This window comes from Oreochromis aureus, linkage group 8 (genome assembly GCF_013358895.1).
Source record: "Oreochromis aureus strain Israel breed Guangdong linkage group 8, ZZ_aureus, whole genome shotgun sequence".
Classification (NCBI taxonomy): domain Eukaryota; kingdom Metazoa; phylum Chordata; class Actinopteri; order Cichliformes; family Cichlidae; genus Oreochromis; species Oreochromis aureus.
In genome coordinates, this window is record NC_052949.1 from 23,163,087 (window position 1) to 23,287,643 (window position 124,557).

The following is a 124,557-nucleotide window of genomic DNA, read 5'->3' on the forward strand; positions in this document are numbered from 1 at the left end:
TCAACGAGACACAGATCCAATGGTTCCAGGCGGGCTCTGCCCTCAACAGGATGAAGGAGATGCAGCATTGAGAATGAGGAAGATGATTGTCAGGGGGGGGGGGGACCGTGGTGAGGATTGTGAAGAATAAGGAGGATAAAGATTATATAATGATAATGATTATTTCATCGTCAGCATTATCTTACAGTTCTGACTGATTTAATGTGTCTGTATGCCTGTAAGAGTTAAACGTAGAGGCAAGTGTGAAGCTAATGTTCACTATGGAACAGTTTGCTCCGATGTTAAAATTTAATTCATCAGTACAGAGTTATTGTAAGCAGCCATGTTTCAGTGAATCATTGATAACCGGTTAGAGATTCTGTTGTAACAAAACAAACGAGGGACACACTCGCACACTTTGACACACTAATCGGTGACATAATACGCTGCAAGCTGATGCTCTGCTAGTGCGTTTGCAGTGTGGAGGGCAATCACCTTATTGCTTTAGGATTGTGTTGACCTCTGCATGGCAATGTTTGGCTTCATCCAAATTGTCCCAGTGTTATTCCAAAGTTCACCCTAAACAGCTAAAAGCTGCCATTCATTGCATGTCTAAGCCCATTTAGTCCATTTAGTGAAGGTCAAAAATCCAGATGTTGTTAAGCCATATGCATGTATTTATTCCCCTGAAGTTTAGCTCGTCTGCCCCCTGGTGGCCATGAGGATGTGGTTTGCTGTGTAGCAGGTATAGCATCTTCATATGAATGCCCACTTTAACACCAAGTTGACATCTTTTCCTTTATCTAAGAATTTGATCTAGGGCATTCTGGGAAACTCAGTCAGCTTAGCTGCAACATGTGGGAAGCACTGAACATCAGATTACTGTGTATCTAACTGTGAGAGGGGGTCCTTTTTCTGGTTGTACTTCATTACGGTACATATTCATTTTAAGACACAAAAGACGGTGTTACATTTCATGCTGTATTTAAAAACAACAAAAAAACAAAAAAACCACATGCTTTATTGCTGCTCGTGGATACAGTGACTTGCACTCTTTTTTTTTTCTTTTCTTTATTGCTAATATCACAACCACTATCCCTAAACTGTTCCTCCCAATCAGTCTTCTTGTCTTTACAAGATCAAGCACTTCAGCCGACCCACTCCCAGTTATTTATGTGTGTTACTTATTTATCTTTTTTTCTGCAGACTTACCTGCACCTCCATAAAAGCACAGGGTTAACTTGGACCTCTTCAAACCTATATGGTTAGGTTTTTGGTTTAATTTTGTTTTGTTTTTTTGGAGGGCACTAGTTTGCTTCTTTTTTTGTTTATTTTTTACCCCACCAATAAATATAACGGTATTGTTGGGGAAATGCCTAAAAAAATTGTGACCGATCAAAGTGTTAAAAAACATGTTAATGAGGACTCTCATAAGAAACCCGGAGCAGTGATCTGTGATGGTGTCAGTTTAATTAAAGGTCCCTCTGAAACCTTCACATGACAGAGTCCTATGCTTTTCAAAACTTCCTGGTACCCAATGAAGCTCCAATCAGGTGAACGATTTAACCCCCTCCCGATTCTAAAACGGTGTATGTCAAATGTCCGCTTTAGTGTGCTTTCTGTGTTCTCTTCCTCACAAATGATCTTTTCTGTATTATAGAAATGCAGTGGGTTGTACAAACAATAAAAATTCACAGATCTCACTTATTTGCCTGTGCTCTAGTGAGGTGACTTCATATTAAGCTGATTTCTTTTTTCCTCCCTCTTCATAAATGTTTAAAAAAAACATCCTCACAATATATTTCGCAAATTTGGAAATAAACAGTAGACTAGATAAAGCGAGGTTAGTCTTTGATTTCTGATATTCTGGATTGATTGAAGACCTTTGGATTCCTAAAGTAAAAAATCTGTAAATACTGGTGTACTGAGATGGGTGTGGCTCTGGTGGGAATGTGACATTTTTACACACGACTAACACTATGGTAACCTCATTTTTTTTTCTTTCTTTTTTTTAATCCTCTGGTCCTTTTCCTCTAAGCCAATCAGTTGAAAAAAATGTTTGCAGCTATTTTAAACAAAGTGTCAGTTCTGAAATGTCACAGAAACGCGGGACGGCTATAAAGGCCCGGAAACGATTTTCAGGGAGGAATTTTTTAGTTACAAGACAGAGTGAAGATGTGTAACTGCAAAAATACAGGCTGCAGCTGTAAAGAAATTTAAATACACATTTAATTCCTGAGATATTGTAATATAAGAAAAAGAAGTGTAGATTCAACATTGTCAATTTTTCTCTATTTAATAAAGAACAGCTGCTGTAGTAAATGATTTGGAATGAAGGGAGCTTTAATAATGACCAAATTTCATCCATAATTTAATATTAAAGTGCAAACTGCAATGCTTTAATGAATTTGGGTTGTACAGTTAACAAAAAGAATCGTTTGCAGGTGCAGCTGTGCAATATAAGAGAGAACCCCAGCAAGCCTTTTTTAAGAAAGTAACTGGCGACTGTGGCGAAGAAGAACCCCCTTTTCTTAAGAGGAAGAGACCTCTGGAAGGCTGAGGAGTGAGAGGGGAAAAGAAGAGCACAGGAGAGTAAACAGGACACAAATTATTGCAAAGAATGAATGAAAGGAAGGTCTAAACACGTCTTGTTATCAGACACAGGATAGCTTTCAGTCATCTGAGACATGCTAGCCAAGCGGTCCAGTTAAACTAGCTTTTGATGGAAAACTGTCAGAGGTGCCCATGACCACCAATGAAATTAATGTGTTTTATTATTAAATCAAAGCTGACATGACTTTTAATTTTAAAGGACACTCGAGCACGGGCCTGTGAATCATATAAAGCCATCGTGTTTCACACTATTTAAGCACCCCGAGACTGCTAAAACATTAAAAAAAACACGCTTCCCTCCGCGCAGAGAACAAAGAGTGGGGTGTAGGATAGGGAAGCCGTTGTTTTCACCACCAACCCCCCCACCTCCTGCACCCCCGCCCCATCTCTGCTGCCTCCTTTTCATTTGCTGCTGCTTTTTTTTTCCTCCTCCCATCCCACCCGTGTGCGCCGCGTCCATACCAAGATCCACTGACTTATCCGCCACATGTCCCCGCAGATTTAACTTCATAATTGCCTTACGCCACATTAAAGGACGGGGACGTGTTGACCTGACAGCTGATCGGCGCTTTTACAGTAAGTAATCGTTGGATCGATCTGCCTGATGGAGTGATTTACGCATCCAGCCCTCCTCTTCTCTGCGTCCGGCAGACGGCGGCGGTTTCTGGCAGTGTTGTGATTAAATCTCTGCTTTCTAACCCAGAGCTAACGTTTACTATAGTCTTCTTCTTCTTTTTTTTCTTCCTCTGCGTGTTGGTGCATGTTAGGTGTGGGGTTTTTTCTCGCCGTTAGTGGAGCATCCTCTCGCCTTCTTGTCTCAGGCTGCCACTGTGTGAGAATGTTCTGGAAACAAGCCGCCTGAAGGGCGCTTATTTGCTGCTGAATTATTCAGACTCCTCAGGCACACAAATGATACCATAAAATCATTTGGGCTGTTTGTCTCTTTAAAAGGCTGATGTAAAGTTTAAAGACAGGCTCTGTGTGTGTGTGTGTGTGTGTGTGTGTGTGTGTGTGTGTGTGTAGGAGCTGACGTGTGTCCCATACTGATGCAGAGGACCACAGACGGCCACAGTTTCACAGGCAGGGAGGTGCTTTCTTTCTGGCCTTTTGTCTGTCTCCTCGGAGCTCTTGTAGCCCCCTTCCTTCCTCCAGATCAGCCTTCACCCCTCCTGGTTAAAATGTTTGCTCTGACAGTGCAGACTCGTTAGAGAAATCCATTTTAGTGGCCTACTCTCAGCCTAATATATGGGCTAATGACAGAGGGAGCTGTGCCTGTCAAGTTTCTGAATTATTCAGGCTACATTTTTATGCTTTGTCATCCATCAGTCGTGCCATCAGTCCTGTCCTCTGTGCCGCCGTGATGGCAGATGCGTGTGTTCGTCACCATCACTGCATCAGCTCTGTCTATCCAACAGGATCCCCAGCAGAGCCCTCGCTCAGCAGCCATTTGCAGTGTTTTTCTTTAGAAAGTCAGAGATCAGAAGCACTGCTGTGAGGATGCTGGGGACTTGAAATCCTTTAATATTCACAGAAACCAGCACGAACCTTTAGAGCTACTCTTAGGCACAATTTGGCTTTTTCGAATCATCTTTTAAGCTTGTTTGGTGATGAAAATTTTAATATAACCATTTCATATTTCACTACATATATTGTCTATTTCACAATTACTTGGTCAGGGATTACCAACCAGTGCCACGGTGCCATATCATCAGCATCAAAGAGGATGGAAACCTTGCTGAGTTTTCAGCGAACCATATATTAAACAGAGGTAGGAAGTGGCCTCAGAGGGTGGGAGTACTGTCACTCTTCTTTTGTCCTCCACTTGTTCAATTTTCTCCCTTTTTACATAGATGTTGATATATGCCAAGACTTTCACCTCAGTACTGCAAAAGTACTATTTGATGTTTGTGAGCAATAGTTCTCGAGGATTTCTGAAGGTCTTTCAAAAGTTTTCTTTGGACATTGAACCAGTGTCATATCTACATATAACAGGCAACTTAGGAAATACCATTTTAAATGATATTTGTTACTATCAGTCCGTCACAAAACACATCATTTGTTCCATAGCTGAATCTGTCAAAAGTACCAAAGCTAGATCAGTTTGACAGGCATCATGTGGTGCAGTATTTTTACACCAAAAAGTGATTTCCACAGAGCCATTTGCTCTGCATATCTCAGCATACTGTGCAGTGCACACTCGAAAATTTAGAAAACTGGACAAGAAGAGGCCTTGAAACCTATCTACATCAGAGAAACGGTATCTGAAAGTCATGTTCTTAGGAAATATGAAAAAATCAAGCAAAGATCTGACACAGAACCCGAGAGATGCATCTGACCCTTCAGCAGGTCCATCTCCTGTTCACTGAAGCCTCATCAGGGATGTGCTCAGTGGAAAGTGGCTGTCAAGAAGCTGTTCTTAAGAAATGACTCAGGTTTGCCAAATTACACGAGAACTAGGGTGAAAATCAGTCACAACAGGTCTACAGGTCTACAATCATCTGTAAAACCCAGTGGAGCATCTGTTATGGTTTGGGGCAGCCAGCAGTATTGGGGATCTTGTCAAAGGACACTGATCCCAAACACACTTCCAATGCTTTGAAAGTGTAAATAGATAGAAAAATAGAAATAAGAAGAAATAAGAACCTTGACTGTCTTTCAGGAAACCTGGAGAACTATTCCTGAAGCTGCCTAGGAGAGTTCAGAGTGTGAAGAATAAAGATGGTCTCAAAAATCCCAGCAACATAAGCTCCTCCTGTAGCTTCTATTGACATTTCTGAATCTTGTATTCATTGTAATACAGCCCCGTTGTTAACCTCTGCCTCAGGATCCTGTGGTCTAGTTCAAAGATGGCCTCAATCCCACTACACATGACTATATTTAGACTGAGAGTAAGAGACAGAAAGGGTGATATTGGATGGAGCCTGTGGGATTCACTCTGGCACACATGCGTCTCATCAATCTTTGTCAAACAATTAGCCTGCAAGCCTCAGTGATTCACTGGGAGGTGCTTGCTGATGGTCCCAGTAACACACCCGCCCGCATCTGCGTTTGTTTGATAAACCAGGTTTTAGCGTTAGGTGTTTAACCTCTGTTGAGCGATGCCCCAAAGCCGTTTGTTTGATGAGCTTGCTAATACGGCATTCATCATCTAGTGGCTTTGAAATGGCAGTTGGGTTTGTGTCAAGGCACGACGGCCAGCTCTGAAATGAAGCGGCTCGCCGTTTGAATGCAGACCAATCCTGTAATGGATATCAGTCCGGTAGAGTGCGGCACTTTAATCTAATAATATGTGATGAGCTGAGCCGTGGCCTTCCAGGAGAGGTTTGATATTTACATCATAATGGGACCTTTAGGCTTTATTGGTTTAAGAGGTGATGTTTGTTTTCCATAGCCTGAAGGAATACTAAGCCTTTTCAGTTTATCAAATAATTTTAGAGTCACTGAGTTTAGAGATGCTATGCAACAATACATGTATGCTAATGTTTATGCATTTTCTAAATTCTTATTGGGGTCATGATGTTTATAGTGCAACAATGTGAGTAAAGGAAAGCTTTAAAGAACACATGCTATGCATTGTAGATTCATTAAATTTAAGAAAAACAGACTTTACTTTTAAGAACCAGGCACATAATGACACTATATAAATTAAACTGAGCTGTATTTGTACCAGCACTAGCCAAAACAACTGAAAATGTGTCCATTTACCAGTATTTTCTACAAAATTTTTATTACAAAGAAAGTATTGTGCGTATTTGGACATACTGGGTTTCTCTGTTGGTTGTGACTTTTATTCCTCACCTTTGTGCCAATGACAAAGCCGTATTCTCGTTCTTCATTAACCCTTTGTCTTGTTCCTTCACTTTAGGGTTTGCTCGACTCCTTCACCTGTAAGAGCTCTCCTCTGAAAATCCTCCTCTCCCTCACCAACACTTGTGCCATGCAGGAGGTGTGAACCCTCCTCCTTCTCTTTCTTTGCAAACCGCTGGAGGAAACCCAAAAAGAGAGCAAAAGAAAACCCAGACACAAGTCACGATGTCAGACCCTGACCCCTCTTTGCCGACAGTCCCCCCACTGCCCCTCACTTCTCCACGCACTCCCTTGCAGCTCTCCTTTCCCTTTCTGAGGGAGGGCAGCCGGGTTTGGGAGAAGGAGAGGAAACCACCACAGCCCGGAGAGCTGCCTAGCCCACTGCCTACTAAACGCACTCGCACATACTCAGCGTGAGTACAAATAGCGCTATTGGTGCTCTATCTCTCTGTTTTTTTTTGTTTTGTAAAATAATTATGCTGTTTATTTAAAATGCACTGTCTCTTTTTTCTCTTTGCTTCTATCTCTCTTCCTCTACAGGACAGTGCGAGCTAAATCAGGTCCTGTATTTAAAGGGGTGTGTAAAAACTTCTCCAGGTCTCAGGGTCATGGATTCATACGGCCTTCACACGGAGGAGAGGACATCTTTGTCCACATCTCTGAGTGAGTGACCGCACTGAAATGTCCTGGTATCAAAGTTTTCTTTGGACTCACAGAGCAGTCTATTTAACATGCGCAGATCAGCAGCAAGTAAATGTGGGTTACACACAGAAATTACTAAGACTTTACAGTATTTATTTTTTGACTGTGTAATTTCTGTTTGTTTTTTTTTAATTTATGTATTTTTTAATGATTGGAGTCAGCTGTGAAGTAGATGGCAATTGTACACTGCATATAAAAGATGGACATAGCCTCTGGGATCGAAAATGGTTAAAGCCTGCATTCTTTCTAATGGCCAGCAGAGGGAGACTTCTCCAGCTGTAAAAACACATCTGATTGTAAATAAGATGTTAACCTAACTCATTTAATTTATGACCTAATAAACACTTTTCTGATAAGTTTATATTCATAATCGCCACCTTCAGGACTTATTTGGTATAGCCATATGTTCCTTTTTTTATAAATTATGTTCCCTATTAGCGTAAACAAGATAATAAAGTAGACGTAGCTTTGGACACCAGAAGTAGAGCCCCAGAAATGTACGATTTTTAAGACAGACATTTGGTGAATTTAAAAATCTGATATTCCGATATATGCGCCGATATTGTTTTTTTTCTTTCAGACTTACAAAACAAAAACAGAATTCTCTAACATTTGTTATATGTAGTTATTTATTTACTTATTTACACTCTGCCCATCTCTACTCAGATCAGGAAATTGTAGAGTGGCCTCTAGTGGACAAACTATACAACATCACATCAGCACTCACTTAAGGGTTTATTTTTTGTCTCTTTTTCACTTTTTATTCTTCATAATAAAAGGTGTAATAAATTATTTTTCTTCATAATAAATTATTTTTTCTTTGTAAACACTGTAAACACTTTGTAAACATAGATCAAGACTGGCCAGCATCAACTTGTAATATCAAACTGCCATTAAATCAATCAGGCTCTAACCTTAAATACTTGGTTCAAGGGTCAATAATGAGAAGTAAGTTAGTCTGAATTTGAACATTTAACATCTCAAATTCACGTTTATCTTAACAGCAGTTGGAAATCCCATTTGTTTATTCAAGGCTTCAAAACTGTTTTTCAAATCAAAGGATGATGCCATGGTCGCTCTGATCATCTTTTATATACAGTCTATATAGCAACAGGTAGAGTCCTCCAGGTTTGGTGGGGATCAGTGGTGGAGAAATTCGAATGAAATCTGATCATTGTTTGTTAATCTACCAGAATTTCTCAAACTGAATTCTCGATGGCTGCTGTGCATGAATGTAGCAGCTTGGTTGGTGTGAAAACAAGTCCACAGACCTTGATTTTAGTTGCTTGATTTAAAGAAAGTACTCTGCAAAAATGTGAAAAAATGCTTTGTTTTTACTTCTTCTTTGTATTGTCTCTGTTTCCTGAACAGCATTGAGGGAGAGTACGTGCCTATGGAAGGAGACGAGGTTACGTACAAAGTGTGCCCCATCCCTCCCAAGAACCAGAAGATTCAGGCTGTCGATGTGATGATCACCCACCTGAATCCAGGCACAAAGCATGAGACCTGGTCGGGTCAGATCATCAGCTCCTAGACCAGCGATTTAAGTTTCAGATCTGCAAAGGCGAAGAGGGGTTTAGACTTAATTTCAGATTTTATGTTTTGGTAAAGGAAACAGTAGGATCAGGTCTGGGGCAGAGGGATCCGAGCTCGGTGTGCGGTGGGCGAGCGCTGGCCTGAGGTGATAGTGGTACGGAAAGTGAACTTCTAGATATAAAAGTTAGGGTTGGGAGTTAAGCTTTGAATGTATGTGTTTGAATGTTTTTATTTGGAGGCCATGGTTTCATCATTTGTGTTTGAATATTTCTGTTGGGGGGGTTAAAGGGGTTCAGGGTTTGGTGCTAGCAATTTTACTTTGGGGTAGGGAATATATTTTAGTTGGGAAATAAGTGGTTGTAAAGGAAGTGTCTTTAATGAGTTGGATAAAGATGTATTAGGGGCCGAAATGCATTTTGAGCTAATGAAACAGTTCAACCATACAGACACACACTTTGAGTTTTTGGGAGCAGCTCAGAGGACGTATGTGTGTACTTCCAATTTTACATATTCACACTGTGTGCCACCACTGCCAAGGTTCATTAAAAAAGTCAGACTGAAAACATTCATTTTAGCCATAATGTCTATGTTTACAACCGCAGAGGAGAAAGAAGAAGTAGGATTCAAAGGAAAAAACACTTAAAAAATGCCAAGATTTTCCAGGTTGTTTACTTTTCCCAAATGGGAACTATGAGTATACTTTCACTAGTAACTTTTCCATATTTGCAATTCACTCTTAATGTGTTTCGGCCTCAAGTGCTGTGAGAAGTTTCACGTGTTAGGAAGATGTTTCCTTCTAAATATTGTAGCGCTACAGTATTTTTTCTATTTGGCAAGTGTAGATATCCAGTATTATTGTAGCCAGCTCCTATGACGGTCTAAAGTTTTTGTGGTAGACAGTGGGCATGTGGGCCTGCTGCTGGAAAAACAGGCCAGAGGGTTTAGGGTTGGTGGAGGAAATGGTCAGAGGGTGAAGGAACGGGCAGAGGATGGAGTGATCATCTGCAGATGTGCTCGAGCACAGATGCAGCTAGCTTCGATGTGGGTGTTATAAAGCACGTGTAAGGAGGATGATTGAGATTAAAGTCAGCAGTTCTCACTTTGTGGGTCATCAGGTGACGTCAATGATCTTAAAGAAATAGTTTAACACTTTGGGAAACACAGTTATTTGCCTTACAGATTATAGGACTGATTTCACCTTCATGTCAGGGGTTTCCTACTCTTACGCTTCTGGCGTGTGACAAATGCTTTAACCTTCAGTCTCACGCTGCTGGAACGAATCTTATTTAAAATATAGAAAACACAAAAAAGCAAGCTTCTGAGTTTCTCTTTTATAGAAAAAAAAGTTTAAACTAAGCTTTCCGCACACAATACAAACTCTAAACATCAGGCTTTTTCCACTGTTTAGCACCAACACTGATCCAGAAACAGCGGAGAGTGCAAAAGATTGTTAATGTGCTTATGTTTACAAAGGCTTGCCAGCAAATGTAGCCTAATCTGTGCACAGGAATCTTTTTAGGACTCTTTGTAGAACCATATCAAATACTTGCATCCTTATCAGGCACAGGATCACCTGCAGCTGTGTCCCACAAAGTGAGAGAGTAGTTTCAGCTTCATTACAGCTAATAATAGCTTCAGACACTGCAGTACTGAAAATGGATCATTAGAGCCTAACAGTGAATCACCAGTTAAACCATTTGTTACATAGCCATTCTCAGACTGAGTCCTACGCTTCATTAAAAATCTGGGTTTCTGCTCAAATTCAGTGACCATTGTTAGCAGTAATAAGTGAAGTGATGTTTACATTACCATATCCTCTCTAATCATTAAACTAAAAGAACGTGATACAGTTAGCCTAGCAGCAATGACAATATATTTTCCACATTATATTTTCTACTTTAGCTGATAATTTATGTGTGGTAAATATGAAAACATAGCAAGCAGCCACAGCATAGCCTAGCATAGCATTAAGACCAGAAAAAGGGGCAAGAGGTAGCCTGGCATTTATTTCAATTATCCTAGAACTTTAGGCTAAGCTAACCAGCTGCTACCTGATTATATAAACTTAGCACAAAAAGTAAAAACATTTGTGTTTGATTATTGTTTCTTTATTGTAACAATGCTTCTTGACAATAAATCTCATACCAGCGGAAAGTCTGCTTATTTCCCCTCATATGGTACCACATTTATAAGGACAATGCTTTTGTGGGTTGAGCAGCAGAGTGAGTATGTGGGTTGCACCCATGTAAAATTTGCCAAATCTTCTCTGCCGATACCAAACAGTTTATTCTGCTATTGACTTTTGCTTGGTGTCGTATGTTGGATTGGATGATTGAAGTCTGAAGAAAAAAGACATATTGACAATTTAGTAGCATGTGGATTGAACCGAACACAGGAAACTCAACTCTGCTGCTCAACCCATAAATGTACAAATGTAGTGTCATTAAAAGGGGAATTAACAGGATTTCTAACTGTTTAAGATTTTTCTTTTGCATTGTTACAACAAAGAAATAATCAACCAAACACAAACTTCGTTACATTTTGTGCTAAGTTTATGTATATGTATGTATGTACGGAGCACAGCTATGAGAGCCATGCTGATGTTTTCATGGAGCTCTCAGCATGTGAGCAGAAAAGCAAATTTCAGTAAATGTTGAACTATTTCTTGAAATCATTCTCTCAAGGCCTCCTGGAGGAATGTGTTGATTTTTTTTTTTTTTTAAATTTAGATGGCAGGTTGAGCATTTGAGAATTTACTGTAGAAAATCTCATATGTCACGGCAAATGACTGTGGAAAAAAACAAAACAAAAAAAACAGAGCAGCAAATGCTTCCAAATGTAAGTCTAACAAAATAATTTATTTATTGACCTATTTATTTTCATTTGTAACTAGGAGAACATCAGGTGTTTGGTAATTAAAAGCTGCATTTTCAAGTACTTGTGCAAAACTAAGCTTGTTTGAAAAACACTGCACACCTCACTCTTATGATACTACCCTGTCAAGATCCCTTTGCTACGGTCTATGTCGTTAATGAGAGGCAAAAAAAAGAGAAAAAAAACAAACTTTTCTTAACACAAGTTTCTAATTTCTATGTAATCTTTGTCTAATTTTTAATATAACTATGTGGCGTTCAAAATGACAAGCAAGTTTTGTTTGTTTTGGAAGTCAGCATGTTCTCTACCGTTTGTCGTAATCTTCATGTAGAATGTGTTAATTCATCATGCAGTAACACAGTCGGAGCCTTCACAGAGGTATCGTCAGATATCCTATGCATCTTTGATTCTTCTTCGTTTAATTATTATTTATTTATTGGGGTTTTTTCTTTTTTGGCCACAAGTGTGACTTAACATCATTGTAGCGCACTATATCTGTGTAGTTTCTTTACTGTGGGAGAAAAGAGTTTGTGTTGGCGAGCACTTTTATTTTTGTCAAATCACTGTGACACCTGTCTTTTGTTGTTAAGAAAAAATTTCAATAAAACTTACAATGGTATTCACAAAAGGTTGTTGTTGTGAGTTTCTCCATCCCTTACTGGCGCTGCTTCATAGAGAAGTAAGTAGGTAGGTATTCTGAGAGCCCTCTTACTTTTGACAGTTTTTTTGTTTTTTGTTTTGCTGTGAATCTTGGGAAATATTTTGCTGCATTTGTGTTGTGCTTGTTTTATGTCCATATCCTGTCCATTAGAGGGCGTCCCAGCAGAAATAATCTCCTGGTTCATTACATAGCTGTGTATGGTAGATGTAAGTAAGTAAGTATAGTTTATTTGTATAGCACATTTCACAGATAAAAATCACAAAGTGCTTCACAATAAAACCAGAAATACAAATAAAATAACATAAAACAGTGAAAAAAAATTAATTAAAAGCTCGTTTGTATAAAAATGTCTTCAGCTGCTTTTTAAAGGAGTCATTGGAGTCTAGACAGCGTAAAGACAACGGCAGGGAGTTCCACAGCCTTGGTGCCAGTGCCTGAAAAGCCCGATCCCCACGTGTTTTGAACCTAGTACGTGGGACCAACAGTAACATCTGACCTGACGACCTAAGTGCTCGGGATGAAGTATGAGGTTTCAACAGGTGAGAGATATACTGGGGAGCTTCACCGTGCAGAACTCTAAAAGTTACAACTAAAATTTTAAAATGAACCCTAAAATTTACTGGCAACCAATGAAGAGAAGCCAAAACTGGAGTAATGTGTGACCTCTTGTTTGTGCCAGTTAAAAGTCTTGCCGCAGCATTCTGTACAGTCTGAAGGCGATCCAGAGCTGATTTGTTGAGACAAATAAAAAGACCATTACAATAATCCAAACGAGAAGAGATAAAAGCATGAATCATCATCTCAAGTTCTGCCTTTGACACCAGTAGTCTGAGTTTAGAAATGTTTCTTAGATGATAAAAACAGTTCTGGACCAGTTGTTTAGAGTGTTTCTCAAGAGACATTGAACTGTCAAAAATAACACCTAAGTTTCTGAGACTGGACTGAAATGAACGGTCTAAAAAACTGATATGCTGCTGAATTTCTGAGAGCATGTGATCAGGTGCAAACATCAAAGTTTCTGTTTTATCTGCATTTAACTGGAGGAAATTGTCATTTAACCATTGTTTGATTTCTGACAGACAATTATTTAAACACGACAATTTATAAAACTCAGATGTTTTGAAAGAACAGCATAACTGAATGTCATCAGCATAGAGATGGTAAGAAATATTATTGTACCGTCTGATAATTTGGCCTAGAAGGAGTATATACAGCAAAAAGAGAATAGGACCTAAAACAGATCCTTGAGGTACCCCAGAAGGCAGAACTGATGTTTCAGACAACACATGATTCATACAGACAGTGAAAGATCTCTCAGATAGATATGACATAAACCATTTTAAAACAACACCAGTAATCCCAAACAAGTCCTTCAGCCTGTTTATCATGATGCTGTGATCAACAGTATCAAAAGCAGAGGTGAGATCCAACATAACCAGAACGGTGTACTCTCCAGAGTCTGCTGCCATCAGAATGTCACTAGACACTTTAAGTAAAGCGGTTTCAGTGGAGTGCAATTTGCGGAAACCAGACTGGAAATGTCCAGAAGGTGAAAGTCACGGAGCAAAAAACAAAGTAAGTGGGTTGAAACGTCACACAAACCCACACAAATGGGAAAAACAGGAGATATTGGATCTCAAACTGACAGCAGACTTCTATTTACCACGATTGGTCACTTTATTAGGTTCAACTGCTCGTTACTGCAAATATCTAATTGGGCAATCACGTGGGAGCAGTGATTAGTGCCTTGCATGTAGATATGGTCAATATAAGCTGCAGAATGAGGAAGAAAGGTGACTTCAGTGACTCTGAATGTGGCTTGTTCTTTGTCCCAGACGTGCTGGACAGACAACCAGCATTTGTAGCATTTATAGAATCTGAAAAAGAGAAAACATCCATGAGCAGCAGTTCTCTGGCTGAAAATACCTTGTTGATGTGGCCAGAGGAGAATGGCCAGAGTGCTACAGATGGGCTACAGCTGCTGAAGAACGCTCCTGTCACCTAAGAATAGAAAACTGAGTCTACAGTTTCACCGAAACTGGACAACAGAAGAGAGACAAAATCTTCTCTGGACATTTTCAAAATTTAGTATAAACAACATGACAACATAGATCCACCCTGTCTTGTATCAGTGGTTCAGGCTGGTGGTATTTCTTGGCAAAGCTTGGGGCCCTTAGTACCAGCTGAGCATCATTTTACTGTTATATCATTGCATTAAAAGCTAATCTGAAGTTTTTAATAGTTCCACATTACTGAGGTGGATCTTATTTAATTAGTGGGTTTCATCAGTATCCTGATCACAAATGCTTCCATAAAATATAATAAAATCATAAAATAGAAATGCGCAAGGACAAGAACACAACACAAGTGCAATACTTGACTACATGCACCAAGTCAGAGTTGATCACTGATCAAGCAACACCACAGAGATAACCTGTAATTGGTTATTGATGCTTTTGGGCTTCCATTGTAATCAACAATGACAAGAAAGTTCATCTGTTAGACAACAACGAGGAGAGATAAACGATGAGAAACAAAGCTGTGAGACATCTAAAACACATACTACACTTGGTAAGTTAGCAGCTCTTTCATATTCATCATTAGCGCAGAGTAGAACATGTGAAAAGCATCCGTGAATACACCCAGTAAATATACAGTTGTACTTTGGGATGAAGCTGAAAGTGAGTGAAGCAGAAGGTGCTCCAGTTATGAAGAAAAATCAGTAAAATTGATTTTTGAAAAATGAAGGCAGGAAATGAGAAGCAGAAAGAAGAGGACTTTGGTCAGATTCATAAGTACTATGTTTGTTTAGTTCAAATGTGATGTTTACACTGAACTGTCTTTAAATCCTGAACACTGCAGCCACGTGCCATCCAGCAGAGAGTGGTTTTATGGGAATTCAGCAGCGCCACATGTGATTACTGTGAAATCAACAACCAAACAAAATCAGTGAAGATGCCTGGATATAAAACAGGAACTGTTTTAATGAAATGAAAAATAAAATTAACTTTGTCAATGATCCCAGAATGTTCCTCTGCTGCTTACAGCTTGTAGTTGTGGAGAAAACCTAAATGTAAAAGAATAACATAGTTATTGCATCACTAATAATTAGTTTATTAGTATATTATTACCATTATCTAACGTTACTGCCAAGGTCAGGTTCTCTCGATGGCACTAATCTTTGTGTTTATGTTGAGAGGAAGTAAAAAGGTTTTTTTGTTCACATGCTGATTGTTTTGACTGTGCGTGTTACTGTGGAGCTGCTCAGACCATTAAACATGAGAGTTAACTGACTGTGTGTGTATTCATGTTAATTAAGGTGAAGAGGTTGCGCTAACTGAGAGAGGGGACTCTCAGTTTATAGTTATCACCGGTGAACTGAATCATCAGCGTATGTGTGGTTTCACAGCCAAGCCATCTTATCTGGTATTGGTTTTATGGCCTGACCAACCTTTGTTCTTCTCTTTTTTTCCCTTTCTTTGCCGTCCTTTCCTGACGGGAGTGAATCAGACATTTATAAGCTGTGCGTTTGGCTCTCTGTCTTTGGCACGTAGACACGAATGCTTGTTGTTGTGTAAGAACTAAGTGAGGTTTTTTTCTCAGCTGTGACTTTGATTTTTTCATCACTTTCTCCTTTTTTCATTCCTAATGACATTTTCGGCATTTCTTCTTTATTTGTCTATCTCCATGCTGGTGGTTTCTCTTAATTTAAATAATGAATTTTGCCAGTCAACATATGAGTTTTCATGTACAGGTAAACCCAAATCTGCATCATGATATTCCAGAGAACAGGATTTGCTGTCTGCCACTTTATTTAACCCAGAAGGAGGAATTTAAATCAAATAGTCAAGCTGTGAGTGAAGTACAGACTTCCAGCTTTAATTCAAGGGGTTTTAAAAAATAAAAAATTTGACATTAACTCTTTAGGAATTGAAGGGATATATATTGTCCTAAATTTTTCAGAGGCTAAAAATTAATTAGACAATTCATTGACCTGGAGTTACAAAGCCAGGCGAGGTCTGTTCTCTTATTATTTCATGACAAGTTAATAAGATAAAAGGTCTGAAGTGAAGGGGGGGCATCATTATTCTGGAAAACCTCAACAAACCTGTCAGCGAAATACCAAAAACTGTAGTAAAGGACAAATCAACACAAAAGACGGAATGCACTGGCCCGTACAGCAATGCCAAAAGAGCTGAAAGACCACAGAAGACTGCTAAAGTGGATGATTACAGAAATATTTCCTCGATTAAGAGAAACCCCTTCAAAAAAAGTCTGTCAAATATAAGGCCAGGGGCAGAACTGGGCTGGCAAAGACTCCAATCTGGCTCAACTGGACAGCTTTAGAAGATGAAGGAAGAATAAATTTTGGACAACATTTTTATAAGTTTTATAGCTTTACCTTGACTGATAAAAGTGTCCCGTGTGGCCATTGACGCCTTATCCTTTTCTTAAATTAAGATATCTCAAGGTTTAATCTTTTTTTTTCTGGGCTGTTTTCCTGTTTGCCAATTGAACTGTATATCTGCACAAAACAAGTTCATGGTACGAATCTCCATTAAATTAAATTTGTGAGTGTAAGATTATCAACAAACTTACAACCAAGCCATGCTCTGTGTGTTTGCTTTAAGCTTTAATTTATGCAGGCCATGACACAGCACTGACAAGGTTATATGGCCTGCGTCTGTGTCTTTAAAGGTTGTATATTAACATGGTGACATAGAACGAACAGGTGAGTAGCGCTTAGAGGGAAGCTGAAAGAGGAGAAGACTTTCGCACAGGATTTATTTTTTTCTTCAAAGCAAACCTTTCAGCAAAGCCTCGGTGGATCAGGCAAAGCTTTATTCAAGGTGATCATAAGTTAAGAGGGAGTTTTCTGAGTGTTTTGGTGACTTTACTGCACTGGATTCAGGATCGGTGGATACCATGGACTCTCTTTAACGGCTAAAAGGCACAAGCACTCACCTCGGAGCTGAGAATGGGCTCGGGAAGCTGGTTACTTTGTTTGTTCACCTTTGGAATTCTTGTGGCATCGTGTCCTAGTGTTGGACAATGTGGGAGTGGGATTACAATCAACGTTATACTGTTGGATGATGAGGACTCTCCCTGGAGCCTCCAGTATGTGGAAGGACAAATACTGAAGGCCATAGAGAAAGATTCAGCCATTAATGCTGCCCAGGGTAATGAAATTAAAAACTAAAACAAAAAAACAAACCACATGACAAATCTGCACAAAATCAGACAATTTGATCTCTAGTGTAACAGCATTCTCTATATACAGTATGTATATTGGTACACTCATGTTTATAGATATTGATAATTTAACACATATATCACTGGCTATTATTGTTCATTTATATTTACTGCTTTGCATATTGTTGCCAACCTTCAACGCCAGTCCTATTTTCAGATTTTTATGTTGCTTTTCCCAAAAGTAACAATTTTAAAGCTGTTTTAGGAATTATTCAGGGATTTCACTATTAAAGACTAAAAAAGTATACAAGAAAAGTAAAGCTGCTACTGTTAACAGATATTCTTCATTAGTTTCATAAACTAGTAGATTAAAGATCGTTATCCTATTAACTACAAGGAAGCTACCTGCAACGCTTATTACCTTACTTATCTTATACCAGTTTAGCCTGACTTTTTTTCAACATGACAACAGTACAGTTTGGTGTTAGTTTTGACTCATCCACAGTCTGCAATGATGCCATTATGCAAAAAGTATTTGCTATCGACACCTATTATTTAAGATAATTAAACATAAAAGGGGTTTTTTTTGGCTAGCAGGAATTTTTTATCTAGCCAAGTTTTTATTAAGTGGTTGTTAGGAAAGCCCTGGACGGGTTTATTTCTAAACATTATCAGTAAAACTTAAACAGAATGTCCCAGTTTATGACACAGGTAATCAAAAGTAGTTGTCTTGTTTGCCAGCTGAAATTTGTTGGTGTTTTTTTTTTATTAGCAACTGTGATTCTTCAGCTGTAGCTCGCTATTTAAGCTTACATGGTTCTGTGTCTTTTACTGTTGTGGAGTGTACACTTCCCCAAATTAATAGATTTTACATATATGGTAGAATTCAGGGCCTACTTCCATATAGGAAGCTCTAGTACATAACCCCCCCTCCACACACACACACACACACACACACACACACACACACACACACACACACACACACACACACACACACACACACACTTTATTTCTCTTTAAAACAAATGTAATATCCACATACACACTGTGGTTCAAAATGAAGAGAAAGTCAAAACTAATATCTGGAACTGTCTTTCTTTCCACACACCCAAGATCCAGCTGTGACTTTTAACCTAACTGCGAATTTCAGTGGGTTTGACACAAACTTATACTGGCACCGAGGCTGCCGGAGCAGTTCATGTGAAGCAGTTGCAGAGCTAAACAACCTGACGGTAAGTAGCTACAGTTTTATATTAAAAAATTTAAAAAAAATTCAGCATGTTGGATGCACATATACATGAGCCTGCGTAACCCTGAGATCTTGCTTCCACAGGACATTCATTTATGGGTTGGATGCACTTTTTAGTTCGTAGACCTGCTCTCCTCATTAATGCCATAGACACTTTTTTGTGCAAGACCACAAATCAAAACAAGACTATGCCAGTCTTAGTAAATCTCTGTAAAAACTTAACAGAATCACTGCTAAGCCAGCAAAAACTATTATTTCACTTCCTTTCTGAACTCTTTAAACACCTCGGTTTTCCTTCAAATACTGTCAAAGACATGCCTTGCTTGGCCTGCTGGTATCTGCTGTCTACTGCCAAAGTCCCACACGACAGCCAAGCTTGAGTGGACTCCTTAAGGCCACAGCCCCTTGCAACTACCTCAGCTATGGAGGTTCAGAATATGTGTCACCCCTCACCCTCAGAACCCATTCTAAGCTTCTCCAGAGGTGGGAGCTGAAGATCTCCCGGACTAGGGGCCTCTGCCCGATGCTCCCAGCGTACCTTTATTGTACCACCAGGTAGTTACTTGACAGCTCAACTCACTACCTAGCCAAGACATCTGGTCCAGATGTGATGATGGGATTACAAAATCAAATATCAGTACTGAGTGCACTTATGAATACCCTATGCAGGCCATTTCCCAGCCTTCAGCCCTTCAAGTTTAACTGTTATCAGAAATCAACATAAGAATGTGAACAATGAAAACTCCCAGCTGGAGTCCGCAGCTGGGCCATCTTCCTCCCCCAACTCATGTGTTCGGTGCATAAGTGCAAATGACAGTCAGGACCCATTCCCCGACTTGAGAGCAATCCTCTTGTCCACTGGGCGAAACCCAAACATACAGGCACATTGAGGGCATCTGACATGGACCCCTCATGAATGCCTCCTAGGTGAGGTTTTTAATGTTCAAATAGGAGGAGATTTGAAGGTGGACCTTGGGCATATGGAAGAAATTCTCTCAACTGGCTTTGAGAAGAGCAGGTTGCAGAGTAGCAGTTGGATTGCTAATAGAAGAAGGCCTGGGTGTTTCCACCTCGTTACTGCATGTATTTTACTTTAGAAATATTTGCAAATTATAGAATTTAATGAGATAAATCTCTGAAAAAACACTCCACAGCCATGACCAAGACACAAGTAGAAAAGAGGATGATGTTTGATTCAAATGCACTTGATTAACTGATCATCAGTAAGTGCGAACGCCTCTATAAAAGCAGAGGTTTTGACAGTTTGCTGGTATGGAGCATTCAGATAATGCCAGGATTAAGACAATGACAGGAGTGGATGTTCCGGCAAATTCACCCAAAGCTCAGACCGTGCAACGCTCAGAGAAACTGCAAAAAACCCAAGAGCTACAAGCAAACACAGCTTATTAGCACAATACCCTCATACTAACTGTCAAACAGAGTGGTGGAGGGGTTCTGTTTGGGGCTTGTTTTGCATCCACAGGATCTGGGATCGTTGCAGTCACTGAGTTGACCATGAATTCCTTTTAAGATGTGAGGCCATCTATCCAACAGCTTAAAAATGGTTCATGCAACAATAATCAAAGCACAGCGGCAAATCTGCAACATAATTTCTGTGAAATGAAAGGATCAAAGTGCTGCAAAGGCCCAAAGTTCAGCCTACCTGAAATTCTGTGATTCTGTGTGAGCAACGTTGTAAAGAAGATGGGGGCAAAATTCCATAAGAATGATTTTAGAGATAAAATTATGACAAAATCATACAGAAAACTTCAAGGTATTCCTGCTGAAGGTACTTGTACAAGCAGGGCTTGGATCTCAGTTTAACACAAAGTCTTTCACATGATTCTATAAGGTCCTATATAAATTCCAAGTAATGTCTTATTATGCACCACGCCTGACATTTTGCACAGTTCTGTGGCGTAGTGTAGTAAACACATGCTTGCTTGTTTGTTTTTTTGCCTTGGTGCATGCCTTAAGTTTGGAGTATGGAGCATGTAAAATGTTCGAGTTACAAGGCTTTTGGATATGTTGCATCATTTGCAATTTTGTCTGAGCAAGTGTTGTAATAAAAATATTTTAGACTTTGCTACAACCTGATGACTTTATTATGTTATATAGTAAAATAAACCTGCTGTCCCACGGTGAGAACATTTTTCCACAAACTACTTCTAATGCTAGGAAAACAGGTCGATTTTCCAAGGAACCTGAAAGAAAACAAGGGCTTGGGTCTCAGGAGTTTAAAGATCAGGCAAGATTTGCATAAAATTCTGTCAATTGTTCGCTTTATATGTTTTTATTTTTGCAGGAATCAGGAAATCTGGGATGTGCTGTGCTTGGACCCACGTGCACCTATGTTACTTTCCCAATAGTGGAGTAAGTTCTGAATTTTCCAAGGACATGATTCTGCCAATAAGCTTGAAAAAGACACTTCAGATTTTCAAACAGGTTTTGCCTGTGTTGCACTATGCTTATCATTCATCAGTTTATCATAATTAGTCGATACCATTGTCTCCCTCTCTTTTTTATTCTCTTCTTCCAGTAAGGAAGCCGGCATGAGTCTCAGTAGACCCATTTTGTCGGCGGGAAGCTTTGGTCGCTCGTGCGACTACACCTTTAACTTGCAGCGACTCCTGCCACCTGCACGCAAGATCGTTGACTTTGTCAACCAATTCTGGGAAGAAAACAATGAGCTTAAACCTTCATGGGAGGCAGCGTATATTTATAAAAAACCGAACCCCACAGAGGAATGCGTTTGGTGAGTAACCCATCTTTAAGGAGAGACTCATCTGTTGTGAGCTATTACAAAATCTGATAAATGATATTTTTAATTATATTCTAGTTACATTTTTGAAAGTTAAATATTTTTGTTAATTTAAATTATGCATTATATTCATTTTCATCTTCAGGTATGTAAGTGCAATTGAAGCGACGGTGGAACCGCTTGCCTTAGATGTTTCAATAATGCCTCTACGCAGTCCCGCAGAACTGCACAGCTTGCTTACATTACCCAACAGGACATGCAACTGTAAGAATTTGATGTATTTTTTCTCAAACAAGATCGAAAACCTCTCTGTTTTCACAGCGAGACATAACAATGGCGTTCAGTTTGCTGGGTCAACACACACAGATGGCTAGAATGCTATTTTCATAAGAGAGCCCAGGGCCAGGTTCTACAAAGCACATTTAATAAAAACTATTGAGTTTGTTAACACTGTCATTGTGAGGGAGACTCTGAATTTTCTGTTTCAGAAGGAGAGCTAGCTCGAGGGCCATAATAGCTTTTCTTTGAACTTCCTGCTGCATATTTTTACGCCACATTACGAAGGGTGAATAAAAAAAAAACACCAACAGTATCAAGCTATGCCTTTACAAGTTTGACTTTTGACAATGACAGCTTTCACGCTTCAAAGAATGACCTTAATTTAAGAATTTGTGTCCCAGAACCTTACGGACACACAACCTCCCCTTTGTTTCATGTTGATGTCACCATAAAAGAGGGTTTTAGGTTTTGGTATTAACTTTGGTTTCAAGGTTGAAGAAGTAATTTAAATGGAAATCAAGTTTGTATTTGCATCCCAAGGCCAACTTGGCAAAAAAAAGAAGAAAAAAGTAACTGTAGGACTGTGCTGTTACAAATACTTCTCTGCTGCAGTGTTCATTATGTGTGGATCACCAATGGACCTAGTGGAAATTAAAAATGGCTCTAAGGCTGCGGACAGCAGTGATATCGTCTTCATCCTCATTGATCTTTATAGGTTAGTGCTGTTGAATTATTTCACCTTGGTTCCTCTTTATTCCACTTGTTTTCTTAATTTGTAGTCTTTTTCTCTAACCCCACAGCAGTGATTCACAATCACAAGTACTTTCCTAACTGGTGAATGGGTACCTGGAAATTGTAAAGTAGTGACTGACTGATTGAGTGATTTCATGGAGTCAGTTACTGTGTGTCATCATAAAATGAGACTAAGTGTGGGAAGAAGTGAAGAAGCAGACATAGATGGAATAAATAGTTCAATCACAACAGCTTGAGCCAGCGTAATAGTATTTTCATCATCTATGACTGCTCAACCATCCAATGGACACAGTTAGAAAGCCTCAGGAGGGGAGAGGAGCAGCAAAGCAGGGAGGGCATCAGTGGCAGCGGCAACAAACATGACATTAAGTCAGCATGAAAACTGAGAGATGGGATGGAGCTGGGTTGCAAAATGGCTTGCAGGGGTAGCGGTTATGGTCAGGCTAAAGCTCCTCTGGGATCCAATGTACTTTTACTTGATGCCCTGACTAAACACTTAATGTTTTTGTCAAAAGCTGAACACAGCAGAAGTAGTAAGCCTAATTCAATTTCTGGAAGAAAGATTTTTTAAAAATTGGACAAAACTTGCTAAGCTAAATGGCTAACTTAGAAAGCAAAAATGCACAAAATAGCACAAACTAGGCTAAATCTATTGAGTTTTCAACAGTATTATTATTGAATGATAATATCCATCTTTATACCAATAAATTTTGGTAAAGCATGGTAAGCAAAGATCTATACCAAGTAAACTGAGTGGATAGAGTAGAAATGAATAACTAAGCAATCAAATGCAGCTAAATTACTGAATATAATAGAATAATATATAATAACTGAATGAAACTGAAGGAAATTTCTGCACATGTAGAATTTTTCATCAGACCTCTGCTGATTCCTCTACACAGTGATGTATACTACACCAACACATCGTCGCTGCCAGAAATGAAGAACGTGTTGGTGCTTACCATGCCGAACACCCGAAGCTACAGAATCAACCCAAACCTTCAAGACAACAACACGGTGAGCAAACCAGAAATACACAACGTCTCTCTTTGCAGTGCTTCTGTAGCAAATAAAACAAAAGGTTAGCTCTGATTTCACAATGGCTGCTTTTGTTCCGCTCACTCTCAATAATCAACTTGTAGGGTTTTAAGGGAAAATAAGGGATTAACAACACAGGACCATGCCAACCAGAAATGGAGCTCGGAAGAGTTAATAATAAATGTTCAATGAAATATCATTAAATAAAGTCTTCAATGAGTGTAAAATATATAAAATAATTCAGCGCCTGTGTAGTGAAGGATGCATATTAGAGCTCCTTCACACAAATCTAAGGGCTATACTGAGAAAGTAGTTCCAACCATCTGTCTCTGTCTGTTCCTCTGCAGATGAACGACTACATGGCCGCGTACCATGACGCAGTGCTCTTTATTGGCCAAGTGATGAGAACAATTTCTAAACAAAATCAGTCTCAGCTTCACAGGACGGAATATGTGAATGTAAATTACTTCAGAAACACCAAATTTACTGGTAAGGCAGGTGGAAGATAACAGCGAGGGGGGGGAAGTGCTTGCATATGAGCTGCAAGTACCTGTATTAGCAAATACACAAGAATTTACACAAGTTAGCATTTAATACTTTTTTGGCGGCTGCAGATAGTCTCAGTTAAACATACAGAGCAAAACAGAAACAAATACTAAAATTAGCTTGTGAAAAGTGGGAAAACACCATCCACCAAAACACTAATGAGCTGATCTCAGAGCAGACATGGCTACTGTGAGGTCGAACAGATGGAGGCTGTCTGCTATTACTTCTTTGTGTTTTCATTGACACAAAGAGAGTTGGTATAACAGCCCACAGCTGTAAGCAGCCGGTTGTGAGTGCAAGTTTGACTGAGAGACGCATTAAAGGTTTACAGCTGACACACACGGTGAAATGAAGTGAACAGAAGTTTAAAAACGATTACGTGATTCTGCTCAGGGATTGCTGGGGAGTATGTGCTGGACGAGTACGGGGACAGAGACGTGGCTTTCTCAATCATCTACACCACTAGTGACAGCAAGGTATCTTTTTCTCCTGTTTTCTTTTTTGACATTTAGCAGTGAGTACATGAAGAAAATACGCTGTGCTTTCATTGTGAATAAAACCTTACTGTGCTGCATCTCTTGCTTTTGGTTTGATGCTGAAATGTGTCTTTTTGCTTTTTTCCTCCCCTCTTGTGTCACACCCAGTACGATATTTTATTCACATTTGACACGGCGCGCAATAAAACCACAGTGGTGGAGGAGGCTCCTAAATTCATCTGGGGGAAAAGACTTCCCAATACCAAGCCAGACAGCGGTACATCGAAAGACACACACACACATACACACGTTTAGCTTTTATCATTGAGTTCAGTGGGCACAACCTCAAAATATGTCTTTACTTTAATATTTTAAAGATTTATGTTAAGAGAACTTCCTTTTTTGTCCTCTAGAAAGAAGGCATGTCCACCATAATGATTTAGATCACCACAACAAGGCCTGATCAGTTTGTATCCGCTCAGGCAGGTCGTTTTCAAAGACTTGCATTAATCCAAGGTTCCGGTGAATTATATGTAAGGCTTCAGCTGTGGTTTAAGCACCTCTTTGTTTTATCTTAGTTAGTGTGGATTTGTGTCCCCGTTTTCATTTAATAAGCATTAATGGTGGGTATGAACAGGAGGAAAAGTTATAGCAACCATAAACTGCTCCACATACATCAACTTTTGCATGTTTTATATGAAGTGGTTTTATGGCTCAGTTCTTCTTTTGTTTCCTGTAGATGACCTCCTCATAGCCCTATCTGAGATAAGCTTAAATATTATGGCACTTGAATGCTCGGCCCATGTTTATCTTTTGTCCTCTGTGTGTCAGAAGCATCGGCTTGGAACTGAAGTGGTGCCTCTTTTTTGTCTTTATTACTGTAGGCCCTGCAATTCACACCATCATCGCGATTGTGTTGGGTGTCACTGTGGTCGTAGTGGCTACGATCGCCTTTATTTTCTACAGGTATGCCATAGCACATAGAACATGAGAATAACAGGGAGTTATTAAGTGTGTGGCAGCTTTCAATTAAATGTTTGCATTCTCTGCAAAAGGTCATGAATTTACATAAATGATTTTAGCCCCATCATATAATGGCATATATAGTAGTACGGTAGATACACTGCTCCAAAAATTGCAGGAAAACTTTGAAAACACGACAGCTTTTAATGGGAAAAAAAATCACAGTGGATATCTACACTGATAGGGACTTGGTAATGTGTTAGGAGGGAAAAAGTGCCCCATCATTTAATGGAAATGTAATGATCAACCTACAAAGGGCTGAAGAAAAGAAGCAGCAGGCTAGGCCACTTTACTGAAATTTCATTGCAACAACTCAAAATGGTGCTGCATGCATGCCTGACAACGTCGGCAACATGCTCCTGATGAGATAATAGATGGTGTCCTGGGGGATCTACTCCCAGATCTGGACCTGGGTGACACTGAGCTCCTGGACAGTCTGAGGTGCAACCTGACAGCTTCAGATGGGCTGAAACTGAAAGTCCCAAAGGTGTCAGGCAAGTGTGGAGGCCAGACATCGGTATCATCGTCCAGAAACTTCCTGCATACTCTCAGCACATAAGGCCGGGCATTGCTGTGTATTCAGAGGAAGATTTCATCCTGATACCCGATACCAGTCAGGGTGCCGTTGTCTGTAGACATCTCTGCGTCCCTCTATGTATATGCCTCCCCAGTGCATCACTGACCCACCACCAAACCAGTCATGCTGAAGGATGTTACAGACAGCATTGCATTCTCCACGGGTTCTCCAAACCCTTTCACTTCTGTCACATGTGCTCAGCACAGCAAACCTTTTGAAAATGGCACGTATTAATGTGCCAACATGGAGGAGTTGGACTACCTGTGGAGCCTCTGTAGGGTCAAGGTATCACCTCATGCCACCAGCAGTGACACTGACCCCAGAAAAATGCAAAAGTAGTGAAAAAAACGTCAGAAAAGATGAAGAGGGAAGAAAATGTCAGCGACCTCCACCTGAAACTGAACTAACCGCCTCTAAACTGACCAGATCGGTTTACCAGAAGTGTAACTGGCTTGATGCTACACTCTGATTAAAAGGTGCTACAATTACCTGTTAGAGCTGTGTATATACAGACTTTCAGGTTACATGAAAAACAATCTGAAAGTCTGTATGTACTATACAGGTTACAGCTCTATTACACTCTTTTCATTAAATTCAAAACATGGACTCATGACATGAAATTAAAATTGAAAGCTGCCTTTTATAAACATAGGAGTCAGCTGCTTTTCGTGCAACCAACCTTTACCAATAATCTCCTGATGCAGTTTTTTCTCTCCTGCATAGACAGAACAGAAGAGATCGACTGCTCAGGAAGCGCTGGTCCCACGTTAACTCTGATCTCATCACGCTGATGGAAAATGATGACATCAACGTCATCTCCCTTAATGTAAGTGAGATGTAAACACCTCAGTCAAGTCAGCCTTAAGAATGCTGTGAAACCGACCTTCCTCTAACCCCTATTAGATTGAAAGTAAGAAGAAAAAGAAGATCAAGATCCGCTGTGCTCTCTACGATAAGAAGGTAGATGGACAGCATCCGGCAGTGTTTTCCAAATCAGTCAGCATCTAGTGCTTTTGCACTGATGAAAGTGAGTTAGCAGATGTAATCTGGTTGGTGCTTCTGCAATATTTCTTTCAGATTGTGATCTTGAAGGAGCTGAAGAACTCAGATGGGAACTTTGATCAAACCCAGAAAAGGGAGCTCAATGCGGTAAGACGCACACAAGCAAGATTTCTGGATTTGATGTCTTGTCACACTGAAATTCTTTTATTGCCAGCCCTCTTTGTTAATTTTTATCCAAATTCACTAGCACTCCACATTTTTGTCCCCCCCCCTGCAGCTACTGCATATCGACTACTACAACCTCACAAAGTTTTACGGCACAGTCAAGTTAGATCATGGTGTCTTTGGCGTGTTTGAGTATGGCGAGCGAGGCTCGCTCAAGGTACGTATAGCAAAACTTTCAATTTGAGTCCATCTTCAGGTCTCAGTTTAAACACAGCTGTCAAGACATGTGAAGAATAAAAGTGCATGAATGCAGAACGTGGGTGTCTTTTTCTTTTTCAAGTATGTGCTGAATGACAAGATTTCATACCCAGAGGAGACCTTCATGGACTGGGAGTTCAAGATCTCTGTCATGTACGACATCGCCAAGGTGAGAGAGAAGTGCTCGACTCTGTCCGTGAGCAGAACAGTTATCGAACTTAAGCATTTGCAAGCATCACAAGCGGTGTGTGGCATGATAAGAGACCACACAAGTGTAGATTGACTCGTGACTCACCGCCCTGAGCGGAAAAACGGTCACGTGTATCTGCCATAAAGCAGCAGCATTCACTAAACACCAGAAATCATTACAGCGTCAAGGACAATGTAATGAATGACAGTTTTTGTACTGAGAGCTTGACATAGTAGCAATCTGTCTTAATACATAACTGAAAAAGGGTTATGAAACTTAGTGTTACTCAGTGTTACTCTCCATTCATGCAGTGTGACATAAAAGTTCCCTGAATAACTGATAATAAACTTTTGTACCTGATGTAAACTGTAATGGGATCACTTCACCTGTTACCGTATAATAAACTGAACCCAGAACTCGTTCATCATCAAAAAGAAAGGAAGGTTCGCTCAATCCTGACAGCGTTGTGCAAAAGTCCCCTTATGTCTTCATAGTTTGTTTCCAAGGAGCCAGATTTGGTTGCTTTGTTCAAACGGCTCTTGAGCAATAGTTTTGCAGGCTTTCTGAAAATCTTTTAATATTTTTATTTAGACATTGGCTGCTTTTTCACTCACTTTTAGTCCAGTAGACTATGCAAGCATAAATAAGGCTCCTGACTCAAGAGATGAACCAGTGTTGTATCTACACATAACAAGCAACTTTGCAAAGAACCCATTTTTAAACTCTATCTTTAGTCATGTTGTCACTGTGAGCTGATGGATGGACAAGTATAAAGAAAATGGATTTGTAGTTTCAAAGAAGTACATATAGTGACGAGGCCTCCTTATCTGTAACAACTGTGATCAAAACAAAGCCATTAAAAGACTGTGACTCTAAAGTTTGATCAGTTTGATCACTGTCACAGCGCGATAAACAGTGATTAATTTTTAACTTGGCAACTTATCAGAAAGACTCAATATTATCCCACTAGTTAATAATTAAATGATTAAACATTTAAAATGTAACATTTAAGTGTTGGTGGGTTTTTTTGTTCTAAGCTTGTTGTTTGATAAGTCAGACCCTGTGAAGGCACAGTAAGCTTTTATATAAGTATTTTTTTCTGGCTCAAAATTATTTCAAAGGGGGAACATTATTTAAAAGGTTTGGTTTAAATGAAGAGCAGGATTACACAGGTCTGCAACCAAAAGGTTCATAGGATTTTTAAATGTTTCTCATAGAGTTTTACTCACTGAAACGAGGAAAAATATTTTAAAAATTCAATTTCGTCAGGTTTTCTTAACTCATGCTTTTAGTTTAATGTAAACTCCTCATGTTTTGCAAAAACAAACTGTACGTAATGGAGGGAAATGGAGATCATTTTTGGATTCAGCACCCTAAAAAACATAACATTTACCAAAAATATCCCATGCGACTGAAAAAATAAATTGTTTTTGCAGACCTGTGTTATGGGAGCTGTTGTTGCACTTGCCTCTGCCTGCCAGCAGAGGTCATTAAACACCAGATTACTCACCGCCTCTTTGATTTTCCATAAATCTCATTACTTCCACCAGTGGAAGGTGTAATGCTGCTCTGAATCCTCTGTGCAGGGCATGTCTTACCTCCATGCCAGTGACATTCAGGTTCACGGTCGCCTCAAATCCACCAACTGTGTGGTGGACAACCGCATGGTGGTGAAGATCACAGACTTTGGCTGCAATGCTTTTCTGAGCCCCTTCCAAGGTGACGCCACAATCAAAAATCCTCCTGAAATATCTTTTAGTTCTCTTCTTTACCTGCTAACGTTTGTCTGTCTCCACATCATCCTGTCAGACTTGTGGACAGCTCCGGAGCATCTGAGGAACCAGGGCATGTCTCAGAAAGGAGACGTCTACAGTTTTGCCATCATTGCGCAAGAGATTGTTCTCAGGAAGAACACCTTCTACACTGAATCCTGCTCCGACCGATCAGGTTTCCAACACTCAAATACAATACGTGACAGTTACAGTCATTTTGTTTGCAAATGATCATCTCCGCACCACCAAGTTCAGAGCGAAAGAAAGAAGGCCTGTTTGATCCAGAGCTACACTACAATGCCATCTGCGTCTCTGTGTGTTTCTCAACAGAAAAACTGTCCAGGCTCATGACATCCTACTTCAGACCTGATCTTAACTTTGAGACGGCTTCAGAGAAAGAATTAGAGGTTTTTTTTTCATTCATGTGCTAGCTTTAATTTATTTTCAGTGTCTGTTTTGTCTGTTATGTCTTTACATTGTTGTTTCCTCCTGTAAGGTGTACACGTTGATAAAAAGCTGCTGGGATGAGGATCCAGAAAAAAGACCTGACTTTAAGAAAGTGGAAATTTATCTGGGGAAAATCATCAGGTAATAACGCTCTCTTTATGTTATTGCTGTTTTCAGCTATCAGTGTGCATGTCCTGGTGTAGCCTATATAGTTTCTGGGAACCAGATTACAGATTTCTAAATATATCTCCCTCCTCATATCCCTTTTCTTCTCCTCTTCATCACTCCAGTAAAATCCATAATCAGGAAAATGAGAGCTACTTGGATAACATGATCAGACGGCTGCAGATGTATTCCAGAAACCTGGAGTACTTGGTGGAGGAGAGAACGGCCCTCTACAAAGCTGAGAGGGATCGAGCTGACAATCTTAACTTTATGCTGCTGCCTTGGTTTGTTTACACTCATTCATGTACTGTTAGAAAATTAGTTTTATTTCTACATTAACAGTGACCAGCACTGAGTTTCAGTGGTTAGCACTGTCACCTTAAAGCAAGAAGGTTCACCCCTTGCCTACGTTGGTTTTCTCTACGTTGCTTGGTTTCTTCTCAGAGTTCAAAGACATCCATGTTAAGTTTATTGGTGATTCTAAATTAGCTGTAGATGTGAATGGCCGTCTATGTACTACGCCTCCAAAAACAAGTCAAAATTTGAAGAAGAAATATGCTAAACCTGCTAAGTGGCTATAAAAGTTCAGCTAAGCATAAATTGTTGGATTGAATATTTTTAATGGGTAGTATACATTTATAGTTATATAATTTTAAAAAGTGAATATAAATTTGAGGTTAAACAGCATAAAATATTGGATTAAATAGTTGAAATAGATGAGATGAGTTAATAGTTACAGTATATAGTTTAAAAAGCAAGCATAAATTAGCAGATAGTTAAATAATGTTTTCAGAGTCTCCTGCATGGGGTGGGAGATGTTGTCCAACAGGGATGACAGCTTAGCCACCATTCTCCTGTCACTCACCACCTCCACTGGGTCCAGAGGGCATCCTAGAACAGAGCTGGCCCTCCGGATCAGCCTGTTCAGTCTCTTCCTGTCCCCAGCAGAGATGTTGCCACCCCAGCAGACCACACTGTAAAAGATGGCTGAGGCCACCACAGAGTCATAGAAGGTCTTCAGGAGTGAGCCCTTCACTCCAAAAGACCTGAGTCTCCACAGCAGGTACAGCCTGCTCTGCCCTTTCCTGTAGAGGGCGTCTGAGTTATGAGTCCAGTCCAGTTTATTGTTCAGATAAACACCAAGGTACCTGTAGCTGTCCACAGCCTCAGTGTCCATACCTTGAATGTTTAGTGGTTGCAGTGGAGGATGCTTGTGCCTGCGGAAGTCTACCACCAGCTCCTTGGTTTTTCTGGTGTTGATCTGGAGGTAGTTCAGCTGGCACCAGTCCACCATCAGTGATGAGGCCGACTATTGCAGAGTCATCAGAGAACTTCTGAAGGAAGCACTGGGTGGAGTTGTGGGAGAAGTCTGCAGTGTAGATGGTGAAGAGGAACAGAGCCAGAACCGTTCCCTGTGGGTCCCTGTACTGCAGACGACCCACACAGCCCTGAGTTCTCACGTACTGTGGTTGGTCGGTGAGGCATTCCAGTATCCATGATGTGAGGTGATGGTCCACTCCTGTGTTCTCCAGCTTGTCTTTCAGCACTGACAGCACTTAGCAGCTCCTTCAGTGGCAGGCTGCGTCACCCACGATGTGGGACGGAGAGATTCCGCAGGTCTTTCCTTCCTACTGTTGTCAGAGTCCACAACAAAGACTGCGCAGCTGACCAAACATCCACACATGTGCAATAACACTATGTGCAATTCTCTTTTTCTGACAACATTGTATTTTATTCTGTTGTATATAGTATTTTATTCTATTCTATTGTGTACAGTATCTTATTCTTACTCTTATTATCTTATCCCATTCCAGTGTTTTTTCTTAATTTTTGCTTCTGTAACTTTGCACTGTCCACTTTCTGCTGTAACAAAACAAATTTCCCACGTGTGGGACTAATGAAGGTTATCTTATCTGATCTTATCTTATGTTAAAAGATTAGCATAAATGAATGGCTATAAATGGTTAAAAAGTTACCATACATTGTTGAATAAAATTGTTAAATGAATAATTAATACAAACTGAATAAAAAAGACCTAGTCTAATAGTAACCCTATTAATTAAAAGCTAAATAGTTTTTAAAAAGCTAAAACAAATTAATGGTTAAATAGTTAATAAATTAGCATACATTTGTCACTTTAAATGGTTAGAAATGTTACCTTAAATTATTAGTAAATAATTAAAATAATTAGTGTTAATTAATGATCAAAAAGTTAGTGTAAATTAACAGTTAAATGGTTGTAATAAGTAGCATTATTGAAATGTTTAAAAAGGATAGTTATCTAAAAATAAAGGATACATGGATGAAAAGGATGGATGAACTGTTGGGGAAACTTGGGGGGCATTTGGTTTAACCAACTCAAAATCAGAATGAAATCTCAATGGAAAAAATGTCTTTTCTTTATTATCTGTTTCTCTCTGTGGTTAAAAGCCCGGTGGTTAAAAGCCTGAAGGAGACCGGGGCTGTGGAGCCAGAGCTGTACGATGAAGTTACAATATATTTCAGTGACATAGTTGGCTTCACCACTCTGTGCCAGTACAGCACACCGATGGAAGTTGTGGACATGCTTAACGACATCTACAAGGGGTTTGACAGCATCGTCGACCACCACGATGTGTACAAGGTATTGGCAAGGATGCAACCGAAGAGATTCAGGCACCCAGCAATGAGCACGAACATCATGGTTTCCTTTACTATCCTCAGGTGGAGACAATAGGGGATGCCTACATGGTTGCTTCTGGTCTTCCAAAGAGAAACGGGAACAGGCATGCAGTGGATATTTGCCGCATGGCGCTGGACATCTTGGCATTTATGGGCACCTTCCAGCTCCGACATCTTCCTGGTATTGCTGTGTGGATACGAATCGGTGTACACTCAGGTCTCTTCTTCTTTGTTTTGCATTTTTTAAATTGGTCATTTCGGCAAATCAATTCACCTCCTGCTGATCTTTACACTAATTCTTCTGTCTCCTGGTTGTTTGTGGGTTCAGGTCCCTGTGCGGCGGGCGTCGTGGGAATAAAAATGCCCAGATATTGTTTATTCGGAGACACGGTCAACACAGCATCTCGTATGGAATCTACAGGACACCGTGAGTGGACACATGTAATGAGCAAACTGATTTACACTGACATTTTCTCTAGCCGCTTCCTTTGTTCTCGTTATTTTACATGAATGACTTCCCGTACATTACTCTAGTGCAATTATAGAAGCCAGCAGTCAGCCTAATTAAATAAAGTGACCACAGCCAAGCTCTGTTGTTTTTCTTTTTTATCTCACAGCCCTGCGGATCCATGTCAGTCAGCCTACCATAGATATCCTGGAGAGAACAAACTGCAAGTTTGAGTATGAGATGAGAGGGGAAACAAACCTGAAGGTAAAGTTGGTCTCTTCATTCAATGTAGCAGCATGTCAGCCAAATTAAATTGAGATACAGTGACAAAAATCTTCACTGCGACACTGATACCAGTGACTGTGATGAATATGTGGGTTTTTTTAGGGTAAAGGCACAGAAACAACTTACTGGTTGACAGGTGAAACTGGCGAAGACTACGATCTTCCTACTCCACCCACAACGTAAGCAAAAAAGAGATAAAATCCTTTCACATGCAGCTCCGCATTTGAGATTCACTCTTTCAACATGGTGCTTTCTCTTCCAGTGAAAACGTCCAGCGGCTCCAGCAGGACCTCGCCCACATGATCTTGACGTGTTTGGAGCGTCGCTCGCGAGGTTCCGTGCGAAGGAAGAAGCTGCTACCAAGTCAGAGCAAGGAGGACACCAGCGACCAGGGGTCAGAGGTGGAGTCTGAGAGCAGCCTTCCCGAGTACCTGCATCTAGCCACTGTGGATAACACACTCAGTACCTTCCTGTAGAGCATGCTGTAACTATCTGCCTGTTATTGCATATAGAGCAGGAAATCAAGCATAGAAAAATGAGGAATTAAGAGTCCTGCGTCTAAAGACCTCAAATATTCCCGCATTATTTCCTGCCATCATTTTGGGTGGTTGGAAAGGGTGGGTGGAAACTTTGTACTTGTTATTTTTTACCCAGTACCCATCCAAGTGTATTAGCTGAAAGCCAAAACCTTAGATTTGTCCAGTGCAGATTTTTTTCTATAACCAGTTGTGAAGTTTTAATGGTGGGGAGTTTTGTCATCCCCTGTCAAAAGAAAAACGGTCAAAAAGTGCATTTTAGGCCAACTTTGAAGAACAGGTACTCAGCTAAAAGAAGATTTAGCATATTTAAGGATTCATTTTTATCCAAATTTTGATTCCAGGCTCAACTTCTAGCTCTTTTTCTTTTTATGCCAAAATTATTTTTTGCTACATCTGTATTTTTATACCTGTGAATGTGTAAGAAATGGATCTACATAGATTTACATCTATAAAATAGTGTGGAAACCCAAACTGAAGTTATGAGGGGTCAAAGACACTTGGAAAAATAAAGAATAAATAAATACATAAAAGCAAAAAATTTCAGCAGCAGTTATATCGCAAAATAATGCTCATGTGGTCAGGTGGCAGCGTTTTTGGATTTGATTCACTTACTATGGAATGAGCCAGCCGCAGCACCCTCGCATGCCAGTGCAGATGCTGCTAATGGCCTGTTCAACTAACAAAACACAGGAACACGATAAGAACAGAAGAGGCCGTTTTGCGCAGACAGAAATGCAGGATCGCCCTTTTTGTGCATTGTACAGTTTGGAAAAAGTTTTAGAACTACAGTAATACAGTTACTGTATTTGTAATATATCCTCTTGTTTTTGTCATTAATGTTCATTGATTGTTTCTGCTGCTTAGCTTAAAACTGGGTTATTCTATTTATGTACAGCGCTTAATGTGTATTTGTTTCCACATTTGTCAGCCAGTAAGTAAATTATAGGTCCCATAAAAATCTATAGACAATGCTTATAAAAGTCACAACTCAGCATCATCTGCATTTATTACTTTAACCAAATGACTGCCAGTTTTTGACTCTATGCATCTCATGTCATGCAGAGGAGGCTGTATTGAGGAAGCTCAGGGAGGAAGATGCTGCACTGCAGGCCCTTGAAAGAGTGCCTTTGTTATTGTATAGAGCAGCGGTCCCCAACCTTTTTTTGCGCCACGGAACCGGTTTAATGTCAGACAGTATTTTCTCGGACCGGCCTTTAAGGTGTTGCGGATAAATACAACAAAATAAAATGATACAATATAAATATAATAATAAATGCGAATTCACTGTGTAATTGTTTAACTTTATTAGCGGCGTTCTCCTGAAATGCGCCGCAACAGAGAGTAACATCCTCCTCGCTGGTCGCTATGGTAACGCATACACATTTCTTTCAAAATAAGATAACTACAAAAAAAATATAAAGTGCATGAAAATATATTCATAACACAAGGGAAAAGACCCAGGGAAACCGAGTTAACGATAAAAACCTTGAAAACCATCAATTTCATTCCCGAGCGTCAACTCTCGCGGCCCGGTACCAAACGATTCACGGACCGGCGAGCCGGGGGTTGGGGACCGCTGGTATAGAAAGCAGTGTACAGTGGGCTCATTGTGATCAGGGCTAAAAACGAAAGAAAGACTTTGTACCTTAAACCAAATGTTTATTTTTGTTGACAATGCTGACATTCATTTACATTAAATTAAAAAAAAAAAAAAAAAGTACATTTTCCTTTCATTCTGTTGAAGATGTCGTATGTTCAGGTCCTCATGAAGTCCAGTTTTGAAACTATCCAAACACTGATTCCTGAAGCCCGTACGATTCATGCGTCACACATGGATCCGTTTCATGTTCACAGACAGTAAAGTGGCTCTACGGACAGCAGATGAAAGAATCTCCAGCATCAGAGAGAAATGTTTTTCTATCCCGATTTGATGATGACAGATGTTGGGTTTTTTTGCACAGACTAATGAAAGAGCGCCGCTGCGTAGACTTTTACACATTACGTACTAATCGTACAGCAAAAATGAAGTGAGGATCAAGCAAAAAACAAACAAGGTACTGTATCAGGACATGCAGATGGAGGTTTATACATTTAAGTGAACCAAGACAAAAAACTTGGATTCAGTAAACCTGCTGATTATACAGTATGTGCTGTTTGAGATCGTCAGGACAGTCAAACAGAAACGCTATTCTTCAAGTAGAAACAAACAAAAGTAACCCCCCCCCCCCCTTCCCACACATCTAAAAACAAACGCCCAAATTCTTCTTACAATGTAAAGAAAGTCTAAGAATAAATTAGACATCAAAACTTACAAAACAATTAAAAAAAGGTGGTGCTTTTTATACAAAACATCTTAAACCGGCTTCACCTCATGCATGCAGCTGTTTGGTGTGCACACTTACTCTTTATCTCTACAGGAACACCTCAGTAAATGCACGAGAAGACATTTACAGTAAAAACAAAAAGTGAGATTGTAAACCATCTACTGTAAAATATTAAAAGCAGCCACTTAAAAACGCATGGAATAACAGCTACGATCATGCTGACATGTCTGTTTTGCTGCTTGAACTCAAGGCACTGAATGATCCAAGTTAAAAGCCACAAAGAGAAGAGAAAAAAAAAAAGCTGAAGAAATAAAATCTTTTGGTCTTCTCTGTTCTGTCAATATCACTGTTATGAGTATCGTACACAGTAACTGCAGGCTAACTACACATTTAACATTTACAGTGTTCTGCTAATCCTCCTAATTAGGGATCGGGAGGATCCCACAGGTTGAGGATAGGTTTTCTGTTCAGTGCTATAAATGGAAAACAAACATGGAATATTGTATTTACATCCTATTTATTTTTTATTTTAAATTGATTTTATTATCAAAAATGTTAGGAGAGAGAGAGGGAGAAAAAAAAAAAAAAAAAAAAAAAAAGGTTGCCAACCACGATCTTATTTCTCGATTGTCTCAAATTTGTGACCCCTGCACACTTGTTGGCTGTGTGTTGCTGGTCAGTAGGTGTGCTGCAGGAGCTAAACAGCAGGAGGTGAGACTAAAGCTGCAGGCAGATGATGCTTAACACGGCTGCTGTAGTCTCAGAGGCAGAAATAATCCCTCTGGGCTTGTGTTAAATCTGAGAAGCGCACCAAATCTTAATTTGAGGCTGAAAACAGACCAATAACTTGCATCACTTACTCCACAAATGTACTTATTTATGCATCCAAGAAGTGCTGAGTTGCATTTTAATCTTAGCATCTGTTCTATAAAGGGTTTTCTTATAAGCTACAGCATGATGTTGGACTACAGCAGACCTACTCTAAATTCTTATCTAAATGCTTTAAAAACCTGCTGTTTAATAACTCATGTATAACCCTTTTGGTTTCACCCTAACATTCACTAAGCGCACCTCCTGAAGTTTAATCAACACCAAATGTGAGTGGTGTATTTGCTGAGTGATGCCTAGAGCTATAAGGCCAATGGCCACAGTCTTGAGCATGAGTTCAAATGTGATCTGTGGTGTAGCATGTCTTGCATGTTCACAGCAGAGGTTGTTAAAAGTCACATGGCTTTTTTTTTTGACATTTTATTTTCAGTGATGTTGTGATCGGCCTGCTGTGAGGCCTTTATTGGAACAAAAACAGGATATGATCACTAATATTACAAAGCTGTGGTACACCAGACTCATCCTTGTCCTCTTCCTCCTCCATGCCTGCTTTTTAAGCCTTTCCTGACTACACCAACGTCTCTAAGTCTGTTGAGGCCAAAGCAGGAACTGGATCCCAGCCATGGCAACAGACCGAGGCAACACTGCTGTTGTGCAAGGTGATGCAGGTATGCATCAGCACAAACAAGGGATATATGTGTATGCGCGCATGTGTGTGTGTGTGTGTGTCTGTGGGCGACAAAGTAGAGCAGTTTGTATTTTCACCAGTGCAGCGTGTGCACCTTTGTAATGTCCAGAAAGTGTAAAATTGTCCCCACAAGCAAATTTTTTTGACCTACTTCAGTTACATAGTCCAAACCAAGAAGTGGCTATGCTAACACACAAACACACACTCTCCTGAATGACTGAGAGCAACAAATTCGTGGACTTGTTGAGCTTGTGAAGATTTAATTACTTGAGTACGCTTGAAGTCATCTCTAAATAAGGTTGATTTAACACACTTTTGCTCTGTGGGGTCCAGCAGCTGCTGGCGGGTTTTCTTCACAAACAAGGTGATTTTTTTTGTCATGAGAAAACCTCGTACCCAACTATGAAATACTGTCAGGACTTCAGCAGAGTCGGTGGTCAAAGACTGGGCAACGATTGCGTAAATCACTGGGATAGCTGCTTCATTAGGAAATATAATGATGCAAATCCTGTGCAGCACAGATGGGACAGGTCCTCACAGGTTAACCAAGACGAGGCCAATTCTCTCCTGTCATATTAAGAATCAGCACCTTGGTTCAGCCAGATCTAATATGGCTCTTTGGTCATGATTTACTAAGCTGCACTACTGCCCTTGGCAATATAACATTTGCACACACCAACACATGAGCATGATTTCACTTTTTTCTTTTTTTTAAGATGGTATCGCTCCATTGCGTTAACAGTGATATTAGACATTTTTGGACGTTTGCTAATGCTAACTAGCATTTTGTCAATGAAGTGGCAACAATGCTACGTATTGTGATGACTGTCCACGGACAAAAACACACAAATGCCATGTACAGAACATGACAAGCATAGGAAAAATAAATTCTCGTGATTTCTACATCCGGGACCCGTGGATCTGAAAAAGCTGCAAAATGAAAGACAAAAAACAAAACAAAAACAGACATTAGAGATTGGAAAAGTTCAGCGATAAAATCTACAGTCACTGCAAACAATCTAAGCTATGGTTTTGGCTGCGATGATGGCAATGATGATGAATATGTTGAGCAACTGAGAATAAGTGACTTAACTATCATGCATAATGACTGGAAACAACAACAACAACAAAACAAACACAGCCATCTTCGCTACTTACTACATACAAGTGTGTGTTTTCTCCTTTGACATTTACTGAATTTTAAATTTTGCATTGTGCAAATGTTAATTACACGGTGGGTAACACTGTGTGTGACTTTACACCAACACTGTATATGTATGTGCACAGACTGGGAAGGACATCTGAAGACTATTGCTGCACTGAAAGGTCAGAGATATTCCATGTCACAGCATTGACAATGAGAGCCCATAGAGACGCAGCTCTCAATCGATACATGTGAGGCTGTGTGGGGAAAGTGACATTTCCAACCATGCGCCAATTAACAAAATTCATCACATTCTCTCACACACATGCATTTTATCGAAATCTGTTTTTTCACAGTGACAAATAACTGTATATAAAAGATGGTCTTGGTGTCTTGATCACAGCTGGGGTTTTTTTCTCTGAACAAGAACTGGTCATATTTGTGTCAAATTATCAGCTAACCACTGTGATTGGTGATTGAGTGCTAACACATAAACTAATAAATAACAATAAACTAATAATAATTATTATTATAATAAATACTGGTTATTTTAAATGTTATACACAAAACATCAGTGCATGAATTAAAAAATACTGACACTACACCAAATCCTAGGGGCCTACCTTCGCGAGTTATCGTGTTCACAAGATTTTCAAAAAAAACTTGACCTCTGACCCTGACCTCACTGAGATTCAAACTCATCTGACATATTTACTAGTATTAATTCGAAAATCCTGCATCGCCTCAAGTTGTCGTGTTCCCCCCCTTATCAGCCTTTTTACAGTTAGGGGTAAAGTGGCAGATAAAGAGGAAATCGCTTCGTTCTTGTAGTTAGCTGCAGGAACACTACTGACATGTTACTTTAAGAGCACATTTTGCATGCTGGTATAACAAGCATATCTGTAAATATAGGACCAATAGCAATTGAGCAATGGTGTACATAACTTATAATTATCCTAAAAACATAATACAAGTTAACTGGTCCTGTGCTCATGTTGGTTATGAGCACGAGGCCTCCATCCTAGTCAAAGTAAGAGTTTATTTTTGTTGTTTATGGTCTAAATCATGATTAGCGATTATGCATGTGGTATATTTTGCCCATGTTTTTTTTAATGTGTTACAATCATTGCAACCTTACAGTTTTCAACCAGTAATCTAAATGCAACATTCACTTTGACCAAATGCACAACTGCATTTGGTCATTTTAACATGGGACTCTAAGAGGACTGACTCAATGAAGAAAGAGCTTCAGACTGAAACACTGAAACAGAAAGGCAACTTTAAGGCCATACTCAATGCTGTGCCATGAAACCTCTTCTATATTTCTCATAGACATCACAGACATATAGACACACACACACTAAAATCCACTACATCTACCCACTAGCACATCTTTTGCACAGTTCCTCACCCAGTCAGGCATCTCTTTGGAACAAAGAAACATGACTCCCTCATTCTCTAAGCCACTCATTTGGTGTGGTATCTCTCCCCCCCTCTTCCTCCTCCTCCTCCTCCTCCTTCGCCGCTTCCTCCTCCTGCATCTCTGCGGGCTTCATTCAGCATGAAGGAAGGAGGAGAAAATACAAAGGGGAAAAGAAAAAAAAAAAAACGAGACAGAAAAATGACAAAAATGAGCACATGGATGAGTGTCAGTGAGTGGACAGTGAGAGGCTGAGAGGTAAAAAAAAACCAGACACAGATATATATTAATATATCCACATGAAGGAGGAAGAACCAATACAGTAATGATTGAGAACTGCAGGAATGAAAGGCAGAGCTGTGTGAATGATGGAGTGAGTGTGTTTGTGAATGACATTTTGAGGGGAGTGACATTTGGAGCTTTGAGTGGAGAGGCGCAGGATCAAAGCACACTCGTATCACCTTTAATGAGTCGAGAGACCTCTACTCTTTCACACATCCCGCAACAAAGCAGAAATGCACACATACGAACACAGCTAACACACAGCTTAGCAGCTTCTCCCCATAGTGTATTTTGAAATATACTCGTGTGTTTATGCAAAATATCGAGACTCACCTTGGTTTTGTGACTCTGCTCTGTTCCTAGCCCAGATCCTGCCGTGTGGAGCTCCTTCGATACGACGCACAGGAATTCAGCCTGGTCCTCTGTTCCATAGCTGTACGACGAGCCGATGTTCACCATCTAGAAAGAAAGAGACGCAGATGCAGAGAGATATACAGAGCAGAGAGGGACAGAGACAAAGACACACAGTGAGTATCATGGAGACTTCCAGGATAGGAGACAGAAAGTGGAGATCCCACACTACAGCTAAGGAAGGGTTCTTTCGCTCATGCATGGCTGGGGGACGGGGGAGGACGCAGCAGTAGATTCAAGCGTTGTGTACTTGCGGAAACAGCAAAACAACTGCAGGGCAGCTCTGCTGAAAAATATGTGAAAATCATAGCTGTGCAGCATGCAGGGGAGCCAAGTGCTAAAGCAGAGGAGTGGGGGAGGGAGACAGGGTCTGTGTGCGATTTTTAGCCTACAGTGTTGTAAAGGCTGGCCAGTTAATGCCATGAAGTCTAGAATTAATAAACATATTAACGAGTCGACTCTGGAGATGTGGCCAATAACAGACTGACATTACAACAGACAAGAAGGCATTTGGATTTGACAGAACTGGTTCTCCAAAATTAGTATCATAATTTTAAAACTATAAAAGCTTACGATTACTTTAAGATTACAGGTTCTGGGACTAACTCACACGGACTCACTAGATTAAAGTACTGTTTAATGGCTCAGTCACGCTAGAGTATGAATTAAATGGCAACCTCCTTGCAAATAGGTGGTTGCCCAGTGACTGCATCGAATTCAGCGACCAAACGCAAGTAGGTGAGGGGACCAAGGGCTGTCTGGTCCCCACAGCTGTGTTTAAATAGCCGTGGTCCAACACGGACTGACTGCAATCACGCTCAGATGTCTGCAAACAACTGCTGTCTAATCTATAAAAGGCAGACAGATTGCCAACACACTGCAATCAGTCTGTCGGTCTGCACTGATGAACTTGGTTCTGATGAGTCTACTTGCCAGACGAGGACTTAACTGAACTTGATGTAATTTGGTTATTCCTACATTAATGCGATGTTGCTGAGTGCCTGCATTCTGCAGTTAAACTCCTGGAGCAACTAGGCCTCTATTTATGGAGGAACTTCTGAATTTTTTTCCCCCCAATCTGTGTGGTTCTGGTTGGACTCTGAATGCAAGTAGTTACTATGAATTTCTATTTAATGTAAATTTCTGTATGCAGACAGCAACAGCTTTGCTGGAGTAGGACACAAATTTGTGATTTCCTTTGTCACAGTTAATTGCCATATTATCACAAACAGATGACATATAATTGCCAACTTCACCCTATTCAATCACAAACTCACAGCAGACTGATAGAAGGTTGACTTTGAAGGAAGTATTTGGAGACCTGGTCCCCAGCTTCCAAGCAACCACTTCAAACTCAGCAACATTGCCGGTTCATGGCACGTGGATGTAATTATTTTGGATGTGCTGTTGTCTCCAACCACTGTTTTCTCAAGTGTCAGTGTAACATCAGGCCAGCAAATCAAGAACTAGACTAAGGGCATAATCTAGGATTTAATAGAAAGTTCAGATTGGGAATGCAAACAGCAATGCTCGGGTCAGGACCGAGGGGTTAGACCAAGGGTCACGGTTAAAGGGTCAGCGGCAGCGTGAGTCCAACCCACAGTCCAGAGCAGTCCGGTGCGGGGCTTTCTGCAGGCGCGCACGCTGACCTGCTCAAACTTCCAGCCGTCCGACATCGTGGAGACCATCTGGGTCAGCTCCTCCTCCTGGCACTGCAAAACTCGGTACACATGCTTGGGGGGCACCTGCTGGTATAAAAGGGAGAGAGAGGAAAGAGTTGACGATGCAGGAAATGAATGAAAAGGAAGGTGCAACCATTTCCAGAGATACAAAAAGGGAACTAAATACTGACACTGCTAGATTGAATTCTATGTATTTTCCAATAAGGTGCAGTCATTTTATATTGCATAACATTCAAGGCTCTGGATGACCAAATCCTATTGGGGCAGTTTAAAAGCCAGCACTACTATTTTCATATTTCGGCACAATATTTAACCCGGCAAGGCAAACACGAGCAGTGAGTCCAGTAAAGAACAGTAGGATAAGGGGAGAGTGGGAGTATGTTTGAGAGGGCAGAAGGATTATATAAGAGTGAGTGCAACCATCCCGAGAAAAGCAAAGAAAGAAGAGAGAAGGCTAATGTACAGCAGTGGCCGCTTTATAGAAGCACCCGGGGGAACAAAATCATTAATAAAGGCTAAAGCACTGAAAGGCTCACACACGCCTATATCCTATGACTCCAAACAATACTGCAATATTTAGCACAGAACATGTCAGAACAGCTAAATACAATAAATATTATACGTTTCAAGAGTAATAATACAATAAACAAATGTGATATACTGTGTTTTATATTTGGAAGCTCAGTGACTCACTGTTGACAGGTTGTGCGTTTACCTGTGTGGCTTTGGAGTCTCTCTCCACGATCCTCTCTTTAATCAGTTTGATGAGCGGGGTGATGTTGTAAAACTCGGCCTCCTCCAGGACACCTGGTCACAGAAGAAACACTCAACTCAGCTGCTGTGTGACACTGTAGTGCAACATTTCCACACCAGATGACCTCAACTGCAGCTTAATCATATTAAGCTAAACATCATTCATATTTCAACCACCAATCTACTGCTTTAAGCTAACCATTTTTACTTCTACTTCTGTCCTTTATAGAACATATATTTAACCACTTCAATCTACTATTGATTATTAGTCCAAGCCATCTGTTAACCATTACTGTCAACCGTTTCTTAATTATTCATTAACTGATTTTAGCTACCTCAGTAGCAGACTTATACATTCTTCAGACATACCAAATCTTCATATAAAGTGCACAAGTTCAATTAAAAATACAAAAGCAAAAGAAAGGCATCAGGGAAAAATTCTTATTTCTACTGGAAAGCAAATAAGACAGTCATGCAGACCTTCTTCAGCGAGCTCCTTGTTGTAGACCAGTTTGCCGTGCCGCAAGTAGTTGAGGATGGGGCCAAAGTAGGTGGGATCCCTATCAATTACATAAGCTCCAGTCTCATCCTGTTACAGAGAAAGAGTCGGAGACAGACAGAAGACAGCCCATTATACCATTACTGCGTTTTCACAACCTCCATAACACATTTCCTCATGTTATGAAGCGCAGAGTTTTTATTTTCCTGAAGTAGCGTGGTATTCAGTGCATGTGATTCTATCATAAACAATGTAGCCGGTGACGTGTTGCTCAAGAAGTGTCTGCAGTCACTCTTCTGTTTGTTGCTTGTGTTTTACTACCATTCACTCTTGTGCTACTTTCTTTATTCACCTCTTCTCTTGGTTTCACTTTGTGTGTGTGTCTGTTGCACTGTGCGCTCCACTCTGTGTGTATAGCCTGAGATTGAAAACTGAACTTTTCAGATTCATTCTTGTAACAACAGCTGTTTTTACTTGGGAACAAAAACAACAACAACAACAAAAAAAACCTGGTGGTTACTGGAAGTCAGCGTAACCTGTGCGCTCATGTGTGTCAACAGCCTGCTTCACTTGCACCTCCAGGCTACATGTGCCAAGCTTGCCTGGTTGTTATGTCATGACTCCTATCCTTACACATATACACTTATCCTCCCCGTGCTCTTCCCCATGATGAATGCTTGAAGCACATCGCCCTTTTAGAGTCAAGTTCACAAAAGAGCCATTGCTGGAGAAGTTCATAAACACGCCATTAGGAGATACAGGCAAAGGCATATAAGTTAGGTGGGAAGGGGTGGGACTTGTTGGAAATGATTTAATTTTTAAAAGCCAAATTCCTCAGCCCAAAAAACACAAACCATTATCTCTTGATAAGAGGGAGTGCATCAGAGTTATCTTTTCTACAGCTTTAACCATATACCAGCATTTGGCTGGTGCTATGTACAGAACTATTCTGGGTCTCCATATATAGACTGAGAGGACAGTTAATGCAGTAAGTCAATGAGCAGGAAGATATCCAGCTAGATAATGAGAACATGCTCCAGTCACATGACTGATTCTTTATCTGACTGCCTGCTCAAGCAGTAACAATCTTGGCCTGTAGCAACATCTTGTGCAGATGGATGTTAGCGCGTTTATTTGTGAGTTCTGCATGCACATGCACAACACAGTCCACTATAAGAGTAGGTTATATGGTCAGCAATATTGCTGCTATTACTAGAACAACAACAACAACAAACAAACAAACAAACAAACAAACAAAACAAAAAACCCCTCAGAAACAGCAGCACTGCTGGTTAAGCTCTAGCTCTTTTATAGTAGCATTTACTGAAAATGGAGTGTGAGGAGTGTAAACACCAGTGCACTCCTCAGAGCACTCTGTAGGATGGAAGGATAGCTAGGTGAGGATGGATTAGATGAGAAAAAAAAGACAGGAGGACAATAGAACATCAGTAGAGGACAAAAGATAAAAAAAAATGCTATGAAAAAAAAAATGCAAAAAACAAGACAAGTACCCTGGGTTGGAAACAGGAGATAAAGGCAATTTCTTTGTATTAAAGAAGGTTCAAAGAAACAGGTGTACGCTGTAACAGAGATGGAAGAATAAGGCATATGGGCTTTACACATTTGTGTGTGTGAGCAAGAAAGCATGGAGAGATCCGAGTTGAGGACCAAGAGGCACCAGGTATAAACTGAGCGCATGTTAGAAGAGTATGTGTTTGTACTGAAAAACAGTGATTAGAGTGTGGAAAAGCTGAGACTGCAGCTCCGAGCATAAACAGAGGTATGTACAGACACACTCGACATCCTAAATGAGCAGAGCTGCAGTGGAGGACAAACTGACGTGTCATCGACGTGACTTGACAGTGTGGCCATAACAACAGTAGGGGAAAGCTTTCTGAATTGTGTCACAGCCATTGCTTTAGTCTTGATGTCTTTCTCCATCTGCTATTGGTTGATTTTTAGTATTATTAGATAGACAGACAGACAGACAGACAGACAGACAGACAGACAGACAGACAGACAGACAGACAGACAGACAGAGTGTGACTGGAGGCCAAACTAAAGCACCAGCACCTCAGAGAAAAACAAATTAGCACATTTCCCTTTGCACTTCATTTACAACCAAAAAGGTTGTATACATAAGAACCAAACAAGCAAAACACATCCAGTCATGACTATAAGCCCATGCTAATGTAAATGACACCGAATGGCCTGGGCGTGCTATTTTTCATTGGCTGAGGTGTGTTTGAAAACAAACAAGAAAAACAGGCATTTTAGTTTAGCTTTCAGACATTCGATCTTCATGTCTTAAGCGTTTATAGCAATTGTTTATTACAATTGCATAACGCATTATGAAAAACTAGAATGATTTTCTCTTTACTCCACCTCCTGTTCTGCTCCACTCTGTGTGTATTTGCTTCACCATGTTACACACAGTGAAACAGTGAGCAGAGGAACACAGAAGAAACAATAGCAGGGACTCTCTCACTGAGAGAAAATGAGTATGAATAAAGTACAGAAATAACAAAATAAAAAAATTGCCTTTTTTGTGAGAGGTCACTTTCTCAGTTTCATTATTGTGGGAAGTCCAACAGACTCAAAGGGAGGGACTCAACAGTTACGACATTTAGATACTCACTAGTTGGTGAGTTAATGGTTTACACAACATTTGTTCAGGGAAATAGGATGCGAATCTACAACACTTCCCTGTAGCGGTAAGGACGTCCCATAGCCCATCGCCTATAGTCGAACAAAACCCCGTTCACTTTTTAAAACATGCATACGATACACGATATCTCAGTATTAAGCAACTTGGAGACTGCTTACCAGTACTGAAAGGTTTATTTTTCCAACAAATTGTGACCTAATGCATTTATCAGGTATGCCAGGCTCTCAGTGCATCTCAGTATATGTTGGTGTTCAGAGTCCCACGGCAAGTCCAGTTTCTTTTTCTACACTGTACTCCTTGTATCGCTGTTAAAATATCTGTGCAGTTGCAACTATTAAGTATTATTATTACTGTTAGTAATCCTCAGTCTTGGTGAAAATAAGAGATAACACATTCATATTTAGCCTGTCTATGAAATTCTGATATGAACGTGGGCAGGAGTTGTGATAAAACTCTAGACATAAGTGTGATTTCTAATTACGGATCAGCCTAATTTATGATCTGTGGGATCACAGATGGCCTAGCTAAACTACTGACTTCTCAAGTGCCAGTCACACTTTTGGTGTGGGAGGCATGAAATAAGCTCGGTCACATGTGCTTTTTTTGCAAACTTTCACAAACAGCAACTACATATTTGTAAGCATGTAAAACACTGCCCCATCCTGTAGTTCTGACTTATTTTACCTCTATATGTATCAATCTAATTATACAAATAAGTGTAAGTAAACAGAAATAGCAAATAAAGTTGTGAAATCCACCCATGGGATATGGTTAAAACACCCACCAACCTCTTACCGTGTTACTCAGCCTTCAATTTGTGCATTTTCACGGTAACAGAGCGACAAGTTTAAACAACTCTGAAGCAAAAACCTTGCCTCTAGCATTTTTGGAGACTGTTTTGACACCGTGGGATGAGATGGGTTCTGTGGAGAATTAAAGTTAAAAACTTAATTAAAAAAAAATTCATGCGTACGTGTAAATAATCCCTAAACCACAAAACCAGGCTGTGTTGTTATAACTCACAACCAGTCATCCTGTTGCATGCGTTCCTCTTTAGCTAAATGGTGTAATTGGCTTGGGATGGTGCGAGATCATCCACACCAATAAAGGAGGGGAGCCCTGGGTTTGGTTGGGTGAGGAGGCAGAGCATTTAAGTGCCAGTAATCTCATTAAAACAGTCGCACAGAGACAGATTGTATGTGTCTATGAGGAGGTTTAAAAAGAAATGACAGACAGGAACTCCTGAGTGCAGACATGCAAACATCTGAGAGGGAGGGGTGGGAGTGTTGTCCAGCACCTAAAAATCAGCTCCTCTCTTGAGCAAGAAACACAGGCTGGTTCTTTTAACTGATTGGAATTTTCAATGTTCTGTGTAGTAAACAACTCAAGCGGTGGCTGGTGTCAGCCGGTTAACAAGTTAACCGACAAAATGAACCCCTATCCACCCCCACCCCTCCCCAAAAAAATAAATGAGGCGGGACTTTATTGCAATTTATCGTTTTGCTGAAAGCAGCATGAAATACTGCAGGACTTCATGTTGCTGTTTTTTCTTTTTCTTGGAAATATTTAGCAAAGCCGTGATATAATAATATATTTCATTCATGCAAGTGCACTGATTTCACTTGGGTTCTGATTTTTAGTGGGTTTTTAATTCAGGTGAGGCAGCGCTCGAAGGATACCCTGTGTTGCTCCAAACTGTAGAAGTGCGATATTTGCAGTCAGCTGATGAGATGATGTGACCCAGTTTTAGCAGGCAGTGTCTGTTTGTTTGGTCTCCAGTATCAACTTTCACATCTTAACAAGTTTGACAAGCTGAGAGGAACAAAGCACACTCACTGTTAAACACTTCCTTTAAAAAGAAAGACGCAGATTTTGTTTTAGAGCAGGCTAAATTGAGGCAGATATTTTCAGACCAACTGTGCACCAAATCTGCTCCCTCTTTCATGCAGTCAGCTGTTAAGATCAGTGCATTACTGATTCACAGGGTCCTTCAATTTGTACTGCATTTAATTCTGGGAATAACAGCACAAACAATTACTGATTACTCAAACTCTGTTTTATTTTTAGGCTACTAGAGTCGAGCCCTTAATCTTCCAGGAATTACAGTTTCTTTCCTGACTTTGAAAATGGTATAAAACAAAAACATTTCTTGTTATCACTGCAGTATTAACTTACATAATGGATTAAGTAAACAGGGACTCAAGACCAGAGATGGGCAGTAACGCGTTATTGTAATCTGATTACTTTTTTCAAGTAACGAGTAATGTAAGGGATTACTGTTGCAAAAACAGTAATTAGATTACTGTTACTTTCACGTAGGAACGCTGCGTTACTGCGTTACTAAAACCGTGATTTTTTTGCGAGAATGTCTCATGACAGTGACGTAAGCGAGTGCGATGTTCGTGACAACAGCTGTCTGCAGATCAAAAATGGATCATATATCGAGTGCGGGAGAGAGTATGAGCATGCAGCGTTTAAAGCGTGGAAGTACTGACCTTACTTTGAGTTTGATTCCATAAAAAGTGACAAAAACATTAGTGTCCACTGTTCACTGTGTGGGAAGAAAACTTTTTTAAACCCCTAAACTTCCAGGCAAGCACCGAGTGCGCTACGACATAATGTGAAATTCACAGAGAAACTCGCGGATTCTTCCACTGACCGCTGCGGCACACCTGCACCAGGGTAAACCTCCGCCTACCCCACTCCAGCTTTATAGGTGAAAATAGAGCAACAGGACCGCTAGTCTTTGATTTTATTTATTTTCTGCTGTGTTTTACTTGCATCTATTTGAAAGAGTGAGTGTAAACACAAAAACATATTTTATTTTATGTGCTGGAATGTGCAGAAAATAGGTTTAAATGTTAAACAAATTTCTTCCAGTCAGAGAATGTTGCATATAATTTAATGTTTGCTTGATGCATAAAGTTAAAAGATTAAAACTAATAAAACAAGTTTTAAAAAGAGACTTCTCCATTTGATTACATTTTGTATGATGGATTATGCAGAAAAAGTAGAATTGGGCTGAAAGATCTATCGCTTTATTACCTATTCAGGTAAATCGTGTTTTTAAAAAGTAACTAAGTATTTAATTACTTTTGAAAATAAGTAATCAGTAAAGTAATGGGATTACTTTTTGGGGGAAGTAATCAGTAATTAGTTACTGATTACTTTTTTCAAGTAACTTGACCAACACTGCTCAAGACAGACAACAGATGATACGTTTCTAGGATCTGGCAAAGCCTTTATAATACCCCGAAACGCGTCTCTCTGTTAAGTCCATCTATAGAGCACTATGTTTTGCTGTATAAACACTAAACACAGACTTAGATCGTTACGCCACCATGCTCCTCTTGCTCCCAACTCCCAGTTCACTGAGGATTTAGAGTCTCGCTGACAGCTCAGTTCCTGTTTTTGAACTGATATCAAATGGGTAGTAATCAGAAGAAAAAGAAGTTTACTTAAGTATTCTTCTCCATGGTTTGAGATTCAGGAGTTTGTGATAGAATGCATAAATTACGGATTACGGGGCATGATCCAAAAAAAAAAAAAAAAAAAAAAAAAGTATGAATGCAAAACACAGAGTGAGTCAGCTACCAAGAGGGAGGACGCAGAGAGGACAAGAAAATAACACAGCGAGGTAGAAAATAATGATGATGAAGGAGGGTGTTAGTGTGCGTCTGAATATTTGTGAGACACACACAGAGAGATTACATGCGTGTCATCAGGCAGTGCAGAGAAAGCTCCTGTCAGGTCACAGCTGAAGGTCACACAAGAATATTCTTTCCATAGTGCCCGGAGGTGCAGCAGGGGAACAGTCATCACTGCTGCACACCACAATCCCCCTCAATCCTCTCCGATTCCTCTTTCTGGATCTGTCGCATATTCGGTTTGTGCCCTGCTTCAGTGTCTGCATGTGTAATAATAATAACAGCATAAGCGATGTGGCAAATCATCAAGCCACATTTTGATCTTAAAGAGGGGATCAATTCTAATACTAAGCACGACCTAATGCCGTTTTCCCTGCTGGTTTAGTATTTGTATTACAGTTTGGGACTGAGGTGAACACCACATGTAGTCATAGACCACGAGCAGCCATACCAGCCTAAAATTCCCCTGCTCTCCCACATTTCCTGTTTTTCCTGTAACAGACACAAAAAAGAAAAAAGGAAAAAAAAATCTTAAAATAAATGTTTCTAAAGGTCAGGAATTGACTGGCAGGTGCACAATGTTCTCAACTGAAACATGACATGTACTTTTAGAAGGGTGAATTTCTTTCTATTTTGGTCCACTGCTGTTCCTGACTAAAAAGTCAATTCAGTAGGGTCACTATAATCAAAAGGAGATCGCCACTTCCAGCTGCAGTAATTTGTATTTGATGGCATGGCTCTGCCCTTCCACCATGTGCATACATGGAAAGCTGGAGGCAGGAAGAGCAGCAAGACCTCAGCACAGAACAGAGCTGGCAAAAAAGACACTAAATGCTGATTTAGTCTCATACGGCATGAAAGGAGAAGCTGGGCAGAAGGCGGATTGCATATTGGCTTGCAGGTGCCCCGCAGCTGGGTTTAAAACAGGTTAGGCCCCAGTCACACAGGCTTAGATACCAGTTGGCAACCCCCAGTTACGGTCTGGTATACTAGGTTACTAAGGGAAAACGTACATTCCCCAGCTGGTTGATGAATGGTTGCTCACAGCAGCTACTCAGTGGTTATTTAGCGAGGGTCTGCAGACAAATCAGCATCTTCCATGAAAACTATGAGCAACTGCAGCAATCTGCTATCACCCAAAAGAGCCGCAAGGAGGTTTGTTGTAATTTGTCTGGAATTTTATGTATTGGTTCACAAAATAAATAAATAAAAATTCAAGGGGTGCTACAACAAATTATTGATTTACAGACTTAAACAATTAAACATCAGATCATTTAAAAAGTGAGAAGGAACCTATGTAATTTCCTGTAGTCTGTGGTGATGTGGTGACAAGGTACTTGCACAAGAAAACCATACAATTGCTAATCGATCTGTCATTTGATTAACTGAATATTTGCAACCCTACTTTTAAATTGCTAATTTGAATAACTAATTAATATCTCTGGATTGTTCTGCTGGCCAATGAGTTTAATACATTCACCATGTAATTGTATCATCACAGGTTTGTGTTCAGTCAGGGTCTTTTATTAATCGTTACCACCTGCTTCATTTCCTGCCAGCCCTCTTCTGTGCTACCTAATGTACTGTAGTATAAAATTACACACCAATGATCACAAAACTCCTCACCCCCTCCTATTTTCTGCAGAAAAGCTGAAATTTTGGCAACATGGAGGCATTCACCTGCCTGCAGCGTTGTCTCAGTATACAGTGCGCTACAGCTCACGAGGAGGACCTTCCCCCCTCTCCCTTTGTCATACTCATGCATATCAAAGTCCACGCAGCATAATAGAAATCTGCATCATTCATGAGTCTTTCAAGTCCTTTCAGTCTACATGTGACTGCCAGACTCTCCCTCTTTCTTGCTCTCCCCATAAGATGCCAGCTGTACAGCTACCAACTGTGTGGCTCCCTGCAGAAGAGGAGGCACGTGTTCATCCATCTGACCCAAGCAACATTCACACCATGAAATGATGCACAGGCACATGAAGAAAAGCAGGAGAGTGGAAGTGCTTCAGGCTGCACGTATATCTCCTGGTTAGTGGGCTGCTCCATGCCTATTTGGAGCTGCAGGCGTGCATTTCCGGGAGAGGACAGAAATGCAAGTTTTAGGGAAATCAGTACTCATGTTGGAGTGATATCATGGGAGATAATTCCGCACTTTATGTAAACAGATGCACACGCATTTCGGAGAAATTTTTTTTAGACCCAAGCAGTAAGCCTGTTAAGATAAATCAAACCAATCGTGTGTTAATAGATGCCTCAACGATCTATGCTGTTGTTAACTTCAAGCCGCTGCAGATAGCAGGAGGGTTATCAAGAGATCAAAAACCGCATCAGTGTCTGTTCTTAACAAATACAACTGCGTGCCACAACACGAAATGTTGTGCAACGTCTATTGTAATGTACTGTCACCACATTTGTTTCCATAGAAATCTGATATATGGCACAATGTCACTGGCCGGTTCCCAGAATATTAAACTGCGTCTGAGACAAAGTAACTAGCAAACTTTAAATGCTCACAGGACTTTGAAACCATCACAAAGACAATAAGTGGAGGAGGTGCGGTCCCAGCTCACCCGCTGCTGTGACAAAGTAATAGTTATGTTTCGCCCGGAGAGAAGCGCCGTTCACCGGGGATTAAAGCGTCCTGGCGGGGCTTACCGTGTCCGAGTGCAGGTCCTGCTGCTGGCACAGCCGGTACAGGAACGAAGTTTGCTCCTTGAGGAGCGTCTGCCGCGTCGTGAGGAACACCGTGCCGCCAACGTTGAGCCGAACCCACTTCCCGTTGTTCCCCCCGTTAGGGTTGATAACCGAGCCGTTACCGATGCTCTGCGACGCCGTCCCGCCGGATTCTGTCGAGCTGGCGGTGGTAGAGGTCGCGCTCTCTCCCGCCTCGCTGTCTTTGTTGTTATTGTTGTTGTTGTTATTGTTGTTGCTGTTGTGGTGGTGGCAGCCGTGGTGTGTCGGCAGTGCAGTGGCGTCCGCCGGTTCCCGCTGGTCCTCTGCCGTCGTTGCCATTTGGGGAAAAAAGCGTTTGGACACGGACTAGATGCAAGCGCGGAGGTCCCCGGACTGTTGCCTCGGCGTTTTCTCCCAGCTATCCAACCGAGCATGCTCCGCCCCCAGAGTGCCCACTCTAAAAGCACGCTGGTTAAGTTACAGGAAGTTAACCACACTATGTCCCAGATGCACTTTCAAAGTAAACGCTGTAATGGCTGCTACAGAAGAAAATAATCTTACAAGTTTTAAAAATTTTAAACTTTATCAAGGCAAAGAACAAAAAACTGCCTAAGGGCTAGACTAAACTTGTACAATTTCTAGTTTTTTATTTAAGGTCTATGTACAGTAAACTCAAGCCTCAAAGAATTACATACTTTCAAACATCTAGAAATGCATCTCAGTTAAACAATTATTTTCTATACTTCGCTTTTGTCCTAATTTAGTTATAAATTTAACCTTCCCTTAGAGACTTTCAGTCTAGAGGTAAAAACATTCTAGGAACTGACAAGTAGGTAAGAGTGGTTGAAAAATCTTATTTGTTATGCAGTCAAATGTTGTTTAAAAATTGTTACTTGAGGTTTTTATTATTATTATTATTTTCCCCATAGATACTATACATGGCAGTCAAATGTAATCATCATACCGGAGTATTTTTCTCTTTTTGTCAACCAGGTCAGAAACGTGAACCTTTTGTGAATATTTTATTTTGAAAATAGCATCTTTTCCTTTCATATTTTGCACAAAACAGTTGTAGTTTTTGTGAATTTTATTTCTGTTTATATAGACAAAATGCACCACACCACAGGCTATAATTTAATTTAGTGCAGTTAATATAAATGCAAACTTCGATCATTTTCTTCCACAATGTGCAAACCTGAGTAGATACGGCATAGAGTTGAACTCAAAAACAGTATTGTAATTATAATAAATATAAAATGAACAGGATTTTCCTGATGATTTAAATCCAAACGTCTGTGGAAACTTTACACACCTCACTGCATCTAGTGGCAGGTGTTCAGTATACTTTTGATCAGTTTTAGTTGTTGTTTGTTTTTAAATGGATGCTTAAATTATTAATAAAAAACCACCAACATTGGCAAAATAATGAAGTTTTTTCTCTCTGTTTAGCTGCACCAACAGGATGTTAAGTGTTGTGACACAGGATTTGTGAATTTGAACACAGTTGCACATGGACGCATGGCATCTTCCATCTCCGTGCTCTTATGGCTTGCCCAGCACGGGCCTCATGGTGATAAAGGGAAAGCTGTACGTGTGGGGGAGTCCCTGATGAATCGTGAAGTTAAAGGACTGCCATGAAAATGGGCGCAGACCCCCCTGCGTCGTGGGGCCATTTATTGCCTCGGCAACCAGCTGGAGCGCCATCTGGTAGTCCGTCACCTGTACAGAAATGAGGAGGGAACAGGAACATGTGAAAGAAAGGTAATTTAATGCTTCTAAGCAAATCTTGTTGCTTCATTTGCAAAACTGGCTTCAACCAGTGCACAATTTAACTTAAAATGAATTGAACAGACATCTACACATAATTAATGTGAATGGATCTTATTAATTTTGGAGAGTCTTTTCATATTTTGCCAGCAGCAAATATGTTTTTTCACTTCATCTGGGAAATATCTAACAGAGAGATTAGCAACAGCTTTTGCACACACATTCACAGATATTAGAATGGGAGGGTGATAACCTAGCCTTTATTCTAACACCACTAGGTGACATGACTAATATCACCTGGTGGTATATCTTGTTTGGGGCATCTATATTTGGACACTAGATTTACATTTCGGTTTTATCGTCGCCATATTAGCACTGTGGATCACAGACAGTAGTCTAAATAAAAGATAGACTCACTGATTTGTGCAAGGCATTTCGGTTGTTTGTGACCATATTTGACCTAGTCTGATTAACAAGGTGCAAGGTTTGTAATTCACTCTGATATAAAAATGATAGCTAGCTTTAGCAAGTGAAAAAGACAGGCGTAAAACAAAAGGTTGTTATTGGAGGAGCTCTTACTGCAGAGTGTTTTTATTGCAAACAAATAGGGAACAGTTGATGGCAGATCAGACTGAGAATTTGAGGGCAAAGCTTGATCGTATGGTAGCAACTTGTCAATCACAGGTTAGACACACCCTAAAACACACTTTAATGTACAGAATCAACATCTTGCTCTATGAAAAAAAACTTACGACCAGCAACTGAGACCATAAATATATTCATAATATATAAAACATTAATTCCTGTTGGTCATTAAAAAGAATGTGAGGTTTTTCCAGACTCAAGGCTACTTTCATCTTATGTATACAGTCTAGCTTGAAGGCTAATTAGCTCACTGACATTAACATTTAGCTTAAAGCACCACTTTGCCTGAGTCGCAAAGCTACAGTCTTTCTAAACAAACACAATATATACTGGAAACAGTAAAGTGTAATTAAATGTTGAGAGTGTAACTGAAATAGTTAAACAAATAATGAAGCAAGTAAAGAGAAAAACTGCAGCTTAAAAAAGTGGGAATATAAAGGGCATGTGACAGTGATGACTCATTAACCAAAGGTTAATGTCATTAAATACACAACCAAAACACATGCTGTACTTTGGATTTTGCTTTTATCCTTACACTGTGATACGAGTAACAGATCTCAGAGCTGATTCTGGCCTAATGTGCTGGTGTCCTCTGACCTTAGTATCGTAGCAGCCCCCTGGCCGTGGCCTCCTTGGTCTCAGGTCGTTACGGCAGCAGATGGTTTTGCAGGGATGGCCCTTTGAGTAGGGATCTTTCTTGTAGTCTGAAACAGAAGCAGTCTGATGTTTAGTCATGCTGCTTTCACTCTGACGGGAACAAAAATATCCTGGGCTATTTGTGTTTTCTGTGAAGTGCTTTGAGCTCCAGAGCGGACATACAGCGCGAGGAACAATAACTCTGTTGTTTCACCTACTGTTGTATCTCATCATGCGTTTGAGGGAGATGAGGTCGGACACCTTCGCCTGGTCCCTGCGGAGGATTTTAGCTCGGGGACAGAGATCATAGGAGAAGTCTTCCCCGTATCTCTTCCACATCACACTGTACCCACTCAGGTTGTAGATTTCAGCATGAAATGGTATATTGTATGACGGCCAATAACCTGTTAAATGGAGCACACTGGAGGCGGAGGTCACTCAGAAATCAACAACAGCAGTAATCACACAGATACAGGTGGTTTCTTACCTCTGCGCAACGCCCGAGTCTGATCAGAGTGCATGACTTTCCCAGGAATCTGCTCTACAACAGTCAGAGCTCCATCCCTGATGCTTTTACTCAGAGAAATCCTGCTCAGGTCCACCACCATGTACTGGCTGTTATATGTGCCTGAAATACAGACGGGTACATCCACTCTTTCCTGTCCCATGGACACTTGGATTTTGTGTGTGAACAAATATTGGAGGGATCTTGTGAGACGTGGTAAAACTACAGCTTGGACCTTTAACAACATCATCATAACAAAACACAAAATAAAACAGACTAAAAAAAACCCTAAGCTTTGCTACAAAAGCTTTATTTACCTTTACTTACTAAAGACTAATACTGAAAGTCACATAGTCGGCCTAACTCATGTTGCTGCATGTTAGCTATCCTACTGGAAAATTAATGCTTACATGTACGGTCTTGCATGTACCTGAGGGATTTGGATATAGAGAGGGACCACATAAACTTTTGGCTTATTAGATACATATTTGCACATGCTATAAAAACCTAAAACATAACCTGAACTGAATGAAATGACATCACGATCTGCAGGTCACTGCAATAGCCTGGCAGGATGGTGAATTTGAGCGCCAATTCTTCTGTGTGATAAAAGGCTGTCAGTCTCAAGAACACCCTGTCCTGTTCTCTCCTCTGCCCTCCATAGCAACGTGACGTGAAAGATCAAAGCAGCCTTCCCAATTAACACACACAAGCATTGTGTAATTGAGAAGGACGCTGTGTTTGAGAGACTGCTAAATCTCTATGGACATGTGTCCTGTGAATTTTTGCATTGCCAGCATTACGTCTCAAAGCCAGAAGGCAGGGCAATAACAGCATGCATTAGTGCAAACTACTGGGTCCATATTCTTGATTATGTTATCTTAAAAAAGTGATTTGATTGCTGTTTTCCACTTTTGCTTACTTTGGTTTTGAATGAAGCCTCAAAACTCAATTACCGCTTGCCTTAATTGACATCACTGAGATCTCACCTGAGTTGTATCTGGAGAAAACCTGCGCCCACTCCTCTCCGGTGTGCGCCAGACCGTTAGCCAGTCGGACCCTCTGCCAGGCCAGCAGGCTGTGAGGGCTGAGCTGAGAGAACAGAGACGCATTGAAGACGCCGATGGAGGTCTGAGTCATCAGGAGGCCGCTCCCAAGGAGGTAAAAGTCATCCAGAGACATCAGGAAGCCTGGAGAAAGAGAACACGCAGCAGGTTTTTTTTTTTTTTTTGACAGTCAGCAAAGGGGTTGGGGTCAAGGAGCAAGAAAACAATGTTGTGATGAGATCATCTGCAAATCACAACATGCTTAACTTGTATTTATTAGCAAATGAGATAAGTATCTTTAACTCAACCAGTTATTTTCAGTAGATTTTTTAAAGCTATTTTTAAGGTATTACAGCAATATTAATTTGTTATTAAAATATATAAAGTCAAATGAAACGATCCTCCTTGTCTTGTTATTTTCATTTATATAGCACACATAAAAAAAGGGCAACAGAGCTTTTAGTTGCTCCTTCATGTGGACCTCTGATTATGTGCTAATGAACTCTGGAAGGAGATGCAGGCTCCTGTTGTGCAATAATAAATATTAATTTGTTTCTCTGCCAGTTAAGCTGATAAATGAACAGCTCATGTGGGACAGACAGATAAGCAGAGAGGTTTTGCTGTAACTGCATTTTTAAAATCATTTATCTGCTAATTTATTCTGAGGTCTGTGTTTATTAAAGTGTGGCCTAATCCAAGGCGATTTTCTCCTATCATGACAATAAAGTAATCTTGACTTGTCTCAAATGACTGCGTGCTTCCTGGAAGGATTTGTACACAGCAATAAAAATGATGTCCCAGTTTCTTTTAGCAAGTCTTTAACGTCTTTTAGCACAGGCGTTTTCAGTTTTCTTGTCTGCAACTTTATTGTTTTGGTTCACCCAGGAAGCAGTTTTTAGCATATAAAATCTGAAAACCCAGTATGCAGTATAGTATCTGGACTCAACAACAGCCACACAGCGTTTGTGACCAGCTGGTGAATATGGGTCATCAGTCAGTCCATTAAAAGCATTATTTTATAGTTTGTGTATGCTCCTATAATGCCACATTTTTTCCCCAGTAGTGGATGTCACAGCAAATGTGCAATGCTAAAAGAAACTGCAAAACTCCCAAGAGATACATCACAAACTCTACAGGCCTCACTTACCATGTTAAATATTAAAATTAAGCACAGTGCAATTAACAAAAGGCTGAACAAGCATGGCTTTTTTGGAAGGATTTCTGGAAATGAGCCTCTTCTCTCCAAAAGAACACTGGAGCACGCCTCAATCTGCAAAGTTGTAGCTAAACAAGCCACAAGACCTCTGGAACAATGACCTTTGGACAGACGAGATCAGCGTGGAGATATCTGACCATTGTGTGCAGCGTTACATTTGCTGAAAACCAAACACAGCATATCAGCACAAACACCTCATACCAACTGTCAACACTGCGGTGGCGGGGTGATGATCTGAGACCTTTGTGGTCACCGAGTCAAGCAGGAACTTCTCTGTATGCCAAAGTATTCTAGAGTCAAATGTGAGGACATCTGTCCGATAGCTAAAGCTTGACTCAAAATGGTTCATGCAACATGTCAACAATCCCACACACAGCAACAAATCTACAACAGAATGGCTAAAAAAAGGAAAAAATGAAAGTTCATAGACCCAGGCAAAGTGACTGAAGGCTGTGGCGGGACCTCAGGAGAGCTGTGCATTAATGAACGCCCACAAACCTCAATACACTGAAGAACCTTGTAAAGAACAGTGGGTTGAAGTTCCTTCACAGTGATGTGAGAGTCTGTTAAAGTCATACAGAAAACAATTATTTCAAGTTATTGCTGCTAAAGGTGCTTCTACAAGTAGTTTTTCACAGCACTTCATGCTATGCTGTGAAAACTTTATTTTCATGTGACTGTATGACTTTTGTTAAAGATATCAATATCACGCTCATGAATAACAAGTACCAGAAGTGTTATCAGCATTCCTCTTCTGATTGCGTGTATTATAATAATTTCAAGTTTCGACTTGTCATACTACTTTTATGATAACACCAGGTAGAATTACTCTATACTACTCTGTATTCTATACATGAAAAGGAAATCCAACTCCTGCACTAGAAGTGCTACTGCCTCTTCTGCTGGTGGTGTTATTAACAATAAAAGCCAGATGTCTCTGAATATTTCCACCACTGAGACCGCTCAGCATCTCTTCTTGTTCTCATGGCACTGACCTGCAGTGCATGATGAATCCTCAGTACTGTCAGAGGGGAAGCAGCTTAGGAAGGCCACAGGGGGTGCACGTCACCTCTGCTGACCCCATTGTATTTCATCTCTTTGTTTCAATATAGTGAGGTGATATCCTTGGCCTGCTGCTCTCTAAATATAGTGCTTTAAAACCACTTATGTCCTGATAGCACTGGAGTCCACAAGAGGATTTTTTTATGGCCTGGTCCACGTGACAAATCTTTAGCCACAAAATTTCTCAGTCTCCTCTAACTCTACAGTGAGGGGAGTGTAGCTCTGTTTGAGCGTGTGCACAAACACACGCTGGATTCAGTGTTTTCTTATTACTGCCTAAGCTGCATGCTTTGCAGGAGAATTGTGTCGAGTAGGAAATGTTCATTGGGGATTTGGGTTAATTCCTGGATGTCAGTGTTCATATTTTCCCTTGTGGATTAAGGATAAGAAGTTCACCTCACCTCGGAGCTTTTGCAAGAAAGAAGTGAAGTCTGTTCTTTGAAAATCCCTCTTCTTCTGCAAATCGATCTTTTTTTTCCAAAGTTACTCGAGACACATTGGTTATTTGAGTATATTTATGCATATAAGTGTGCAGTTGTGCAGCTTTTATAGTGTATGCGATGTAGTGGGAGTGTGTGTACCAGGGTAGCTGCTGAACGACATCTTTCCAGTGGCTACGTGTGTGTCAGACACCTTGAAGTCCCAGTGTTTATAGATCCGCATGGTGGCTGCATAAGTATACCAGCTAGAGTGGCCGACTAGCAGGTTCTCAAAGCCTGGAAGAACCTGAGACACAGAGAAGAGAGAGAAAGAGAAACATCTATATTTTTTAAAAGAAACAACATACCATCACTGAATCATAAAAGAAAGAGTTTAAAGTGGATGCAACTTTATTAAGACACATTAAAGGGGTCTTAATAAAAATCCAGTAACACACATCCATTTGAACTTTGTCTTTGTTCCATAGATTGGTGTACGTGGAAGAGGAAATAAGCCCCTTGCAATGGCCTTTTACACTCATTTAAAAGAAGAAAACCCTGCTCACAGAGGCCAATAAAAGCAGTTAGGTTTGTGTTGAGGTTTTCCCAAGGGCTCCCTCACTTGAGCCAAATGAGCTTGGCCTAACCTTTATGAGAGCTGTGCAGTGGCCCATTCCAGGCATCCTGAAAGCGCCGGACCCTGCGGAGGAGTTGGAGCGAGGTGTCAGAGCTGGGACTAGATCCAAGAGGTCACCGACACCATTTAGAAACTGGACCGTGAACGCTGATAGAGGCTGCGCAGGAGGGAAAGAGCAAGTGGCAAGAGATCCATGAAATGACTGTGACAACTCTCTCACAACCACAAACACACACATACACACCTCCCTGTGTTTGCTTTTGGCCCACAGTGCAGCTCCTGCGTGGAGTCCATCCAGCTGAGCCAGGATCAGTCCCATATACCTCCACAAGGGGTCACTGTTTCTCCTGAGCTTCACCTGCTCTCTGGCCCACTGGTCTTGTTTGCTGGGGTTAATTCAAATGGTGCAGTTTTACATCACTCTAACAATCAATAGGTGCATAAATATAATTTGTAAATTCTGTATAGACAGTTGACAGTTATGAGGCACTATCATAGAATGTATATAAAAGATGGACGTATATGTCCGCTGCCTAAATGAGTCTTGTAAAGCCTTCAACTAAACTTTGCGATCTTTGGTGTTTTGCTGTCTTGAACCCAGGTGTGATGGGTAAGGTGTAAATATGACAGAGAACCGACGCATACCAATGCATGCTTTAAATTTACACAGCTGTGAAGAAGTATTTGACTTTCATAACAATGACCACATCACCAGAATTTATCCAGTAAGACTTAAGACTGAGCCTATAAACTTAGTGTTTCCTGAGGTCACAGATTAAGTGAGCATTAAGATAATTTCTTTTTGCCAACAGGAGAGTCACCTCCTGCAGGCTATTAAAAGCAGAGAAGGGTTGAATCACTTACCTTAGAGACTGACTTTTGAAACCTTGAAGCTACACCCATCTTTTATATACACTCTGTGCACAATACTGGTTAACCCAGCCTCTGAAAAAGCATCTTGAAGGCAATGGAAAACAAAGAGAAACCCCTATAAATCCAGTATTAGACATGGGATTACTCTTAGTTTAATCCATGGCTTTGATTTTATATAATTTAACACTGTACCTCAAAAAGTTTTTCAAGGGCTCCAGAACCTTTTCATCCTTGATCAGCTGAGGGTACATGTTGGAGTAATGACTGAACATCTGTCTGCAACGGAAGGAGAACAAGCAGTGAGGGATTAGCCCACATAAAAGTATTCTGCATGTTACAGGCAGAGTTAGCAGCTACACCTAATAAGAAATGTAATCAAACTGTAACGAACTGAAGTTGACCTGTATCTGCATTATGTGTTGGACTGAATTGCTGCCACATGATTGGCTCACTGGAAAATTGCATGAAAAGTGCTCATTGAGTGTATTTTCATGCTTGCACTTTGCCTGTGCCGCTCACCCAGCAGTGAGGTAACCTTCCAGGTAGCCAGCCAAGAAGAAGGTGGTCTCATCTTCCTGAGTGACTTCTCCATAGCCTGCATTGATCTCCAGGACGCCCCATCCTGAGAGGAGCAGAGTGTCATTGAAGTACCCATACGCTCCCCCCTCGGTCTCCATCAACCCCTCCTTCAGGATCACACTTTTCTGGGCAGCATCCCAGTGCACAGTGGCCTCTTGGAGTTCTACCATTGTAGGAGGATGGGTTACATGCTTGAAGTTAGATAACACACATTATGTAAGATAATGTCATGACACAGATAGAATAATTACAACAAAAGCTACATTTTTCGGTGCTTTCTCATGTGCTACTATTTTCTGTCAAATGAATACTCATTGTATATTAATATTATAAGGACGCTAACACAATGTTGTGTTAGTGTCCTTGCTCGAATCAATACACAAGCATATTTTTTAAACTTACATTTGTTGACATAAGTGTTACAAAAACATTTTAAAAAGAAAAGATGTGCTTAAATGCATTTAAATGGTTATGGTATTTCGAGTTGCATGTTCAAATCATGTTAAATTTTAAAACTGTAAAATTTAGACCGGAGAGAACAAAGTAACGGTCCATTAAAGAAGTGCTGTAAAGCGGTAAAGATACTTTGTGTTTAGCGGAGTTATAGGGATATAAAATTGGTTCCCGCCGTGTACAGACACGCCACAGTAAGGTTACTCACGGTAAGTTTGGAGCTTCACGTTCGCTCTTCTGAATTCATCCGTGGATTTTACGGATGCAGCTAAAGTGCTCAGCAGTATGCAGAGTGCCATTCTGCGCTTATCCATGTCAGGCGAGGAAGTCCCGTGTTCTGCTTGCCTCTCGCCTAGTTAGGCACACATATTCTTCAAACGTATTAAGATTGATCTGTGAAGATTTTCTTCCACAGACAACGAAGCACTTAAATGACTTCTTTGAAGGCTAAGGTGCTTATGCGATAGCGAAAAGGAGAACACCCCAGATGGGACTCGAACCCACAATCCCTGGCTTAGGAGGCCAGTGCCTTATCCATTAGGCCACTGGGGCGGCGTATACAGTGGGGCGGGGTCACTGTTTTTCAACTCCACGCGTGACCTACTGAACTAGTGTTTGCTTTATCTGTACTTTTTTTTACATTACCATTATCTGCATTGTGTTGTTCATAATAGTCAATTTAATGTATGGAGTTATTTTTTTTAATTATTTGAGCTTATCCGAATAAAATATTAAAGCGTCGTACCGCAAAGACGGTAAAAGATCACCATGGTGATGCTCCGTTACACGGGTTGTTCCATTATCATTCAGAAACAGGAAGATCTTATTAAACTATGAATACGATGCCCCACAAAAAGCTGTAAAACGGTGGATTAAATTTTAGTTTCTTTAAAGGTATTATGGTGGACAATTTTTTCCCGAATAGTTTGTGCGAAAGTCGTGTAATGTTTCAGGATTGCCTACTTTGGACAAATGGAAAATTCGCACTTGCGCAGTGGCAAGCATGTTCTGAGAGAAACGGATACAGGTCACCACTTTAAGAACTTAAATAAATACTCTGTATGGAGGTAAATATGTTAGTTGTATATTTAAATTGAAACAGCATTAGCTGAATAATCTGAAAGTCAGGGGATAATTTCATTAAATTGTGAGATATGAGTGATTCAAACAGCTAGCCGCCTAGCATTAATTTGGTCGTGCAGCGCTAGCGTCGGTAAACACAGTGAGAAGCTAGGCGAAGCTAGCTTTATCTTAAAATTTGTAATTCCCACTCGCCGTCTCTGATACAGGACCTTAAAAGATCACTGAGGATGCCTCTGTTTGGAAACACATTTAGTCCTAAAAAGATTCCTCCACGTAAATCCGCCTCCTTGTCCAGCCTCCACACGGTGAGTTAATGAGTTTTACCATCATTCACAAACTGGAAACACTAGTTATAGAGCACGTTTAGGGTGGTTAATCTGCATAACATCTTGAGAGATAGCATTCACCGTAATTTATACCTTTTTATCTTTTTTAGTTGGATCGTTCAACTCGAGAAATAGAGCTGGGCCTTGAGTATGGACCTCCTGTGATGAACATTGGAGGTCAGGTCTTGAAATTTGAAGAGGGACAGTGGATTACAGGTAATGGGTTTTCTGAATAATTACCTTTTAGTCCTGTGTGTTTGTGTGTGTGTGTGTGTTTTTTATCAACGTCTGCCTCCCTGTGGCCAACACAGCATAAACTCTGTTTTTTTTTCTCCTTTGTGAAACCAGAATCTGGTGGAAATGTGTCTAATAGGGAAGTTCAGCGGCTTAAGAAAAGAAATATCCAGCTGGAGGAGGAAAATAACGTATTAAAACTAAAGATTGAACTTCTCCTGGATATGGTAAGACCAAATGTAAATACATTGTGAGTAACATTAAGGATGCAATATGAGGCTCTGAGGTAGGAAAGTTTTTTTTGCCTCCTCTGGAAAGCTGTTATAACTGCATAATACTGCTTTTTGTAGGCTGCAAATTATATTTAAGTTATATATGTAATTACCAGTTCATTCAATTATATAACCCGGTTTGTCGCAAAATAGGTCCCAGTCTGTTTCAATGTTTCCTACACATACACCATGTATATAGTTCCACTCACACATGTACAGTTAAGCCCATAATTATTCATACCCCTGGCAAATTTTGACTTAAAGTTACTTTTACTCAACTAGCAAGTTATTTTTTGACTGGAAATGACACAGGTGTCTCACAAAAGATAATAAGATGATGTACAAGATGCATCATTGTGGAAAAAAATATTTCTCAGCTTTTATTTACATTTGAGCAAAAAGTATCATGTCCAGAATTATTCATACCCTTTACAAACTGTCACAGTCTCTGGGAAAATCCAAAGTTCCATACCATTCCAAATAGTCAAAGCTGTTCTAAAGCATCCTAATTACCCTGATTAATTGGAAATAGCTGTTTTGATCAACTCAACAGGTGAAAAACAGCAGCTCTCTGCAGGTGGTCTGTGGACATTCATGGCTAAGACAAAGGAACTCAGTGAGGACCTGCAGCTGTGCATTGTGGCTGCTCACAAGTGAGGAATGGGCTACAAGGCCATATCCAAATGTTTTCAAGTTCCAGTGGCTACAGTGCAAAGTATTATTAAAAAATACAAGATGTTCTGCACTGTGGAAAATCTCAGAGGACGTTGTCGGAGCTCAAAAGTGAAACCTGTGTTGGCCAGGAGAATAGTGAGAGAGGTGAAAAAGAATCCAAGGATCACCACCAAGGCCATTCTGGTGAATCTGGGCTCTGCTGGTGGCAATGTCTCAAGGCAGACAGTCCAATGGACACTGTTGGGTTCCACGGATGCAGACCAAGGAAAACGCCACTTCTCCAGGCACTTCTAAGGCATGCCAAAGCTCATTTGGCCTTTGCAAATGCTCATCTGGACAAAGAAGAAGGTTTCTGGTCTTCAGTGTTATGGTCAGATGAAACAAAAATTGAATTATTTGGTCACAATGATGTTGCCTTCATTTGGCATAAAATGGAGAAGCCTTCAACCCAAAGAACACCATCCCCACTGTCAAACATGGTGGTGGGAACCTAATGCTTTGGGGGTGTTTTTTAGCCAATGGACCATGGAACCTAATCACAGTAAACAGCACCATGAAAAAAGAGCAATACATGAAGATTCTCAACATCAGGCAGTCTGCAGAAAAACTTGGCCTTGGGAACCAGTGGACATTTTAGCATGACAATGACCCAAAACATACAGCAACCGTGGTGAAGAAATGGTTAGCAGACAACAACATTAACGTTTTGCAGTGGCCTAGCCAGAGTCCTGACTTGAATCCAATTGGGAATCTGTGGAGGGAGCTAAAGATCAGGGTGATGGCAAGAAGACCCTCCAACCTGAAAGATTTGGAGCTCATTGCTAAAGATGAATGGGCAAAAATGCCTGTGGAGACATGCAAAAAGCTGGTCTGCAATTATAGGAAGCGTTTGATTGCTGTAATAGCCAATAAAGGATTTTTTCTATTGATTATTGAGAAGGGTATGAATAATTCTGGACATGATACTTTTTGCTAAAATATAAATAAAACCTGAGAAATATTTTTTTCCACAATGATGCCTCTTGTACATCGTCTTATTATCTTTGGGGAGACACCTGTGTCATTTCTGCTCAAAAAAAGAACTTGCTGGTTGAACAAAAGTAACTTTAAGTCAAAATTCGGCAGGGGTATGAATAATTATGGGCTTAACTGTATATATATATACACTGCTTTTTATTATATTCTATTTATTTATTTATTTATTTTCCACCTTCGATGTATATTGGTTTCTCTTTTTCTTACTTTAGCACCTTTGTGGTCCAGCTACCCAATTTCGCTGTGCAAGAAACTGCACAATGACAATAAAAAGCTCTAAGTCTAAGTCTCTAAGTCTCTAAATAGTAATCTTTAATCTTTTCCTTCAAGTTGACCGAGACTACGGTAGAGTATCACCTGATGGAGAAAGAAGTGGAAGAAGTCAAGACTCAACATCGAAGGAAAAAGTGACAGATCTGATCTAGTGCCTCCATTGAATAAAGTGTTTTCTTCCAAGGAAACATTTTTTGTATCTATAGATAACAGGACAAAAGTAAAAATATCATCCATTTTCCTCACAATGAGGATTCTTGTGTTACATCTCACTCTTTATTTTCCATTTACTGTATGTGTTCTGTTTTTAATTTGTTGAGTTATTCCACCTTAAAAACCTTCTTTGGTCAATACACAGCCTATTTTCTATGCTTTGTACATTTGTATGTGATGTAAAACCTGCTTTTTAATTTTAATTTTTTCTATTTTCTTTTTGGATTAAAAGTAAACTATTGACAAAAGGCATTTCTTTCTTTTTGTTTGACTTTTGGTTTTTAGAAAATAACATTTGTGAATTGTTGGATTCATAGAAGCTCTAAAAATATACAGTAACACATTACAAAGAAAAAAATAAGAAAAGTAAGGCTTCATTCACTATTTTGGCTTTTCATTCAGCTCCACATAGTATAAGAGCAATAATCTCATATACAGTATGCCTTCCATATAGTTACTGAGTAACTTTTGTCACTGTAACTTTTGTGTGGTCAGAATTATTTACAGCTTTAATACATAGCATACAGGGCTTCTCTTTTTGTACATTGTTTTCTTTTATTTAGCTCACAAACAGAATAAAAACATGCTTTTGAAACAGGCTCAAACCCGTGAAAGGAAAAGGGAAACTGGAGGCATTACATTTAATTCTTTTATTAGTAGTAGTGCATAAACCTGCACAAACTCTGAGGCTGTATCTGTCTTCAATTTCAGCATCTCCTTCCCAACCGACCAATAAAGCTTGATTTATTTGTGAATTATGCTATGTTGTTCAGTCAGTCATAGGAGTTTATTCAGCACTGTCTAAAGGTTTTGTTTACTACAGTCATAGGTAGAGAAAATAAAGACAACAATGCCAAAACTATCAGTTTATCTACCAAAATGCATTTCTAAAAACTTGGATTCAAATAATCAAATACATAATTATGATTTTATTTATTTATCCATTATTATATTATTAAACAGAAAAGCGTTACATGCAACTTTTATGAATGATGTAACTCTCTTTATCCAATTGGTCAATCCCACGTTTCAATCATGCAGTGCAGCTCATAGTCCCAACTGCGCATGCGTACGTCTCCGCGAGCGAAAGAGGCGTCTGCCAATAGCGGGAGAGACGAAGTACTTTTTATTCTTTTCATCTAGCACTTTAAATCACCGGCGTTTCGAGTGAACTGTTGTATTATTCTTTGACGTTGTGGTGGACTTTTATAGACCTCACCTATAACAATGCCTCGTGGTGGTAAGTATTAAAACGAAAATTCACATAATGTGCCTCTTTTTGTGAGTACATTTTAGCTAGCGGATCATTAGCCCTTTGAATTCACACATGCTTAGCATGTTTAGCATGCTACATAGTTAGCATAATGTAATTTGCCGGTAAGAACGGTTTATTAAAGGCATCGGAAACGTACCGATATCCAATTATTTATTTGTTTTCACGTGAGCTCAGATGACGACTTGGTGTTAACTTAAACCTGAATAGTATTTGATTTTTTGTTTTGCTTTTGGTTGCTTGCTTTCAACCGCTAATACCATGCGCAGAGAAGACCGCATCCGGGTCATTTTACATACATAATCAGTTATAGAAATTTCTATTTGGACGTTGTCTTCGTACAAGTTTACTGTCACAAATATATGATCAAACTATTCGGGCTTTTTTTTGTCGGTACATCCTTCTAACAGTCATCGGCTGTCAGATTTGCCGGTGAGGGGAGCTGGCCCTCTATAAACGTCAGTGTGACTCATCGGCGCTCACAGTATCTTCTCTTCACGCAGCAGCCTGTGTGGATTTCTGAAGTCAATTTGTGAATTGTGTCATCAGCCAAAGATAGCTTTGGGCACTTGTTCTCAAATATAGGGCTACATAGTTAGAGAGGACCATCATTTTCATAGTTGTTTCTACTCAGTGATTAACTTTGCAGGTTACTTATAAGTTCTCTCCTCTGCTCCAAGTGTTAATTTGTTAATTCTGTTCATCTGGATGCAGTATTTTCAGTAGGAGCAAGCTTTTGTCATTTATTCAAGCGACTTGTTTAATGGAGGAGAGTATACGTATGTTGCTAATAGATGCAGTCTTTTTGCTACTGACAGCTTAAAAATTGTCTTGCAGGGAAAAAGGGCCACAAAGGCCGCGGGAAGCAGTTCAGCAACCCTGAAGAGATTGATCGGCAGATGAGAGCCCAGCGAGAGCTGGTGAGTGAAAGTTTTGGGTTTTTTTTGTAACAAATATGTGATTACCTTAAAATACATTAAGTATGACTGTATGTGCATTTTAACAGGAAGAAAATGGTGGTGCAGAGAAAGAGGGCTCTTCAGAGTCTGAGGAGGAGAGCAGCAGCGACGACGAGTCTGAGGTGAATGGGTTATTAATTTGTCAGTGTGTGAATATGTGTGTGTTTGTGTGAGAACCTGAAAATGCATCTTTTTTGTTTTTCACTGAATGCTTACTCTGTCAGCAGCACCATTTAGACAATTATTCCTTTTCCTTAGTCTGTGCGTGTTTCAACAGGGCACAGATCTGAACTGACCAACAGTCACACACAGATATGTTGTATACATTTGGCACCACACCATAAATAACATGATGGACCAAGAAATGTCTTTATGGGAAAACAACTGCATCCAAATGATTCATTACAACTACAGCAGTATGCGATTGTTGAAGGTAGCTTGTGAAGAGATTTTGATGCAAGCCCTGTCATAGTGATTGGTGTTATAAAGGTTTTTCTTTCTTTATGTAGGTTAGAAAGAGGAGTGGAGTGGAGGGGCTTATTGAGATTGAGAATCCCAATCGTGTTGCTCAGAAGAGCAAAAAGGTAGCTGAAATAGACGTCAGCGCTCCCAGAGAGCTTTCTCGCAGGGAGAGGTGGGTGTCAAACAAAAGATGTTTTGGTTTGTGTTTCATACCTTTTCAAGGGGACTAAATATTACTATCTTAATGTATCTTTTTCAGGGAAGAGATAGAAAAGCAGAAATCAAAAGAGCGCTACATGAAACTTCATCTTGAAGGTAAGACCGAGCAGGCCAGAGCTGATCTCGCCAGACTGGCTATCATCAAGAAACAGAGGGAGGAGGCTGCCAAGAAGCGAGAAGAACTCAGGAAAGGTGAGGAAGAGTGAAAATTGTGCAGTGTGGAAAAAGTATACACCTTGCTGCTCATTTAAATAGCTGCTTAAAAAATGTTATTTCTGAAAATGTACTTGAGTACACAGAACCACAGATTTATCCAAGATTTATTTCAAACTACATCTCTAAAAGTTTGTAGCGCGATAGATAACCATCTATCTGTCTGCAGCAGAGTGACTGCATCACGCTTGTTTCTGTGGCTTTTATATTGTGAGTAATGGAGAGCTGCAACACAAAAGCTTCAGAACATGATTCAACTTACCCTCTCTGGCTTGGGGCTTTAAGAGGATTTGAGATTTATTTGTACAGGGGAAAAAAAAAAAAAACCTTTCTGTGTACACAAAGTGTTGCACTGCCAGAGGATACAAATGCATTTTTCTGAAATGAGGCAGGAGAGGAACTTCTAAGAAAGCGCCAGGATGTCAGATGTTTGCAAGGCTTGCTGCTTTAGTGTGCCGTTCTCATAATTACAATAACCAGCAGGAGACTTTATGACTCAGTGTTTGGATGAGTTTTATGGAAATGTTTAGCACTTTGAAACTCAAAGCTTTGCGCTATTTTCTTTTTTTTGGTCATTTTTCATCAGAGAAAGAAGCAGAAGAAGCCAAAGCAAAGCGCTAGTCCTCCACCTGAAAGCTTCGCCATGTACTTCACTCTCAGAGGGATGGAGGGAGAAGCAGAGGAGAACGGGGAGGGGACCATTATGGGTAGTGTCAGATCAGGACTGCTCTTAAACTCCTGTACCTCATTTTAAATCAGAAGTTCGTGGGGCTTCCACGGCAAGAGAAAACAGGTGGAGCAAAACAAGATGAAGAGAAATGCAACATTTGGAATGCCTCCAGTTTTCTTTAAAACTCCTTCAATATTCCACAGGAGACAATCGCAGGTTTTCCAAGTGCTTCACAGCCTCTTCATTGTTCCACACCTACCAGGTTTTTAATTCAAAAGCTGCTGAAGTTATTTGCATTCCTTTTGATTTGTGCATTTTTTTAAACAAGATTACCTAATAGAAGTTTACTGGTCATGTAAAATTGAACATCCATGAGGATTTCTTTGGTGCTTTACTTTTTCTCCAGTTTCAACTGTTTTGTTGCGACAGGAGAAGGAAAGAACATTATTAAACACATGAACTGATATAGGAAATACACTCTGGACTTTACTACTTTGTTCTAGGTTTAAAATGGTATGCTGCAGCTCAGTTATCAGAAATCAGTTGAGTTGATATTTTGCATAAAGTTTTCTCATTCTTCTCACTCCATTAGAGTAAAATCAAAATTTTCAGACACCGTTGTCCCATTTTTCAGTTTGCCATTGATATGAAAACACATTTTTAATTGGAAATTTACAGAGTGGAAATAATTGGCTGTTGTCTCCACCAAGGCAAGGCACTATATCATTATTTGGTTCATCTTGTGGCCCGTGATTGTTGTCATTACTTTCTTACCTTCAGTCAACTTACTGACATTTTTTTTTGGGGGGGGGGGGTGATGTATCTGTGTTTAAAAGTTTAATCTGAAACATACTAAGTATTTTTGGCCTTGCGCTGTTTCTAGTGAGAGCTTCTGTATTTCTGTAGCAGAGTTTGTCTTTTGTCGCCTTGTTAAAGTTTACATGAGACCAGCTCACTGTTTTTTCCTTCTGTAATTAAAGTAATACAGTTAACATACACGTACGTTCTTAGGTACATTACCAGTCAGCAGTAATGCACTTATATACATAAGCACCACTAAAAACAGCTTCCAGATGATGGCTCTCACAGCGCAAACAAAAATCGAATGTTATTAACTTCACAAAGAGAGGATTTTCTGCAGGGCAGCTGAAATGTTTAGACTTAACAGGTGAACATAATAAATTGGTAAGTTGTTATGTGGTGCATTGAAAATTGTATTGAACAGAATTATGGTGTTTGCTACGATGTTCACTGAACAAACTGTTGAAATCATGAGGTGTAAGAGATGTTTTTCCTCATGTATTTGAAGTGATTTGAAACAATAAACTGATCAGCTGGGTTGCTGCATCTAATTTAAACTGCAAGCATTGGACTGTTTCATCTGCTCACCTAACACAGTAAAACATGTTGGATTCTGATAAACAGAGTAACTTGGATTGACCTGAAAGTAATAGTGCACTTGTGCCAGATGCCAAACTATGTCCAGTTCTGTGAAAACATCTTGAGCCACTCCTAATTCAAAATGTATATATAATATTAGAGAAATGGGTGCAGTGATTAAATAATGTACAAAAATAAATGCAATAAATGAGGCAAAAACAGTGTATACAATTCTAACGAGCTTGAAAAACAGTATTTGGGATGAGTGCCTTCATTCTTCAACACATCCTGAACTCTCAGGCACCTTTCATGTCATTTCTTTAAGTAGTCTTCAGGAATATTTCTCAATGTTTCTTGAAGGACATTCAAAGGTCTTCTTTGTTCTGTTCTCTGTTAAGATGATCCCACACTACATTAATAATGTTGAGGTCTGGACTCTGCGGTGACCAATCCATGCCTGATAGTGCTCCATTGTCTGTGTGTTTGGGATCACTGTCATACCGAAAAATGAAGCTGTTGCCAATTAGACACTTTCCGTATGGTATTGCATCATGAATCAAAATCCAATGGTGCTTTTCTGCATTAAGAATTCCATCAATTTTGACAGGCTCCTCAAAATCACTGGCTTAAATGCAACCCGAAACCACAATAGAGCTTCCACCATGTTTTTCAGATGCCTTTAGACACTCACTGTACTTTTCTCCTGACTGATATTTTACTGTATTATACCTGTTAAACTGTGTTATCTTTCGTATTTTTCATGGCTTCAACTAAAGAATCTGAAATGTTTTTCTTTAATTTTTTTTCCTGATAGGCCGCTAGTAACAAAATACCTAAAGATGCATACTTCATATGCAGACACAACACTGGTTTATTCATTGAGCTATGTGCCTTTTTATGTTTGAATGATTATTAAGTGGCTAAACAAACAAAAACATTTCTCTCAAAAGCCTGATAAGTTATTACTCAAGTTCACCTTAAAGCATGACCAAAAAAAAGTCTGGGGCGGGGCGAAGGGTTGCTCAAAAAGTTTGCACAGTGCTGTATGAAACTCAGTGTTGCAGAAATGTAATTTGACTCGCAGCCAAAAAAAAAAAAAAAATGGTCAGGAAACTGCTAAAAATAAAGTGTCAGTTTGTTTGTCATGTGCATTTTGACAATGCTGCCACTAGGCTGTAGCATGTGGCAGGTGAGGGCGGGTTCAATCTCGCTTGCACCCTCTGATCGATTTAGTGTCAATGCTGAAAGAATAAAGAAGAAAAAAGTCTGGAATGCAGTGAAATAAAGCTCAGGTGCCATTTCACCATGATCCAAAGGTAGAACTGTCATAGCTCCCTCCTGGAAGGTATTTTGGAGCAAATACAGCAACATTTTTAAACGTATTGCATTTCATTGCAAATCCTACACATGCAGTTTTTAACCCCCAGCGAATGAGCAGAGAAAATAAAGATCATTTATCTACTGTTTGCAAAACACTACACAAGTAACAGTATAATTTCACAAAATAAGATTACAAAAACTTAATGGTTGTGATAAGCTGATTTCATGTGCCTCCTAATTGAGTTATGAAGTGCATTTTGTTAAAATCGCAGGATCTGAGGATGAAAAGCAAGGTGATTTTAGAAGGTGATCTACACACTACAAACTTTAAAATGATGTGGAAACAAGCACAGTAATGTTTAATTTTTTAAAGGCATCATTATTCGTTTCTATGTAATTCATGGGATTAACGTGTCCTTACTGTAGTTTTTGTTTTTGTAACAGATTTCGTACTGAAAGTGTCTGAGCCCAAACAGGAAGGGTAGAGCCCTTTGTGACTGCTTGCCTAAATCTAAAGTCAAAGTGAAACAAGAAGAATAAAAACATCTGTGTGCCATGAATGGAGACATGATTTGCAATCACCATAAATTTAAGAACAATAAATTCGAAAACATAAGAATGGTCCTCAAGTCCAGAAATGCAGCTAAAAGGAGACGCGTAAGTAAAGTAACTTCAGCAACGATTAAAGGCGAGTTACACTAACTGTAACAGTAAACTTACAGAGACTGCAGAAAGTCAGTGCTGTGTTTACAAAACAACAACCAAAAAAACCCCAAAAGATCTAAAAATGTTAACTGAAAAGGAAGCAGAATACCTGAAGCAAAAATTAAAATGCCCAGATTTTTAAAGAGGAAGAGAGTGGACTCATTAAAATGGGAATAGCTTTCAAGCTGACAGGAAAAAAATGTTACAAAGAGCAGCTCAGTTTCCTCTTTTGGCCATTTCACATCCTTTTTACCTTAGTTTACAGAACTACACACTAACCACAGCCGTGCCTGGAGGATATTTTAAGTGGGCGAGCATCATTCTAATTACAAGATGCAACAAACAAATGCAGCGCTGCACAAATTATTCCTTATGAGACATCCGTCTGCAAAGGCGGCTCAACCTTTCATGTAGTTAAAAGTCAAATGATGCCTACACAATCCCACTCCTTCTTCTCTGTCACTTCATGTGTCATTTTAGACTGTCAACTCATAGTGTGACGATGCAACAACAACAACAAAAAAATCTCTCTTCCCTCTCACAGCCTGCATATCATCTGTGCAACTTCCTCATTCGCTGACTTGTGCTCGACGTGACTCAAGAGCGTGCTCCTGAAACGAGAACGAAAACCAAAGGCCAAAACACGCATGCATGAACACACAAAAAACAGACAAAGCAGAGGCAGAGCCACCAGTCTGTGCTTTCTCTTCCTGATGCAGTAACGCAGCCTGGAACCTGAGTGGACTTTTCCTCCACTTTTTTAATTTTTTTATTAACAGGATACCTTGTTGAGTCGATCAAGAGTGGGTAGGTCAGGTAGAAAGGCTGGTTGGACTGTGCTACCAGCATGCTCGGGAAGTCTCTGAGCATCCTGAAGCAGTTGGGCACTGCGACAAGGTAAGCCTGAACTCATATTCTGAATGTTGCATTTAAACGACATTATGATCACATTTAAAGTAAATTTAAGGTCTTCTGTGGCCCCAGACATTGCGTCGTGTAAGACAGATATCCCTTGAGTTACATATGGCCGCATTAGATAAAGAAATCAGTAACCACAGCCGTGTAATGAATATACATCAGCTTGAACAGTAGTATTCAATGGCTGTCTGTAGGGAAATATCACTGAGACTTCTCTGTTTTATTTTGGTCATTTATGCTCATCCTATACTACCAGTCACCTTAATGCCACTCCTGCTATCAGACTACATGAAAATTATCCACCGCTGCGTTACTAATACGATGGATCGCTTTACTTTGAGACTTTAAAGACTTTATTTTCTTTAACTCTAAGAGTGAGGGGAATTCTCAGTGCAGAAGTTTTCATGTCAGTTTAATAATCTGATTTGGTTTTTTGTGTGTTCTCACTTTCATTGTGATGGAAGTGTGTAAAGTAGCTGGTTCCTCTTTAAAGTGACTCATACTGTTTGGATTTTGAGGGAAACCTCGGACTCAGAGCGGGTCAGCATTTCTGAACAGAGAAACTGTCTCAAGGTTGTGGTAAATGTTAGAAACACACTCTAGAAAGATGGTGGCTCTTTGCCAAAAGGTTGCTTTTAAATCGCTAAACTGATATTTCAGCAGTGCAAACATTAAGTAAAAAATAAAAGCCTTTGTCATATAGAACTTTGCAAAGTCTTGAGCCACCCTTCATTTCTTTGTATTTTACTTCCAAGCATTCACATTTTCTTGTCATTTTTTAAAGTGGAGCAACAGTTCTCCGGGCTTTTTGAAGGCTCTTCAGCTGATTCACATACTGTTCGCTAAAGCCTCGTTAGAAATTCAGTGGAAGGGTGTCTGTCAAGAAGCTGTTCTTATAGAAGGGAAACAGGGAGAAAAGGTTGAGGTATGCCTAATTACACAAGAAGTGGACTGAAAATTGTTGGGTCTGATGGAGTGTTAAATCCAAATGTGAAATTCGGGTCAGGAGAGTTTATCTGTAAAACAGGCTCTGTCATGGTTTGGGTCTGCATTTCAGCAAGTGGTGTTGGAGAGCTTGTCAAAATTGATAGAGCACATAGATTTACTGGTCTTTAGCCATGTTGCGCGGCGAAAGTGTTTGATTGACTTCATTTGTCTTCGAGACCCAAACGCGCTGTCAGAGTGGACACAGTGGAATAGTAATGGACTGGGCTCTACAGATCCCGGACCTCATCACTGGAGCAGTGTGGGAACATCTGGACAGAGAACAGAACAAAAGACCAAAATCCAAAGAACATTTTGAATATCTTCCAAGAAGCCCAGAGAACTATTCCCGAAGACTACACAAAATCTGCATACAGGAGTTCAAACTGCGCTGAAGAATAAATATGTCATATGAAAAATAGACTTGGTAGTTATACAAAACTCTGTTTTTGCCTTATATACTGTATTTCCATGCAGGTTTGCACATGTTTCAGTAAACACCTATTTCCTGTTTTCCTTGCAAAAAAATGAAGAAATGTGGGATGGCTCAAGACTTTTGCACAACACCTTAAACGCAGTCGAAAGTAGGTGTCAGATTGTGTTAGGCATTCCTGTGGTTGACTAGCACTGAGTCACTGGCATTAGCAAAGAAGTGGGTGCCTAAATCATGCACCTATGCGCTATTTGGTTTTCTTGGTACAAGCTTGCATGCAGCAGGGCTAGAGGAGTGCGGTTTCAGGCCGTGCTCCCTTTACCTTTGACGCATTCTGGTTTAATAATAAACTCGGCAGCGTGCATCTGCAGCAGGGCAACGTGGGCTCCAACTAGCACGAACAGCACTTTTCACTTTGTACTGGAGCGCTGAGCTCTGATGAAATAAACACACATATAAATAGACATATTGCACACTGATCTAAACACATATACCTCTAAGGTCTCACATAGAATTCCTAATAAAGTATATGTGCTCTAAAACAAGGACCTAATGAGGATTTCTTCTCTTTGTGTTTCGAAAGGCCAGATGTCAGATTCACGAGAGGAATTAAAACTATACCTTAGAAGTACTGAAGCATAACTGAACTCTTTGTGAACTGGGCTTGGTTTCCTTTCAGCTTAACACAAACATAATGGCTGCAGTGACTTTTATCGGCTCTCTGTAGATCGCTTTGCCTCCTCTTGTAACAGCAGAGAAACTTGTGGTGTTGCAGTCCTCCCCACCTGGTGCTAAATAAACCACAACACTACCCTACACGCCCATGCATAGGCTGTTGTCATGGTGTCGCATGTTATTCAGGCCTAAAATGTCCTTTATCTTTTACCACCCCCACATTGAGATATATTTATGTCCCCCATGCAGAAGAGGCGCAAACTGCGAGGCCACTGCACTGAAACAGTAGGAAAGTCAGTTACCCAGTACAGAAATAACTTTATCACGTGGTATACTCAAATACACCAAAAAATTGCGATGACTCTTAACTGAATTCTTGGTGAAAGTTTCATTTGATTTGTTACTAAAAGCAAGTCTAGTCAGCTGGGGCTGTACTTTGTGTTTGTAACTAATCAGCAAATATTAATTAGCACAGCAACATGCTAAACTGAGACAGTCAACATGGTAAACATCACTTACCTGCTAAATGACTGTATATGAAGGATTGATGCCAGTGCAGAAGTGCCTTAAAGTGGCATTCTTTCTGATCGTCAGCAGGGTGTGATGCATTGTTCAAGTCTAGTTTTATAGACATATATATAAGAAAGATTCCTGAATATATTCATGAGATTACGGTTATGTTAGGTTATATTGGTGTTTCATGTGTATTACTGTACTATTTATAACTGGACAACTTTTGGATACTCCCACTATCTAGTCTCACAAATGAGTAATAATGGCTGAAACTTTATTTTACCGTATTAATGAACTAGAAAACTAGATTTAACTGTACATTCCATGATTCAACAGTTTGTAGAAGTAGTAATGTGAAGTACTCATTTTCTGTATGACTTTATCAGTTTCTCGTATTGTTATGGAATTATTTTGGCCCACTCTTCTCTCACATGTCGTGCATTTCATTCAAGTTGATGTCTGGACTTTGACTTGGTCACTACAACACCTTGATTCTTTTCTAGTCATTCTCTTGTAGGTTTGCTGCAGCATTTAGGATCATTGTTCTGTTGCATGTCCTCTCTGAGCTAAGCTTTAGCTGACGGACAGATAGCCTCACATCTGACTCTAGAGCACTTTGGTGCACAGAGAAGTTCATGGTTGACATGGTCAGTGATTGCATGGTTCACAGATCCTGTGGCTGCAAAACAAGCCCAAATCATCACCCCTCCACCACCGTGCTTAATACATGAGACATTTGTGTTGATACTCTGGGTATCAGCTCTGGGTTTGACGCTCTGGGGTTTTTGGTCAAACATGGAGCTGTGACATTGCTCCAGAAGATTTGTACGTTTTTCAGGCACGGCCACTGTGCTGGGCTGAAATGTTCTTTTTGTAGAGCCTTTCTGCTAGAAACCCTTCCAAACAAGCCACACTTGTTCAATCTTTTTATAGCTGTACTGCAATGAAGATGAAAAGATTACACAGTCTGTGTAATCTGTCGAAACTAATGTAAATGTAGCTCTTGCAGTTTTTTGCAGTTTCTCTGCTACTTATCCTCTGAATTCCTATGGAAGCAGTAATAGTGTATTTCAATTTTCACCAGCCTTAAAGTCCAGGCCTGGTTTGTCATGTCTGGTTAAAAATAATAATATATATGTAAAAAAGATAGCAATGACTGAAATAGTGAACTTCAAAACCAGTGTGTGATGTTGGCTATGTTCATTGTGAGCACGTTAGCATGCTAATGCTAGCGTTTTTCAAGTTTTATTGTTTCAGTTTTAAGCATGGGTTACAGGTTGGTTTCAAACATTGAGACGGATACGATTTTTAAGTCAAAATGTACATTTCAAGCCCCTTTATTTTTTTTTACACATTTATTTCTTTTTAGCTACAGCTATCAGTATTTTTTTCACATTTTGATTAGCTGAGTAACAATTTATTTTAGACCACAGAATATAAAAACGCGAGTGGAATATCACAGTCCAAGGTTGCATGTTTGAATTCATTTGATTTTATTAAATTTAGAAAACCCTGAATATCAACAGACACGTGTTTCGTTAGCTTAATTATATGCATTAAATCAGCGGCCCCCAACCTTTTTTGCGCCACGGACCGGTTTATGTCCGACAATATTTTCACAGACCGGCCTTTAAGGTGTAGCGGATAAATAAAACCAGTACCAAAAAAAAAAGAAAAAGGATTTATTCGTAACACACTGGAAAAGACCCAAGGAAACCGAGTTATTGATAAAAATTATTATAAAATAACGATAAAAACTGATAAAAATCCTGAAAACCATAAATTTCACACCCGAGCCTCGGCTCTCGGTACCAAACAACTCACGGACCGGTACTGGTCCATGGCCTGGAGGTTGGGGACCGCTGCATTAAATATCATGCTAAAACAATGCACTAGACAGCAGATCTTTTCTAAATTAGTATCCATTTTTGTGCAGGTCACAAGATGCTACCGACCTTCTACATGAAGACCTGGTTATGGTGAGAAAAATAACCTGCTTTACCCTTAAAGATTTTTTTTATTCTTATCCTGTTATGAATAATGTATTATTCAAGATACAGTGTGGTTTACAGCCATAGCTGTATATTGTCAATGGTTACCACAGCGATGCTCTACTAGCTCTACTAGAGGACACATTCACCTACCACCCACGTTCTATTTCATGTAAATTTATGCAACTATAGCATTTTTCGTTTGCACACATCATTTAGAGCAGTAAAAAATAAATTAAATACCATCATTAGACGCTCTAAGGTTCACCCTATGTATGTTTGACCAAAGGTGGAGCAGAGGATTGAACCGGCCAGGAAGGCAGCTCAGGTCCTCCATAAAAAGCTGCAGGGATGCATGCAGAGTCAACCGGGGCTGGAGGCAGAAAGACGAATGGTATCAGTGCTAATACATCTGCGTAGTTTATGGAAATGCTCTGTTAGTTACTGAAAAATGTCACATGTCCTCCTCTCTCTACAGAAAAAGCTTCCTCTGATGCTTCTGTCTGTCAGCATGGCAGAAAGTCTGAAAGACTTCGATGCAGAGTCCTCAATCAGGTGACAGGTTTGATCCTCTGCAGTTACCCATCCACCCCTCCACTGATCCATCTGTGTTCTGTACTTGAACTCCAATGTTCTCACTGACACTAGAGTCATGCAAAAACCTCATGACTCTACAGTGGAGGTTTTCGAGTTTTCAGTTCTGGGTGAAAAAAGAAAGAGGATGCTGTCTATGACTTGTGACCAGAGCTCTGTGCATCTGCTTTATTTAGAGTTTATCGCTGTAATAGGTTAGCCTGATGGGTTGGAGCCATGCCATTTGCTTTGTATATTGATTTATCTAGTTTAAATCTGAAGGAACATGCTTTATCTGATTATTTGCACTTTTAAATGATATTTATAGCATGTCTTCTGATATATTTCCAAAACAGTATATCAGATATGAGGTGGATATTTATCATGATTTGGTTGTGTGTGTGACAGGAGGGTGCTGGAAATGTGCTGTTTCATGGAGAAGATGTTGGCCAACATGCTGGCAGACTTTGAGGTGAAAGTGGAGAAGGAGGTCCTGGAGCCACTAAACAAGCTTAGCGAGGTGATAACAGCTTAATGTTCATGTTGCTGAACAGAAGATAAGCGATGAGCAAAACCAAGAACATGTTCTGATATAATTTAGGCTAAAAGTGCTTTTTAACATTTTAACCCGTGAACTGAGGGGTTTCTGTCAAAGTTTAGGCCTTCCCGTTGAACAAAATGACTCAGTTTGCATCAAACATTAGCTGGAAACCCCCCAAACTGTTCAAATGGTCATCAAACCACAACTTTACTGATGTACACTGAGGTGTCAAAATTCGTCATTATAGGTACAAAGGAGGTCGTTAAATGCTAGATGAGTTAACTACTTGTTTTCATGTAGCCACTTGAACGTCATTGTTAAGTCTTTGCTTTATTCTGCCCATCCCCTGTAAGTGCTTATTTAGAAATATAGACTACACACATGCACAATCATGTAGATGTAGCTAAATGATCACGTAAAATCTATTTTTCCCACTTTTTGTGTCCATTTAGGATGATTTACCTGAAATTCTAAGGAACAAAAAGCAGTTTGCAAAGCTCACAACAGATTGGAACAATGCAAGAATGAGGTGAGGTTTTTAAATATCCTGCACTTTAACCACACACACCCCACAATTTGTCACATTTTTTTTATGTGCGGGCGTGTGTGTGTATGTGTGGTCAGGAGTCAGGCTAGCACTGGACCTCAGGCAAAGCAGGACGGGCTTAGGGAAGAAATGGAAGAAGCTTGGAGGAAGCTGGAGAGCATCAAGGTACAAGTGTTTTAGTGTCTGTCTTCCGCCTGTATGGAATCAGTGGCGTAGTCTTGATCTCTGACCTTTTGCTGTTGTCTCCGTAGGACCAGTACTCTGCAGACCTGTATCACTTTGCAACTAAGGAGGATGACTATGCAAATTACTTTATTCGTGTGAGTCACCCATACGGTAATGATAATGATGACCTTTTTCTTAACTTTGACTTTTGTTTCTTTTTATATCCACCGCCTCTGCTTCTCTCTTGGTCAAAAAATAGCTTCTGGAGCTGCAGGCAGAATACCACAAGAATTCTCATATGTTCCTGGATAGAAACATCAGCGAACTCAAAGAGGATCACAGTCAAAAAGGTAACCCGAGTTTTCTCTGGTATGTGCATTTCATCTGCTGCACTGATGTAATATTGCGATACGCGTCCTCATGCCTGCTGTGTGTTTTGCAGAGCCATCACAAAGCCTCTCCAACCAGAAGGTCTACGGGGAGCCTCTGCTCTCACATTTGTCTCAAAGCAACAGAGAAATCGCGGTGCCCATCCAGGAGTGTATTCACATGCTGCTGAGAACAGGCATGAGAGAGGAGGTACCACACAGTGTTCGCAATCGTAACACGCAGACCCAGAAATATGCAAATTAAAAGTGCTTTCGTTGCCAACTTAAATTGCTGTGCACCGTCCAAGCTTGAGTGCACATCATATTGGTTTCTGAGGTTATTACTGTTATGTAACTCTCAGGATTTATGCTGCTCTAAGCAATAATTTAGACACTTTGTACACTCTTGGATCACTATAATGCATCACATGGTCATCTCAGGCTCACGGCTCAGCTATCGGCTGAATTGAGGAGCTGCACAAAGGCCCAGTGTTATATGAATAGTGATTCTTTTGAACCAAAGTTAGTGTAGCAACACAGGAACAAAGAAAAGAGCTCCAAATTAACATCACAGTTCCTATTTAAAGCAGCTCTGCAAAACTGGAGTCAGATTTACTCACTGAAATTAAAAAGAAGTTTAGAGCATTGGTGTGTTAATATTTGTTCATTTGCAGTAACTACAAAGTACAGTTAAGATTGATGGGAAAGTAATGAGTTTTGCATGTTAAGCACAAACTGTATGGACAAACTGAAAGGGCAGAAAAAAAATCAGTGTCTAAACGTATATAATCAGTAAACAGGGTGTTAACACTTTCTTTCTGAGCAGTGGGGGCTTTCCCTGGTTATGTTGATTTGAACTGACTGACTGCAGGCTGGTTGCGACTTCTACCACTTGAAAGCTCTTTTTTTTCTTCCGTTTTTGATGAACTGTCGTCTTTCCTCAGGGTCTGTTTCGCTTGGCTGCTGCAGCCTCGGTGGTGAAGAGGCTGAAGACATGTCTGAATCAAGGGACGGTGGACCACAGCGAGTTCAGCATGGACCCTCACGCCGTGGCAGGTGAGGCTGTGCCGACTTCCATTTCCCGTCATGAGGGCTCTTCCTCATCTGGCCAGCCAATGTGACTTTCACAGCTCATTTTAACAACCCAGTTCCTCTTCTGTTTGCTCCAAGCATAGCTTCCTGTGAAGTCAAAAACACCATTTCAGTGTGCTAGAATTATTTACAGCAGTGCAATATAAAACCATTTATTAATGGATTATTTTGAGAAAACAGCAAGAAGGTTAAATTCGAAGTGCAATATTCTGGCTTAATAAATATATGTTTTTATCTAACGGTGTAAAAATGAGCTGGGATTTACTTCTGAATGTGTCGACAGGAGCTTTGAAGTGTTACCTCCGAGAACTTCCCGAACCTCTAATGACGTTTGACCTCTACAATGACTGGTTTAAAGCAGCAGGGTCTGTACAAAATCAATTTCTACGTTTCTCATTTTTACTGTGGTGTGTTCCTTAACTCTGACCTCTGACCTCATAGGGAGAAAGAGCTGTCAGAGAAGCTGGAGCAATTCAAGATACTTCTAAAGAAACTGCCACCTGAAAACTACAACAACCTCAGGTGTGTAGTCTTTGAATAGCTTTTTTCTTTTTTTGCATTAAAGTCATATAATCAAACGTCCTGACGAAGAAGTTGTTGTTTTTTTAAATTTCCCTAATACCTAATTTACTGAAATATTTTAGCAGTATTGTTGGCTCATGAGACATGATGGCTCTTTGTTTTGTATGTGTATGTCTATATATAGTATGTGTATGTCAATTTTGGCCCTTGTGTTTCTGCTCAGACGTCTAGTTAGTTTTTAATGTGTCATGAATTAGCTTATATTAGTACCAGGTTATGTTGGTCCTGTATATGGTGGACCTGAGAGGTCGAATGCACTGCAGCTCAAGAAAGCAGCAAATAGAAAAAACGCTGCAAAAACACACAAAAACACAAGGCACACCCAATAAACAACAAAGGAATTTTAGTAAAACACAATAGAAGTGAAAAAAATGGTGTTTTGTGGGAGGAAAAAATAATGTGTAATGTGTGTTTTAATCACATGATTCATGATTCATGTGGACACATGCCTGCTGTTAGCCCTTTACTGCTAGCGTCTCACTTCTGCAGCTGTGCTGTCACATTATTTTGGAGCTTTTGCTGCCATTTTTCCTCTTTCCATTGTTTTATCTAACTTCCTTTGTGTTTTGCATGCTTTTGCAGCATCTCTCTATTTGCTGCTGTTTTCTTGTTTTTGACCTTTAAGGACCACCATACCTCATCAACTAAGTCAGCGAACTATGCATCAACATGTTATCATTATGTGTGGCTTAATAGAGCTGTGCAGTACTGCAAATTTAGGTATTAATCTGATACCGAGTCAATACAGGGCCAGTATTGCTAATACCAATACAAATGGTGATACTATTAACCTTAAGGCATTTTATGTTTAGGGAGAGCAGTGTGTCATGACTTATGGGATGACTCATCATCACATTGGAAATTCTGAACACATTTTAGTGATCATGAAATCACTGTGTGTATTTTTTAGACCTGGAATACAAATGTACCTGTCTCTCAGTTTGAGTCAGCTTCTATTCTATAAATAAAACAAATGTTCACACATTTTTGATTGTGCATGTTGGAGGTATAAAAGTAACACCACTGAGTGGGCTACGCAGTGAACTTAAAGCATAGAAACAAAGTTTTGATCTGAACCAATCAGATACATCTGTCCACCTCTATGGCTTAACATTTGGCTCATACTACCCTTATTTCAAAGCACAGCCTCAGTGTTGCTAACATGGCAGAGGAAATCAGCAAGTTCAAATCCTAAAAATACACATTGTAACTTCTCTTTTTCACCTTACATCATTGACAGATCTAGTGGAAGCTGTCATCCTATGCAACATTGCTTTGCATGTCTTATATTTATTTAAATTTTCATATATCTTGTGTGTCTTCTTCTTTTTTTCTTTCCTTCTTCTTTTTTTGCTTATCAGGTACCTGGTCCAGTTCTTGTCTCTGTTGTCTGAGCAGCAGGCTGTAAACAAAATGACACCAAGTAACGTCGCCATCGTCCTGGGACCAAACCTGCTCTGGCCGCGAGCTGAGGGGTACGTGTGTTTAATCATATTCCAAGTTCTTCCTGCTCTTACACTCTTAACAATATTTGTGCTTTATGTGAGTCCTTCTCTGCTCTCTCAATCATTTTGCCTCTTTAGGGAAGCTGCTCTCTTTGACATGGCTTCAGCTTCTTCAGTCCAGGTGGTGACAGTCATTGAGCCTCTTATTCAGTACAGCTCTGATCTCTTCCCTGAAGGTAAATGCACTCTTAATGCAAACTCAAAGTTGTTCTTTGAAGACTTGTTGTTCAGCATGACTAAAAGATACATACACTGATGCGGGGATATGATATGATACAGAAAAATGAAGAACTGGGCCCTTAGACATGTATGTGACTTACTTATCCGGTAAGAAAGCCAGATCGCGAACAATACAGATCTTCACAGAATCACTTTTACACAATATCACTTGCTCTGACTGAGTCTGCTGCTAACCACTGTTCATATGTGGGTGATTTTAATGTAACATGTTTTTTTTTTTTTTTTCATATTTGCAATAACCACAAATTTTTTTATTGTTCTTTCTTCTGCTGCGATCAGTTCTTGCTAAAACCACGATTTGCAGTTAATATGAATGCTGCTTTGTTCTGTCAAGAGTACGGGGGAAAAACATGGAAATTAATAAAGCCTGTGTTAATTTTCACCTCTCTGCAACACCCGCTCAGAAACTTAGTACACCTATAGATGCACCTTGGAAAGGAAACTGTGTGGAAGTGTAGAAGGTCAAAGATGAATGTAGATGATATGAACGGGGATGAACCTTTACATCAGTGCAATGTGTAATGAGTGCAATGAGTAAGACTCTTTTTACTTATTTGTTTTGATCAGCTCTCTCATTCGAGATCCCAGAACTTCCCGAGGTCCTGGATGCGTCTCTGCCCTCTCCCGTTGTCCCAGAAAAGGGGAAACTGAGCAGAACTGTTTCCTCCTCTTCCTCCACAGCCTCCTCTTCTGCATATCACTTCCCTCTTTCCAAGACAAACAGGTACTGCGTAATAAGTGCAGTAATCATAATGTGGCTGATATTTATATTTTAAGATATGTTATGATATGATGTTAAATATTCAGTGGCTTCAAATGCTAAAAAGTGAAAACTCTTTAAAATACTTGAACCTGCAGCACAGCCTCTCAGGACAGTGGCGTCTCCTTCCTGGTGAAATCTGGCTCTGTGAGCGGCCGCAGTGGCACCTCTACATGGGGCAGCCCTGAAGCGGAGACGGCAGCACCTGCTCACCCAAACAGGACGCCCAGCAGCTCATCCTTGACCGATCCCAGCCCGTCTCCGGCCTCTGACTCTACAGCCGCCTGCAGCTCGACAGCAAACCAGAACCCGACTCCGCTTCCCAGAGCAGCAGGATCTGCGACGAACTCAGGCCAGGCCCGGAGTCCCACCCAGAGGCAGATCTCAGAACAGAACCAGCTTGAGCCAATTTTGGAAGCACCACCAGATTCTCCCAGGGCATTAGTGAAGATCGCGTCACCGTTTAAACGTAAGTCAAAGGTTCAGTCAAACAGGTCGAGCTGGGACTGCCTCTCCAGAAGCACTTTAGTTTTTAGACGTACTCACAAGACATCATATTACTCTAATATAAGCTGACGCAGGCGAAGCTGCACTGTTAAAAAAAAATCCTAAAAAAACAGTAATATTCCGGCAGCTGGGGCGCCAAAATAATACCAGAAAATACCAGAAAATAACTTTCTCATAAAAATACGGTTATTTTCAGTAATGACAATACAGTTTGTTGCCCTAATTTTACATGGGATTTTGCCTTTTTCAAGTGCTTTTAAACATTAAATTAGGAACATGTTAATGTGATTAAACAATGATATTACCTATAAACAAGGTCAATGAATGCGGCAATATGAATAATAATACTTAAATGTACAGAAATATACAGTTAACAGTTGGTTTAAATAATAATAATGGATTGCATTTATAGAGCGCTTTTCGAGACCCTCAAAGCGCTTTACAATTCCATATTCATTCACTCACTGGTGGAGGCAAGCTACAGTTGTAGCCACAGCTGGGCTGGGGCAGACTGACAGAAGCGAGGCTGCCATATCGCGCCATCGGCCCCTCTGGCCATCACCAGTAGGTGGTAGGTGAAGTGTCGTGCCCAAGGACACAACGTCCGAGACTGTCCGAGCTGGGGCTCGAACCGGCAACCTTCTGATAACAAGATGAACTGCCAACTCTTGAGCCACGATCGCCCTAAATATTTGATGTAAAAAAAGTTTATAAGAACCATTTTATATATTTTTCCATAGCATTACATTTGAATTTAACAGACCAATTTTTCAAATAACGGACAAATATTTATGAAATTATGATACATTTGTGAATGTATTTTAACAATCTAAACATGCATATGTACAGACAAATATATTTAAAAAACAAGAAAATTATGTTTTATTACATTTACAGTGATTTTATGTTATTTCACATTTGCAATGTGAAATCAGTCTATTTATGTAAATTTAATGATATTCTAGAAAAACAGTACACTTAAAACTGTAAAATACACAGTACAATACTTTATATTACCATTTTTTTTAACAGTGTGGGATATCCTATTACGCATTATCTTTCAAATTTTAAAGATCATGATCTCAGTACATAAAGATGAGATCATCAGGGTAATTTTTCTATATTATAAATATCCATCTCAAAGGAGCTATTGTTGGACTGAGGGTATATCTATCAGCACTTACTGTTTCTTTTCCATTGTGCAAAGCTCAGTACAGACTCGTTAGTCAAAATAGTGGCTTGGTAATTCAACCTTATGAGGAAAAATACATCTACCGCTCTTATTTTAACAATCAGGATGTACACAGGAAACAGGAAGTCTCATACCGCTGACCAGAGTATCAATCTTTAGGTTCATGCGTCATCTTTTACACTTTTGTAACTGCCTTGCTGGCTGAAAGATGTTGCCTTATAAGACTTATGCTGTTCATCTATCTACAAAAATAATTTTCCTTAAATGCAGTGCATTTGTATAATAGCTTATACTTGTAACAACGTAAAGCAACTGGGTACTCTGTCAATGAAGTAAACTAAACACATAAATCAAATATAGTTGATTGGGAAATTACATACCTGTACATATCGGCTAAACATAGACTGTGCGAGCACTGAAACCGTAGCTAAACTTGACACATGTATATAGTGATAGGTTTATAGTCTATGTAACATGCAGGAGTCTGTTAACCTCTAGAGTAGATTGCAACAGACATGTGATTTTCTACGATTTATTTGGTGTTAAATCAAAAACAGATTGCATATGATTGCCATTTTAGTTGCAGACTGATATAAGACTGGCAGCAGACTGACTCTGTCTTATGTCAGTGTTGCTCAACAATCTCATTTTACAGCAAAAAAACTGAAGTGAGATCACTTTATCTTATTGGATAGCACAGATAATGACATATTTTAAGTGTGAGGACATATTTTGCAAAAGAGGTGATAAATTGTGTTATTGCAAAATATTATGAGTGAATTATTGTTATATCGCATCATGTCTGGTGATTCAGCTCAAGCATTAAAAGTGTGGCTACATCCATCTTTTGTTCACAGTCTATACCACAATTATAATTCAGTCGATTAAGGTTTTCGCTTTCAGAAGTACACGACTTCTTGTACTCGTGCGCTGAGCGCTGTCATTTTTTTCCGCTGTCTTTCTTACAGCAAGGAGAACTTTCCCCCTGAACAAGTCTAACCAGCCAAACGATCAGGTCACGGTTCAGTTCTCCAAACCGAAGCTGCCGCCACCTCTCAAGATGCAGGCCCCTCCACCCCCAACCGCACCTGCGACGGTTCCAGACACTAGGCCCCATCCGACACCTGCACCCCGAGGCCAGCAGGCCAGCATGAAAAAGCCTCCTCCGAAAAAGCCTGGACTCAAAGCTCCAAACTGCCCTCCACCTCTTCCCCCACCGTCACAGGCAAAAGAGGTTCCTTCTATGGCACAGTGAGAAACAAACGTCCCTCAAACATCCAAACTTCTGTTATTGAGTCGAGTAGAACAGCAGCTGAAACACTTTTATATTTTGTCATAAAAAAAAGAGAAAGAGTGCTGGGTACGCTTACATTGTTCAGTATGTTGATTTTAAGTGTTGCAGATTTTTTTTCGATAACCAGCGTAGTAATTTTATTTATTCTGATGTTTCCCATGGTTTTACGGTCAGAGAAAAAACATAGACCTATGATAAATGAATTCACAGCAAAAATATTTTCCTGTTTTAGGCTGGAATTGTCCATAAATGTACAAAACAATTGTATTTGTGTAAGCTATTTTAGTGTGGGAAAACTTTTTTTTTGTTCCATGATCCTTGAGGGTGACTCTGGTTTTGGCATTTCACTTATTAAACGATACCCCACCCATAAACCGATAGTGGCTGTGCTCACTTTGAACAGTGCTCGAAAATTCAAACTTTTTACAGCAGTTTTTTGGGTTTATAGAGTGTGTCTGGAATATTCCTTTAAACCAACTTGAAATGAACGCACAACTCATTAAAAACACCTTTATTGTCATTTTATATTTTTGTAGTATAATCGCTGGTACTGGCTGCAGCATATGGATGTGAATTGCACTATGTACTTACTGCAGGTGCTCATACTGTATGTACATATTCATAGGAAGTCAGCCAATATCGTCATGTGCAGCTGTATAAAGTAACATATGCATGATGTTTCCTCTATTTAAAAAAAGCAATACACGGGTCAGACTTCATAATCATAAAAAAGGTGCACAGAATATCTATATAGAAGGTCTGCAGCATACAATGCACAATATATAATTCAGGCTTTAGTTGCATCTAGCAAATACCAGTATTACATGTAGTATTACATTGGTCCGCGTAGTGTTATAAATGAGATCTCTGATTATCTGATGAGACTTTATATTGTAAGTTCTGGGATTTCCCCTTTTCTTGTTAAGTAATGTTCTTCCCTTTTTTCTCCCCTGCTAGTATATTCCTGAGTAAAAAGAGATTGTAGTGATAGCAAAAGTTTGTGTTAAGACCAAATATATTTTTCCAATCCCCCCCGACTTCCTTTCTGTGTTCTTATTAGTAATCTGGTCTTGCACCGGAAGCCTTTCCCCTCGTATATGAGGAAGTGAAAAAAAGGATAAAGTGAACGTCAGGCGTTGCAACTTCCGCGTTGAGTAACGCTGGGCTTTCCTTTGATTGTAACTACATTCGCTAGTACATCCGCACTTTCCATACCCTCCATTGCTTCAGTTATTTTCCTGTGCAGAGCAGGAAACGTGCAGCAGCGAAGTCTTTCACTCCTTTTAGGTACATTCAGCAGCAGGTTTGAATCAAAATTTTACATCCTTGGAGCACGATTGCATAGAAGGAGTTCTGTATTAAGGGCAAAGGGTGTTAAGTTTCCATGCTCGTTCTGTCAGCAGAACCAGCCTTTTGTCAGCCACACGATGATTTTACATGATTGTTTTGATTGGACTTTCAGAGAAATTACACATCACATTTTTTTAAACAATTTTTTCCAACACGTTTGATTTTCTGAGCTCAGACTTTAATTTCGTCCTCGTCATCTACATAACTGTAGGACATTTTCTTCCTTGGCTGGCTCATGAACTCTGAATCTCCGGTCTCAGCCCTGCTCTGTCCCTTTAAGAGGCCGGCACCATAGTGACGAGCGAGCACGTCTGTAGCACTCTGAAATCGTTTGCTCTCCATCCTTACTCCCATCATTCCCCGCTCAGGAGACCCCATCACTACATCAGGAACTTTAACAGAAAGCCCGACTTCATTCGACTCCATTGCGCTCCCCTCCTCCTCTTCCCACTGGGCCCCATGTGGGATCTTTCCGCCCCCACAGTCTTCCTTCAGCAATGAATCCACGTATGAGATTGTGGCCAAGGAGTCCATTTCTGAACCTTCAGCGGTCAGCCCGCATGCTGACCCTATCTCCTCTCCCTCCCAGGTGTGGCTGCGCTCCTCCGGGTGGCCATCGATGAGGCTAAATACCTCACTCATGAGGGAGGGGCCGAGGTCAAAGGTGAAGGTATCCAGGGAGGTGAGGGAAGGAAGGGAGTCGGAGAAGGCAGTGGTGCGACAGGGGTCGGAAGTTTCAACATAGGCGGAGCAGGTGGACAAGATGATGTCAGAGGGATCGGTCAGAGAGCCGCGGTGAATGTTGGTGGAGCAGGAGGTGGGGATGGAGATGGACGGCTGCTGACGCTCAGAGCGCGAAAGACGAGGCAAGGTGACGAAACCAGACTCCAGACCTGAGGAGGAGACACATGAAATCCACATATCAGATTATAACTGACTGTATTTTTTCTAAACACTGAATACTTTATTTCTTATTGAGAGCTTGTTAAAAAAAATCAGCTCAGTCCAGAGATTGCAAAGAAACCTCTAAAGCAGTAACAAGCTAAAAACTTATGGTCTGACCAAAGAAGCCATCACATTCCACCTGAAAATAGTCCAACTAGTTAAAACAACCACAGAATACCAAAAAAACAAGCTGAATACAAACAACTTAACTCTGCATTGAAGAGCTTGCATATGCAGCTCTTTAAAGTAGATTGATGCCATTGCATGACTTTACATTCCATTCCAGCAGGGGGCAGTGTGTATTCATATTGCTTCACGATTAAAACCGGCAAAAAAAACCCACTTCAGCATCCAAAGTGCTGACTTGTCCCGCTCTGTGAACAGTGAATCATCGGCCCGATGCTGCCGGATCACAGAATAAGTCACGCACTCACAAAATGCTGCCTGCAGGACCCAAATGGGTAAATTACAGCACTTCTCGGTGCCAGCTGTATCGGGCCAGGAGTCTGGAGGTTTTCATTTCAACCAACGAAAACAGTGACGGATTTTACAGTTTGACACATTTTAACCAGAGAGAGAAAGAATTAAACCAGTTTATGGAGGATTTGGTTTCAAGAAAACGTGCAATCTGTCATAAGGCAACATAACTGGAAACTGAAGTAGCTTCAGTTCCGTCTGCAAATGTAAGACACTTATTATTTTAAAGGTTTTAGATAAATAAAAATGTTTGCAGACATCAACTCATATCCAGATTAAAAACATCACACACAACTATATATAGTAATTTAAAACCTGTTTTCTTTCACTTTCACTGGTGATCTGATCACATTTCAGGGATTAAAGAAGTCAGGAACTCAAATACTATCTGATCATGCACTCGTCATTTAAAGGAACAGATTTGAAAGAAACTGGATTCATTTCACTTAACTATAAGATGTTGATGTCAATATGCTAAATATGAAGCTGCAAACAGGTGATGGTTAGCTTAGCTTAGCAAAAAGACTGTAAACATTGGCAAACTGCCACCTTGACTCTGTTTAAAGTTAGGGTTAAAGCTTCAGATCTTGTTTATTAAGAACAATGAGGCGTCCTTTAAGCTTTTTTCTGGTCTTTATTGTTTCTAACAATATCCAAAAATGTACACATGTTTCTTTAAACTTGAAGATCATGAAGTCACTGAATCATTAGACAAATAAGTTAATGATAAAGTGAAAATTTAGGAAGGTAAAAAAAAAGTTTTTCCTGTGGGCTGTTTTTATATTCACCAAACCCTTTACACACACACACACACACACACACACACATACACACACACACACACACACACATAAAGCAGGCCAGACTGCATGAGCCATGAGTGTGGTGTTAACAGGGGTCATTCAAACAGCCTCCCAGACAGCTCGCTGCCACCTCTGTCTGGACCTCTGTGTGTTATCAATGTAAGCGCTGCTGATTACGAGCCAAGGTGATTCATAAGGACATCTGGGGCAGTCTGTCTCAAGATCTCTGGGTACACGATGGATTAATTTCACTGCACTTCTACAGATGATCCCCACATTCCTACGCTGTGCTGGAACTTAACTTATTTGACTTTTGTCCGCATGAGACATTGTTTACCAGTGATGTCATTTAATAGAAAGAAAGGCACTTGGGGACAGTTTGGTGATTTGGTTGTTAGAGCAATTCTTGAAGGACTGAGCAAAGGTGAGCCTAAGAGCGTAGGGACTAGGGCCTGAGCCCGAGAAGTCCACGAATTATCCAATTAGTTTCCCACAGTAAACCGGGCTCAACTAGTGTAACATTAGCTTATATAGCAAACCTGATTTGTGGCATTTATGGTCCCATGTTGGGATCCATTTTCATAGCGCTTTAACTACACAGAGAGAGTAATTATGTGAAATCAACCCATGCAGAGACTACAGAAACACACTTGTGTGCATGACTGTAAAGCACCAACAGCGCACTGCTCGTGGTGACAATATCCATAAATTTAGCTTGAACATGACTCTGCTAGCCGGTATACTCCAGGGTACTAATGACCATTTTGTTCAGTGTATTTACAACATTCATTACAAGCAAAGTACCATGGCAGTACCTTGGAGAAAATCAGCATTCATTTAGTGTTTCTGTGCTTCTGATCGCCTACTGAATGTAACTCTACTAAATCCAGAGGGAAAATCCGTCTCTTTACCCACTAATTTCTAGTTTTCCTTCCTGATGTTTGGTGTAGGCTGCTAAGAGCTAATAAGAGTGATGAAAGTGAATCAAATTATGCCATGCATAATCATTTGATCCATAAAAACCATATCTCCCACTCACCATAAGAGCTTTTCTTCTCCTCAGGCGTGTTTTGAGAACTGGGGAAGAGCACCTTGGTGGTGGGGCTTCCATTAGGCATATCCACATCCAGCCTGGGAAGGGAGATGGCATTTTTGATGATGGGAGAAATGGCAGGAGGCGGTGGAGAGAAATCCTTGGATGCCTCTCTGGGTCGATTGTCAGAGCCCCTCCTGATTTGACGGAGGGTCCTGGAGAAGAAAGCTCCAATCTTGTTGTCAGGACTGGAAACAGAATCAGTTTCCCCATTGTTCCCGTTGGCAGTCCCGCCGTGATTGCTGAGGAAGGATGTGTCCCCAAATACATCGCCACCGCGGCCCACGTGCATGGTGTGGCGGAAGTCTCCCAGAGGAGGGCTAATCATGTCCACCGTTAGGTCTCCTTTATGGCGACGCTTGCTGTGGGAATGTGAGACCAGACCCTTCAGACCTGACAGCTTTTCCTGAAGATTCATGATCAGAAATCAAGAATGGCTCGGATCTTCTTGAGAATCAACTCGAAACAATTTCTGGAATTGCCTTTAATCCCACGGAAAGGTCAAACTTAACAATAAATTTCAACTTCTCTCCTTTTAGAGTTTTACCAAAATCACTGACAGTTCGTCAGTCCAAAGTATGGACCTGGAAAATAGCTCTCAAAGGTTATTCCAAGATCTGAAGCTGTGTCGTTTTTGAGGCTGAAACGTAAAACTCCAGGCCTACAGTGCCAAATAGTTCACTGGAATAACATGTCTGTTTATTATGTACAGGCCAAGTTCTGTCCCAGTCTTTGTAGCTTGTTGACATGCATAGCTGGCTGAATTAAACAGGCACAAATTGAGGAGAACACTATGCAGTTGTGTTCCTGGAGGCAGCCGATCCAGTTGGAGTGTGGTCAGGTGGAATGGTTCGCTTTGGGCTTTGGCTTTGTCAACATCAGCTCAGAAATAGGTCCAAATCCAGCTGCAAACGGTTCTGCGGTCACACCATGGAGCCATCTATTGAAAGTAAAAACAGGGAAAAAACATCTATCTTTAAAATGTAGACATGGATGTGCTTGTTTTTAGGTATATTGACAGAAATGGATCGCACTTGCAGTTTGTAATGTGTAAGCTGAGATTCAGAGAGAGACCCTGGTACTTTCTGTTTCTGGATGCTACACGGCGTTGTAAAGTACAGTAACTTCTCTTTCTTTCCGAAGGTTTTTTAGGATTCTGCGTTCCAAGTGTCCGCTGGTCTGGAACCATCTAATTTTAGACCACAGTTACTGCTCTGTGAAGCAAACCAAAGTCTGCTTCTTATCCATGAAATGGGTGTACTTCCAGGGAATTCCTGCTTCCATTTTGTCCTGCTTTGTCTGGAGAGCAGGTTACACAAAGTTCATTTTACACTTTCCTGGAAAAACGACTTTCAAAAAAGCTTTCAAAGCAGGAGCAGCAGGCCTCATTCAGCAAGCTCACATTTGTTTATAAACAAGTGAAATATTCTCAGGGAGATAGGAAGAGATAATGAAAATATCCTGATAAGAAAATTACTGTTGCTATCTGGCTCTAACACCAGATTGCTGCTGTATAGAGCTCCCAGCAATTCTAAATACAGGCGACGTGCTTTGTATAGTAGGAAAAAAAAAAAGTAATATGTTAAAAATGTTAGATATTATACTCTTTTTTTTTAAAAATACACCTTTCACTATCCTACCTTTTCCCCTTAGCTCTTTAATTGTACCTTCTCTGAATTTTGGTATTAGTCCAAGTTTAATCATTTATCTGTTTCCTTCTTTTATATTTTTTCCAGTGGCTCCACAGTGTAGTGGTTAACACATTTGTTTGAGATTCCAGGAGAAGACACAAATCCCTGGGAAGGTTGTGTCAGGAAGTGACATAAAAGCCAGTTCCAAATCAAATATGCAGATTCATCCATGTTGGCAACTCCTTGTGGATGAGGGAAAAGGAGCTTATAATTATATTTCTTTTCCATGTTTTCAATGTCTGCTTCGTTTCAACATCAGGAAATTAACAAGATGACTGTTTGTCAAATTTATCTGAAGGGTTAGGGTTTAAGCTTTTAAGCCTTGTGCTGTTGCTTTTAATTTTTATTCAGGTAATATTAATCAGATGTTTTATTTTTCTTTAGAATGTAGCAGGGTGGCATTATGTAACCTTTTGTAGGAGAAGCTGACATATTTTAACATAAATTAGCCTTTTCTAAAGCACCACATTTCTATCTCTATAGCAGCATGCTGCACCTCTGCTCTACAGGTCCCTGCTTCTGCTAAATTATCAACAACAGATGAATGAATTATCTACATTGCAAGAAACTGACTTTCACTTTCAGCCCCTGGTATCTGTGACGGTAGATGGCATTGGAGACATGATCTGGATGCTGTTCTGTTTCAACTTTTCATGACGCTGGAAAAAGACACCTTTTGACAGTGAAAACTACTGTTAACTACATAAAAGAGAAACGCGTGGATGACGTGTGTCTCTAAAGAAATGCTACGCTCATGGTTTGTAGGCTTTGCAAGTCATGGCACTGCTGCTGTGATGGGCTGATAGAGAGGATCAACTCTAACCTATTCACAAGTTAGAACCTGCACTCCATGATGCTGTAAAACACATTACGGGGACTCTTAAACTACAAAAAATGCTGCTGATCTCACTAAATGAGACAGTAGCAGACTTTGCCTCCTTCCTAGTACGGAGAATTGAAGATGAGGGTAAAAGAGAGCAGCAGGCTGCAGATGAAATGCAGCAGGAAAGCAGAAAAACCCATCATCAAAGCAGAATGTCTTCTTGTAAATATTCTGTTGCGGAATATTTATTTATTCTTTTTTTCAGCTTTGTGTTGCTGAAATTTGATTTCATGTAAAATATTGGCACAGCTAGACAAATAGCATTAAGCAGAAGGGAGATTTAATTCTGGCTGTTTTTGTCATCTACTCTGACAGGCTTCAGCTCATATAGGACTCTTTATGAATAAAAAATAAAAACAAAAGATAGCCCAGTCTGATACCAGAGCATCAGTAATTAACAAAAGCTAGCAACTAACTTTTTGTACTCCACCTTAATTATGTAAAATAACTGATAATCTTTTGCTGCCTTTTTGCAGTCCTGGAGTTCCACACTTCTCTAAGTCTGTCTTGGCCCTTTGTCATGTGTTCGTTGCCAGCAGAGTAATTGATATCCAATTTTAAAATATTTTAATAGCATGAGCCAACCCTGACATGGACTTCTCGTTCTCTCCACTTTCCAGATGCAGCGTCTAAATATCAGTGGGCCTCCCACGCGTGCACAGGCCCTGTCTGGCTTCATTAATGACTGGCTATGGTTCATGAAATGGGGATTGCGTCAGGTCCAAGGCAGCCTTTCTAATTTGCTCCTGACCGCAGTCCCAGGCCCTCCGCTCCACTTCCCCTGGCTGCCGTTTTAAGAGGGGCATCTGGGTGTGGAGGGGGAGGAAATATACCACATACCAGCGCTGAGTAAAGCCATATCAAGGCTTGCAAAGGGACACCGAAGGACCGCTATACCAAGGTGCGATCTTAAATCTGAGACAGCGTGCAGGCCTGCAAGAACCTGGTAGATGCTCATATGAGCGGAGCTGAAGCAACAGGCTACCTCCCTGATTAAAATAACGTGAGTGTCGTTAGAGACAATAAGGGAGTAATTCCAAATAAGGGGGAAATATTCCTCTTATGTTAGAGAGAAAAACCCCATCCTAATTGATAACCTGCAGCATTACCGGAATACTGCACACATGAAGGCATTAATTACTCTGGCTGTGTACTTACGGAAAGCTCTGCTCTTTTGTTTCTGCCTGTAATCCTGTTAAAAAAACCTTTGACCACAGCTCAGAGGGGGTCGGTCCCTCTGACTCATCTCATGTATTTGAAGCCTCCGGGCAAAGCTCAACAACCCATCCACTGTCCTTCTTTCCTCACTGAGAAACTTATTCGTGTGCGCTTGCTGTTTTCTGCACACTCCAGTGAATTATATAAACAGCATGAATTTAAAACAAGCATCAAAAACACATTAAATGGTAATAAGTCTGATGCTATAATCCAGGGAGCAGTCTTTGTGCATACGTCTTAGATATCAGAAAAATAGGGGAGCACTTGACAGCAGGGACTTGGACATACCCTGGATTATCCCCTAATCCTTCATCTCCTCCATTATCCTCGGTATGGCACCTCTGTCTGGGCAGAGCCTGGCTGCTTCAGCTTGGAACCACTGGTTCTGATTTCTGCAAGAGTTGAAATACAATACAAATGAGTTGGAGGGAAGGAAAGAGTGAGTTTAAAGTGAAGTAGGGTAAGAAGGAGGAGTGAAGGGAGAGGATGGCAAATGCAGGCAGAAAAGAGGATGAAAGGGATAGGTGGTAGGAGGAATGAAAGGAAGAGAAAAGGTCAGCTGAGGAGAAAGCAAAGGGAACAAGATGTGAGAGGATGATGGCACGCTGATGGATGTTTATGAGGAGAAAAGAAGGAACGCAGGCTGTGACATAAGGGAAAAACAGCGAGATTGGTCCACGACATTATTAATATAATCACTCTTTCAACAGCTGTTTTATGGATAGACTCGTCTCACAGCAGAAACTCTGACTTGTCAGAGCAGTTGAAAGCACAGGTTTATTAAAGATGGCTGGATTCCACTTGTGGGAGAGATCCCTTTATTGTGGATAGGGCTAGCACAAGACATTCGCTGTTCCCAGACAGTGAATCTCAGTGACTTTGGTGATCCAGTGTCTGCGACCTATTAAGTGTTAATGTGAGTATCACTGTATGTGGCCCAGTGATGTAAATCGAGCATCACAGCACTAAAAGTCGTACTTAATCGCGCTTTTACATTCAGTTTTAAGCTGCTTTTTTGGCCAAGTTACTGTTCAGGGGATTCTCAGAACAACATTTCCATGTCACTGTGTACAGTATTTTCCTGAGGTGGCTTTGCTGGATATAAACCAGAGTAACCACAGTCTAATAGGAGCCGTGTGTGGTGGTTGTTGTGTGTGCACGAACACATTCCTGAGCATAGCATCAGTCGGTGGAGTCGTTACTACTATCAAACATCCGTCTCTTCAACCTCTCCTCTGATTCAAACCATGTTTACGTCCTAATCTCCATTTTTTTCTTTTCTTTTCATTTCTTTCCTTTAATTTGTCTTTCTTTTTTAAACTTTGTTTCTTTCTTCATTCTGCCTCGTTCCTTTGTTAGTTTTGTTTCCATTTTAGCTTTCTTTACCTCTAATTGCTCCTTCTTTGTTTTCCTACTCCTTGAACGTCTTGACTGACTTATGAAGGATGTAAAAGCTTAAATAAAACAGCCGTCAGGCCACACACACACTTCTTTTCATGACTGTAACTCAAAATGTTTACTCTGCTACAGTTTGTCTTGAGTAAAATCAGCGGCAGACTTTGTGTTTTATCGCGGCTTTTCCCCTCCCTGCTCTCTCGCTCCCTTCTCATGTCCTCCACTCACTAACCCCACTAACCAGGTGAACAAACATACAAGATAAGGCCACATTTTTCAGGGTCAGTCTTTGGCTTTCAATTACTGTCCTATTTTCACCAACCACACTCAGTTTGAATCCAAGCAAAACACTGCTACACTTCCTCCTCAGTCAAGAAAACATTTTCATGCTTCAATAAATATCCATACTGTCCGAGGCTCTCTGGTTCCTCCATCTGCTGGAACTGGCAGACCTAATTTGCCTACTTTGTTGGATATTTTCTGTTTTTATCTCTCTCATACTCATACACTTTTCTTTTTTTTCACTGCTCCTGCACTATTTTTAGAATATTTAAAGTTTTGAGATAGTCAATTTACTTTCTTTATGAGCATAAATGAGCATAAAAGAATACACAAACACTAGTGCTACAAACCACACATAACTAATATTCACTGTACAGTATATGTGAATTAACAAGAACAAGCCACTGCAGTATTGAAATTAGCTAGTGTCACCTTTTAGCGGGTAGCTTTTTCCTTCTGGTTTGTTTGCTAAGCCTAACCCTGTTTCTTACTCCCGCTGACATTGCCAAGTTTTTTGTTCTTCACAACACGTACATCATTAACAGTGTTAACGGTGGCAGTTATACTCCAAAAAGTCTCAGTTTTAGTTTGCTGCAGGCAGTTTTCCTATTCTAAAGTTACAGCTAGCTCAATAATTAAGCTAACATTAGCTACACAAGCTGGTTCGCTAATGAAAACACATCTGCACATATATAATGTAGCCTATAGCAAAATTAAATCAGTTGAAAAAAGTTTTTTACTTGACAAAATGTATTGAGTAATCTTGTTAAAAAATAACCTCCTTAAATTAAATGTGTTTCAATTAAATTCTGAAGTGGAGAGAATTTGAAATTTCGGTAATATTTTACTCCCAATGATAGTGATCATTAAAGTCTTCTGGATAAATACACAGAACAAACATCTATTTTCAGGCCATCTGTTATGGTGTACAGACACCCAGTATCCCATTGGGGAAGTTCTTTAGCAATCTTCTTACATGTTATGTTAAATATCATTTGTGTTTCCAGTTCAGCAGTTCAGGTTGTGTTAGATTAGCTAAGTTGTGACACCACAGGTGCAGTGAGCTGCAGGTTTGCTCATGATCCCCACATTGAGTCAGATAGTTGTAGTCAGAGTTTAATACTATAGTAAATAACTTAGTCACACAAGCACATAACCAGTTGGTCACCGAGTAGCAACCACTGATTGCTGGGGAAAAATGAATATTTCCCAACGTGTTGTGAGTGGTTGGTGTGAAATTGACAGCTAAGTCACACAGGACAAAAGACCGGCCAGTGACCCCATGATAACTATCTATCGTTAGGGAACATAGACACTGGCTTGTTTTCAAACAGTTGTTAACTACTTGCTGAGTGGTTGTGAAACCGAAGGCAGCAATGGAAACTGTACAGTTAGTCCATTTACCTACAAAGTAAAAGTTGCTACTTTTAAAACATGTTGGTTTCAGACACAACTTTTACTTTGAAAGCGCTCAGTGACTGGCTAGTTAGAGAGTTTTTGCAGACAAGGCAGCATCTTCCATGCAAAATATGGTTAACTCTGATAATTTCTGAGCAAGGAAAGGAACCACAAGGAGATTTTTGCGGTACAACAACCACAAAATCTGTCAGCAACTACTCGCTAAGTAGTTGGGAATACAAATGTTTCCCTACTGGCCAGAGGCTACCAGAGGGTCACCAACCAGTCTCTAGATCTGTTCACTAGGCCCAAAATACAAAATTATGAATTAAGACGAATTTTTTTAAGTTGTCTCAAACAGGAAATTTTTTCATCATTGTTGAAAACACTTTATTTTTAATGTGTGGTGGTGACTCTAAAAATCTTACAAAAAAACTGTCTTAAATGTAGGCTACACATACAATATGCACAACGTGCACAGATGGATCCTTCACTTCTATGTTTGATGCTTACATTATGTTAATTAATCCTGGCTGAACCTCAGATCTTTTAGGCCGCAAATGGTTTATCTTTCCATGAGCCAACAGCAGCCAGCAGTGGCCAGGCAGCTGTTGATGGATAGGTTTGCCATTCCCAGCCTCTTAAAGATTTGGTGTAGACTTTAACCAGTGGGTTGGATCTTGTTGTCAGAAGAGACCATCTGGCGACGACAAACAATAATAGTACAGATTTCACACCTTGGTAACTGACCCTTTCCTGGTTAGTTGCGTCAATGACACCTAAAGGTCACAGAGTTTCCCTCAGAGGAATGTAGGACTCAGGTAAAAAAAAAGAAAGAAAGAAAAATGAAGAGATGAAAGCAACGAGGAATGTATGTACATGTTTACTTAATCAAGTATGTTTTCAAGAACTATGTCATTAGTGTAAATCATGTGGGGGGGGTGTACAGAAAACACATTACACTGCATGTGTTAACCATCTGCTGCTGCGTACAGTACAACAAGATGACAATATCAAGGCAAGTACTCAAGGAGGATATACTGTATGGCTACCGTGGGGAGATTAATTGAGGGAATTACAGAGCCAGTTAAACATGAAAAGGTCAAACACGGTACAAACAGGTCCTCAGAAAGGAAGGCTGAATCCATAACAGCATGTGCTTTATTGGATTTTAAGTTATCATCACCAGTGACACGGCTGGATGATTATCGACCACCTCAGTGCACGTTTGCCTACTGCAGTCCAGTGATCTGTTTTATCACTGCATACGTGTTAGTGTGAGTCTGTTTGTGTTATTTAACAGGGTGGGCTCCCTCAGGGGCTCTCCTGCAGGGCTTAGGGTCAGAAGGCCACTCCCCCCCACCCAACACACCACTACCAGCTTCAACTTCACAAAGTCCAGTACCACTGAATCAGTGCACATCTTGGTAATGTCCCTGACATGTACAAAAATTGATAGGTTACGTCGTGTAACTGCTGTAATTACAAAGTAGCGTGCTAAAAATCAAAGCACATGCCAGATTTTATTTTGACCACGGCTGCAGTGGTGAAATGATATACTGCTGCTGGTGGATATAAATATGCTGCTGAAAAGACTGAGTTTCATGTCAGACACACAACAAAAGCCCTTATGCTGTACAGTGTGACCATTAACAGCTGGGCTTCAGTCAACATTATTACAAGTCTTAAATGAACTGCCTTGGCCGTAACTGAACCTGGATTTACTTCCCTTCTCTCATCACTGGAAGACTTTTTTGTTATAAAGTTAATTAAACAGTATGTTTAGTTTTTTAAAGGTGCTGATAATTAATCACATCAAACCACAACAATAATGTCAGCAGGCGGTTAGAAAGTTCTTTAGATTCATGCCCTCACCGAGCAGGTAACGAATCCAGATAGAGGCGAATTCAAGTCCCTCATAAGAATGTAATGCATTTATCACATTGAGTTTATATATTCCTATGACATAATTGCTGTAATATACAACAGAAATCACTACAAAGTCAGTGCACTCACTGCACACGCACGCTTAAAGTCTCTGCATGGTCAACTAAAATAAAGTCATATCGTGTTCCCAGTAACTTACCACTGCGGAGCTCTTACTTGGTCGTATTCATTTCTTCACAATAACATATAATGGCTAAACGTCCAAAGAGAATATAAACTCACCTCAGGAAACTTTAAAGCGCAGAAACAGTGACCGCTTCCCTCAGGTTTAATTATTTTTCAGTGGGCAGTGCCGTGTAGGTTGGGGTGGTCTGAGCGAGCCGCTGGTGCAGCCGGACTGTCCCGCTGGTGCGCCGGGTGCGCGGAGCGGGGCAGCGCGGAGGATGAGGAAAGGGGCGGGCTGAGGTTCAAATAGCAGCGAAACCATTAGAGAGCCGCGACGGGAGCTCCTCACATTGCCTCATGCTCCGCTTTTCTGTCTCTCTCCAAAGTGGGTTTGTGTGCAGGTTTGGAAACGATAAGAAAAGACGCCGTGATTTTAGAGCCAGACTGAGGCTTTCTGACAAATGTGAAGCCTACTCCATCATGATATAAATATATATATGTAATCTAATATATTTTTTAAAGAAACTACCCGCAAACTCTGGTCACCTGGGAATCATCAGGCTTTATCAGCTGAGCATCTGCTGACTTATTGCTAGGAGGAAGTAACCTATAATTATGAAACTGTGTAGCAATGACTTTGTCTTAATAAGTGATTAATAGACGTCAAACTAAGCCCAGTGAGCTTCACTGAATTTTAAACCAGGGGTTTTCACAGAGTTAGAACATTTTTCAGTAAACCCTTCATCATCCTGACACCACGCCTCACAGCACCAGTAATGACTGAGTAACATGACAGATGGACTGATGTGTCACAGTATGTGTCACATATCAGAGCGTCTACAACGTGGGGATGGAACCACGGACACAGTGTTTATGTTTTAATCTGTCTATATGCACTTGAATGATGCAGCACAGTTTTATAGTTTACAGCAAAATATTCCAGAGGAGCCCTTGGTTGCTATGGGTTGCTGACTCCTTAAAATTTACAACTTGAGTTGTGGCTGCTAATTTTGCTAACAATATCGTTGCAGCCATGAAGAAGATGTGGTCATAAAGGGACGGACATGGTCAGCAGCGACACTCCTGTAAGCTGTGGTATGCTCACTTGCTACTGGGGACCCCAAAGTACACCAAGAAAGTGTTCCTCACACCATTACACCATCACCATCCTGAACAACTGATAGAAGGCAAATTCTGATTCTGCCATGCAAATATCACAGCAGACTCATCATACCAGACAACATTTTTCCAGGCTTTGTTTTTTTTTTTAGCCTGTGTGAGTCATTAGCCATGACGGGAACAACACCCAGCGTGGCCTTCTGCTGCTTTAGCTCATCTGCTTCAGAGTTGAGTGTTCAGAGATGCTCTTCTGCATGACTTAGTCGTAACAAGTGGTTATCTGAGTTACTGTTGTCTTCTGAAGCAGTCTGACCATTCTCCTCTGACCTTTAATATGAGGCATTTTCACACAGAGGACTACTCCACTGGATATTTTCTCCTTTTTTGGGCCATTCTCTGTGAGAAATACAGATGGTTGTGTGGGAAAATTCCAGAAGATCAGCAGTTTCTACTCAGACCAGGATATCTGGTACCCACAACTATGTTCAAAGTCACTTAAATCATCTTTCCTCCCTATTCTGCTGCTCAGTTTGAACTTCAGCAGGTTGTCTCAACCATGATCACGTGCCTAAATGAGTTGCTGCCATGTGATTGGCTGATCAGATGTTTGTGTTATAGATCGGTTGACATTTATACCTAATAAAGTGGGGAAAAAAGTGCATGCAATCAACTGGTGTTAGACTGGTGTTCTCCTTTAACTATTGGCAACATAACTGTGGGGTTATATAAAATTTTAAATAAAGTCATACGAGGCTGTAAATGTTCTGTTGATACAGCTGCACACTGACAAAAGCACAGACGAGTGACAAATAGAAAGGAAAAAAACAACATAAAATTTCTCACTAAGGTGGTGCCAGGACATTTTCCCCCCAAAATATTTCCGTATTTAGTGAGTTTTTGTTTGTTGTGAAGGATGATGCCTAACGTATTGGTCCAAATTCTGTCCTAGGCTTCCAACTGGAATCAGAGCTGCTGAGTGTGAAGATCACAGGATATGATTTATGCCGTTTTCATCCTCAACAAACCTTGCACTGAGCTCTCTGTCATCTTGGATAAGATCACCTCTAGGAGGACGAAGGTGATCAATAACAAAAGCTAGTATTGATTTGCAGTGATCCTTTTCTGTAAGGGGATAAGTGAACCAAATTTATGCAAAGTTTCTCCCCAGCATCACAGAGCCCCTAGATTGCCTCGCTATAGGGGTCTAGAGATAGTTTTATTCCTTTAAATTGCCTTCAGTTAAATTTCTTACACGTGACACATTTAATCGCACTAAGGGTAGTTTTGTATTTCAGCAGTGTTTCCAGAAAACAGTTTGAACTGAAATCCTGAAACATGACACCCGTCATCCTCATTTCTGTGATGACTCAACAGTAAGAAAAGGGGAGTGGAGGTTTGTTGATCGTAGGATAAGTGCCTGCTATTTATGACACAAATGTATTTTACTTTTAAGTCTCTTAAGTCTACAGCATAGCATTCCCATCATAGGGATAAGTTGGTTTTACTGTAATGCACTCTGAGGTGAGCCGAGTTCTCCATAAATGTCTCAGCATGTTCAGCTTTAAACTCCAATTAAATTAACTACACCCCAAGTGCAGGGCTTAGGCAACAGCCTTTGGGAGTCCAGCCCCATTAAGCGCACATGACAATGGTCCCAGGCTGACCTGTCCAACAGGAAACAGGGCCTTATCAACAGGAACAGAGTCCTCATCCTGTCCTCAAAGGCCAGTAAAAGGCCCGTCTGTCGTTAAAGCTCAGGGGTGGCCTGCAGCTCTGCCAGCTCTGGCACTTCAGCTGATGACACCACAGCCACATTCCACTCGCGAGTGAGCTAAAACGCTTCCAAACCCCAGGTACTATACACACACAGGGGCACACACTTACACACACAAGAGGAAGTATCGCAACTTGGAAAATTGCCACCATTCAATGTTTCAGTAAACACTGTCCTCACATTCCCAAAGGCTTAAGTTGGCCTTACACATTCTGTTGAATATAAAGTTGCTTAATGCTGCAAATCTGCTCTCAAATATCCACTTTGGTTCTTTTGGTTTTGTTTTTGCTTTTACCAGATTCCAAGGGATTGATGAGTTGCTGAGTTCATTAGCCATAGTTGAACATGTTTAATCAAAAGGACCAACACCGTTCATCTGTCGGCCATTCTGCTCTGAATAATGTCTCACATTTGCAGTCTTGGTCCGTTTCAGGTGCTTCGAGAAAAATCAAACGGATGAAATCTGGTTACTTGATGCTGATTGGTCTGTGATTAGTACATTAGCTGATTTACAGTGTGTTTAGTGACAAAGGGCTGAGCTCTTCAAGCACAGACACTGTTTAATACACACCTCTAATCTGTCTAAACAGTGCTCGGGGGTATTCAAGGATTTGTGTGTGTGTGAATGAGTGACTGCATGGCTGTGTTTGGTCTGTGTTGTCACCTGCTGCCTTTGCCAACACTTCCCAGGCATGAAGTGTTGCTTATGCTGCTGCTGCTGCCTGCTGCCTTCACGCCAGCCTCAACAGAGATTCGTTCAGCTGAGCGAACAGGCAGCAGATTCATTTGCAAATATTCACTTGAATGCTTTTGGTTTATGTGGTCAAACTGGCATTTCTTACAGAGAATCACATTTTACAAATGTTACAAATTTTAGAAAAATTACAGTTGATTATATTTAGTTAGCTCGTAGGAATGCAAACCATCACTTAAAACACTGACACATCACTGAATAATAATAAGTTTCTCCATTCAGCACACCTAATGAAAAATAGCCTTAACAATGAATTGATGCTACTGAGAAATGTTACACTTTTCTTTTGTTATTACTGTGAATATGGATGTCTGTGATTTGTTGTCCCAGTGGTGTAAATAGAAATAAGTGTGTGTGTTAGTAGCTGAACATAGAAAATACAGAATAAACTTGTTTGGTGACATTTACTTTCAGTTACAGTTTAAAATACATTGGAAGTGCCAAATACTTCCTCTTTTGGTCATTGGCTGTGTGATGGCCAAACCCATGGCCACACTCTAAAAGTCGGTAACTCCTACTGTATGTATATTCATTTCTTCATTTGACCACAATAACACATGTAGTTTCCAATAAGTTTACTGATTGGTTGGGATACATTTGTTCTATTTGTAAGCGCACACATTTAGTTTACGTATGTATTCATACCAGTTCATTACTTTGTTGGATTTTTGACTAACCTTTGTTTCTTTTACTTCTTACCTGCCATGATTCCTGGGCGTTGCCAGACAGAAGGTGGTGGCCAGGGTTTGAAGCTGTTAAATACAAAGAGGGATAACTGGAGAAGGGGAGAATGTATGTTTTCTTTAATTAAAAACAAAGTATTTGTACTTAATTAAATATTTGAGTTTAGGGTTCAGTAGTTTTGATTTTCTTCTTTGGTCTTTAGTTTATTAACAAACCAGACTGTACTGCATTGTTTGTTGCTTATGATGTGTTTTGTTTAGTTACCCCTCGTGTGTCATAGTGGTCTGATCAGCCATCATATATACCCTCGTGTGTCATTTGCTGTTTAGGTCAGTTATGTTTGTTTGGGCAGTCGTTTGGTTTGTTAAGTTTGCAGTCTTTGCCTGAGTTTAGTTTAGTTTTGTTTCTTTGACCTCTTTTATGAGTCCAACATTTATTACTTTTGTAAATATAATTTTTGGGTTAAATAAATGGAAACCCTATTTTTCTAATAATTCCTGTGACTCCTGCTTTTTCAGCTCGGTCCATCACAGGCTGGCTCCAAAAGACTGCAATGTTAAATGCTCAGCTTCAGCACTCAGGTGAACACGTTTACAACCTGGAAAAAAAGTTTCCTATGGGAAAATCTGTTCTTCATAACCACTGTAAACCACTTACATTTGCTAACATAACCATTTAGGTTTTGTTGAGGCTTAAATTTAGGGGTGTGGTCAGTCTGATTGGCAGCTGTACCGTAAAGCTGTCTGTTATATGCCCTACCTTCATGAATTTGAGTTAATGAACTGGACTTATCAGCTGTGTTCAAAGTGTTGTTTTATTTAACTCACAAATAATAATATGGTATTTTAAAGCTTTGCTTTTAGTTTGAGCAGTGTAGCATAACTAACTTATATATAGTGCTTTTTGGATTTGGATGAATAAAAATAACACAAAATGTAATTAGTTTTAATTTGCAATACATTTTTATGGTTTGAGACACCCAGACCTGCATTAAAGATGTTGATAGTTTTCATTATAAGTTGTAACTCGTTGTTCACTAGTATGATTTATGTTCTTATATTTTTCCATCCATCCATTCGCTTCCGCTTATCCTTTTCAGGGTCGCTGGAGCCTATCCCAGCTGTCATAGGGCAAAAGACAGGGTACACCCTGGACAGGTCGCCAGTCTGTCACAAGGCTAACACATAGAGACACAGACAACCATTCGCACTCACAGATTCACACCTATGGGCAATTTAGATTAATCAATTAACCTATCCCCACTAACTGCATGTCTTTGGATTGTGGGAGGAAGCCGCAGTACCCAGGAAGAACCCACGCAAACACAGGCTCACAACAGAACGCTAGAAAAACATTGCCTGGTCTGATGAGCTTACATTTCTGCTGCAGCATGTGGATTGTAGGGTGTTTGATGGAAACAACATGAAGCATGGATCCATCGTGCCTTGTATGAACAGTTCATGCTGCAGGTGGTGATGTAATGATATGGAGATATTTTCTTGGCATATTTTGGGTCCCTCATAGCAAACTGAGCACAGTTTAAACACCACAGCCATGTCCTTTGTGTATTGTAATGTAATTAATCAGTATCTTGCTGCTATCACCCTGCACTGGCCTGATGAAATCATGTTAGAAGGCATTAATAGATTTGGACTTTTAACTGCGGTTATCTCGGTCGATACACTATCTGCATTAAGTCAGCACTTCAGTTTGCAAAGCTTGTTGAGATGTTACAAGTAAAAATTGTATTTTGTTCATCTGCAGACTCATGTGGAGGCTGTTTTCTAGATTTGTTTTCCAATAAATTTTTGTTTGGGCTTGCTGGTTGTCTAGATTTGAAGACCGCTCTCTTCATTGTTGCTGGAGGTTGAGATACCAAATATTATTCCTGTAGATTTGCCCGAGTATTATTATTATTATTTTGTAAAGACAACTTTCCCAAGCATCTCATCTCTCTTCAGCATCAATTTTTAATCTTTTTTTCTTACACAATCTCAGATCCTCCTGTTCATCCCTATGTTTTTGCCACCCTCCCTCTCTTCTAGGCTTCCCTTACATCTCTCTTCTGTCTCCCTCCTTCACCCCATCCCAAGATAAACAACCCCTGTTCTGAGGCATCTCAGCTATTTGTTCAAAAAAGCTCACAAGTTTTTGGATGCCGTTCAGGACCGTGTCCCCGAAGGGAGGCAAGATTACAAATTTAGTGCTTTTTCACAATCTCTCCCTCTGGTTTTCATTTTTCTTGGTCTAAGCTGCACTTTCCCCCCCCCCTTCCAACTTTCTCACGGCTTGTACGCCTCTCAAAACTTGCAATCCCTGGATTTAAGAGTTTTGATGCCTTACCACTTTTATTTTTAACCTCCTGCTCCTCCTGTTCCGCTCGGTCTGGCTGTACAGTCTTTAAACCTTCTGGTTTATCAAATGGTGATTTATGCGATGTCTCCTCTGATTAACACATGGGGCAAGAAACTGACATGAGAACACGACTTATCAGGGCTCTGGGCAGCTTGTGTCGAGTCTCTTTGAGAGGCACACGCAAACACACACTTCAGTGACTCGGTGGCCAAACATTCCCAATTTGGCACTTGCTTATCGCTGCCTTGTTTGGAAAAGCTTTTTTGGGGTAATGACCTGAAGTGTACATTTCTCCGATGAATGCATGCAAACGTGTGAGTTCAGGTCTTTTGGGGATTTAGGGGATTCCAGAATGTGACAAACACACACTTTATTCTGTGAAAATACATGCAACTACACATTATTCCCTATGTAACCTGCTGCACTCACATGCTGAGATCCATGACACAGACACACACACACAAATATGTACAGCATGAAGGGCCCTGTATTTAAACTATGGCCACCAGTCCTTGATGTAGATACAGATCACTGTTTTGCTTTTTCCTCAGCATGACGACGGGGTAATTATAACCATCCAAAGAGAAAACAGAAGAGAGCAGGATCGGGGAAAGTTGGGTATCGCCGCACAAGCAGTCCAGAAGACAGAGGGAGGGACGGCAGCCTTTCCCCTCGTGAACCAGAGTGACCCTCTCATTGTTTTTATAGCTAAATATTTCCCCTGCGAGCACCAGTGGCAGCAGTGTGGGTGAAAAAATATATTTATGTCTGTGTCTTACTCAAAAATGCACAACCAAACCACCCTCCTGCCTCATAAGTAGGTGTGTGACGGCAAACATCAGCACATGACGCGCTTGTTAACCGCCTACTACGATTTACTTGGTGTCAGAGAGTGTCAGAGTCGCTTGTCTGGCTTCAACTAATTTGCCTGTGGCTTGTTTCTTCAGTGAGTCCTTCCAAGTGCTGTCTGGAAAAGAAAATATTCAATGGCATTTGATGCATCCGGTGAAAGAATCAGCATATTATACTGTATATATTGTAGTGCTTCCTTTTATGATACACTGTTAATGCACTAATAACACTTTAATGCACCTCTTCCCAAACTTGACTTATCAGAGTAAGTTTCTTATCAATATGATGAATGCAAAGTGTTTAAATGCTCGTTCTTATAATGATCTACTGAGCCAATCACATGTAGCAGTTCCAGCATGTAGACATGGTCGAATTGACCTGCTAAAGATCAAACTGAGCATTAGAATAGGGAAGAAAGATGATTTAAGTGATTTCAAATGTGGGATGTTGTTGGTGCCAGATGGTCTGGTCTGAGTATTTCAGACACTGTTGATCTACATAGATATCTCTAGGGTTTACAGACAAAGTTCAGAAAAAGAGAAAAAATGAATGCCTCAATGATGCCAGAGGTTAGAGGAGAATGTCTAGACTGGCTTGAGCTAATAGGAAGGTAACGGTAGCTCAAATAACCACTAATCACAGCCAAGGTTTGCAGAAGAGCATTTCTGAACATTCAACATGTTCAACACATGGAAGCAGATGGACTACAGCAGCAGAAGACCACACTGGATGCTGCTCCTGCCAGCTCAGAACAGGAAACTAAGGCTGTAAATTCATACGTGCTCAGTAAAAAACTTGGACAACAGAAGATTGAACACTGCCTGTTGCAATGAATCTCCGTTTTTGTTGCAACATCTGATGGCAGTGTCAGAATTTGGCAAAAACAACATGACAGCATGGATCCATCATGCCGTATATCAACAGTTCAGGCTGGCAGTGATGTGATGATGTGGAGGATATTTTCCTGGCACACTTGAAATCTTTTCCACAAAGAGGCAGTTCTGAAGGCAAAAAGGATGTCCAACCCAGTACTATAAGATGAGTGTAGCTTTACAGTATTGTTGCATTAGTTAACCACCTCTATGATTCATGCAATTAAGTGCAATTCTTTCTCGCTTAATGTTAGCTCTGCTGTATTTATTGTAATCCCACATCATGGTATCCAGTGCTTTACATAATGTTGCACTGCATCTGCATAGAACTTGTAATGTGATATAATGTAACGATAGGAAACGAAAGCAAAAGAGATCTTGGCTGGCCAGGGATTTTTTTTTTGAGTCCAAAAAAAGAGGAAGGTTGAGTGTCATATAACACTAATTAGTCTTCATCCATCTTTCTTGTCCACGAGTACGCTTAGCAGTCAAAAATGTAAGCACAAAAAGCTACGCCTCTAGATCATACAGCAATACCAATTTAATATTAGTCATGCATTTGAATTAACAGGTGTTAGGATGCAGACTTGTTGCTCTCAAACCTTAGCCCTACTTAGCTTGTGACACTTATTGTTAGTTTGATTAGCTAGCTAACATGAACTGATAAACTCAGCTTAGTTGCTTGACGCTAATGTCACACGTGTGAAATGAACTGTCAGTCTTTTACTTGGTCTATCCAAACTGTTTTGGTGATAAATCTGCCGTGATTGTAAAATGCATGCTTTGTACAAGAACTGCATCTAAGTGGAGCGGGGCTAAGCAGACTGTAGATTCAAAGCACCCTATGGCATAATGACATTTAAAAAGCATACAGTAAAGTAAGAAAAGGGCATCAATGTGTGGAAATCATGTCAAGTTGCAAAAAAAAAAGCATTGAGAAGAGGGAATGCAGGGGGCTTAAGGAGGAAGGTGTGAGTGGAGTGAGTTGAAGCAGGATGAATAATTCACAGACTAAAAAGTTGGGAAGACTTTCCAGGAAGCAACTTTCACACAGTGCAAAAGCCTGCCAGAAACGCTGAAACCATTTCCAGCAGCAAAAGCCCAAGAAACCTGACCAATTTCCAAAGTCATTTTCAAGCCAGCCATGAACTGTAACATATTTGCATTTGAGACCAGAGACATTTTCAGGTAATGAACAACAGCCCTCTGAAATTATAAGTAATGGTTTGGAAAGAAAAAAAGTCTCCCTCCCAAAATGTGCCGCAACATTACAGAAATATGTACTACTTTTATAATGAGTGTGCTTACAGGAATGGCTTTGTTTGGGGTCACTCTTATTACTTTGCTGCTGCTTGACCCATAAAGGTAGATCTCAAAAAAGCATCTGGACACTGCTAACATAGAAAGAAGGTAAAGCTTAACCCTGCTTTTTGAGTGGCCTGCTGCCAGAAGACACTGCTCGCTATGATCCGAACTCTCACTTTCAATCGAAGCCAAACTTAATTCACTTTAAATTCTCAATCTAAGCAATAACTCTTTTTGTTGCACTGGTGCACTTTGCAGTCAGGATTGAGCACTAGTTAGTAAATCTTTTCTCTACTCCCCAGCAGCCAGACTGGTTTAAATTAGGGCTCTCCGACTTTTAGCGTCCAGTCCACTAATTTGACTCTTAGAATAACAGCAGCTACTGTGTTTTTCAGGAGTCTGGAACCAAACGTCTGTCTGGGGAGTCTGCAGTGGACACAGGTGCTCTCTCTCTCCCTTTCTCTATCTCTATCTCTCCATGACTCTGTCTGAATGATGTGTTCAGGGACCTTCTTGCTATTTTAGTGGAAACAATCCCAAATGTCTTGTTTTCATCAAGACTGTTTCCTGATTGGATCTCTATACTCTCTGGCGTGTCTGTGGATTTGGCAGCACGAGTGTGTTTGTCCCTGTGCGCTCATGTGGTTGCGAGTCTATGTTTTGTATACATGCGTGTGCGGGGCCGGTCTGGCAGTTAACACCTTTTCAGATTATGCAAGAAAACATCAGCTCACAAAAGACTTGAAAAATTCATGTTCAGCTTAGTTGACATATCTATCAGCTGTTATGCTTTTCTGTCATACATGTGCTGCTACAATGGTTGATGCTCGCAATGTTTCATATAATGAGGTCAGCATATTTAAAAGTAACCCTGTGAGCCGGGGGGCATTCAGACTGCTCTAAATGGCTTTTTTCAGACTGTGAGTGAACTGAGCTGCTGCCCTGTGGAACAGAATAAGATCAATAAAGTTCAGGTTGAGGTTACTATATTTGTACCCAGAGGTAGATTTGTTTTGCACTAAGTGGGTCGTCCATCCTTACGCTCGCATTTTCTAAACAAACACAGACAACAGATAAACATAATGCATCATACTGAAGAGATAAATAACAATCTGACTCATTTGACTAATGGCTGCTGGAACAAAGCTATTTTTAAGCCTTGTTGTTGTGCACTTTGGGACTAGAACCGAGCTGTCAAGTAAAATCAAAGCAGCCAGCCAGTGTAACTGTGGCGTACAGGGATGATGGGTTCAGCTGTGGCTCACCAATCAGTCTATTAGACCATTTAACAAATAGACTGAGTTTGTGAGTATCTGTTCTTTACAGACACATCTGCAAACCATGACACCAACCAAAGGGATAAGAGAAAAAAACACTTTAAAATAAAAGCATCATGGCTTTCTCAGTGTGGAAATGAGAGATCCTTCTCAGACATGATAGACGTTGGCGCCCTTTTTAGCGCACAGCTTCACAGTTTGCTGCAAAGGTCAGATTTGAATCAATAAACAATCCATGATATTTATGAGGCTGAATACCATCCACTGTCTGTCCCTTAATGGTCATGATCTACTTTGTCTGTGTAGATTTCATTTTCTGTGTTAAGAATTTTTATTATTTTTTTAAACCAAATACAGGACATCAGAACAGATGACAGCTCATTTCAGCAGCTCATTCAAATAGCCCACTATTAATTTTTTTTTTAACTTAAATTACAATTCAGCCATAATAAAACAAAAGCAAATAGAAGAAATTAAAATATTATATACATATATCCTCATGTACATGTATATACACATTGATGCATAGATACCCACAAATATACGAGATACACTGTAGAAGAGCAGATAAGATCAAAGCTCCTGCTTTGAGTATCTATGGAAAATGTATTTCATTTTTATAAGGTTACATCACAAAAACATTCTTCTGACAATAATAGAGAGAAAACTCCAACAATCAGATAAACCCTTATGAGAAAGCACTTGGCAAAAGTGGGAAGGAAAAACTCCCTTTTAACAGGAAGAAACCTCCAGCAGAATCAGGCTCAGGGAGAGGCAGCCATGTGCCATATCTGATTGGATGTGGACGGAAGACAGGGCGAAACTGTGAAAGAGAGCCCAGGTTTAATAATAAGTAATGACTAAATGCAGAGTGGTGCATAAACACAGAGTGAGAAGATGTGAATGACACCGAAACAGTGATTCAGACCTAGACTGCTCCCAGCAGCCAAGCCTATTGCACTGTAACTAAGGGAAGGTTCAAGAATGCCTGATCCAGCCCTAGCTTTATCAAAAATAGAGTTTTTAGGCTAATCTTGAAAGTATACAGGGTGTCGGTCTCCTGAATCCAAACTGGGAGCTGGTTCTACAGAAGAGATCCTCCGATTCTACTTTTAAATATCCTAGGTACCACAATTAAGCCTCCAGTCTGAGAGTGAAGTGCCCTGTTGGTGTAATATGATATTATGAGGTCTAGATATTCTCCCCATTTTCTATACTTTATCTCTAACCTTATAATATATCTCTCTAACCTTAGAGATATACCATAGAAAGTTTCTTATATGACATTTTTTCAAATGCTGCAACTCTAGCAATCCCACAGGCCCACTCTTGGACTGTTGGTGCGCCCTTTGTCTGCCAATCCTGTACAAGCATCAGTTTCTCTGTCATAATACTACATTGAACCCAATGTCTGATGTGTTTGCTACTACCCGCCTGCTCTGACTCATCTCCCAAAACAAACAATCTAAGCTAATGTCGTGTGAAAATCTTTTTCTTCTTTTGTCCTCATTTGAGTACATTTTCTTGCAATCAGTGATCATATATTTTTTTGGGGTTGTGTTTAACTGAAGGTAAGACCGACCACACCATTTAACAAAATCCGCTAACGGCTGACCTCATTATCCTGGAGCTGACTAACATCAACATAAGCATTCTTGTTTAATCTATACAAACACCTAAACACAGTGGCCAAGGAATAGTAAGGCACATTTAAATCTGTAATTTTAACACTGCGGTTTTTGTGTGTTTGAAATCAGATATGACATTTAAATTGCTGAGCATTAAGTGAGCTGGCAGGCCGATATGTTGAATGCAGCCAGAGCCAAGGCAGTTAAGCTAGCAGGCTGTAAGCTTTTACTCAGGCTATTTGCTTTTTATCAGAGTGGTATTATTATCATTTAACTTACACTTCTCGTGAAAGCCTCACAGATAAAGCCTAGTCCCAGACTTCAAGGAAAAGACAGTGAAGATGACCAAAGAATTTACCCATAATCCATGACTGTGAAACTGAGCCGCAACATGGTGATTTTCTCAGATGTCTAATAAAAAACTGACATTTACTTTTTGAAAAAGAGAGCAGTCATGTCTTCACAATGCACCCAAACCCCCAAAAATATGCAAAGTCTACTTTCCCACCAAAGAAAACCAACTCGCTCTAAGTGTAATCACACTGTTTGATATACTACAAACCATAGAGGCCTCTGTTGGAAATCCCCACAATTCCTGGTTTCGTTTTTCATACCCCAACCCTTCTTTCTCTACTCCACCCTCCACCCTTCACCACCTCCTGCTCCACTCCTCATCAGTCCACATTCACACGTATCCAAGCGCACACATATGCACACTGTAAATGTGGCTCTCTTGCATTCGTCAAAGTGGGATGCGACGCTGATTAGCTTCCTGGCAGGAACGCTACCACCCACCCCCTGAGTCGAGGACGGGTTCCTCCTGGAGGGCCCTAGAGTGGGTGGAGATGTGTAGCCGCCGCTGTTTGTTTGCACTGTGTCCTTATTTCCGTGAATTCTGCGCTGACAGGAAGCGTGAAGTGGAGACGGGACAATGGGCTATTGTGAGACCACGCTTTATGTCAGTACAGCCTAAAACAGGAAACCACACTAAGACGTACGCATGCATACACAAAGTTGCCCTCACAAAGACTGTCATGTTCCATGTCCAGTTTTTAACAGGGACAGAATATTTTCTGTAGATGTAACCGTCTTCTAGTCTTTAAGTCATTTCATATTTCACCTGCATTCTGACCCTAATCTAAGCCTCAACCAAACATCTACCTTTTAAGAGATGACAGGACATATTTTTCTATTCAAGAATTCCAAGCTAACAATGAATATGAACCATACATACTGGTATGCTTCACCTTTCATGTGGGAGGGTCTCTTACATTCCTTTTAGACATGGCTATGTAACTAAAATCTCTTTTTTATGTCTCTATGTTTAAGCCTAATCTTCATTCATAGCTTGGTTGCTGACCTTTGAACACTGTGCATGTTGGAGCGTCACATCTTTGGAGTAATTCCGTTTAGCCAGCTGGAGAAACAATTAACTGAACGGTGCCTTGAAGGCAGGGTTCAAAATATTATCTTCCTGTTTCTGACCCAGAAAAAACATCAATCTTTAAAAAAAAGAAGACAACCGACAATACAAAATAACAACGTAACTTATTGTAGACTTTTTTGTTGCGGAGCCTCAGCTCATTTACTGTTTGAAACAAGCTGATCTTTAAGGCCACCCTCCTCTTCTGGTTGGCTGTCCCATGCAAGCAAAAGATTTGAACAGCAGGTGGGTGAGACTCCCCTGATCACAGAAAGAGTGTGTCTGACATGACCACATTATGGACGAAGGCCTAAACATGATGGACCAATACATTACTCCTCATGAAAGAGGAGGCTTTACTGATCATTTTCTTTTGGCTGATCCTTTTAGAGGTAGCTACCATGGACCCTAAATTGGATAATCTACCTCCAGCTCACCCTACCATCCTCCTCTGCATCCCCTCCATCACCTTCTTTCATGAATCATCTCTATGTCTCCAAAAGTTGATTCTGTTCATCTGGACGTAGCGTTTTCAGTGGAAGAAATGTTCCGTCATTCATCCAAGTCACTTCTTCAGTCTCAGCTGACTGCAGGTTTCCCCAATCTTATAAACAGGACATTTGCATAATTACTGAAACCAGAAATCATCTCTCTGGTTTTCCACTTTTCCACTCTCCACTTTTCCTCCTGCCTGGCTGCTCCTCTCCTTCACACACATGCATTTTGTCTTGCTTTTGCTGATTTTCATCCCTCTTCTCTCCACCATGCCTCCAACCCTTCAGACCCTTCCACCTGCTCCTTACTCTCACTACTAATCACAATGTCATCTGACAACATTATAGTCCTGACCTCATCCGTCAGCCTGTCCATCCAGTGACTCAGAGCTGATCCCTGATATAGTCCCACCCTCACCTTGAATGCATCTGTCACTCCTACCCCTAAACTTCATCTCTGCCTCCCTGTCCTCATACGTGTCCTGCACCACCCTCAAATACTTCTCCGCCAGCCTCCACAGTTCCTCTTTTGGCAACCTATTAACCCTATTAAACTTCTTACCTTTTCTATACTTCTCCATCAACACTCTCAGTCTCACATCTGTCATGTCTTTTCTCAGCTGCTGCTGCTGATCATCACTTCTTAGCCTACAACTTGTTCCAGTAATTGTATTGTTCTATGTTATGGCCAGTTAGCTTTACCATACCTCCACAGGTATATTAAATTGACCAAAAACCTTTCCACTCTCCATTCACTTCATAACTGCCCTCACTTCCTGGTTCACTAACTTTCCTCTACATGTCCTCTTCTTGCTTTTATTGTCTCCATTCATGAGCTACCCAGATTATTCCTTCCACCTTTTCAACTGACTCCCTTCAGTTGTTACATTTCCAGCCATAGTCAACCTAACCTGCTGCACATCCTTCCCAGCTCATTTTTTAGGTCTAGCCAGTGATTCAAGTCTTTATCCCCTTTTAATATCCTCACAGAAAATGCACTACAAACCTTTTTCTTTGCCATTGCCACCTCTATGTTTGCCGTACACCGAGCCTCCCAGTACTTTTGTCTCCTTTCTTCATCTCCCCGACAGTGCCACTTTTTCTTTTCAAACCAGGGAAATGGTGCTGATAATACATTGTTTTAAACTTTCCACATGCCTTCCTTTATTCTGCTCAGTCACAGACATACACACAGATGGATTTTTCTGACTGCCATGTCCAAGTGTCAGGCTGTGACCTCAGCAATGTCACCTTTCAGGTTATCGGGGAGAGCCAAGCCCTGAAGCTGGATGATGTATGGCTTCACACAGACTCTCAAAAGAGTCAAAGGAAGGGGAAGATACAGGAGAAGGGAGGCTATTTACAGACCACAAATATGTGCCAGAGTAATGCAGTTTTCTGTGCATGTGTGTGTGTGTGTGTGTACGTGCAGTTGAGTGTGGATTCTTTTGTCAAAGCCTGTGAATCTAAAGGTGTGACAACACAGACGCTTATATAAACTGTACTAAATGTTTACTCAGTTAATCCACTGGTCAGTAATGTACAAGGCCCTGACAGGAGATCAGAACAAAGGCTCATATGTCTTTGTGCTGTGAGAAATGTCAGTGTGTGACCTCTGTGTTCTTTGCATATGGATGATTGACCTAGAAGACTGACCCTGTGTGCGCTGCCTTCACTCACACACAAAAACATTAGGCATGCCTCTGATCTGAAGCATGAACAAAATCCCAGTCATGCTAACCAAAAACATGCTCTAGGAGTGTTTGGACAGATTGCTAAGTGGTTATCTAAGCTGGACTGCGCCGGGTGCCGGCGTTGGTCTGCAACTCACTGTAATTAGTTCTCAGTATGTTTGCCCTGGTGGCATTTAAATGACAACGTGTAAATGCTAGTGGTCAGGTTGTAAGTGTGAAAATAGCTGTTGATTGAGGTTTCTATTTCAATGTGATGAGGAAGAAAGGGGTTTTACTGCTTTCATGTGAGTGAAAGCTGTATTTTGTCACATTCGGGGTGATGGTTATTGCTTGGATTTAAATGTGAAAAATAACAGTACGTGATGTTTTCAAGCTAACAAGTGGAAAAGCCTGTTGCTCCAAAATTTGTACAAATAGCTGCGTTGACGGTGACAGTTATCCGTCTAATTTGATACCACAGCTGGTTAGTGCTAAAGTCAGGAATTCTCCCAGAGACTGTTTTTAAAGGGTTTATGTAACCACCACAGCATGACCCATTGGTTTATAGGCTATCTTTCTGAAGTCTGCAGTTCTGGCATTTTGACTTTTAACTTGTTGTTGACCTCTAAGTTAACAGCTAATGCTAACTAGCCTGATTAGCAAGGTACATCCACAGACTGTAGACCTCATATGAAAAATATTAAAATTTCACTGACCTCAAAAAATAAAATCTAGAGGGCCTGGAGACTGAACAGTGACCCAGTGGTACTAGGGGAACATGTGCATTCTCAGACCATTTGCTGGAGGTTCACAGTAGTTGCAAGGTAAAACTGGTCAGCTGACCAATTAAGCTAGCAGCCCTTACTTATCCCTTTCAACCATCCAGAAATTAAATATTAGGAAGGAGACAGAAACAAGATCTCACAAGCAAAGCAGTTTTGGTGTAGGGCAGTAAACATGTATTTTTGTACTGTAGAGTCATCATGGGAGTCTGTGAGGATTTTGAGCTTGCTTCAAGTGGAACTGCAGATTTTCTCTTATGACCTCATTTTTCAGCCCTGGTGGCTGCCACTTGAATTCTTCACATATGCCCTTAAATGTAATTTGTTGCCACTAGTGCTAATGCATGATGCTATCACACGCAGCACAACAGCTATTGCTTTAAAAGGTCAAGCTAGTACTTGCAAGCGTTGAGAAAAAGGGCATTAAAAGGGCATTCGTGAGCCAGGAGGATTTTCTGTAGGTGAAGTCTCACTTTTTTACAGTGCACCATTTCTAACAACTTGAAAGTGAAAAATTTTTGTTTATTCCAAAGGGGATGCACTTATAAATCATCTTACTCTTTTTTAATAGACTTTGTATTTAATTTAGCATGCTTTCATCATACTACCCAGGAAACATTTGCTTCAGGATCCCCTACTTATCTCAACTTTTGGTAACATCTTCAAAAGGGGCACATGTCAGAGCCATTTTCATCAAGTGCAGATGTGGGGTGGAGAAAGGTGACTGTTACCAGTGTTGCAGTGCTGTACTGAACAAGTTAAAAAGAGCTCCGTAAAGAGGTCAAAGAGCCGCTCTCCACCGTTTTAAAGATGGAGCCAAGCACAGTTGTGGGATGACTCTGTGAAGGATGGTAGACAGTTGCAGCTGATGTTTTAGTTCGGACTACATTTCTTAATCGGCTCGCAGAATCAACAGCGGATAAGAAGAAGTACGACTGTTACAGTGACTTTCAGTCTTTTCCCAGCTCAGCTCTGGTTTGGGGCCCTTTTCTTTTTCGCATCGTTTTCTTGCTCTGCTTCTGTGATTGCCTGTCTCCTCATGGCCCAATGCCCAGCCACCACTGGGTAGCATTCCTCACCCTGAGCCAACTGGAAGAAAGGGGTCGAAGGGGGGAGAGGAGAAGGACAAATCCAAGGAATGAGGGGAAGAACCACAGTAGGTCTTCTACTACGTTATATATCTGTGACCTCGCTGAAGAGGCGAGGAGCAATTTTTTCTGCTCTTTCCAGAGTTTTCACAGTGCCCACTGGTCATAGACCTTCCTCTTCAGCTCTTCTGTTTATAGTCACATCCACTCAGTCTCAGACAGCTGCTCACTCATTACAACACTCTCACTCATGCCACAAGAAACCCACACAGTTTGACCATGCAGGGATCTACTAAAATACACATAGCATGCAAAGACCCATAGGGTTACTTTCTTTTTTTTCACAGTGGGGAATGAAATGCCATATCTTGAAGGTAACTTATGATGCCTGTGCCGCTCCTGAGGTGCAAAAATAAAGGACTTGCTGAGAAAGCAGACTGGACTCCACCCTGCCCTTCAGCTCTTATTTCTTCTGTGTGTGTGTTTGTGTGAGTTCTAAAACTTGTAGGAGCATGTGTGCACAGGCAGTACAGAGGATTTTGTGTGTGTCTGTAGTGCGTGTATGTGTGTGTGGCATGTTCTTTGGGAACTACTGGCAGATGGAGTCAGACTGTGGGCAGAGAGATGCATAGAGAGCTTGGCACAACCTGCAACCCAAGCCACACTGCAACAGAAGAGCCACGCATACAGTCCTCTTGCTTTCTTTCTCCCAGTCTTTGTCTAGTGTTTTCACTTTATTTGTCCTTCCTCTGTACTGGTATAACTCAGCGTGGATCGCCTTCTGTCTCGGCACACTGCAGTCAGTGCATTCCTTCCTGTGATCCCACTGAAACCCCCCTTTTTTTAAGTAATAAAAATCACACACTGAAGAAAACACAAAACAGTCCAAGCCCTTGCAGCTAAAGTGTGTGAAATAAAATACTGTGACTGTAATACTCAAAAGAATCTAATAGGACTTAATATCTCGATTCCTATGATAAGTCAGGACTCTTTGTTGTAGACAGTGAGAATAGAGTACCATCACCACAGAACATGAAGTCTGGAGGTTTGTGGCGTCCCCAGACAGACCGTAGACCCCGTGTCAGTTACATCCCTTCTGTCTTTGTGCAGCAGAGTTATTTTCTTTATTTTAAATCCAGATGCAAATTACGTTTTGATGCAATTGCTCACAGAAAGTAGGACCTCTGTAAAGGAAGACGTTGTGCCAGTTTGCTGGTCTATAGGATTTAGGTGTGCTCTCCTCTAAAACGAACATGACAGCATAGCTTAGGTTTGCAAAGTTGCATCTGAACACAATGGAAGACTTCTGGGACAATGTCCTTTATATAGATGAGACCAAAATGGAGACATTTGGCCGTAATGCATGAAAACTCAACACAGCTGCAACTATCTACCATAAACACTTCATGCCAACTGTCAAGCACGGTGCTGAAGAGGTGATAATTTGGCCTTGTTTTGCAGCTACAGGACCTGAGCACCTTGCAGTCACTGATGATCTCCTCCTAGAGTCAAATGTCAAAGTATCTGTCCAAAAGAATCAGGGTGTTGCCATGGCCGAGTTAAAGCCCAGAGCTCAACCTGACTGAAATGTTGTGGAGGTACCTTATGAGAGGTGTGTTTAACCGAATGCCCACCAAACACAATGAACTAAAGAATAGGCTAAAATTCTACCACAACAATGTGAAACTGATAAATGCGACACAAAAAACTATCAACTTTCAACTTATTGATGCTAAAGGTTGTTCTACTGCAAGCTATGAAATCACTGTGTGTACTGCATTTCTATATAAATCCTTAGATTTGAAAAAGGGACTACTTTCTTTTCTTTTGTATATGAAATGAGAGGAAAAAAACAATAAGTACCTTGGTATATGATGTAATCATTATTATGACATTTGTCATATTCTTTAACCTTTTTAAATCAGTAGCATAAATTTTACTGGGGTGGTTTTATGCACCTGGGCCAGGGGAGCTAATCACTGAGGGAGCTGGGTTTTACAGAGCATATCCAATGCCTGCTGGGTAAATTTAAGGAGAATAAAATAACTCAGCAAATGCAAAAAAAAAAAAAAAAACCAAGATTTCCCTTTGTGGGTTAGCAGGTACAGAACAAAAATCAAAGAAAGGAAACCTTCCTCAGATTATCTGCAGGTATATGAACCCGGAGAAGTATTTTTTTTTAAATCCACCACAACATATAGCATAAAAAATCCATGCAAAGTATTCTGCGTACATGCTGCTGCTCCACTGATTTTCCCTCCATCTGAGTCACTGACGTCTAACACAAAAACAATGTCTTCATTGTAACTGTTTGACACTTCTTTCCAACTTTACTTTGGCAAGCTGATGAAAACTTAGTTCAGGGAGAGCTCTTCAATTGGTTATTCAGAAGCACTTACATATGATTTGGGAAAGATACTGAGAGAAACAAAAATATCTGGTAGTCTTTAAAAAAGTTGTATAATTAGATCAGTGGCTTTAGGCTGCAGTGGAAAATATTTGCAGCACAGTGTAATGACAGACAAAGAGGAGAAGGAACGGCTGGACGAGCGCTCGTAAAACACAGGCGCACAGTAAGCCAGAACTGAATGCAACCACACAGCTTAAGATAATTAGATAATGGAAAGGCACTTAATGGTCCCATCAGTGTTTTCCTTCAAACACCTCCTCCATAAAATGATTAATTTAGAATTCAGGAATGTGTGTTCACTGTTTAGTCTTCAGCCTCTCCGGATTGTAACCCCTGACCCAACCAGATCACTAGAACGCCTCTGAAAACCATCAAGCATCTGCTTATCTAAACTGTCCCTTGCCGAGGGACGCCCTCCTCATCATTCAATCTCCTTCCATCCTTAACCAGAACTCCACTAACAGGAGACTTCTTTTTCACCCGTGCAGACTCTAACAGGCCGGACAGGCATTTCCTCTGGGTGGGACCTGAGAGCAGAGACATTCTTGAGCCAGGCACCTCCACTTCCTGTCTCTGTTAACGCTGCACTGAAAGACAAACTGTCTGGACCTGTGCTTATTTTACACTTTATTTGAGGCTGTTAAATAGAGCACAAAGGCAGATTGGCTTTAAATTGCAATATCACTGATGTTGAACGTAAACAAGAGTAAGACGTGCAAGCTCACAGTCGTAGAGAACGTGGAGAGAGCACAACATTGCTGTGAACACAATTAAATGATGCGAGACAGAAAACTGCAAACCATAAGATAACGATGCAATGCTGGAACATAAAAGCTAAATGAAGAATTTGAACCAATACATTTTTATGATTTCATTCATGAGGTTTAAAGTCAGCAATCACATTCCCCGTCTGTCTCATTACTACTGTATCCCATTCCACTTTTCCTCCCACAGGCAAACTTCCATATCATATCTCTTATCTGAAATTCAAATTTCAGCTGTGGGAAAAAGTTAAGATAGACAATAAGACACTCAACTTCATGATCAAACTTGCATCTGGTGTTGTTTGCTCTATTTTAAGTGTAATGAGTCACGGCACAGCCATAGAGCCAAGAGATATTAGATCATATCCCCCAGTCTGTTTACTCTCTCATGCTCCCCCCCCACCCCCACCCAGCTTAGATAGAAAGCTGTTGTACATTTCTAAGCCTTCACTGCTTGCAAATGTTTTCCCTGTGTGCACCACAGGGTGTTGAATAGAGTAGGTGTGAAAAAATTAACTAATGACCTCCTATGGCTCAACAGCTGCTCCAGAGTGTTGCCATTTGAGAGCTGGAGGCATAAAGAGAAGGAAGATGGGGGTTCTCTGTGGTTGGGAGTGGGATGTGTGTTTGTGACAGCTGTCAAGTAGATGTAATTATTT

At 40.4% G+C, this 124,557-nt stretch overlaps 9 protein-coding genes and 1 non-coding gene across 18 annotated transcripts in view; 6 read left to right on the plus strand and 4 right to left on the minus strand.

The window, feature by feature from the left end:
- aco2 (aconitase 2, mitochondrial) overlaps positions 1–1,715 on the plus strand; it is a 7,927-nt gene extending 6,212 nt beyond the window's left edge. The window contains exon 17 of the mRNA XM_031748803.2: positions 1–1,715. This exon is cut by the window's left edge and continues 64 nt beyond it. Coding sequence (XP_031604663.1) covers positions 1–71 — 71 coding nt within the window. The 3' untranslated portion in view covers positions 72–1,715.
- Positions 1,716–3,004: 1,289 nt separating this feature from the next.
- Positions 3,005–12,139, plus strand: csdc2a (cold shock domain containing C2, RNA binding a). Of its 2 annotated transcripts, XM_039616261.1 has the most exons (5): positions 3,005–3,168; positions 4,269–4,360; positions 6,458–6,812; positions 6,940–7,062; positions 8,473–12,139. In XM_039616261.1, the coding sequence occupies exons 3-5, from the start codon at positions 6,625–6,627 to the stop codon at positions 8,633–8,635; spliced, it is 474 nt and encodes a 157-aa protein (XP_039472195.1). In that variant the 5' UTR covers positions 3,005–3,168; positions 4,269–4,360; positions 6,458–6,624; the 3' UTR covers positions 8,636–12,139. The 2 variants fall into 2 exon arrangements, with proteins under 2 accessions (XP_039472195.1, XP_031604770.1); XM_031748910.2 differs by lacking the exon at positions 4,269–4,360.
- Positions 12,140–16,897: 4,758 nt separating this feature from the next.
- gucy2cb (guanylate cyclase 2Cb) lies at positions 16,898–36,925 on the plus strand. Its single transcript, XM_039616259.1, has 27 exons — positions 16,898–17,352; positions 18,482–18,600; positions 20,923–20,990; positions 21,157–21,372; positions 21,524–21,642; positions 22,270–22,372; positions 23,313–23,427; positions 23,796–23,937; positions 24,388–24,470; positions 24,639–24,747; positions 25,355–25,436; positions 26,794–26,896; positions 26,974–27,030; positions 27,148–27,219; positions 27,350–27,454; positions 27,578–27,664; positions 29,272–29,404; positions 29,495–29,632; positions 29,788–29,864; positions 29,954–30,045; positions 30,195–30,353; positions 32,500–32,692; positions 32,773–32,947; positions 33,059–33,157; positions 33,348–33,442; positions 33,566–33,642; positions 33,726–36,925. Exons 1-27 carry the CDS (start codon positions 17,151–17,153, stop codon positions 33,937–33,939), a joined length of 3,234 nt encoding a protein of 1,077 aa, XP_039472193.1. The 5' UTR covers positions 16,898–17,150; the 3' UTR covers positions 33,940–36,925.
- On the minus strand, positions 35,645–53,499 carry kctd17 (potassium channel tetramerization domain containing 17). 4 transcript variants are annotated; one of them, XM_031748875.2, is made up of 7 exons: positions 53,010–53,499; positions 44,015–44,123; positions 43,497–43,588; positions 42,701–42,844; positions 41,022–41,147; positions 40,398–40,536; positions 35,645–38,772 (listed from the first exon to the last, which is right to left on the minus strand). In XM_031748875.2, exons 1-6 carry the CDS (start codon positions 53,364–53,366, stop codon positions 40,438–40,440), a joined length of 927 nt encoding a protein of 308 aa, XP_031604735.1. In that variant the 5' UTR covers positions 53,367–53,499; the 3' UTR covers positions 35,645–38,772; positions 40,398–40,437. The 4 variants fall into 4 exon arrangements, with proteins under 4 accessions (XP_031604735.1, XP_031604737.1, XP_031604734.1 ...); XM_031748877.2 differs by having other exon boundaries at positions 42,749–42,844; positions 53,010–53,498; XM_031748874.2 differs by having other exon boundaries at positions 42,701–42,847; positions 53,010–53,498.
- Positions 53,500–54,099: 600 nt separating this feature from the next.
- On the minus strand, positions 54,100–63,570 carry LOC116327299 (phospholipase B-like 1). 2 transcript variants are annotated; one of them, XM_039616004.1, is made up of 11 exons: positions 63,074–63,570; positions 62,353–62,455; positions 62,026–62,109; positions 61,205–61,346; positions 60,971–61,117; positions 60,486–60,630; positions 57,570–57,770; positions 56,563–56,703; positions 56,294–56,479; positions 56,037–56,143; positions 54,100–54,746 (listed from the first exon to the last, which is right to left on the minus strand). In XM_039616004.1, exons 1-11 carry the CDS (start codon positions 63,177–63,179, stop codon positions 54,570–54,572), a joined length of 1,539 nt encoding a protein of 512 aa, XP_039471938.1. In that variant the 5' UTR covers positions 63,180–63,570; the 3' UTR covers positions 54,100–54,569. The 2 variants fall into 2 exon arrangements, with proteins under 2 accessions (XP_039471938.1, XP_031604703.1); XM_031748843.2 differs by having other exon boundaries at positions 62,353–62,575.
- On the minus strand, positions 63,345–63,417 carry trnar-ccu. Its single transcript has one exon. It is a non-coding gene; the product is annotated as a tRNA-Arg (tRNA).
- Positions 63,571–63,806: 236 nt separating the features above from the next.
- Positions 63,807–67,228, plus strand: cby1 (chibby homolog 1 (Drosophila)). Of its 2 annotated transcripts, none has more exons than XM_031748844.2 (5): positions 63,807–63,932; positions 64,155–64,253; positions 64,385–64,490; positions 64,623–64,735; positions 66,821–67,228. In XM_031748844.2, the coding sequence occupies exons 1-5, from the start codon at positions 63,927–63,929 to the stop codon at positions 66,899–66,901; spliced, it is 405 nt and encodes a 134-aa protein (XP_031604704.1). In that variant the 5' UTR covers positions 63,807–63,926; the 3' UTR covers positions 66,902–67,228. The 2 variants fall into 2 exon arrangements, with proteins under 2 accessions (XP_031604704.1, XP_039471939.1); XM_039616005.1 differs by having other exon boundaries at positions 63,809–63,892.
- Positions 67,229–68,037: 809 nt separating this feature from the next.
- pdap1a (pdgfa associated protein 1a) lies at positions 68,038–72,383 on the plus strand. Its single transcript, XM_031748849.2, has 6 exons — positions 68,038–68,216; positions 69,087–69,169; positions 69,256–69,330; positions 69,718–69,842; positions 69,930–70,081; positions 70,689–72,383. Exons 1-6 carry the CDS (start codon positions 68,204–68,206, stop codon positions 70,721–70,723), a joined length of 483 nt encoding a protein of 160 aa, XP_031604709.1. The 5' UTR covers positions 68,038–68,203; the 3' UTR covers positions 70,724–72,383.
- A 2,386-nt stretch (positions 72,384–74,769) lies between these two features.
- Positions 74,770–89,431, plus strand: sh3bp1 (SH3-domain binding protein 1). The gene is made up of 18 exons (XM_031748890.2): positions 74,770–75,074; positions 79,637–79,679; positions 79,981–80,085; positions 80,170–80,246; positions 80,673–80,784; positions 81,258–81,334; positions 81,430–81,517; positions 81,604–81,672; positions 81,777–81,867; positions 81,960–82,096; positions 82,830–82,941; positions 83,261–83,342; positions 83,419–83,499; positions 84,921–85,034; positions 85,143–85,240; positions 85,872–86,028; positions 86,163–86,533; positions 88,732–89,431. Exons 1-18 carry the CDS (start codon positions 75,025–75,027, stop codon positions 89,016–89,018), a joined length of 2,151 nt encoding a protein of 716 aa, XP_031604750.1. The 5' UTR covers positions 74,770–75,024; the 3' UTR covers positions 89,019–89,431.
- A 122-nt stretch (positions 89,432–89,553) lies between these two features.
- cdc42ep1a (CDC42 effector protein (Rho GTPase binding) 1a) lies at positions 89,554–102,923 on the minus strand. 3 transcript variants are annotated; one of them, XM_031748892.2, is made up of 4 exons: positions 102,762–102,923; positions 97,806–97,909; positions 93,672–94,665; positions 89,554–91,300 (listed from the first exon to the last, which is right to left on the minus strand). In XM_031748892.2, exons 3-4 carry the CDS (start codon positions 94,141–94,143, stop codon positions 90,579–90,581), a joined length of 1,194 nt encoding a protein of 397 aa, XP_031604752.1. In that variant the 5' UTR covers positions 94,144–94,665; positions 97,806–97,909; positions 102,762–102,923; the 3' UTR covers positions 89,554–90,578. The 3 variants fall into 3 exon arrangements, with proteins under 3 accessions (XP_031604752.1, XP_039472246.1, XP_031604753.1); XM_039616312.1 differs by lacking the exon at positions 102,762–102,923 and adding an exon at positions 102,679–102,734; XM_031748893.2 differs by lacking the exon at positions 102,762–102,923 and adding an exon at positions 101,106–101,231.
- Positions 102,924–124,557: the final 21,634 nt, after the last annotated feature.

What these genes read in the sequence shown, in the direction of transcription:
- csdc2a (XM_039616261.1), top strand. Translation starts at nt 6,625, where the DNA reads ATGTCAGACCCTGACCCCTCTTTGCCGACAGTCCCCCCACTGCCCCTC. An exon ending in CGCACTCGCACATACTCAGC is followed by an intron (nt 6,813 to 6,939) that starts GTGAGTACAAAT and finishes CTTCCTCTACAG; the next exon opens with GACAGTGCGAGCTAAATCAG. An exon ending in ATCTTTGTCCACATCTCTGA is followed by an intron (nt 7,063 to 8,472) that starts GTGAGTGACCGC and finishes TTTCCTGAACAG; the next exon opens with CATTGAGGGAGAGTACGTGC.
- gucy2cb (XM_039616259.1), top strand. Translation starts at nt 17,151, where the DNA reads ATGGGCTCGGGAAGCTGGTTACTTTGTTTGTTCACCTTTGGAATTCTT. An exon ending in ACCCAACAGGACATGCAACT is followed by an intron (nt 21,643 to 22,269) that starts GTAAGAATTTGA and finishes TCTCTGCTGCAG; the next exon opens with TGTTCATTATGTGTGGATCA. An exon ending in CTTCCTACTCCACCCACAAC is followed by an intron (nt 33,643 to 33,725) that starts GTAAGCAAAAAA and finishes TTTCTCTTCCAG; the next exon opens with TGAAAACGTCCAGCGGCTCC.
- kctd17 (XM_031748874.2), bottom strand. Translation starts at nt 53,366, where the DNA reads ATGGCAACGACGGCAGAGGACCAGCGGGAACCGGCGGACGCCACTGCA. An exon ending in AGGACCTGCACTCGGACACG is followed by an intron (nt 44,124 to 53,009) that starts GTAAGCCCCGCC and finishes TCTCTGTAACAG; the next exon opens with GATGAGACTGGAGCTTATGT. An exon ending in GAGACTCCAAAGCCACACAG is followed by an intron (nt 42,848 to 43,496) that starts GTAAACGCACAA and finishes CTTTTATACCAG; the next exon opens with CAGGTGCCCCCCAAGCATGT.
- LOC116327299 (XM_031748843.2), bottom strand. Translation starts at nt 63,179, where the DNA reads ATGGATAAGCGCAGAATGGCACTCTGCATACTGCTGAGCACTTTAGCT. An exon ending in CGTGAAGCTCCAAACTTACC is followed by an intron (nt 62,576 to 63,073) that starts GTGAGTAACCTT and finishes CTACAATGGTAG; the next exon opens with AACTCCAAGAGGCCACTGTG. An exon ending in TTTCTCCAGATACAACTCAG is followed by an intron (nt 56,704 to 57,569) that starts GTGAGATCTCAG and finishes TCTGTATTTCAG; the next exon opens with GCACATATAACAGCCAGTAC.
- cby1 (XM_031748844.2), top strand. An exon ending in CCTTGTCCAGCCTCCACACG is followed by an intron (nt 64,254 to 64,384) that starts GTGAGTTAATGA and finishes TATCTTTTTTAG; the next exon opens with TTGGATCGTTCAACTCGAGA. An exon ending in TTGAACTTCTCCTGGATATG is followed by an intron (nt 64,736 to 66,820) that starts GTAAGACCAAAT and finishes TTTTCCTTCAAG; the next exon opens with TTGACCGAGACTACGGTAGA.
- pdap1a (XM_031748849.2), top strand. An exon ending in GCAGCGACGACGAGTCTGAG is followed by an intron (nt 69,331 to 69,717) that starts GTGAATGGGTTA and finishes TTCTTTATGTAG; the next exon opens with GTTAGAAAGAGGAGTGGAGT. An exon ending in GAGCTTTCTCGCAGGGAGAG is followed by an intron (nt 69,843 to 69,929) that starts GTGGGTGTCAAA and finishes TATCTTTTTCAG; the next exon opens with GGAAGAGATAGAAAAGCAGA.
- sh3bp1 (XM_031748890.2), top strand. Translation starts at nt 75,025, where the DNA reads ATGCTCGGGAAGTCTCTGAGCATCCTGAAGCAGTTGGGCACTGCGACA. An exon ending in TGGAGGCAGAAAGACGAATG is followed by an intron (nt 80,086 to 80,169) that starts GTATCAGTGCTA and finishes CTCTCTCTACAG; the next exon opens with AAAAAGCTTCCTCTGATGCT. An exon ending in CACTAAACAAGCTTAGCGAG is followed by an intron (nt 80,785 to 81,257) that starts GTGATAACAGCT and finishes GTGTCCATTTAG; the next exon opens with GATGATTTACCTGAAATTCT.
- cdc42ep1a (XM_031748892.2), bottom strand. Translation starts at nt 94,143, where the DNA reads ATGAATCTTCAGGAAAAGCTGTCAGGTCTGAAGGGTCTGGTCTCACAT. An exon ending in GGAGAAGAAAAGCTCTTATG is followed by an intron (nt 91,301 to 93,671) that starts GTGAGTGGGAGA and finishes TCTCCTCCTCAG; the next exon opens with GTCTGGAGTCTGGTTTCGTC.